General features: G+C 35.2%; 20 protein-coding genes and 2 non-coding genes across 39 annotated transcripts; 14 read left to right on the forward strand and 8 right to left on the reverse strand.

Annotated features, from left to right (window-relative positions):
* The first annotated feature begins 4,156 nt into the window (after positions 1-4,156).
* On the forward strand, positions 4,157-5,587 carry LOC107178332 (ankyrin repeat-containing protein ITN1-like). The gene is made up of 3 exons (XM_015533298.1): positions 4,157-4,602; positions 4,690-5,122; positions 5,228-5,587. Exons 1-3 carry the CDS (start codon positions 4,157-4,159, stop codon positions 5,585-5,587), a joined length of 1,239 nt encoding a protein of 412 aa, XP_015388784.1.
* Positions 5,588-8,365: 2,778 nt separating this feature from the next.
* Positions 8,366-11,399, forward strand: LOC102626055 (ankyrin repeat-containing protein At5g02620-like). Its single transcript, XM_006488026.3, has 4 exons — positions 8,366-8,969; positions 9,713-9,862; positions 10,001-10,539; positions 10,627-11,399. Exons 1-4 carry the CDS (start codon positions 8,441-8,443, stop codon positions 11,323-11,325), a joined length of 1,917 nt encoding a protein of 638 aa, XP_006488089.1. The 5' UTR covers positions 8,366-8,440; the 3' UTR covers positions 11,326-11,399.
* A 485-nt stretch (positions 11,400-11,884) lies between these two features.
* On the forward strand, positions 11,885-14,702 carry LOC102626345 (uncharacterized). Its single transcript, XM_006488027.4, has 4 exons — positions 11,885-12,755; positions 12,830-12,979; positions 13,116-13,660; positions 13,785-14,702. The coding sequence occupies exons 1-4, from the start codon at positions 12,224-12,226 to the stop codon at positions 14,466-14,468; spliced, it is 1,911 nt and encodes a 636-aa protein (XP_006488090.1). The 5' UTR covers positions 11,885-12,223; the 3' UTR covers positions 14,469-14,702.
* A 4,174-nt stretch (positions 14,703-18,876) lies between these two features.
* On the forward strand, positions 18,877-21,575 carry LOC102627103 (ankyrin repeat-containing protein At5g02620-like). The gene is made up of 4 exons (XM_006488030.4): positions 18,877-19,504; positions 19,617-19,766; positions 20,086-20,630; positions 20,741-21,575. Exons 1-4 carry the CDS (start codon positions 18,973-18,975, stop codon positions 21,431-21,433), a joined length of 1,920 nt encoding a protein of 639 aa, XP_006488093.1. The 5' UTR covers positions 18,877-18,972; the 3' UTR covers positions 21,434-21,575.
* An 8,055-nt stretch (positions 21,576-29,630) lies between these two features.
* On the forward strand, positions 29,631-30,813 carry LOC127899421 (ankyrin repeat-containing protein ITN1-like). The gene is made up of 2 exons (XM_052432806.1): positions 29,631-29,966; positions 30,151-30,813. The coding sequence occupies exons 1-2, from the start codon at positions 29,631-29,633 to the stop codon at positions 30,811-30,813; spliced, it is 999 nt and encodes a 332-aa protein (XP_052288766.1).
* A 5,603-nt stretch (positions 30,814-36,416) lies between these two features.
* On the forward strand, positions 36,417-39,253 carry LOC102626835 (uncharacterized). Of its 2 annotated transcripts, XM_052433036.1 has the most exons (5): positions 36,417-37,140; positions 37,253-37,402; positions 37,706-38,250; positions 38,361-38,570; positions 38,665-38,887. In XM_052433036.1, the coding sequence occupies exons 1-5, from the start codon at positions 36,558-36,560 to the stop codon at positions 38,737-38,739; spliced, it is 1,563 nt and encodes a 520-aa protein (XP_052288996.1). In that variant the 5' UTR covers positions 36,417-36,557; the 3' UTR covers positions 38,740-38,887. The 2 variants fall into 2 exon arrangements, with proteins under 2 accessions (XP_052288996.1, XP_006488092.1); XM_006488029.4 differs by having other exon boundaries at positions 36,418-37,140; positions 38,361-39,253.
* A 953-nt stretch (positions 39,254-40,206) lies between these two features.
* Positions 40,207-40,945, forward strand: LOC102627399 (60S ribosomal protein L12). The gene has a single exon (XM_006488031.4). The coding sequence runs from the start codon at positions 40,294-40,296 to the stop codon at positions 40,792-40,794; it is 501 nt and encodes a 166-aa protein (XP_006488094.1). The 5' UTR covers positions 40,207-40,293; the 3' UTR covers positions 40,795-40,945.
* Positions 40,946-44,806: 3,861 nt separating this feature from the next.
* LOC112499450 (U5 spliceosomal RNA) lies at positions 44,807-44,924 on the forward strand. Its single transcript, XR_003067046.1, has one exon. It is a non-coding gene; the product is annotated as a U5 spliceosomal RNA (small nuclear RNA).
* A 2,233-nt stretch (positions 44,925-47,157) lies between these two features.
* LOC112499451 (U5 spliceosomal RNA) lies at positions 47,158-47,277 on the forward strand. Its single transcript, XR_003067047.1, has one exon. It is a non-coding gene; the product is annotated as a U5 spliceosomal RNA (small nuclear RNA).
* A 7,057-nt stretch (positions 47,278-54,334) lies between these two features.
* On the forward strand, positions 54,335-56,407 carry LOC102627699 (aquaporin PIP2-1). The gene is made up of 4 exons (XM_006488032.2): positions 54,335-54,798; positions 54,955-55,250; positions 55,627-55,767; positions 55,890-56,407. Exons 1-4 carry the CDS (start codon positions 54,480-54,482, stop codon positions 56,001-56,003), a joined length of 870 nt encoding a protein of 289 aa, XP_006488095.1. The 5' UTR covers positions 54,335-54,479; the 3' UTR covers positions 56,004-56,407.
* Positions 56,408-60,157: 3,750 nt separating this feature from the next.
* LOC102627984 (hypothetical protein) lies at positions 60,158-60,803 on the forward strand. Its single transcript, XM_006488033.4, has one exon. The coding sequence runs from the start codon at positions 60,234-60,236 to the stop codon at positions 60,645-60,647; it is 414 nt and encodes a 137-aa protein (XP_006488096.1). The 5' UTR covers positions 60,158-60,233; the 3' UTR covers positions 60,648-60,803.
* An 880-nt stretch (positions 60,804-61,683) lies between these two features.
* On the reverse strand, positions 61,684-63,635 carry LOC102628279 (hypothetical protein). The gene is made up of 3 exons (XM_006488034.4): positions 63,469-63,635; positions 63,242-63,361; positions 61,684-61,990 (listed from the first exon to the last, which is right to left on the reverse strand). The coding sequence occupies exons 1-3, from the start codon at positions 63,487-63,489 to the stop codon at positions 61,874-61,876; spliced, it is 258 nt and encodes an 85-aa protein (XP_006488097.1). The 5' UTR covers positions 63,490-63,635; the 3' UTR covers positions 61,684-61,873.
* Positions 63,636-65,622: 1,987 nt separating this feature from the next.
* LOC102628577 (probable serine/threonine-protein kinase PBL28) lies at positions 65,623-71,615 on the forward strand. 9 transcript variants are annotated; one of them, XM_025101690.2, is made up of 11 exons: positions 65,623-65,792; positions 66,466-66,526; positions 66,870-67,012; positions 67,525-67,660; positions 68,531-68,865; positions 69,760-69,995; positions 70,219-70,345; positions 70,432-70,503; positions 70,594-70,771; positions 70,941-71,073; positions 71,141-71,615. In XM_025101690.2, the coding sequence occupies exons 3-11, from the start codon at positions 66,928-66,930 to the stop codon at positions 71,381-71,383; spliced, it is 1,545 nt and encodes a 514-aa protein (XP_024957458.1). In that variant the 5' UTR covers positions 65,623-65,792; positions 66,466-66,526; positions 66,870-66,927; the 3' UTR covers positions 71,384-71,615. The 9 variants fall into 9 exon arrangements, with proteins under 9 accessions (XP_024957458.1, XP_006488098.1, XP_052288989.1 ...); XM_052433029.1 differs by lacking the exon at positions 65,623-65,792 and adding an exon at positions 65,905-66,364 and having other exon boundaries at positions 71,149-71,291; XM_025101689.2 differs by lacking the exon at positions 65,623-65,792 and adding an exon at positions 65,912-66,364.
* A 523-nt stretch (positions 71,616-72,138) lies between these two features.
* On the forward strand, positions 72,139-75,840 carry LOC102629426 (protein disulfide isomerase-like 1-4). 2 transcript variants are annotated; one of them, XM_006488040.4, is made up of 12 exons: positions 72,139-72,822; positions 72,958-73,087; positions 73,209-73,374; positions 73,465-73,583; positions 73,733-73,813; positions 74,008-74,094; positions 74,235-74,309; positions 74,403-74,471; positions 74,560-74,640; positions 74,723-74,857; positions 75,248-75,304; positions 75,397-75,840. In XM_006488040.4, the coding sequence occupies exons 1-12, from the start codon at positions 72,260-72,262 to the stop codon at positions 75,592-75,594; spliced, it is 1,761 nt and encodes a 586-aa protein (XP_006488103.1). In that variant the 5' UTR covers positions 72,139-72,259; the 3' UTR covers positions 75,595-75,840. The 2 variants fall into 2 exon arrangements, with proteins under 2 accessions (XP_006488103.1, XP_006488102.1); XM_006488039.4 differs by having other exon boundaries at positions 72,140-72,822; positions 73,462-73,583.
* Positions 75,841-77,337: 1,497 nt separating this feature from the next.
* LOC102629898 (alpha carbonic anhydrase 8-like) lies at positions 77,338-78,245 on the forward strand. Its single transcript, XM_006488041.4, has one exon. It carries the CDS (start codon positions 77,604-77,606, stop codon positions 78,078-78,080), a length of 477 nt encoding a protein of 158 aa, XP_006488104.1. The 5' UTR covers positions 77,338-77,603; the 3' UTR covers positions 78,081-78,245.
* Positions 78,246-81,134: 2,889 nt separating this feature from the next.
* LOC102630187 (4-hydroxy-3-methylbut-2-en-1-yl diphosphate synthase (ferredoxin), chloroplastic) lies at positions 81,135-87,937 on the reverse strand. Of its 4 annotated transcripts, none has more exons than XM_006488044.4 (20): positions 87,772-87,937; positions 87,038-87,270; positions 86,482-86,639; positions 85,889-85,995; positions 85,701-85,801; positions 85,545-85,621; positions 85,215-85,334; positions 84,891-85,121; positions 84,481-84,597; positions 84,305-84,379; positions 84,143-84,220; positions 83,990-84,049; positions 83,843-83,905; positions 83,459-83,603; positions 83,173-83,311; positions 82,592-82,669; positions 82,350-82,509; positions 82,150-82,248; positions 81,934-82,038; positions 81,135-81,663 (listed from the first exon to the last, which is right to left on the reverse strand). In XM_006488044.4, the coding sequence occupies exons 2-20, from the start codon at positions 87,246-87,248 to the stop codon at positions 81,562-81,564; spliced, it is 2,226 nt and encodes a 741-aa protein (XP_006488107.1). In that variant the 5' UTR covers positions 87,249-87,270; positions 87,772-87,937; the 3' UTR covers positions 81,135-81,561. The 4 variants fall into 4 exon arrangements, with proteins under 4 accessions (XP_006488107.1, XP_006488105.2, XP_006488106.2 ...); XM_006488042.4 differs by having other exon boundaries at positions 87,038-87,266; positions 87,772-87,936; XM_006488043.4 differs by lacking the exon at positions 87,772-87,937 and adding an exon at positions 87,637-87,701 and having other exon boundaries at positions 87,038-87,266.
* Positions 87,938-89,679: 1,742 nt separating this feature from the next.
* On the reverse strand, positions 89,680-94,720 carry LOC102630893 (uncharacterized). Of its 2 annotated transcripts, none has more exons than XM_006488045.3 (5): positions 94,555-94,720; positions 94,120-94,342; positions 93,099-93,274; positions 90,341-90,632; positions 89,680-90,027 (listed from the first exon to the last, which is right to left on the reverse strand). In XM_006488045.3, the coding sequence occupies exons 1-5, from the start codon at positions 94,616-94,618 to the stop codon at positions 89,961-89,963; spliced, it is 822 nt and encodes a 273-aa protein (XP_006488108.1). In that variant the 5' UTR covers positions 94,619-94,720; the 3' UTR covers positions 89,680-89,960. The 2 variants fall into 2 exon arrangements, with proteins under 2 accessions (XP_006488108.1, XP_006488109.1); XM_006488046.3 differs by having other exon boundaries at positions 94,536-94,704.
* Positions 94,721-95,461: 741 nt separating this feature from the next.
* LOC102606695 (uncharacterized) lies at positions 95,462-99,972 on the reverse strand. The gene is made up of 8 exons (XM_006488048.4): positions 99,443-99,972; positions 98,427-98,930; positions 97,967-98,129; positions 97,353-97,644; positions 96,687-96,759; positions 96,520-96,610; positions 96,077-96,156; positions 95,462-95,895 (listed from the first exon to the last, which is right to left on the reverse strand). The coding sequence occupies exons 1-8, from the start codon at positions 99,560-99,562 to the stop codon at positions 95,671-95,673; spliced, it is 1,548 nt and encodes a 515-aa protein (XP_006488111.1). The 5' UTR covers positions 99,563-99,972; the 3' UTR covers positions 95,462-95,670.
* Positions 99,973-104,015: 4,043 nt separating this feature from the next.
* On the reverse strand, positions 104,016-111,063 carry LOC102606993 (zinc finger CCCH domain-containing protein 24). The gene is made up of 14 exons (XM_006488049.4): positions 110,339-111,063; positions 110,065-110,157; positions 109,648-109,977; positions 109,480-109,552; positions 108,493-108,625; positions 108,240-108,393; positions 107,281-107,379; positions 106,931-107,053; positions 106,409-106,576; positions 106,135-106,269; positions 105,808-105,903; positions 105,254-105,577; positions 104,584-104,627; positions 104,016-104,494 (listed from the first exon to the last, which is right to left on the reverse strand). The coding sequence occupies exons 1-14, from the start codon at positions 110,903-110,905 to the stop codon at positions 104,251-104,253; spliced, it is 2,583 nt and encodes an 860-aa protein (XP_006488112.1). The 5' UTR covers positions 110,906-111,063; the 3' UTR covers positions 104,016-104,250.
* Positions 111,064-111,139: 76 nt separating this feature from the next.
* LOC102607291 (probable E3 ubiquitin-protein ligase LOG2) lies at positions 111,140-114,229 on the reverse strand. Its single transcript, XM_006488050.4, has 3 exons — positions 113,780-114,229; positions 112,515-112,995; positions 111,140-111,556 (listed from the first exon to the last, which is right to left on the reverse strand). The coding sequence occupies exons 1-3, from the start codon at positions 114,172-114,174 to the stop codon at positions 111,440-111,442; spliced, it is 993 nt and encodes a 330-aa protein (XP_006488113.1). The 5' UTR covers positions 114,175-114,229; the 3' UTR covers positions 111,140-111,439.
* Positions 114,230-123,750: 9,521 nt separating this feature from the next.
* LOC102607587 (F-box/kelch-repeat protein At5g60570) lies at positions 123,751-126,120 on the reverse strand. Its single transcript, XM_006488051.4, has 2 exons — positions 125,953-126,120; positions 123,751-125,683 (listed from the first exon to the last, which is right to left on the reverse strand). Exon 2 carries the CDS (start codon positions 125,246-125,248, stop codon positions 124,076-124,078), a length of 1,173 nt encoding a protein of 390 aa, XP_006488114.1. The 5' UTR covers positions 125,249-125,683; positions 125,953-126,120; the 3' UTR covers positions 123,751-124,075.
* A 4,906-nt stretch (positions 126,121-131,026) lies between these two features.
* Positions 131,027-137,046, reverse strand: LOC102608074 (serine/threonine-protein kinase GRIK2). 4 transcript variants are annotated; one of them, XM_025102054.2, is made up of 13 exons: positions 136,774-137,046; positions 136,258-136,465; positions 135,368-135,766; positions 134,843-134,917; positions 134,710-134,754; positions 134,424-134,498; positions 133,892-133,979; positions 133,665-133,789; positions 132,342-132,437; positions 132,084-132,150; positions 131,855-131,970; positions 131,639-131,717; positions 131,027-131,487 (listed from the first exon to the last, which is right to left on the reverse strand). In XM_025102054.2, exons 3-13 carry the CDS (start codon positions 135,692-135,694, stop codon positions 131,348-131,350), a joined length of 1,233 nt encoding a protein of 410 aa, XP_024957822.1. In that variant the 5' UTR covers positions 135,695-135,766; positions 136,258-136,465; positions 136,774-137,046; the 3' UTR covers positions 131,027-131,347. The 4 variants fall into 4 exon arrangements, with proteins under 4 accessions (XP_024957822.1, XP_006488117.1, XP_015388889.1 ...); XM_006488054.4 differs by having other exon boundaries at positions 136,258-136,468; XM_015533403.3 differs by having other exon boundaries at positions 136,720-137,046.
* Positions 137,047-138,845: the final 1,799 nt, after the last annotated feature.

Genomic DNA, 138,845 nt, shown 5'->3' on the forward strand with positions numbered 1-138,845 from the left:
AATTCATCATAATCATTCTCATTTGCAGTACTTTAATTAAAAGATTCCATGATCAATTAAGTCCGCTCCTTTACCAACAAATAAATAGCCTAAAAAAATTATAATGTTGAATATTTATAAAGATGAGTAAATTTAGAAAAGAACATGATTCATATCAAAATCGTAAGAATAATATCAATTCAAAACTATCGCCTTTGTTGTTACACTTGATCCAAACTCTAAATTAAATAAAAATAAATTAGTAAAAAAAAAAGACTGGTGATAAACAAATATATAATTTTTTTTTTTACTTGTTATGATAAACAATGGAATTGAAATGGTGAGAAATTGAATTTGAATGTGAGATTTTGGAATTAGAAACAATGGAATTAATTTATTTTCTTTTTTGTTTAATTTATTTTCTACGGACATGTCACCTTGAGTTTTAGAAATTGATCCACAACTCATGGATAAACCATACCCAAATTATTATAACATGATTTCTTACATGATAGTCCAAATTTAACTTATTTTCATGATTTACTTAAACCAAACTATTTTACTTGGTTTGGATTTGGGTAAACCCATGGGTCATGGATTTATGCCCACCCCTAGATACACGTGATTCCCATCATGTATGCGTGAATAAAAAATCATTGAGGGGGAACAATTTGCGACTTGAGAATTTCTTGAACGCTTTGAAGGTCGAACAATTGGAAAATGAATCATTATTGTAGATTTGAATTTAAAATTTGTTGAAATTAGAAAAATAAAAGTGAGGAAATATGTTTACATATTTGTTTGCTTAACTGGTATGGTGAATAAGCGTTAAAGTAATATACAAATGTCTTTAATATCAGTAATGTTAATAACATATATTTTTAATAGTAGTAATTTATATATATATATATATACTCGCATATCTCATATATATATATATATATAGAGAGAGAGAGAGAGAGAGAGATATTAAGATCAATTTTTAAAATATAAAGATCCTCACTCGCATATCTCATATACCGGTATCATTATTTTTCAAATCTCATAGCTGTCATTTGCACCATGAGCTAAGCAATCGGCAACTTTTAAAATGTCGAGGCCATGAGCTCGGTGTATTTGATGTATGCAAACGCGGCGATTGAATAGAAACTTTATAACAAAACTAAAAGTCTAAAAGTATATGATAGATTTGGTGTAATTTGGTGATGCGCAAACTCAGAGAAGTACCTTTTTCGATAAATATATTCCATGCTTGACTCACATACCACCTCCATTATTTTTCAATTAAAATATGAATATACACCATGATTATAGAGATATATTTGACACATCAATCTTAGAGAAATGTAGTCAGTGACTTGCATTGATCTAGATCTTCAATCAACTTTATCTTTCAAACGTACCCATGTGTTTGTAGTGACTTTTTTTTTTGAATTACAATATAATACACTGATATCTATAGTTAATAATCTATTGAAACTCTTAAATCAATTATGTACATGTGATTATGTAATCGAGATATTTGGACTTATGATAGATCAAATTTACTCTAAAAAAATTTAAGAAATCAGCCGCTATAACATGTATAGGAGAATACTTAGAACCCTTGACTTGAGAAATTAATAAAATAAGGAGATATCTATCGTTCGACCAAAAAATAATTTTGTTATAATTGCATAGCATTTTTATTAGAATAAGTAATAAACCATAGAATAAGATCTCTCATGATCTGAGCTTTACTGATCTTTTAAAAATCTTCTGCCATGTGTTTTTTTAATGATAGTGTATAGGTAAGATTTAACTTTTTTTATTTTTTTATTTATTAACAACCAATCAGTAATTAAATTATTTATTCAGTACATGATCATATCAGAAGAGAATCTTAATTCATAAACCAATGTTATTATTACACAATGACCGATGGGGCTGTGCATATTAGCCAATTGAGCCGCGGCCACTTCAGTGCATACGAATTGGCACCAATGTGAAACGTTTGGCAAAGGCCCAAAGGCATAGGTATAAATGAGTGATCCAAGAATGATTTTGAGTGGCCAGCGTCCTAGCAACACATTTTGAAGAGAGATTTCCAGCAGTTTTTGAAAACGACTAACGTCTTATTTGAAATTGAGATGCTGTAACTTTTAAACTATAATTACTGTAAAAAATGTAATTATAAAACAAAAATTAATAGTATGTAGTAAATATAAATTTTAAATAATAATTTTGACAAAAATTATTAAACATATAATAGATTTTTTATTACATAAGTAAAAAATCATATTAACATAAATTTCAAGTTACAACAGCTGGTGTTTATTAAATATTTTAGTACTGTAACTTCTAAAGTATAACTGCCCAAACTCAATTTCAAACGAATCCTAAACTGCAATTCCATTTGTATGTAATGAATAAAAAAAATTGATAATGTGTGGCATAAAATTAAGAGAAACCAAAAGGGCATAGGCCGTGACCGAACTGTTTGTAGGTGATCCATTTATATTCTATAAACATGTCATTTCGATGGATCAAATTCGAAATAGGCCACTATGATATGTATTGTCGTCCACAATAATGCTCAGTTCTGATGCCGGAACATCGGCATCACATATTGTAGAATACATATAATTGATTACAAATTCCTTCCCCAGATGCTCCTCTCCTTTTGAATCCACAAAAAAAAAAAAAAAAATTTCAATTACCAACCTTAAATGTTATTGAATTGAGCATATCCTAATTTTATCTTAATAGAAAATTCGAAGGCACCTAAAACCCTTAACACTCTTGAAACAAAACTACAAGGTGTATTTATTTTTCTGATTGGAGAATAGAATAATTGATTGTGTTTACTCTTTAAAAGACTAAGGGAATGAGAATAGACTTTGGTTGAGGCTCATAAATATGAGAATGAAAAATAAGAATCTGATTCCACTAGAGTAAGTAGAAATGAAAATGAGGAATAAATTGATTTTTTTTCTTTAAAAAAACAAAAAATTACTTTTTTAACCCATTTAAATGTCTAATAACAACAACAACAACTAATTTATTCAAAAACTCACAGCATTATGTCAAATATTATAAGTATAACAAACATGCATATGTTTACTTTAAAAGTATATATTTATTTATTTTGTTGGTAAAAATATACATGACTTTAATTTAGGGTATTTTTATAACTCGTATCAATCCATTTAGATTAAACAAAATAAACATATAATGGAAAAATTATTAAGTTCCACTCCCTCATCCAATTCCAGCCTATTTGTGTTCTATCACACTCAATTCCTGCATTGGATTTGAAGTTAGTAAATACACGTAAGTATATTACTATACACACAGCGCTTGGCCAGTATCTTGACAAGATGAAAAGGACAGAAAAAAGAGCAAACAGCAGTCACGCTCTCCATGTCGCGGTTGGCAAATTTTTGCAATAGCTTCGAGTTAAATTCACTGGAATCAGTCATCTGCATGATACTCAACTTTATCTTAAGTTGTTCAGAGGTACCTATCAAAAAAATTCTTATGAGTAACAGGTAACTTGACGGTTAGATTCGCAATAGCTCTTGGCGAAGGTTGAGTTTGAAGTTAGTTTGTCGTGCGGGGCCTTACCATTCATATTCCAAGCTTTGGGTTTTTGAAAGGGACTTTGGTCTTGATTGTCTTGTACCACATTATATGTTTAATATTTTTCGCTTTCTAGCTTCTACTTTGAGGGGTTAGGCTAGCTGTTTTGTACCCCCCTTTCTTGGAGGTTTTTTCTTTTTTTCATTTTTATTTTTATTTATTTTTCTCCCAATTAATAGCAGTTATATAGAACTGTAAAGTGTTCTTTCAATCAAAGTAAGTGGGTTAAATCATCAATGTTATTAGGATAGGAATGTTGCAAACTCTTTGGAGTTCACTGTTAACGCATCCATTATGACATCAATTTCATCAGCTGTAACATGAAATGTGACTCGCGCCAATAAAAAACTAGACTATCGTTTTATAATATTTAGCATAACATAAACTTTTATTCGGTAAGTTCTGTATTTGTTTCTAGCTAGTGTACTAAAGACCTTTCCCGTTAACAATCAATTAAAAAAAAAACACGTATATATAAGCTAAATAAGCAAAAGCCTCATAACAATCAAACGATCACTTTATCTTGTTCTTTCTGATTAGACCTCTGAGGCGTCAAATGTCTTCCATAGGCATAGAAGAAACTGATGCTAAAAATAAAATCAACTCAGAGCTTTATAGTGCTCTGATGATCAAACAAGATGAGCAGAAGGTGATTGAACTCTGCAGAAAAGTCCCTGATCACTCATTGTGCGTGTTTACAATTTATGATGACACAGTACTGCATGTGGCTGCTTACACCAAGAAAAGTGACTTGGTGATGAAGCTACTTGACGAGTTACCCGACCAGTCTCTCGACAAAATGACACGACAAAACAAAGCAGGAAACACTATTCTACATGAGACTGCCTCCAGCAACCATGCTCTCCCCGTCGCAGACAAATTGTTTAGGAAGGTACCCGGACTGCTAGGCATGCGCAATAACAATGGAGGGACTGCTTTACTTCGCGCTGCACACAATGGCAAAATTGAGATATTCAACTTCCTTGCTGAAAAAAATTTCAGGTTATGATCATGCCACTAGGCAGCCCTTTCTTCACCTAATTAAATTATAAAACCAGTGTTCTTCACATTGCGGGTGACTGATTCCAGTGGCTTCATAATTAAATTACAACTCCAGTCCTTCAAGAGCAGTCTTAAGATACAAAAATATGGCAGCGAGAAAGACAACGGAGAAGAAGGAAGAAGCAGTGGCGGAGGAGGAGGAGATGTGGACATTCCATTGTTTCTAGCTACAAAATCAGGATGTGTGGAGATTGCTAAACAAATACTCAAAGTATATCCGCAGTCAGTCGGGTTCATTGACCATGAGGGAAGAAACATACTACATGTGGCAAACAAGTACCGCCAGTTAGAGATCTTTGGGCATGCAGGAAAAATGGAGGCATTGGTTCGGAGGCTTTTTCGAATCGACCACCATGGCAACACCATATTGCATATGGTTGGTAAGGAAAGAAAAGATTATTTACCCGAAAAGACTGAAGGCCCTGCGCTTGTTGTGCAGGAGGATTTGCTTTGGTACGATGTGAGATTAATATCACTAGTTCACTACTACATTGCTAGCTCTTCTAATTATTTTATCATTGTGTTAGAGCTTGAGTTCAATTTCATGTGTTGCAGCGAGTAACAGAAAGCGAGCATACCCTATTTTGTGAATCACCGGAACAACGTGGGGTTTACGGCAGAAGGGTTATTTGATTCTGCAAATTATGACCTTCGTGTTTTATCAAAAGAATGGCTGATTCACACAGCAGAAGGATGCTCAGTCATTGCTGTTCTCATTGCTACCGTACCATTTGCTGCAGCATACACTGTACCAGGTGGTTCAAATGAGAGAACTGGTTACCCTATCCTCATTCATCAACCTTTCTTTGTAGTTTTTACTTTATCTGATGTTCTTTCTCTCACGTCCCCTTTGGCGGCTGTGGTTACATTTCTCTCAGTTCTCACTTCTTCGTTTAGATTAGAGGAATTTGCACTCTCTTCCTAATACAATGACCCTTGGCTTCATATTTCAGTTTTTTTTTTTTTTTTCTTTTCGTGTGCCTTATGATGGTAGCATTTGCAGCAACGGGTCTGCTCATGATTAAAAACAAGGAAAATTCGGCAAAAATCGTGCTGTACGCTTGCTCTTCTATCCCAGTAGGAGTTTTTGCATTAACATATTTCCCTCTATATACCACAACATCAACAAAGAGAGCTATCAAGCACTAAACCAAGATGACAGGGCAGTTCTTGATTCCTTAGAGATTTACAGCTCTACCGAAGAAGATCTCATGTCTTTCCATTAGTACTCAAGCTCGATCTTCTAGTTCTTCCTTTATTCCATGAATTACGTACACATGCCATGCTTAAATTGTGCCTGTTAAAATAAGTTTCTTGCAATAATGAGTTTGCAAATATTTATTGTGTCTTCTAGAAATTCTGCGTGCATGTTGAATTCAAATGCACTGAAAAACGTATGTCGCTTGAATTCCTCCATTTTTAATGGCTTTGACAATATTGATTACGCCTTTGGGGTCGGAGATGAAGTAAAATCTAAGTTGGATAAGCTTCATTAGGGCTTTCAATGACAGGATTCAATTTCCAGTAGAACTTACAGAACTCTTTTTTATATTCTATTGATCCCTTTTCCTTTTTCGTGAATGATGCAAAGAGCGATTCCAATTTATATGTATTTTATTCTCTAAGAAACGACTCTTCACCGGTTTCATTTGCAAATTTTGTGTCTTTCACATTGAAGCCACAGGAATCGGTCACCGCATGCTCCTTCAACTTTATCTTAACAGGTAACTTAATGGTTAAATTTCGGACTTATTCTTTTTCTCCCAATTAAATAGCAGTTATATAGAACTGTTAATTATTCTTTCATTCAAAGTTGTGCGGGATTGGGACAGCACTTTATTTCTGTTTTATTTTAATCAGACTAATTGAAGTTAAAGCTTCAATCTTATTGGGATAGGAATGGTACAAACTCTATGGAGTTCATTGTTAAGGCATCCACTATGACATCGACTGTAACATGAAATGTGACTCACGCCAATCAAAGCTACAGTATCATTTTATAAAATTTAGCAGAACGCAAAGTTTTATTCGGTAAGTACTCAGTCCTCAGTCCTGTGTCATATCTAGTGTACTAAAGACCTTTCCCCGTCAAAATTAAGAGTCAAGTCAAGCTATACTGATACATAAAATATATCCTATGTGTTTCGTTACATTTCTAACTTTTTTGTTACACATCTTAAGAAAATCAATTTTTTTTTTTTAAAAAAAAAGCTTGATGCGATATATTTTTGGGGTGAGCAGAAGGTACTATCCTCAGCCTGAGGTGTCTCCTCCAGAAAGTAATACCTCAAGAGGTATGAGGTTGGTCGTGTGAGTACAGCAGACCTGAGGGTGTTCGAGGAGAGACCAAGATCCAGTTAGACCAAAGACTTAGTCAAAGGTCAACATGTGTTTTTAAAGAACCCGGGCACGAAACCACGCAACGGCAGTTACACTACCCATTCATCCATGATTGCAAAGATACACCGTACATACTTTCACTTCCGAGCCAACAACGATCGTGAGGGAGAGGGAGCCGATAATTCAGGTTGGTTATAAAAGCTACAGAGAATGGAGATAAAAAGGGGTTAGACAATTTCTTAATTGACTTCCAAATACTCTTTCCCTCCTTTTTCTCTTGCTCTTGATAATCCTCTACTTTGTCTACTTTTCTTTCTGAAAATTAGGCTTTTTAATTTGAACATATATAATTAAGCCACGAATTTGTGGCACAAGTTTTTCCAAAAGAGAATCAATTATTGATTTAAGCGTTTGAGGGTTTTCATCGGAAAAATATTTGGCGCCTCTCTAACTGGATATTGTGAGTACAGGTGATTCAACATAGAGAGCTTGTGGTCGAAGTTATCTGTTCGAGTGGGATAGCCGCCGTGCTAAGTCATTTCTCTAATAAACAACATTTAAATGTTGACAAGGATACCTGCTCTCAAGTCTATCGACCAGATTCTGGCATCAACAATATACAATATAACCTCTATAAATTAATACTCGATAAATTAATAATCTCTATAATATAATTATTTTTTGCGGTCCCGACTTGGGCCCTGAAGCTAAATTAATAATTTTGATAAATTAATAAGATAATAATTTTTCTGAGAACTCCTATATAATTCTGTGGTCCCATTTATATCATAAATTAATAAATTTAAAAATTAAAAATACTGTAAAATTACAAATATAACTGAATATGTCAATTTATTAAAATATGAGTCTATTGTAACTTGTTTTTTTTTCTTGAAATTTAATTCTAGTTGAATCTCATCTCTAATTTTTCTTAAATTCTATTGATTATATTTGTAAAATACAATGAATTTTTAGTCAATTAAATGTTAGTTCTTTGTACTATGAACAAACTCTATAAATTAATAAATTATTAATTTATCGATTAATTAATATCTCTTTTAATTAATAAATTTCTATGGTCCCGACATTATTAATTTATAGAGGTTATATTGTATTGATAGAGATGAAGCGCAATAATTTTGCCTATAAAAATTTACGGCTTCAAACTTTATCTAGGACGATCCATATTCAAGCACAAGATGCCGTGAATATATAGAATAAAGAACATTATTGGACGAACAAGTTCTTAATTTTCAATTAGCAATCGTGAATTCTTAACTGTTTTTGAATTAAGCATATTCCAAACTCAGTGGAAATCTTAGGGCACTAATTAAAGTGTGTGTGTGTGTGTGTGTGTGTGTGTGTGTAGGTTTGTATGTAAGTATCAATTTACTTAAGTTCTATCTTGGGAAACTTCAAAATACCTAATAAGCGAGCTATGAGCTGTATCACAGAAGAAGTTGATGCCAGACATAAAATAAACTCGGAGCTATTCGATGCTCTGATGATTTCAGAGAACGAAAAGAAGGTGATAGAAGTGTGCAGAAAAATTTCAGATCATGCGTTGCATGTACTAACAGTACACGATGACACGGTGCTGCATATGGCGACATATTTCAAAAGAGATGATTTAGCACTGAAGCTGCTTGATGAGATTCCTGAACTTTACATCCACAAAATGACTCGTCAGAATAAAGCAGGAAACACTGTTCTACATGCGACAGCTACCAGCAGTCGCGCTCTCCCTGTTGCCGATAAATTGTTGAGGAAAGCTCCTGGGTTGCTAGGGATGCGTAACAACAATGGCGAGACTGCTCTATTTCGTTCTGCACGTTATGGTAAAGCTGATATATTTAACTTTCTTGCTCGTAAAATTGCTGGTTATGATCAGCCCAGTAAGCAGCCGTTTCTTCAGAGGAATGATCAGTCCACTGTTCTTCACATGGCTATTGTTTCTCAACACTTCGGTAACTTCATACTTAAGTATTATTTTATCTTTTTTATTGTATCGTTCAATCTTTTTGCATATCCTCATCCTTCCAAGCGTACAATTATCATGCTGTTAGCGTGCAAAGGTCATTCGTTAACAGGAAAAAACCCGTAAAAAATTGAAAAATAGCTTAAATTAAGGTCAGTGAAGGAAAATAACACACTTATCATTTTTCTTAGGTAAATAGACGGCTGCAAAATGATTTTGGAGACTGAGACGCATTATTTTCAGAAATGGTCATATATACCAATTTTAGGACACAGATGACAATATTTTTTTTGAAATAAATTTTGAAAGTATGTGTTACCATTTTTTAACACAAAAGGGGTATGCGAGTCTCACAAATTTATAAATTTGTGTGACAATTTCTAAAAGTAATGCAGTGTCTGTGGCCGTTTTATTAAACCACGGGGTTCAGTGTCTATTTGCTTATTCCTTAGTTTGATAGCTAAAAATTGGTATTGTGGTAAAAATTGATTTAAGCAATCTGTCTCGCCGGATAGGTGCTCAACAAGCTATCAATGAACAATCAACACGCAATCGACACGAGATTTACATGTCTATTGTTTGTCTAGCGCGATAGATTTCTGAAGGATATCAAAATGCTCTCTTCCCACCCCCCCCCCCCCCCCCCCCCCCTCTTTTTTCTAATAGAGAAAAAGAGCAAGTAGAATACTTTTGTGAAACTGATTGAATTAAAAAATTCAAATGCAAGAACAGAATTGGCACTGGAAATTGCAAAGGAATACAAGTATTTAATAGGGGAAAAAGATATTGACGGGATGACTGCACTTCAGCTTCTCTCGTGCAAGCCAGAAGCTTTTAAACTCAAGCAAGAACGTGGATTCTTCAAGAAACTCTTGCATTTTCGTAAGCTTCCTTAGCAACTTTCATGTGCTCTGTGTTTTTCCTTCTTTGCTCGTCTATAGCTGTCTGGAATTGAAACAATCATGCTTTAATTTCATGACCTCCTTGGGGCAATTGTTAGCTCTCATATTTCTTGAAAAGTGAAATTCAGTTGTGATTCATCCTGGAGAGAAGAAACTCAAAGAGAAGAGAGACAATATGCAGCAGTTGTTGAGCTTGCCAAGTTTCTAATAGAAAGAGACACCTCATGGGAAGTTACAACTCCAATCCGAGACAAAGGCAGGCCTAAAATACACAAATACGGCTCAGCCAGCGAGAAAGGCAGCGAAGAAGAAGGAGGACGCAGCGGCGGCGGAGATCATGTAGACACCCCATTGTTTCTGGCAACAAAATCAGGATGTGTAGAGATTGTTAAACAAATACTCCAAATATATCCGCAATCACTCGGGTATATTGATCATGAAGGAAGAAACATACTACATGTAGCAATCAAGTATCGCCAGTTAGAGATCTTTGAGACCGTACGCAAAATGGAGGCATTGAGTCGGAGGCTTGTTTCAAAGATTGACAACAATGGCAACACCATTTTGCATACGGCTGGAGAGAAAATAAAAGATTATATACCTGAAAAGATGGAAGGCCCTGCACTTGTTCTGCAGGAGGAGTTGCTTTGGTACGAGGTGAGAACTATTATCAATACTCCATTGCTACCTCTTCTAATAATTTATCATCGTACTGATGCTTGAGTTCAATTTGACGAGTTGCAGCCAGCAAAGGAAGCGAGCATACCACATTTTGTGTATCACCGGAACAATTTGGGGCTTACGGCAGAAGGGTTATTTGCTGCTGCGAATAATGAGCTTCGTGGTTCATCAAAAGAATGGCTGATTCACACAGCAGAAGGGTGCTCAGTCGTGGCTGTTCTCATTGCTACCGTTGCATTTGCTGCAGCATACACGGTACCAGGAGGCTCAGATGACAGTACCGGTTACCCTATCCTCATTAATCAACCTTTCTTTGTGGTTTTTACCATCTCTGATATTCTGTCTCTCACGTCCTCTTTGGCGGCTGTGGTTACATTTCTCTCAATTCTCACTTCCCCGTTTAGATTAGAGGACTTTAAGCACTCTCTTCCTAACAAGATGACCCTTGGCTTTACATTTCTTTTTTTTTCCGTGTGCCTTATGATGGTAGCATTTGCAGCAACAGTTCTGCTCATGATTAAGAACAAGGAAAATTGGGCAAAAATCGTGCTGTACGCTTGCTCTTTTGTCCCAGTAGGGATTTTCGCACTAACATATTTCCCTCTATATACCACAACATCAACAAAGAGAGCCATCAAGTACTTAACCAAGATGACAGGGCAGTTCTTGGTTCCTCAGAGATTTACAGCTCTACTGAAGAAGATCTCATGTCTTTCCAATAGTACTCGAGCTCGATCCTCTAGTTCTTCCTTTGTTCCGTGAATTATGTACACATGCCACGCTTAAATTGCGCCTGTTAATAATAAGTTTCCTGCAATAATGAGTTTGCAAGTCTTTATTGTCTTCTAGAAATTCTGCGTGTATACTGAATTCAAATGCACTTAAAAAGTATGTCGCTTGAATTCCTCCAGTTTTAATGGCTTTGAAAATATTGATTACGCCTTTGGGGTCGGAGATGAAGTAAAATCTAAGCTGGATAAGCTTCGTTAGGGATTTCAATGACAGGATTCAATATGCAGGAGAAGCCACACAACTCTTTTTTGTTTCTATTGATCCCTTTTTCTTTTTCGTGAATGATGCAAAGAGTGATTCCAATTTATATCTATTTTATTCTCTATGAAGCCACTCTTCACCGGTTTCATAGTGATGCCAGTTAGCAAATTTTGTGCCTTTCACATTGAAGCCACAGGAATCGGTCACCTGCTTGCACCTTCAACTTTATCTTAGCAGGTAACTTAATGGTTAAATTTCGGACTTGTCCTTTGTCTTGCAATTAAATAACAGTTATATAGAACTGTTAATTATTCTTTCAAAAGTTGTGCGGGAGTGGGACAGCACTTTAGTTCTGTTTTATTTTAATCAGACTAATTGAAGTTAAAGCTTCAATCTTATGGGAATAGGAATGGTACAAACTCTATGGAGTTCACTATTAAGGCATCCACTATGAATGTGACTCACGCCAATAAAAGCTAGAATATCATAATACAAAGTTTTATTCGGTAAGAACTCAGTCCTGTATCATATCTACTGTACTAAAGACCTTTCCCCGTCAACAAGCAATTTAAACCCAACATATAATATAAACCAATTAAGCTTCTCATAACAATCAATTAGTCACTTATCCTAACCTTCCTCAAATTTGAAACTGCTCAGCCTTCAAATGTCTTCCATAGGCATGGAAGATACTGATGCTAAACTTAAAATCAACTCAGAGCTTTATAATGCTCTGATGATCAAACAAGATGAGCAGAAGGTGATTGAACTCTGCAGAAAAGTCCCTGATCATGCATTGTACGTGTTTACAATACATGACGACACAGTACTGCATATGGCTACTTACACCAAGAAAAGTGACTTGGTGATAAAGCTACTTGACGAATTACCTGACCAGTCTCTCGACAAAATGACACGACAAAACAAAGCAGGAAACACTATTCTACATGAGACTGCCACCAGCAATCATGCTCTCCCTGTCGCAGATAAAGTGTTAAGGAAGGCACCGGGGCTGCTAGGCATGCGCAATAACAACGGAGAGACTGCTTTGCTTCGCGCTGCACGCTATGGCAAAGTTGATATATTCAACTTCCTTGCTGGCAAAATTTCTGGTTATGATCATGCCACTAGGCTGCCCTTTCTTCACAGAAATGATAAAACCAATGTTCTTCACATTGCCATTCTTTCTCTGCATTTTGGTAAGTGATTTCAGTATACATATCATTATCAAGTTTTTGATCACTTCTTGATTGCGAACAAAATGCAATAACAGATTTAGCCCTGCTGATTGCGAACGATTATAAGTACTTAATTGATGAGAAAGATGTGGATGGGATGACTGCTCTTCAGCTTCTCGCATGCAAGCCTGAAGCTTTTAGTCGCAAACATGTGGAAGGAATTCTCAAGAAGCTAATCAGTTGCGGTAAGTTTCCTTACTTCCAATGTGATTTTAATTTTCCTCTTCTTTGATTTCCTTCATTTGGTTGGAAATAAATTATGAAGTAATATTGTCTTAGGTACTCCCAGTTGTATGCACTAAACTTGTGTTTGTTGAAAAGTTAAATATACTTGTAGTTTGGCCCAAAGACAAGAATATCGACAGGAAAAGCGACAACGTGAATTAGCTAAGGAGCTTGCCAAGTTTCTAATTTTTAGAGATACTTCATGGGAGGTCACTGAATCAATCCAGGACCAAAGTAGGCCTAAGATACACAGATATGGGGCAAATCCTAGTGCCTCATCTCGTGATCAGAAAGGGATTGCTGAAGTCTCGGCCATCGATCATGCTGAAACCCCTCTGTTTCTAGCAACAAAATCAGGATGTATTGAGATTGTTAAGGATATACTCAGTGTATACCCTCAAGCAGTTGAACATATAGATGATGAAGGGCGAAATATATTACATGTCGCGATTAAGTACAGGCAGTTGGAGATTTTTGAGCGTGTAGTGCAAATGGAAATACCACTGCGAAGGCTAGTTCGAAAAATAGACTACAATGGCAACACCATATTCCACATGGCTGGGATCAAAAGAAAAGATTATGTACCTGAAAAGATGGAAGGCCCTGCTCTACTTTTGCAGGACGAGTTGCTCTGGTACGAGGTGAGATTTATCATATCTCTAATATATCTCATGATTTAGTAAATATATATCCTGATTTAGTAAATATAATTTTAAGTGAGAAATGTGTATATACGTAAAATGATTTTATTATGTGTTTTTGCAGCGAGTGAAGAGTGTGACAATGCCCCATTTCCTGAACCACCGGAACAACATGGGGTTCATCCCGGAAGAGTTATTTTCTATTGCAAATAATGAGCTTCGTGCTCAATCAAAACAATGGTTGATACACACAACAGAAGGATGCTCAGTGGTGGCAGTTCTCATTGCTACCGTGGCCTTTGCTGCTGCATACACAGTACCAGGAGGTTCAAATGAGAACACTGGCTATCCAATCCTCATTAATCATCCTTTCTTTGTTGCTTTCACCGTCTCCGATGTTCTATCTCTCACATTTTCGTTGGCAGCTGTGGTTACATTTCTCTCAATGCTCACATCCCCTTTCAGATTGGAAGACTTTAAGCACTCGCTTCCTAATAAAATGATCATGGGCTTCACATTTCTGTTTCTTTCTGTGTGCCTTATGATGGTAGCATTTGTAGCAACAATTCTGCTTATGATAAAGAGCAAGGAAAGTTGGGCTAAAATTGTGTTGTACACTTGCGCTTTCATCCCAGTTGGAGTGTTTGCACTCTCTTATTTTCCTATATACATAACAAAATCAGTAACAAGAGGTCTCAATTATTTACGGGACAAGGCAAAAGTATTGGTCCCTCAGTGGCTTGTAAACATATTTTGCTTCTCATCCAACAGTTTTAAGGTGAAAGCTACAAGTTCTTCCATCCCATGAAATTCTGGACTTCAGCTTGCAGTCTTCTTATGTTAGAATTGAATAAATCAGACATTGATTTGGGTTTCATTATTTAGGAACTTCGGGTTGAATTTGGAGTTTTCAATTTGTAAATTTTCCTTTTATGTGTGGTGATAATTCACTGTGACTTATTATCATTGATGTCTTATATATATGTGTGTATATATTAAAAAACCATCAATAAAGTGAGTCCCAACAAATTAATCTTTCGAATTTTCCTTACTCTTATTTGCATGCGTGAATTGTTTGTGTTGGTTTATCTTAAACAAAAAAGAGTCGTTACTATTCCAAGCTAAAGAAAGTTAAAAAAAGGAAAAAAAAAAAAAGAGATAAAAAAGGAGAGAGATGGAAGCCAAGTAGCAAATCTTGGAAGCTAAAATAAGGCAAGACATTGATAGGCTTGCGGCGTTTGCATGTTTTGTTTTTCTTTCAAGCAATTGCGAAGAAAATTAAGTTGGACGCATTTTTTTCAACTTTTGATTGCAAGTTTCTTTATTTTCGATGTTGAGCGCATTAGTTAAATCTCTTTCTTACGTGGGGATAGAAGTCTCATTTCAGGATTAGTGTTTATGTTGAGATCTTAGGTCTTGTTTAGGATCGAGGTACTGTAACTTTTAAGTTATATCTGCTGTAGAAAAAAAAATTATAATTATGAAACAAAAATTAATAATATATAGTAAATATACATTTTAAATAATAATTTTAACAAAATTATTAAAGATATAATATATTTTTTATTATACAAGTGAAAAATCATATTAAAATAACTTTTAAGATACAGCAGCTAGTGTTTACCAAACACTTTAATACTATAGCTTAAAAGTTACAGCTACCCAACCTCAATTCCAAACGCACTCTTAAACTCATTTATCTTGTCTCTAAGTGCACTCTAAACATAATGGAACTTTTTTACTCATATATGAATGTGGTCTCACATATACTAAGGTGGCGTTTGTTTTTTAACTTAATGACTTAAAGTGACTTAACTTAATTAATTAAGTTAATTAGAGGTGTTTGTTTTTATAACTTAATGAGACTTTTTAGATAATTTTGACCTAATAAAATAAGCTAATTTTTTTGGCTTTTTACTTAATGGAGAAATCTGAATTAAGTTAATTACTTGCTAATGTCAAAAATATCCATGTTTTATAATTTATTTTTTAAGTCTATCCCAAAACTCACCCATAGATATTTACCCCACATAAAAATATCCCTATTTTTTCTTTCTTATATTATATACGATAAAATTTGAAATTTATGGTATTTTATATATTAAAATTCCAAAATAATTATGTATTCACTTGAATATAGTTTTACTTATAAATGTTAAAATATTGTGGTATTTAATATATTATTTATTTGCCATTCAAATTTAATAAGGATACAAATGTAAAAGTACATATTTTCAGTTTTTTAAGTTGAAAAAAACAAACAAGTTAATACTTATTTTTCGAGATTCAGACGAAAAAATAAACATATTATTTAGATTTAGAAATTCAAATCTATTCAGAATTCAGACTAATTCAGGTATATTCAGATTTCAGATAAAAAAATAAACGCCACCTAAGTGAGCTGCATAAATTAGGTCAAACCTATAAAATTTCTCTTATTTTTCATTAAATCTTAACGTGTGAAATTGTTTCTCATTTTTCTTCTTGGCTATAAGAGATTCATCTAGTGGATGACTATATTATTGGTATTAGAATATTGGGAGATTACCAGTTTCTACGCTATTGAGATCATTCTATACCACTTACCTCATATTATTTTCATAATATTTAAAACCCCTCTCCATATAAAAAGTTTGTTAGAAAATAGGCTTGATATTTTATCTTGGAAATATAGAATAATAGTTATTATAATTTAAAAAAATACAAAAAATACCTTATTATTAATTTTTTATTTACATCGAAACCTATATTTTTTATGTTTAGTATGTAACTTCTTTTATTTTTATTTATATAATTCATTTAATTTATAGTTAATATAAATAAAAGTGTATTAGAAAATAAAAGTAATACTATGTAATGAATGTCATTGGATATCACGAAAACAGTAGGAAGAGATGAGATGTGATATATATTAATTTTAATTAAAAAAATTAATAATTTCTCCCGACAGTTTTAAACTTTGCACGATGGATGGCCCTCTTAAGCCTTTTCATAGACAACGATTCTTTTCTCATTTTTTTTTCTTTTTTGCTTTTTAAGTTGAAGTTGTACAGAATAATTCCACTCATCAATAATAATTTATTCTGTAAACAGTCATTTGCAAATTTTAACCTAGAAGAAGCTATCTGCATGTTTTTCACGTTGAAGTCGCCGAAATCAACTAACTTTGTCTTAGTGGGAACTTAATTTTTTTTTATGGTTAATTAAACTCTCAACACAATGGTACATGAAGCAATTACAGAGCAATAATCTTGATGGGTTTTCTGTAAAAGTTGGTGGGGTTATATGCTCTTTCGACAAATTAAAGATATTCAATCCTATCAAAGATAGGAATAGTATAAACTTTGTTGGGTTGAGTTACACCTCATCATATCAACTTTAGCGAAAAATGAAAAAGGTGAATCACGCGATAATAGTTAATTCAATAACCCCAACTAAGTAACCACTTGGGCTTAGCCCAAGTGGCTAGAGCCCCTTCCTCACAAATGTGAGAGAAGGGGTTCGAGCCTCCGCAGTCGCATTGTAGGTGTTTAATTTAAATATTCTTCCTTGGAGCCTTTGAGCTCGAGTGAAGACAGTTTTTCTTCCAGGATGAGAGTTTGACATCCCTCGAATATTTGAGAGGGTTAAAAATCTGAGCGGTGTCATATCAACATTCATATCAATATGGCTCAGTATAAATATATAATTGTACATATCAATTATACTCTCATGTAATATGAGTTGTAATTTGAACTGTAATTTGAGCAATAGTCTCATGTAATAAAAAAAAAATAACCCCAACTAAGTTACATTCTTATTAGCATCTAATAATTAGATACGTGTGGTTTATTCTTTACACACTACCTTGGCATTCGTTTTTTTTTTTTTTTCGAAATCTAAATAGACTTAGGATGCGTTTGTGATTGAGGTGTTGTACTTTTTAAGCTACAACTACTGTAAAGAAAACTGTAATTATAAAATAAAAGTTAATAATATATAATAGATTTTCTATTATACAAGTGAAAAATCATATCAATATAGCTTCCAAGCTACAACAGTTAGTATTTACCAAACAATTTAGTACTATAACTTTTAAGATACAGCTGCCCAACCTCAATCTTAAGTTAATCTAAATTTTAAATAAATCTGAATGTTTCAATCTGAATTATATATTTAATTTTTTTTTTGTCTGAATCTTTGGAAGATAGTATTAAATTACTTTTTTTTTCAACTTAAAAAAACTAAAAATGTATTTTTATTTTTGTATTTTTATTAAATTTGAATTTCAAATAAATAATACATATATCCCAAAGAACATAAATACCGTAATATTTTAATATATATAAGCAAAACCACATTCAATTGAATACATAATAATTATTGAATTATAATATATAAAATAGCATGAGTTTCAAATTTTATCACAAATTCTCAATAATAGTACATAATATAAGGTGAGATTATTAATGGGTAAATGTTCATGGGTGGATTTTGGAATAGGCATGTAAAATAATTTATAAAATAGGGATATTTTTAACATTAGATATTAGTTGGCTTATTCAAATTTCTCTATCAAGTAAAAAGTAAAAAAAAAAAAAATTTTTATTAAGTCAAAATTATCTAAAAAGTCTCATTAAGTTATAAAAACAGACACATCTACTTAACTTAATTAATTAAGCCGCTTTAAGTCATTAACTTAAAAAACAAACATTCTCTAATTTTTTTTATATGATGTCACTATTTAATCGATAAAACAAATTTATTTTGCTGAGGAAAATTTTCTATTTATAAGTCTCAGTGATTCTCATTATCACAGTTAATGTGAGACATAATTCATCGTAACTGTGACACAGCCTCTAGGTTTTTTTTCCCTCCAATTCTTTTAGCATTTTATGTCCTAAATTATTTATTATGATTTGTCAATGAAGTCATTATATTTTATGAAATTCAGAAATAAGATGCAGTAGAATTTAGAAATTGTAATAAGAACTAAAAAAAAAATGAAAAAGTTGATTACCATTTGGTGATGCACTTGAATACATTAAATAACAACATAAACATATTATTTAGTTGTTGTACGATTGGCATGGTATTTTTAAATGTACATGAGATTTTCACAGTAAAATAGATGTATGCAAGAAGCAAACTAGCAGAGTATTGTCAAACAAGTGTACCCTAGTTGAGTACTAATATACTTTCCCCACATTAACAAGCAAATTGTATACCCAACGTATAAACCGATTAATTGGCAAGCTTATAAGTCATAACTAATCATCTTTCACATCACAGGCTTCTTTGGCATCTTTTTCTCCAACTCAACTTCTCTGATAATGATGCGCTCTGTTATAGAAGATACTGGTTCTAAACACAAGATCAACGCAGAGCTCTACAATGCTCTGCTGATCAGAGAAGATGAGCAGAAGGTGATAGAGCTTTGCCGAAAAGTTCCCGATCATGCCTTGTACATTTTAACAATCCACGATGACACAGTTCTGCATATGGCTACTTATTCCAAAAAAAGCAACTTAGTGCTGCAGCTTCTCGACGAGTTACCCGACCAATATCTCGACAAAATGACGCGACAGAATCAAGCAGGAAACACCATTCTACATGAAACTGCCACGAGCAACCATGCGATTCCTGTCGCTGAAAAGCTGTTAAAGAAAGCCCCGGGGCTGCTAGGCATGCGCAACAACAATGGAGAGACTGCTCTACTTCGTGCTGCCCGATACGGCAAAGGTGATATATTCAACTTTCTTGCCGGTAGAGTTTCTGGGTATGATCTCGGTACTAAGCTGCCGTTTCTTCACAGAAACGATAAGACTAATGTTCTTCACATTGCCATTCTTTCTCAGCACTTTGGTAAGTTTTCAAAATTATTCCCTAGTGCCCTGGTTTGACGATCAAATTAAATTTTGAGTGTCCTTATGTATTTCTATCTTTGTTTATAACTGTATTCTTCTTTTTGAAATAGCTTTGGCCCTGCAAATTGCGAACGATTACAGGTACTTGATTGAAGAGCAAGATGTGGATGGGATGACTGCTCTTCAGCTTCTGGCATGCAAGCCTGAAGCTTTTGATCGCAAACGTGCTGAAGGGTTTTTCAATAAACTAATCTATTATGGTGAGGTTTTCTTAATAAAATCTAAATGTAATTTTCGTTTTTGCCTCCGTCTTTCTGGGAAACATTGAATTATTTATTGCTTCTGATTTGCCTTTTATTTTTCTATTGGTTTTGAAATTAAAATAAGATATTGTTAAAAGATACTAACAAAATAATTCCTTCTTTGAGAGTTTAGATTTGAATAATATTGTTTACTTTTTAAATCACTTTCCCGACACTCTTTACAAGAAGAAGAAAATTCTAATGGAAAGTGCTTATTTATGCAATTGTTAACTCTCTTTTCTTTTAATTTTTTTCTTTTTTTTGTTTGGTGGAAAAGTTAAATATAATTGTAGTTTGAGCCGAAGAGCAGAATTTGAAGAGGAAGAGCGGCAATGTAAATCGGCTATGGAGCTTGCCAGGTTTCTAATTAGAAGGGATACTTCATGGGAGATTACTGATTCAATCCAAGACCAGAGCAAGCCTAAAATTCATAGATATGGGGCAAATCCTAATGCCTCATCCGTTGATCAGAAAGGGATTGGAGAAAGCACCGCTATCGATAATGCTGAAACCCCTCTGTTTCTAGCAACAAAATCTGGATGTCTAGAGATTGTTAAAGAAATATTCAATGTATACCCCCAAGCAGTTGAGCATATTGATGATGAAGGAAGAAATATATTGCATGTAGCTATCAAGTATCGGCAGCTAGAGATTTTTGAGCTTGTAATCCAAATGGAAGTGCCAATGCGAAGGCTAGTCCGGAAAATTGACAACGGTGGCAACACTTTACTGCACATGACCGGAATCAAAAGAAGTGATTATGTACCTGAAAAGATGGAAGGCCCGGCTCTAGTCTTGCAGGAAGAATTGCTTTGGTACGAGGTACGATTTCACTAATCCCATTCACTTAAGCTCTTGGTAAGTTTAGATTGTCAGGAAAAGATCCTAATTTTGCTATTAACAAACTTTGTTGGTTCTGGTGTGTATTGCAGCGTGTAGAGGAAGTGAGCATGCCCCATTTCAGGAATCACCGGAACAACATGGGGTTCACCCCGGAAGAGTTGTTTGCTACTGCAAATAATGAGCTTCGCGCTCAATCAAAAGAATGGTTAATACACACAGCAGAAGGATGCTCAGTGGTGGCAGTTCTCATCGCTACCGTGGCCTTTGCCGCTGCATACACTGTACCAGGAGGCGCAAATGAGGAAACCGGCTATCCAATCCTTCTTCGTCATCCTTTCTTTGTGACTTTCACTGTCTCCGACGTTCTATCTCTCACATTCTCTTTGGCTGCAGTGGTTACGTTTCTCTCAATCCTCTCATCCCCATTTAGATTACAAGATTTCAAGCAGTCTCTTCCGAATAAGTTGACAATGGGCTTCGCATTTCTGTTTCTTTCTGTGTGCCTTATGATGGTAGCATTTGCAGCAACGATACTGCTCATGATTAAAAATAAGGAACATTGGGCAAAAGTCTTGCTGTACACTTGCTCTTTTATCCCAGTGGGAATCTTTGCACTATCCTATTTCCCTATTTATATAACAAAATCGATTGCTAGATCGTGCAAGAAATTCAGCAGCAAGACAGGGCTGCTGGTTCCTCAGTGTTTTGCCTCTCTTCTGAAGAGGATCTTTTGCTTCTCCGAATGTTTGAACGACAAAAGCACCAGCTCTTCCATTCCATGAGCTTCGACGGTTAAATCTGAATGGGCAGTGTGCGAAATTGTTAATCTTGGTCATTTGACTCCTTGTTATCAGGAGTCTGTGTGTCTTAAGTTATTACCGGATTCTATTGATTTGAATAAAGATGATGCATTGTGTTGGCAAATGTTTATAGTCATTGTAGTAAAAATGTGAGTGCACGAGGCATCATTGAAAGAATCGAATTGCTTGAGTAATTTCATATTCTTCAAAAACACCCACGATCAATTTAGGTTAATTGTACATATCCCAGGCGGGGGAATTTAGGACTAATAAAAATGAATGATTAGAATCATCTCCAAGTGTTTTTTTCTGCTATTCTCTTAATTTTTCAAAATTAATTAAAAAAGTTGGTTTAATTGTAAATAAATAAATAAAATTAGTTTGATTGTCATTTGTCAACATCAAAATTTAAAATTAAATTTTAGTCACTTATTTCACTAGGAGAGATTAAAAGAGAAAAAAGAATAGGAGTTATTGAATGTTGTCTTTATTTGAATTTGAATTTATGTGTAAGAAGCGTTGCATATCAAGGAATCCGATGATAAGTCAATCATTATGAACAATGTGGTGCAAATGTTATGACATGTTAGTTAGATAATGTAACATTTGAAGACGAGCCGTTTTTATGTACGGGCAACCTTGTGCATTTTGTCCAAAAAAATTTAATTTTCAAAACTCCCACGAAAACTAGAAATGGCAAAAAATTATGGGCCTGACCCGGCCTGTAAAGGGTCCATCAAGACCCGCGGACTTTAGGCCCAGGCCGCAACAAATGAGCCTAATCTTGGACTGAAAATTTAAAAGCTCATAGTGGATGAGTCTGGATATGGGCTCATGGGAAAAGCTCTTTGGATGACAGGGATGCGTAACAACAATAGGGAGACTGCTCTGTTTCGTTCTGCACATTATGGTAAAGCTGATATACTTAACTTTCTTGTTGGTTATAATCAACCAGTAAGCAGCCGTTTCCTCGGAAGAATGACCACTCCACTATTCTTTACATGGCTATTATTTCTCAACACTTCGGTAAATTCGTACTTAAGTATTATTTTATTTTTTTATTGTATCGTTCAATCTTTTTGCATATCCTCATCCTTCCAAGCATACAACTATCATGCTGTTAGTGTGCAAAGGTCATTCATTAATAGGCATGGCAAAAATCCCCATGGGGACGGGCCCCTCGAGGATTTTTTTTTTCCATTTGAAGAGGGTATGAAGACAGTTTTATACCTAAATTCTTATTGGGAAAAGGGATGATTTTTTACCCAATTTATTTTTTGGGGAAGGGCATGGATAAGCTTGAATCCCCATCTCTCCCCCCACCAAAATTCCCCATTTTCCAAACTTAATTTTTAATTCTAATTTCATTTTTTTAGAAATAATAATGAATAAATAAAAAAATTAAATGATAAAATATTAAATATTAGTATAAATAACAAATATCAATATATTTATACAAATATACTATGAAATTTTTAGGTCCAACTAACAAACTGGAGTCTTAAATTACTATTTGATCATATCTTATTTAAAAGGCCTTGGGGCAAAAATTTTTTAAATTTAACTTTTATCTAATAAAACAAACTAAAGCAAAAGCTAAAGTTATAATATCCAAACTTTACTAAGATATATTGTCAAACTTTACTTTTATTTAAAATTTTTATTTTAATAGATTAAATCAAATTTAGAAACTAAAAATCTAATGGTTATTTAGGGGTTTTTCGGGAACCTTCGGGGATCCCTTTTATTATTCGAGTGGGGGACGGAAATTTCTTTAAACAATTCTGATGGGGATGAGGAAGAGATTGAGACATATGCAAAATATCGGAGATAGATATGGGGATATCAGTCTCCTCCCCATTGCCAGCCCTATTCGTTAACGGGAAAAATCACGACAAAAGTTGTAAAAATAACTTAAATTAAGGTCAATGTAGGAAAATAACAGCTCTACTGAAGAAGATCTCATGTCTTTCCAATAGTACTCGAGCTCGATCTTCTAGTTCTTCCTTTATTCCATGAATTATGTACACATGCCATGCTGAAATTGTGCCTATTAAAATAAGTTTCTTGCAATAATGAGTTTGCAAGTCTTTATTGTCTTCTAGAAATTCTGCTTGTATATTGAATTCAAATGCACTTAAAAAGTACGTCGCTTGAATTCCTCCATTTTTAATGGCTTTGACAATATTGATTTCGCCTTTGGGGTCGGAGATGAAGTAAAATCTAAGCCGAATAAGCTTCATTGGGGATTTCAATGCCAGGATTCAATTTGCAGTAGAAGCGACACAAACTCTTTTTTATTTTCTATTGATCCCTTTTTCTTTTTGGTGAATGATGCAAAGAGTGATTCCAATTCATATTATTAAGTGTATAAGCTGAGGCTGCTGAGCTGGCTAATGACGTACTAAGCTGGATTGGGTGGTTATTTGGTTTTGATTTTAGTTGTAACAATTTGTCCAGCTGGCACGTTATGATTGGAAGGCTTATTAGTTAGTTAACGTTGCAGCTTTGAGCTCTGTTTTTTGTAATCAGTTTTCACTGTAACTATAAATAGTGGTTAACATAATCATAACGATGTAATTCAAGATTCTAATCAATAAGAATTTTCTTAGCTAAAGTTTTCTTTCATTTTCTCATTTACCAAACACCTTTATTGATTTTAATATGGTATCAGAGCTGAGACTTATGTCTGGATCCAATCATATAGCTTCTTCCTCACTCTCATTTCATTTTGTTCAACCTGTAAAGCTCGACAGATCAAACTATCTGGTGTGGAAGGCTCAAGTTAGAACATCAATCATTGTTAATGGACTTGAAAGCTTCATCAATGGTGAGAATGTGTGTCCAGAACGTTATCTCACTAAATCAACTCAAGAACTTCGAAGATCTGGAGCTGAAGCTTCACAGAAACAAAAGAATCCAGATTATGCCTTATGGATGAAAACCGATAAGCTTCTGCAGAGCTAGATGCTGTCGTCAATGGTGGATAACGTGTTAATCATGGTGATCAACTGTGAAACTTCACTTGAGCTTCGGGAGATGCTTGCTGAAATCTTCATATCACAATCTAAAGCAAGGTATTTGCCTTTGAAAATGCAACTTCAATCAACAAAGAAATGATCACTCTCAATAAGTGATTATTTTAATAAGATGAAGAAAATTGCTGATAGTTTGATCATTGAAGGTAATTCAGTTACTTCAAATGACTTGATTATGCACTTGCTCACTGGATTAGATGATAACTATGAATCTTTAGTTACAAATATACTTACTAGGCTGGAAAAAGAGAAACTCACTGTTGAGGAGGTGTATTCAATGATGCTTAATCACGAAACTAGGCTTGAAATGAGCAAAGGAAAGTCTCATAATGAATCTCTACATGATATGACAGCAAATTTTGCTCAGAAGAGCCAAGGTTATAATAGATCTGGATATAATCAGAAAAATGTAGGTGCTGGTGGTTTTGGTGCTTATGATAATAGTCAGAACAGTAGTACTGGTCCTGGAAAAGATGTGTGTCAAATCTGTTTCATTCCAGGCCATGTAGCTTATAAGTGTAAACACAGGTTCAATCAAGGTTTTATTCCGAGAAATAGAGGTTTTGATGCTTTTAGGCCAAGAGGTGGAGGTCAGAATTATAGAGGATTTTCTGGAAACAATCAAAATTATTTTGGCAGAGGGTCTGGGTATAATGGTTTTGGGTACAATGGTTCTGGTTTTGGTTATGGATTCAGGCCAAATTTTCCTAGACAAGCTGGACCTTTCTTTGGCTATGTTGCTTATCAGAATCCAGGTATCATGAATCCTTAAGGTGCTTTTGACTTTCAAAGTGCAAATGGTGCATATAATGGGACTCAAACGGCAAACATGTATGCTGGAAATATTGGTATTCCTCACAATGTACCTCCCTCTGTACAATTGGCAAACTATAGCAGTGTAGCTGATCCAGCCTAGTACATTGACTCTAGAGCAACTAATCACATTGCTCAAGATGCAGGTATATTATCTAAATACTCAACTTACCATGGCTGTGAAAAACTGCATGTTGGAAATGGTATGGGATTGCCTATTCATAATGTTGGATCTGTTGCTATTAAAACCTTGTCTACATAACCTATTTACCTGAATCATGTTTTACATGTACCTGTAATTACTAAAAACCTTATCAGTGTTTCCAAATTGCTTGCTGATAACAATGTTTTAGTTGAATTTTACAACCATGTCTGTTTTGTTAAGGACAAGAACTCAAGGATCACATTGCTCAAGGGGATTGCTAGAGGAGGTCTTTATCAAGTTTCAAGTTTAAATGCAGTCTGTGATAACTCAAGTTTTGTTATTCCAGTGTCCACCTCATCTGAGTCTGTTTTCAATCCAATAAGTCCATTGTCAGCAATACCAGTGTCTATGTTTACTCAATTGAATTCATTTGATACTGAAACTTCTCCTCTTCAGGCTGTAAATAGTTCTCAATTAAATAAGAATGCCTATGTGGCTCATGTTGCTTCATGTAATAAGACTGTTGATTATAGTTTACTGCACAAAAGAATGGGTCATCCCACAATTCATGCCTTAAAACAAATTATGAAATGCCTGGATTCAACTTTTGTTCTTTCCAAAGACTCAAAATTACAGTTTTGTGATGCTTGTCAACTAGGCAAGTGTCATATGCAGCATTTTCCTTCAATAGAAACCTTAACCACTCAACCCCTTGAATTGTTACATGCTGATCTTTGGGGACCAGCTCCCATTACCTCTTCCCAAGGATACTCATATTATCTATCTATCCTGGATGACTACACCCGATACACTTGGATATTTCCTCTTACTGCAAAATCCAAAACTCTGTCAGCCTTTATTGACTTCAAAACCATGATTGAAAATTGTCTGAATTTAAGAATTAAATGCTTACAATCTGATTGGGGTGGGGAATTCAGGCCTTTTGTATCATATCTTTCTGAACAAGGCATACAATTCAGACATCCATGCCCTTATATACATCACCAAAATGGGAAAATAGAGAGAAAACATAGACATATTGTTGAAACAGGCCTTACCCTTCTTGCCCAAGCTCACTTGCCACTCAAATTCTGGTGGAATGCATTTCATACAGCCACATATCTCATTAACAGACTTCCTACACCCATTCTCAATAATAAATCACCATTTGAGAAACTATTTCACAAACCACCAGATTATACATTGATGAAAGTTTTTTGTTGTTCCTGTTACCCTTATCTCAGACCTTACAATCATCATAAGCTCCAGTTCAGAAGTGAAATGTGTGTCTTCTCTGGCTATAGCTCCCTTCACAAAGGTTATCAGTGTCTACATCCCTCTGGAAGGGTCTATATAAGTAATCATGTTATCTTTGATGAGTTCTCTTTTCCATTTAAGTCAGCTGCAAAATTTTCTACAAAGTCATGTTCTGATTCTTCACATGAGTCTCCTTCTTCCAACCCTCTTGTCTCATTTACATGATCACAGACTGCTGCACAACTTGATAGGTCTTTCTCTCAATCTGCACCTTCAGCAACTGTTTTACCTTCCACCTCAAACTTGTCTAGTTCAGAAAACCAATTGCTGTCTCATACTTCTAGTCCTATAAATCAGCAATCATCTTCTCAACCTATTCATCATCTATCTCCACCTTCATAACCCATAATTGGACATTCCATGACTACTCGATCTAAAAATGGAGTCTTCAAACTAAAAAAGACCTACCTAGTTGAATGTAATCCTAAGCCAACAGAACCACTTACAGTTTCAGCTGCTCTCAGTGATCCAAAGTGGCTTCAAGCAATGCAAGAAGAGTATCAAGCCTTAGTTAAAAATCAGACTTGGACACTTGTTTAGCCTACATCACTTGTCAAAGTTGTAGGAAACAAGTGGGTATTTCGAATTAAACACAATGCAGATGGTAGTGTTTCCAGGTATAAAGCCCGACTTGTAGCAAAGGGTTTCCATCAAACTCAAGGTGTTGATTATAATGAAACTTTTAGTCCAGTGGTGAAGGCTTCTACAGTTAAGCTTATTTTAAGTTTGGCTGTTCTTAATCACTGGTCACTAAGACAAGTCGACATAAACAATGCTTTCCTCCATGGCTATCTTACTGAAGAGGTGTATATGCCGCAACCTCCAGGCTTTGTGGATCAATCCAAACCTACTCACATCTGTAAACTTCAAAAGGCATTATATGGTCTTAAACAAGCCCCTAGAGCTTGGTTTGATAGACTAGGAACAATGTTGACTAATCAATGGGGCTTCAAGAATTCCAAGTCTGATAACTCTCTGTTTTTCCAGAGAATTCAAGGTCATCTCTTGTTGGTATTAGTCTATGTTGATGACATCATTGTAACAGGTTCAGATTCTACACAGATTCAACAAGTTATCACTAATCTGCAGACTACCTTTGCTCTCAAAGACCTTAGAGAATTACATTATTTTCTTGGTATTCAAGTTACCAAAACTGCCACAGGGTTACATCTCTCTCAGACAAAGTATATAGCAGATCTTCTCAACAAAGTTAAGATGCAAGATTGTACTCCTTACTCTACTCCCATGGCTGCCAATGTTCCACTTACCAAAACTAACAGTGACTTATTTGCTGATGCAACTTTATATAGAAGCACAATTGGAGCTCTTCAGTATGCTACCTTGACCAGACCTGAGATAGCATTTCCAGTCAACAAACTCAGCCAATTTCTAGCTGCACCAACAACCAATCACTGGCAAGCATGCAAAAGGATTCTTCGATATCTAAAGGGTACATTGCATATGGGATTACAGTATTCCAATCAAGGGCCCTTACATATAGATTGTTTCACTTATGCAGACTGGGTAGCTGATAGAGATGATCGAAAATCAATTGCTGGATACTGTGTTTACTTTGGTCATAATCTGATCTCTTGGTGTTCAAAGAAACAAGGGGTGGTTTCCAGGTCTAGTACTGAGTCTGAGTATCGAGCTCTAGCAATGGCAGCATCTGAAGTTTTGTGGCTTAAGTCCTTGCTGATTGAAATTGGTATTTCTCTTGCCTCTACTCCTGTCATTTGGTGTGATAACTAGAGTGCTGCTGCCTTAGCAAGTAATCCCAAATTCCACTCCCGAACTAAGCACATAGAACTTGATGTTCATTTCTTGCGAGAAAAGATTGCTAATAAGAGCTTCCAAGTTAGTTATGTTCCCAGTTCCCATAACTCAACTGATATCCTCACTAAAGCTTTAGCTTATCACCCTTTTCATTATCTAAGAGACAAGCTCACCCTTACCAATCCAGGTTGAGCTTGAGGGGGGATGTTAAGTGTATAAGCTGAGGCTGCTGAGCTGGCTGATGACGTACTGAGCTGCTGAGCTGGATTGGGTGGTTATTTGGTTTTGATTTTAGTTGTAACAATTTGTCCAGCTGGCACGTTATGATTGGAAGGCTTATTAGTTAGTTAACGTTGCAGCTTTGAGCTCTGTTTTTTGTAATCAGTTTTCACTGTAACTATAAATAGTGGTTAACATAATCATAACGATGTAATTCAAGATTCTAATCAATAAGAATTTTCTTAGCTAAAGTTTTCTTTCATTTTCTCATTTACCAAACACCTTTATTGATTTTAATACATATCTATTTTATTCTCTATGAAGCCACTCTTCACCGGTTTCATAGTGATGCCAGTTAGCAAATTTTGTGCCTTTCACATTGAAGCCACAGGAATCGGTCACCTGCTTGCACCTTCAACTTTATCTTAACAGGTAACTTAATAGTTAAATTTCGAACTTGTTCTTTTTCTCCCAATTAAATAGCAGTTATATAGAACTGTTAATTATTCTTTCAATCAAAGTTGTGCGGGAATGGGACAACACTTCATTTCTGTTTTATTTTAATCCGACCAATTGATGTTAAAGCTTCAATCTTATGGGGATAGGAATGGTGCAAACTCTATCGAGTTCACTATTAAGGCTTCCACTATGAATGTGACTCACGCCAATAAAAGCTAGAATATCATAATACAAAGTTTTATTCGGTAAGTACTCAGTCCTGTATCATATCTACTGTACTAAAGACCTTTCCCCGTCAACAAGCAATTTAAACCCAACATATATAATATAAACTAATTAAGCCAAAGCCTCACAAAAACCAATTAGTACATTATCCTAACCTCCCTCAAATTTTAAACTGCTCAGCCTTCAAATGTCTTCCATAGGCATAGAAGATACTGATGCTAAACTTAAAATCAACTCAGAGCTTTATAATGCTCTGATGATCAAAAAAGATGAGCAGAAGGTGATTGAACTCTACAGAAAAGTCCCTGATCATGCATTGTACGTGTTTACAATACATGACGACACAGTACTGCTTATGGCTACTTACACCAAGAAGAGTGACTTGGTGATAAAGCTACTTGACGAATTACCTGACCAGTCTCTCGACAAAATGACACGACAAAACAAAGCAGGAAACACTATTCAACATGAGACTGCCACCAGTAACCATGCTCTCCCTGTCGCAGACAAAGTGTTAAGGAAGGCTAGTTCGAAAAATAGACTACAATGGCAACACCATATTGCACATGGCCGAGATCAAAAGAAAAGATTATGTATCTGAAAAGATGGAAGGCCCTGCTATACTTTTGGGGGACGAGTTGCTCTGGTACGATGTGAGATTTATCATATCTGTAATATATATACTGATTTATTATGTGTTTTTGCAGCAAGTGAAAAGTGTGACAATGGCCCATTCCCTGAACCACGGGAACAACATGGGGTTCACCCCGGAAGAGTTATTTGCAACAGCAAATAATGAGCTTCGTGCTCAATCGAAAGAATGGTTGATACGCACAACAGAAGGATGCCCAGTGGTGGCCTTTGCTGCTGCATACACGGTACCAGGAGGCTCAGATGAGAACACTGGCTATCCAATCCTCATTAATCATCTTTTCTTTGTTGCTTTCACCGTCTCCGATGTTCTATCTCTCACATTTTCTTTGGCGGCTGTGGTTCCATTTCTCTCAATGCTCACATCCCCTTTCAGATTGGAAGACTGTAAGCACTCGCTTCCTAATAAAATGATCCTGGGCTTCACATTTCTGCTTCTGTCTGTGTGCCTTATGATGGTAGCATTTATAGCAACAATTCTGCTTATGATAAAGAGCGAGGAAAGTTGGGCTAAAATTATGCTGTACACTTGCACTTTCATCCCAGTTGGAGTTTTTGCACTCTCATATTTTCCTCTATACATAACAAAATCAGTGACAAGAGGTCTTAATTATTTACGCGACAAGGCAAAAATATTTCTCCCTCAGTGGCTTGTAAACATATTTTGCTTCTCATCCAACAGTTTTAAGGTGAAAGCTACAAGTTCTTCCATCCCTTGAAATTTTGGACTTCAGCATGCAGTCTTCTTATGTTAGAATTGAATATATCACACATTGATTTGGGTTTCATTATTTAGGAACTTTGAGCTGAATTTGTAGTTTTCAATTTGTAAATTTTCCTTTTTTGTGTGGTGTTAATTCACTGTGACTTGTTATCATTGATGTCTTATCTATATATATATAATCATTTTCAACATTTTTTTAAATGCAGAAACACTTTTAAATCGTGCGGTTTAAAAGAGTCAGTTATTGAATTAACTATAAAACCATGCGATTTAAAAAAATTAAAAACTAACACTTTTAACCTTATGAAAACAAAATGAGGGCACGTGTGTGTATATATATATATACATATATGTGTGTGTGTGTTAAAAAACACCATCAATAAAAGTGAGTCCCTACAAATTAATCTTTCGAATTTTCTTTACTCTTCTTTGCATGCGTGAACTATTTGTGTTGGTTTATCCTAAACAAAAAAGAGTCGTTACTATTCCAAGCTAGAAAAAAAGTTAAAAAAGGAAAATAAAAAGAGATAAAAAAGAGAGAGATGAAAGCCAAGTACCAAATTTTGGAAGCTAAAATAAGGCAAGACAATGATAGGCTTGCGGCGTTGGCATATTTTGTTTTTCTGTCAAGCAATTGGGAAGAAAATTATGTAGGACACATTTTTTTCAACTTTTGATTGCAAGTTTCTTTATTTTCGATGTTGAGGGCAAGTATATCTTCCTTATGCGGGGATAGAAGTCTCATTCCTGAATTACTGTTTATGTTGAGATATTAAACTCCTTTATCTTGTCACTAAGTACATTATAAATATAATGGAATTTTTTTACTCATATTTGAATGTGGTCTCACCTACAGTAAGTGAGCTAGAAACAAAAGACTTGCAGTTCAATAGTTAGAGTGTTACTTGATGGTTTTAAAGTTTTGGTTCAAATCCCAATAACCACATTATTTTTTGTTTTTATTTCACTAATCTACAGATAAGGGGGTCCTGCCTAATCCCCTCACCTTGGAGTGGATATGGCCAATGGGTCGGGTCGGTATCCACAGGTAAGGGGGTCCCGACTAATCACCTCACCCTCGGGCAGAGATGGCCAATGGGCCGTGACGGCACCAAAGCAAGGCCCATGTGTGCTCGTGCCCGTGCCACGCCGTGCATAAATATTTTTTATTTAGGCCTGGCCCGTCACACATACCGTGCTCATACGTGTCGTGCCTAAGAAAAAGTTCACTAACCTTTTTTCTTCTTTTTTAATTTTTTAACAGCGCATACTAAGCTGTTGGCGTATTTTTTTTCAAGTTTATGTATTTTTCTTAGGTCTATGACTTTATTCAAATTTAATAAAATCAAAAATTCAAAACTCAAGTCCATATTCAACAATAATAAACTAATAATAGTAAGAAAATGTAATATTATTACTAAATTTGACCTTATAGTATTAGAATTTTTTTAATACTTAATAATAATAATAATAAATAATAAATAATTTTTCTTAAGGGTTAGCTTAATTGTTAACTTAGAGTTCCCTAGAGTCATAGATCATAATTCACAATAATATTAATGCATATTTATAAAGTCATGATATTTATAATTTTATTCCTTAAAATCATGATATCAATTATTTATTTAATAAATTATAAATATAAATCAATTATAGTATTTTGTTTGAAACTAAGAATTAAATGAATTTAAAAAATTCAACTTCAAGTTATTTGTAAAATCATAAAATTTTAAGTTTATTTTCATTAAAAAAATAAAATGTGCTTATTGTGGGTTTTTTCATCGTGTCGTGCTTAGCCCATCTCTAATCGTACCGTACTTTTAAGGCCCACGTGTCTAAACTTCTAAGACCGGCCCAGCCCACGTACGTGTCGTGCCGTGCCGTGTCGCGTGCCTCATTGAAACATACTCATGTCGTGCCGTGCTGTACGGACATGTGTCATGCCCATGCTGTCCGGCCCATTGGCCATCTCTACCTTTGGGTGGTTTATAATAATAATAAAAAAGTGAGCTAGATAAATTAGGTCAAACCTATAAAATTTCTCTTATTTTTCATTAAATCTTAACTTATGAAATTGTTTCTCATTTTTCCTCTTGGCTATAAGAGATTCATCTAGTGGATGACTATAGTATTGGTATTAGAATATTGGCAGATTACCAATTTCTACTCTATTGAGATCAATATAGACCACTTACCTCATATTATTTTCATAATATCTAAAAACCCTCTTGATATAAGAAGTTTATTAGAAAATAGGCTTGATACTTTATTTTAGAAATATAAAATAATAGTTATTACAAAAAATATTTAAAAAATACGAAAATACCTTATTATTAATTTTTTTATTCACATCAAAACCTATATTTTTTTATGTTTAGTACATAAAATTTTATTTATATAATTTATTTAATTTATAATCAATATAAATAAAAGTGTATTGAAGAATAAAGGTAATACTATGTAATGAAAGTCATTGGATATCACAAAAACAGTAAGAAGAGAGGATAAGTGGTATATATTAATTTCAATAGAAAAAAAAATTAATAATTTCCCTCGATAGTTTTAAACTTTGCATGGTTGATGGCCCTCTTAAGCCTTTTCATAGACAACGATTCTTTTCTTTTCTTTTTCTCCTTTTTTGCTTTTTAAGTTGAAGTTGTACAGAATAATGCCACTCATCAATAATTTATTCTATAAATAGTCATTTGCCAATTTTAACCTAGAAAAGCTCTCTGCATGTTTTTCACGTTGAAGTTGCCGAAATCAAACAACTTTGCCTTAGTGCGAACTGACCTTTGTTTATGGTTAATTAAACTCTCAAACAATGGCACATGCAGCATGCAGCAATTACAGAGCAATAATCGTGATGGTTTTTCTGTAAAAGTTGGTGGGGTTATATGTTCTTTTGACAAATTAAAGAAATTCAATCCTATCAAGATAGGAATAGTATAAACTTTGTTGGGTTGAGTTGCACCTCATCATATCAACTTTAGCAAAAAGAAAATGGTGAATTAATTCAATAACCTGAACAGGTTACATTCCTATTAGAATCTAATAATTAGATACGTGTGGTTTATCCATCACACAGAAAGGTTGCGTTTATTTTATTTTTATCTGAAATTTAAGTTAATTTAAATTTTAAATAGATTTAAATGTTTTTAATGTGAATTATATATTTATTTTTTGTCTGAATTTCAGAAAATAAGTATTAAATTGTTGTTTTTTTAATTTTAAAAAAACTAAAAACATGTACTTTTACATTTGTATTCTTATTAAATTTGAATTTCAAATAAATAATATATATATCCTAAAGAACATAAATACCATAATATTTTAATATATATAAGCAAAACCACATTCAATTGAATACAAAATGATTTTGTAATTATAATATATAAAATAGCATAAGTTTCAAATTTCATCACAATTCTCAATAATGTACATACGGGTGGGCATAAACCTACAACCTAGACCAAATTAAATGGTTTGGGTTGGGTAAATTATGAAAATAAGTTAGAAGTGAGTTTCATATAAAAAAATCATTTCATTATGGGTTGGGCATGGTTTACCCATGGGTCATGTATAAAACCCCAATACTCTAACTTGTCAAATGAAATAAATGAAAACAAATCAATGAAAGCTCGCTATTAAATTGTTCACGCGTGATCAATTGTCAATAGTTGGAAAAGAAAAGCAACATGTAAAAATAAATCAAAAAATTAAATAAATGGACCATTTGCCAATCTGAACTCAAAATAGCTACCTTTCAACCTGCAACTTCTCCTTTCTAAAACCAAGACACAAAAATTCTCAAATGGTGTTTGTTCGTTCATTGTCCTCAGTTGAAATTGCAGAATCTTATTTGTTTTCATTTATTTGTTGTTTTGATTTGTATTACAAGTTCCTGAATTGAGCCAATAAAATTCAAAATCAGTTTTTTTTAAAAAAAAAACTTTTATTTTTCATTTAATATTTATATATTTGTTGGTGAATGAGCATACTCTGTTAATCGTGGAATCTCTTGATTAAAATACTGCGGATGGGAATGATTATGACGGATTGCTTTGACACTTGAGTTGGGATGTCTTATCTTGTTTTGATTTGTATGGATATTGTTAGAGTTTGTGTTGTAATAGGGTTAATACTTAATACTACTAGTTTTTTTTTCCTTCTTTAAATTTACTTATTGATGTCTTTTTTCCTTCTTTAAATTTACTTATTGATGTCATGTTTGTGAAGGCTTATTATTAGAGTTTACGTTCTCATTTATTGAGAAATAATGATTTTTGTGATTAAACTTTATTTTAATTTTCTAGTATTCTTTAATTTAAGGATGAAGTTATTGTAAAATTTATTATTTATACTTTTTATCCACTATATTTTTTCATATTTTAATATTAATTTAATAATTAATAATTATTATATAATTAAATTTATCAAAATAAAAAAATATTTTGATAATAAAATTCAAACCAAACCCAAATGGATTAGTTTGGGTTGAAACCAAGCTTTTATGGTTTAATTTGAGTTGACTTAAAACCCAACTCAAAGCAACCTATGCCCACCCATAAATATACATAATATAAGATGAGATTATTAGTGGGTAAATGTTTATGGGTGAATTTTGGAATAGGCATGAAGATAATTTATAAAATATTGGTCTTTTTGACACTAGATATTAGTTGGCTTATTCAGATTTCTCTATTCAGTAAAAAGTTAAAAAAAATTATTATTTTATTAAGTCAAAATTATCTAAAATTTCCCATTAAGTTATAAAAATAAACACCTCTACTTAATTAATTAAGTTAAGTCACTTTAAATCATTAATTTAAAAAACAAACAACCTCTAAGTTTTTGTTTTTTAATATGAGGTCAAGTAATTAGTCGATAAAACTAATTTATTCTACCGATGAATATTTTCTATTTATAAGACTCAGTGATTCTCATTATTACAGTTAATATGAGACATGATTCATCGTTACTATGGCATAGCCTCTAGGTTTTTTTTCCCCTCCAATTTTTTTAGTATTATATGTCCCAAATTATTTATTATGATTTGTCAATTAATTCATTATATTTTAAGAAATTCATAAATAAGATGCATAGAATTTAGAAATTGCAATAAGAACTCAAAAAAAAAATAATGAAAATTTTGATTACCATTCGGCGATGCATTTGAATACATTAAATAACAACATATTATTTAATTGTTATATGATTGACATGATTTTTTTAAAACCACATGAGATTTTCACAGTAAAACATATGCATGCAAGAAGCAAACTAGCAGAATTTTATCAAACAAGTGTACTCTAGTTGAGTACTAATATACTTTCGCCATGTTAACAAGCAAATTGTCAACATATAAACCAATTAATTTGCAAGCTTGTTAGTCATAATTAATAATCTTTCACATCACAGGTCGCCATGTTAACAAGCAAATTGTCAACATATAAACCAATTAATTTGCAAGCTTGTTAGTCGTAATTAATAATCTTTCACATCACAGGCTTCTTTAGGCTTCTTCTTCTCCGACTCAACTCTTCTTATTAAAAGGCAAGAAAGTAATGTTTATTCATATATTACCGTCCATTCTACAATGATATAAATACACAAGAAGCTATTGTAACAATTACAAGGAGAAACTTAAAAGGAAAAATAAACGAAGAGGGTAGTTGTTGTCTGGTGGGTTGGTGGCAGTTATCATTATGTCTATTGCATTCCAAAAGTCATCGTTGCATGTCAAGAATCTTGGATGTCATCATTGCATTTTTGCATGTGCCTCTGTTAATGATGTGCTCTGTTATAGAAGATACTGGTTCTAAACACAAGATCAACGCAGAGCTTTACAATGCTCTGCTGATCAGAGAAGATGAGCAGAAGGTAATAGAGCTTTGCCGAAAAGTTCCCGATCATGCCTTGTACATTTTAACAATCCACCATGACACAGTTCTGCATATGGCTACTTATTCCAAAAAAAGAAACTTAGTGCTCAAGCTTCTCGATGAGTTACCAGACCAATATCTCGACAAAATGACTCGACAGAATCAAGCAGGAAACACCATTCTACATGAAACTGCCACAAGCAACCTTGCGATTCCTGTGGCGGAGAAGCTGTTAAAGAAGGAGCCGGGGCTGCTAGGCATGCGCAACAACAATGGAGAGACTGCTCTACTTCGTGCTGCCCGATACGGCAAAGCTGATATATTCAACTTTCTTGCTCGTAGAGTTTCTGGGTACGATCTCGGCACTAAGCTGCCATTTCTTCACAGAAATGATAAGACTAATGTTCTTCACATTGCCATTCTTTCTCAGCACTTCGGTAAGTTTTCAAAATTATTGCCTAGTACCCTGGTTTGATGATCAAATTAAATTTTGAGTGTCCGTATGTATTTCTATCCTTGTTTATAACTGTATTCATCTTTTTGAAACAGATTTGGCCCTGCAAATTGCTCATGATTACTGGTACTTGATTGAAGAGCAAGATGTGGATGGGATGACTGCTCTTCAGCTTCTGGCATGCAAGCTTGAAGCTTTTGATCGCAAACGGGCCGAAGGGTTTTTCAATAAACTAATCTATTGTGGTGAGGTTTTCTTAATAAAAACTGAATATAATTTTCGTTTTTGCCTCCGTTTTTCCGGGAAACATTGAATTATTCATTGCTTCTGATTTGCCTTTTATTTTCCTATTGGTTTTGAAATTAAAATAAGATATTGTTAAAAGATGGTAACAAAATAATTCCTTGTTTGACAGCTTAGATTTGAATAACCTTGTTTGCTTTTTAAATCACTTTCCCGAGACTCTTTACAAGAAGAAGAAAATTCTAATGGAAAGTGCTTATTTATACAATTGTTAACTCTTTTTCTTTTTTTTTTTGGTGGAAAAGTTAAATATAAATGTAGTTTGAGCCGAAGAGCAGAATTTGAAGGGGAAGAGCGACAATATGAATCAGCTATGGAGCTTGCCAGGTTTCTAATTAGAAGGGATACTTCATGGGAGATTACTGATTCATTCCAGGACCAGAGTAAGCCTAAAATTCATAGATATGGGGCAAATCCCAATGCCTCATCCGTTGACCAGAAAGGGATTGGAGAAAGCTCTGCTAACGATAATGCTGAAACCCCTCTGTTTCTAGCAACAAAATCTGGATGTACAGAGATTGTTAAAGAAATATTCAATGTATACCCCCAAGCAGTTGAGCATATTGATGATGAAGGAAGAAATATATTGCATGTAGCTATCAAGTATCGGCAGTTAGAGATTTTTGAGCTTGTAGTCCAAATGGAAGTGCCAATGCGAAGGCTAGTCCGGAAAATTGACAACGGTGGCAACACTTTACTGCACATGACCGGAATCAAAAGAAGTGATTATGTACCTGAAAAGATGGAAGGCCCAGCTCTAGTCTTGCAGGAAGAATTGCTTTGGTACGAGGTACGATTTCACTAATCCTATTTACTTAAGGTTTTGGTAAGTTTAGATTATCAGGAGAGGATCCTAATTTTGCTATTAACAAACTTTGTTGGTTCTGGTGTGTATTGCAGCGTGTAGAGGAAGTGAGCATACCCCATTTCAGGAACCACCGGAACAACATGGGGTTCACCCCGGAAGAGTTATTTGCTACTGCAAATAATGAGCTTCGTACTCAATCAAAAGAATGGTTAAAACACACAGCAGATCGATGCTTAGCGGTGGCAATTTTCGTCGGTACCGTGGCCTTCTTCGCTGCATACACTGTACCAGGAGGTGCTAATGTGGGAACTGGCTATCCAATCCTCCTTCATCATCCTTTCTTTGCGACTTTCGCTGTCTCCAACGTTCTATCTCTCACATTCGCTTTGGCTGCAGGGTTTACGTTTCTCTCAATCCTCTCATCCCCATATAGATTACAAGATTTCAAGCAGTCTCTTCCGAATAAGTTGACACTGGGGTTCACATTTCTGTTTCTTTCTGCGTGCCTTATGACGGTAGCATTTGCGGCAACGATTCTGCTCATGATTAAAAATAAGGAACATTGGGCAAAAATCTTGCTCTACACTTGTTCTATTATCCCAGTGGGAATTTTTACGCTATCGTATTTCTCTAATTACGTAACAAAATCGATTGCTAGATCGTGCAAGAAATTCTGCAGCAAGACAGGGCTGCCGGTTCCTCAGTTTTTTGTCTCTCTTCTGAAGAGGATCTTTTGTTTCTCCAAATGTTTGAACGACAAAACCACCGGCTCTTCCATTCCATGAGCTTCAACTTTTAAATCTGAATAGGCAGTGTGCGAAATTGTTAATCTTGGTCGTTTGACTCCTTGTTATCAGGAGTCTGTGTGTCTTAAGTTATTACGGGATTGTATTGATTTGAATGAAGATGACGCATTGTGTTGGCAAATGTTTATAGTAATTGTAATAAAAATGTGAGTACACAAGGCATCATTGAAAGAATCGAATTGTTTGAGTAATTTCATATTGTTCAAAAACACCCACAAACAATTTAGGTTAATTGTACATATCACAGGCGGGGGAATTTAGGACTAATAATGAAACTTTGATGGCCTTCAGCTTTGAGCTCACGTGAGGTGAGAAAATTCAAATGTACACCCACAGTTTCATTTGTGATTAAATTTGAAATATTATTGAATGTTGTCTCTCTTTCTCGAGGGAATTTGAATTTATGTGTAAGAAGGGTAGCATACCAAGGAATCGGATGATAAGTCAGTCATTATGAACAATATGGCACAAATGGTACGACATGTCGGTTAGATAATTTAACATTTGAAGACGAGCCGTTTTTATGTCTGGGCTACCACGTGCATTTCGTCCAAAAAAAAATTAATTTCCAAAAAACTCCCCAGGCAAAACGCCTCTTGTAATCCTAGTGATAATAACATCTGGATCCATGTATTTTTACACTTTCTCAAGTAATTTAATAGTTGTCCATGTATATCGAACAAGGCTCCGCCTTAAGGTAAATGACTGCGATACCCTTTATTGTCAAGTCACATAATGCTAAAAAATTAAGGGTGACCATAGTGACTCAAGCCAAACCCACCAAACAAACCCAAACCGAATCGATCCACCTCGAAATTCAGTTTAATTTTACTGTAAAAATTTCAAATTGATAGACTTTGATTCGATTTAAGTTTTTAAAGTTAAATTAAAAGACGAAAAAGAAAAACTAATTTTTATCCTTTAAAAAGTTCACTATTATAAGGATAATTTAGTTATAGTATCCATAGGGCTCTATGTCGTTGAGTAAGACAAAGTAAAAAAGATCGAAATAAAAGGTAAAAATTATCCACTCGTTATTTCTCTTCCCCTTGCAAATTGCAATCCATCACTCGGTAGACAAAAATGTCATTTCAGTAATTTCACTACAAAACCCTAGCTATATAATCCCCAATTTCACTAAGCACCAATTCTCTCCACTCGCTATCTCCAAACCCTAACCCTAATCTGTCATCTTCCTTCCCACCCAAAGAAGACAAGAATGCCGCCCAAATTCGACCCGTCCCAGGTGGTGGATGTGTACGTTCGGGTCACGGGTGGCGAAGTCGGAGCCGCCAGTTCACTGGCTCCAAAAATCGGACCACTCGGTCTCTCCCCCAAGAAAATCGGAGAAGACATCGCCAAAGAAACCGCAAAAGACTGGAAGGGCCTCCGCGTCACCGTCAAGTTGACCGTACAGAACCGTCAGGCCAAAGTCGCGGTGGTCCCGTCGGCGGCGGCGCTCGTTATCAAAGCCCTCAAGGAGCCCGAAAGAGACAGAAAGAAGACAAAAAACATTAAGCATAACGGGAACATAACGCTTGACGACGTCATCGAGATTGCTAAAATCATGAGGCCGAGGTCCATGGCTAAGGAACTGAGTGGGACCGTGAAGGAGATTCTGGGTACGTGCGTGTCTGTTGGGTGTACGGTAGACGGGAAGGACCCCAAGGATTTGCAGCAAGAGATTAATGATGGTGACGTGGAGATTCCCCTCGATTGAGATAAAGGTTGCCTGTTTATTTTGCTTCTTCAGTGAGAAGTTTAAAGCGACTTATCATTGTTGTTTTATTTGGTTATTGTTGGATTTTGGATAAATTTGAGGATGTTATTTTTGGTTGAGGTAATTAGAAATGGTTCTGTTGAAATTTCAATTTTTGGAGGATGATAGTTAATTTTTCTTTTTTATTTTTATTGTTTTGTTCGTTTGCTGATTGATGCCGTGTGGTGGTGAATATCTTAGGTTTATTGCATTTTTTTTTCAGTTGTTTTAAATTACTGTCCGGAATTGACAAAGAAAATTATAGGTGCCATTTTCATCTTAGGTTTGTCAATCTGTTAGACAGGACATCGTACAGAGGTTTTTGTTGAAATTGTTTTCAAAATGAATCTACAATATGCTATGTGTGACTTTAATAATTCTGTTTAGATTGCTACTCTCTTTTTTCCCCTTTAAATCAGCGCCCTCTGAATCTTTTTGTTTCACGGACCATTCAAGATATTTGCTCATTATGATTCTGTTTAGATTATTTTGTCTTCTTGTTAGCACTACAGACCTTATGGAGTCATGTTTGCCTATATCCATTTCATCTCATCTCCTAACGTTAATCCTCAGCAGTTTGATTACTCTCTGTCAAATGCGGTTTTTGGCTCTGTAATGTCTGGTGTTATTAACAGCACATTCTTTAAACTAAACAACATTTTTGCTTAACAGTGGTACTTATAAGAAATTTTGTTAATCTCTATTTAATAAAGCTGGATGGTTTAGACGCGTATTAGTTACCACCTAGAGAAATGTCATAGCTGCAAACTTGAAATAAGTTCACTATTTGCAAAATTTTCACTGTACTAAACTGCATTGTTTTTTGTTTGACTATATTGGACGACTTGTGATTACTGAGCTTTCACCTATTCATGTCATTTCACAAGATGTGCACCTTGGTAGAGAGGTGGCACAGCATACGTGACTATTGTTCCAAGTACTGTCAATTTTGTTTCTCTTTCTGCAAAGGTGCAAGATGTTTGTGTTGTTTGCTTTTGCACTAATTATGTAACTAATTGATCGAGGATACTTGATATTAGGGCTTTGTAAATCAAAATAAATTCCACCATTTTCTATTGATCTTTGAGATGGGATAAGAATTCTGAGAGTTGTAATGCCAGATGGATAAGGCATCGATGTGGTTTTAGTTTTTTGAATCTTTATGCTGATTGATACTTAACCCTGTGGTTTTATTGCCAGGCAAAGTAGAATTTATAACAATGGCCGCTTTTCGAGAATGTTTGGTTATAGGTTGTGTTTAAATACTGGAGAATGATGGACTTACATCTTAACGAAAGCTGAACCTATGGATAAGTTTTCTGTCATTTGCTTGTTGGTGTAATCATCATATATATGTGAAAAGCATAATCTTCAGCTTCGAGTAAACAGTTGTGTCGGTTGATTTGTCATCCAATATCTTTTTATAATGGAGGGATTATTTAGCTACTAATGCTATTGCTAGGGCTGGTCATTGGATCAGATTTGGATCAGATTTGGATGGATTGGATTGGGATGTGGTTGAAAATCTGATTGGACATAATTTCTGCCATCCGATAGGATTATGGCGTGTTTACTTTCTAAATTAGGGAGTTACCGACGATGTTTATTTTAAAAAAATAGAGGCAGGAATCGAAACATAGGGTCCATTCAAATTTGGGAATGAGGAACGTAGGAGATTGATTCCAAAGGGTGGTGAGAATCGATCTCCTATCTTGAGATTGGCAATCCTCCCCCTTAAATGCTAATTTTGCCCCTAGTTAAAAAATAATTAATTAATTAATTAATATATTATAATTAATTAATATTATTATAATTAGTCTATAATTATTAATATATTTTTATTTTTTATTATTATTGATAAAAATAAAAATAATTAATTAATTAATTAACATATTAATGTTAGTTAATAATAAAAAAATATATTATAGTTATTTAATATATTATTATAATTAAAAATATTATTTAGAAATATTTTATTATTGTTATTAATGATAAAAAAATTACAATTAATTAATATATTATTAACAAAAATTAATAATAATAATTTTAAATAAATAATCACAATAATTAAATTTAAAAAAATTATGATAATAGTTTATTAAGTCTTTTTTAATAATTTAATACAATCTAACTCGTTTCGATTTTAATTCTTATAATTTAAGAAAATAATTTATTTTAATATTTATTTTTTAATTTTCATTCTAACTATCCTTATTCCTGTTTATTTTTATTTTTATTTATTTTTATTTTAATATAATAAACACACCATTAATTCGACAAAAGTCGATATCCCAAATCGAAAACGTAATCCCAAAAAATCAGCAACGACATCTAAGGCTTTGAGCTCGGCCAAGCGTCCACGATGCCAAGAAATGAATTAATTGATGTCTTTTCCTCGTACATTAATCAACTTTGTCTTGTTTTATTTTCACTGTTTAAGACGCGGCTCCATCAATGTATGTTTGTATGTATTTGGCTCCTATGTTGTGACGGACAATTTGATTTCCCACTTGACAGGTTTGATATTTGAGGGGCTAATGTGCCAGGCCAGGCTTTACACTTGCAACAGTTTGATTTGATACGTGGATGGTGACAGAGAAGTCGAGCTTGGTTAATGTATTTTGTGTGGACATTAGAGCGACACCACCACTATTCCAACCTTTCGTGATATGACGCGGTGATCTAAACATTTCAGTTGAGCAAGTTGTTCAGATCATCAGCGACTTACCTCCCCAAAATTACTAGCACAGGGCCCTGCTCAGGTGTTGGTCAATTTGGTTGACCGGATTTTTTCTGTACACCTCCAAACAATATAAAGTTGTTAATTAATGCTAACAAAAACAGGACGATTCCCCACCGTTCATTTATTAAAAGTTGGTTTGTTTGTGTTCGTCTATTTTGATACAACTCTAATAATACTAGAGTTGGTCCATAATTTTCTCTTGGCTTTTTCTGTCCACAGGAGCATCGACAGATTCTATATAAACCGTTCACTTCTGATATCCTTCAAATCAAACCATTTCCAAATTCTTCTCTGAAATTTACCTTTCAGCTGCTGCTACTCTCTTTCTCAGGTGAGACCAAGGAGAAAGAGGGACATCGTATTAATTAGACCACTTTCTTCTAATTATACCAATATTAACTTTGCCGCTGATTACTTTTCATAATCACAATTGCACTGATGGCTAAGGATCTCAGGCACAGAATGAAGCCCTGGATTGAGGTTGCACCATCGCTTATTGCTTTCCCCACGAAGTCTTCCAGCACTCCTACACTGGAGACAATTAGGGAAGAGAGAGCTGAAGATTACGAAGATGATGACGACGGTAACGATTAGTGTATTGTTTTTCCATGTGCTTCGGGTATTTTTAGTCACAGTTTTCCGTCGGTGCTCTAGGGACCAACTCAGTGACATGAAGCTCAATTTCGTGTTTCAGAGATGTTGATAAAATGTATGTTATATTCATCACCCGATGAATTTGGTCTCGTTCTACTTGTATATATATGTTAATGGAAACATAGCGAATTTTATGCCTGTACGGTATCTTCGTCTGCAAATACTTTCTATGCACTTCTTGCATGCTCTTGCACAGGCTACTATCATTCTATGAAATAATTAGGCTCTGCACTTGCGATTCTTTGTTAAAAATAATTGCTAAAGTTGTTGTTATAAATTTAGAACTGTCCATTTTAGTTATACGATTGCTCCTTAATTAGGCTACAAGTTCTTCTCTTAATTAAGTTATCCCCGTAAGTTATCCCCGTCTATTCTTCCACATTTCTGTGATTTAAGGAATTGCTAGGTCCATGCATGAATTGACATACGTTCCGTTATAAAAAACTCTTTGTTAAATTAGTAGTATTATAAATTACGATAAAGAGCAGGCAGTAGTACCACATGGACAAAACACAGTAAGAAGCGGGCAAGCCCGTATCTTTATAAACAATTGCTGAAGGTGAATGAAAGCTACGGAGCCGCGCGGTGAGCACAGAGCGAACTATTCTTTCGCCTTTTACTAAAGAATACCGTGTGCTCGCCGCTTTTAAGCGGCATACGCCAATTTTTTTAGGGGCGTTCCTCTGCGAACGCTCCCATCAATCCTTAGTCCAATATTACACATCTGTGTTTAATCTTCGATTGATAGAGTTGTGTACCAACTTTTTGTTATTTTCTCACAATTGAGCTTTATTTCATAAATAAGCAGACGACGTGTCGTGCAAAATGTGCCTGATTTACAATTCTTCATGTCACAGCCTTCGTTTTTTTTAACACTAGCAGTGCCTTAATTAATCTTATGGTTTGCTGTGTATGTTTTATCTTAACTGTCATTAGAGCTGGCAAAATTTGACACGACCTAATTACCCAACACGAACACGACATAAATAAATGGGTATGGGTCGTCAAATTTAACAGGATTATTAAATGGGTCGGGTCTGGGTCAACACGATTTTTTTCCGTGTCGGGTTAGGGTTAAAATTTCTGACCCATTTACCCGATCAATGACTCGATTATATTTTCTATTTTAAAATAATTTACATATTCTTATCATTAAAACTCAAATATTAGAGATGATTTTCTTTTTTTTTTTATTCTTTAAAAGGGTGAATATAAACACAATGTTTTATTTATAAAATTTTAAATACATTTAGAGCTTCAATAGTGTAAATGTGTAAAAATTGATAGACATGTATATTTTATAATATTGATATATAATATTATATATATATATATATATATATATAATATTAAAACCTCAATAATGTAAATGTGTAATATATTGGTAGATATGTATATTTTATAATATCGATAAATTATGTATGTATGTATGTACATACATATGTATGATAGTGTGTAAATATTTGATGTAACTTTTGTTCAATATATAGATATTAAATGAGTTATTGGGTAACCCGATTATTTTTTCGTGTCGGGTTTGGGTATCAATATTTTGACACGATTATTAAATGGGTCGGGTTTGGATCGACCTAAATTTAACACGACATGAACCTAACACGACACGAACACGATCCGATGACCCGTTTTGCCAGCTCTAACTGTCATCAATGCTTATCTTGGTCCAGCCTTCAATCATTGATTGGGCATAAAAAATGAGTTAATATCCCACTTGAATCTTTTGATATTTGGGTTGTTTATGAACCTTTTATGTCAACAGGGCTACTTATTGCTGGGCTTTATACCATGGGCCATAATTTCCATGTGTTCCGCTGATTGTGACCTTTAGAAAGCAAGTGCGAGTGATTGGTATATTTTGTGTGGACAATGGATCGACAACACATCAATACTTAACCACACACATGATGCAATGATCTGGCATTTCAACAACTAAACGGAGTTGTTCATTTCATGTGAAAGGGCTCTTGATCAGATTATCACTCTCTTAGCTCCGGCAAGTTACTTCGTTCTAGGTTTATGGTCAATTTGGACGGCCAGATTTTTTTCGAAAACGTCCAGGCAATATTAAGATCTCAATTAATGCTAACGATAAGAAGATGCTTCTCCACCGTTCATTTCCTAGGAGTCAGTTTGTTTGTTGTCGACTACTTCGACACGACTCCTATAAAACCAGGGCCAGTCCATAATTTCCTCTTGGCTTTTCCTGTATATAGGCTCATTAACAGATCCTATACAAGCATCCCACTTCTGATATCCCTCAATTCAGATAATTTCAACATTAATTATTCTCCGAAATTTACCACTGACCCTCTTACTCCTGTCTTCTCAGCTAGCATTTTAATTACTTTCCACAATTGCAACGATGGCAAAGGGTTTTAGGCACGGAATGAAGCCTTGGATTGAGGTTGCACCATCTCTTCTTGATTTTCCCACAAAGATTTCCAGCGCCCCTAAGCTGGAGACTATCAGGGAAGAGAGCGCTAAAGATTTTGGCAATGACGATGACGACAACTAGTTGTTTCCGTTTGTATGTTCTCCGTCCGTGTTCAAATGAACAGACTCGGTGACGTGAAGTTCAAATCAGTTCAACGAAGGTGTTTAAAACTGTACATCAGTACATCGCCCGATGAATTTTAATCCTGTTCTACTTCTACTTTTGTACATATATCTATTAATGGATACATAGGAATTTTGCATCAATACTGTGTGAATGCATCTTCATATATTTGATCATAGTTCAGTGATCTAAAGAATTGCTGGGTCCATGCATAAATTGACAGCCTTTCTGTTGAAGAACTCATGGAGTAACAAATATGAAATGACCAAGCAGTCCCACATTGATTAGAAACAGCATGAAGCACCCAAGCCTGTGTCCTTATAAACAATTGCTAAATTTGACTACCATCACGGAGCCGTGCGGTGAGCACAGAGCGAACTATTCTTTCGCCTTTTACTAAAGAATACCGTGTGCTCGCCGCTTATAAGCGGCATACGCCAATTTTTTGAGGGAGTGTTCCTCTGCGAACGCCCCCCATCAAGTCTTACTTGAAAGTCTTTATATTGATCATTGATTCACCATACCTGGCCATTTCAACTTCTTCTTTTTGTTTAGAGGTTGGCGCGTAAAAGTCGGCCATATTTGAATCTTGTTTAGAGGTTGGCCGGTATGCAAGTCTGGCATTTTAAATGTTTGGCCGAAGAACTAGTTGGGATTTCGGGCTTGTAAAGTGTTGGTGTGAATATGAAAAAAGCCCAAATGCATTTTTTTGTTTCTAACGTTGGGCTGGGTAGATCCTATCTGCCCAAGTGTATGAGCGAAAACTCTTATCTATTGTGCCCCCTTCCAATACCTCTTAAACCCCTCTCCCCTTTTTTAATTAATCCCATTAAAATATTTTAAAATACTAAAAATTCTTTTAGCACTCCATTGACGATGAAGCACCCTCTTACTGGGCAAGACCTCCATTACCACCACAAAATGCATTCAGAAAAGCTTCCAAATATGCCATAGCTTTGAATACAACAACCACCTCACCAAGAGCAACAATGCAACATCATAAAAACCATACCTATTCGGTGAAGACCGCAAAACCCACGTAATCATAAACCAACAAATGCAGGCTCATCCCTTTGTAACACACAGCAGCCAATTCATCAAAGGTTGATTGGACGTCTCGATGACCAGCAAACCTCACCAGTCGCTAGATTTTCAAACATAGACACATAGTAATCAACCAGTAAACTACATCCAAAGAAATCATGATCAACACTTATTGGCATAAAGAACACAACAGCAACACATAGGAGTTCAGAAGATACTAGGTGTTAAATGTTTTATATATATACTTTTTTTTTATAAAAAAAAAAGTGCGTTTAAAAAATTTATAACAGAAAATTTATTTAACTTTTGGGTGGGGTTTAATTAAGAATTGTCCTCTTATGTAATTTTAATAAAAATTATTGTAAAGTATCTATTATCTAAAAGAATTTTAAGAGGTATTAAGTTGGTTGCCAATAGTCCAAATCTAAAAGCTTCAGAATTTAAGCCATACTGTATAAACATTAACAATTTATCTTGGTCCAACAGCCCTGTTTTATAGTAAGTGTTAGTCAGAAAATATATCTAGTTTATGACATAAGGGAAAATTGTTTTATGGTATACTACCGATATGATTTAATATTGTTACTTCTAAGGATTTGACTGAATATTTTTAAATTTTTTTTTAATTGATCATTTAAGTTCAAATGTTAAAAAAATAGGGGTTAAAAAAAATAATTTGAGGTCTGTTTACACTCACCTTTTGCATAATAAGAAAAAAAAAAAAAGAGTTCTACTATTATTAGGCGATAGAAAAGAAGGAAAAGAATACACAAGTATTTTGTGCGAATTTTGAAAAAATGGGCCAAAATACTTGGTTGATTTTGTTTCTTAAAAAAAAAAAAAGAAAGAAAGAAAGTTCGCTTGGTTGTCATAGGTGCAATTAACCTGTCATCATACTTAAAAATATTGTTTATCCAAAAATTCTAGGTCTAAAAATAGGAAACAACGTTTAATTTATTTTTATTTTCAATTTGACTGAATATTTTGCCATTTCCGTAAAAGCCAAAGCCAAGAGCTGAACTTAGCAACTCATTCTCCCCACCGCCAATTTTCAAACCGTGCATGGTAAAATAAAACGACAGCTTCTCCGTAATTTTCTCTTAACAGAGCAGTTCCCGATTATCTGAGGCATTATATAAATCCTCTGTTTGCTTCAGCTATTTCATCATCAATAATCACACACACTCTCTTTCTCGTTAAGTTAATCCAAATCAAGGAGAAAGAGAGAGAGAGAGAGAGAGAGAGAGATCAAATCAAAATTCTAAATTCTAATCACTCCTTGTAATCTAATTTGAAGGAATTGCATCATTCATAAAATAAATTCACATTAGTCTATTCGCAAATGGCAAAGCAACAACATAGACATAATAATTCGATGAAGCATTGGCTCGAGGTTGCCCCGTCAGTTCTTGATTTCCCATGGACGCCTTCCACTACTAGCAAATTTCCCAAACTGGAACCAATTTTGGAAGACAATGCTGAAGAATATGCAGATGATGACGAGGACGAGGACTAAAAGTTTCGATTTGTTACGTTGTTTGTAAGAACAGCTTTATTTCCTTCCATGTTTGAAATGAAGCTACTCAGAGACGTATGATGGTTACCTCATTGTGTAAATTATTGTAAACACAACAAATTCAATATAAATTAGTGTTGCTTTCACATATTTATTACGATTCTAAATTCTACTCTATCTAAATTAAAGACAATATTTTGAAAATGGATTAGGATTCAGTGCTGATTAAGTTTTTGTTGAGCACCGAATTAATGAATAAAAATTTTTTTTTTTAATTTTTTTATTTATCTTATCTAACTACCATTAATTCAGTACTCAATAAAAACTCAGATCAGCACTGAATTTTTATCCTTTGAATGAATATACATACGCTCATAGCTCACCGACACCATTCCTTACGAATTCAGTAACACATTTTGCATATAACTTAACCAATCCCCCTGACACGAGAGGAAAACACAGTGGCCAGATCCATCTCATCCCTGAAAATTTCTTATAGAGCCAGCGAAGTTGTCAAATTCTTTTTTAACAAAATAATTTTGACCTTTCCGATGTTTATCATTTCATTTGCACCAGTTCAGTCTAATTATTTTCATGGGTAATGTTTTCAAGTTCGTTGAGTAAAACGATTTTCCTTAATTATCCAATTCCAACCATATTATTTCAGATTATTGTGGTTCAACGTAATTTTGAAAGTACGACTTTTAAAGTATTTGATAAACACTCATTTTAACTTGACCTGTAATGTTTATTGATTACCTGTTTACTTGATATACAATGAATTCATCCAACAACTCTAGATTAAAAGCCAAACAACAGCTCAATCCCGAACATATATACTAATTCGTCCATAATTTGAGCCAATTGTTAAATTAGTCTTATATAGCAAACGTGTAGAAGTAAATTGAAATTAAGCTTGATATCAGCAACTTCGTCTACCACAAGTTTTACATGGTAAAGTCTTTGTAATAGGATTCTGTTCATCTTGATAGGCCAATAAACAATTTAACAATTTGATGTTCCTTATTTAGAACAAATGTTTAACAAAACTTCCTGAAAATATCTAGAAACAATATATCAAACCAAAGAAGTACTATTGTTAATTAACAAAATTTCTCCGCACCCTATATTTTGTGGTAGTTAGTTTTTTGACCTTTTCAGTTATCTTTTATTATTGAAACATCCTTAATATAACTATCAACTAGATTTGGTCTATTAACTAGATTTGGGCCATTAACTTCTCCTGGCTATTCCTCTATATAAAAAGCACTTGCCCATTTCTCTTAAATCGAACTTAAAAATAATTTTTGTTTGATTGCCTCCAATCTCCATTCAACCTCTCTCTCTCTTTTTCAGAAAAAGGCAGAGAGAAAGAGAGGCACATATTCAAGTACCCAAAAGCTTAAGCTATTGAGGGTCCAACATTAGTATAAACAACAAGTCTCAGCAATTACGTACTTTCCATAATCCATTGCAATGGCAAAGGTTCGCAGGCATTTGGTGAAGCCCTGGCTCGAGGTAGCCCCATCTCTTATTGATCTGCCGTTGAAATGTTCTTGTGCTCCTAATTTGGAGACGATTAGAGAAGATATATCAGAAGAATATGAAGATGGCGATGATGATGATTAGCGAATTTGGTTCCTATATGGAGTTTTAATTAGTGGCCAGTTATATTTAAGCTAAGGTTTATGTCCCAGTTCAAAAGAACGAACTCGGAGATGTGATTAGAAACATTATTATTGGATTTTTGCTACGCATACACACACACACACCTCTTACATTGTTTTTTGAGATGCATGCATAGCAAAAATGTAGTGAATAAATGCATATATACTAAAAAGAAGTTCTACTTTATATGTGTTCTTTGGTAATTTTATATTGCCAAAAGCCAAACAAATGCAGAGTTATATTTGATTATACTATACCAAGCAAAATTCATGGTAAAATTTCCACAACCATCATCGCTTAATTGAAAGACTCAAAACTGAGACCAAATAAAATAATTACTATCTTGATTCTTATAATTAAAAAAAAAAAACTCTACCTAATCTCTTTAAGTTGACTTTACAAATAAAGATTATGATATATGATTAAATTAGATTATTTTCTTTTTCTTTTTCTATCATTTGAAATTTTGATTTGAATGTAGTAAAAGTCTAATCTCTAGAGAATTCATTTCCTTTCTGTTATAAAATTACTTATTAATTTTCTATCTTTGTCTCTTTCTCAAATAACTTTGAATTTAATTTTTTTAATGCAAACGCTCACATGTTTTAAAATTTAAGGTTAGCGTACACAATTTAATGGTGTATATATTGGTGCTAATCATTGATCTAACATGTAATTGAACAAAATTTTATGACTAAAAAAAAAATGCATCAGTTGATGAGTGTGCTGCATTGACTTATTGGATGCATTTACCATTTGGGACATTTATTTTCCCGTGTGCAACAAAATCTGGAAACCCTTAAAATTTCACCATTTGGGTCATTTATTTTCCTAATATGCAACGAAATTCAGAAAACCCTCGAGATCAAATTTTAAACGCATGCTACATTTGTCTACGTCCTTGCTAGTGTTTATAATTATGAATTATCAATCAGCAGCCCCTATCAAAAATACGTTTTTAATCTACGTACTGACATTTATGTGACCTAATTTGTGGGGTTTGAAAATTCCAAAAAAGAAAAAAGGGCCACCGGCCAATTACCGAAGAAACTTTTTTTAATGACAATGTTGCTCTCCTCTGATAGCTGATGTCTGGACACGTGGTTCTTTTGCAGCCATAATTGGGAGTCCACAAAGCGACAATTGCTAGTGACTTACCAGTTTCCAGCCACAAGAAGAACAAAAGCAACGGAGGAAAAAAAAAAAAAAAGAAAAGAATTAATTAAGCAATTAATTAACCATGCCAATTAATTATATTATCAATTGGAAGAATTGGTTTAGATTAATAATATATATATGAGGTAAACGTTACAGTATGTACAATGAGAGGGCCAAGAGCGAAGGAAATAAAAGGTGGTGGTTGGTTCAATTCAATATATATAAAAAACCGGCGTTTCACAATTATACAAATGTTCTACACTGTGGTGTTGGTCGGTTTTATAATACATCTTTTCTATACAATTTTTTGTCTAAAATTATTAAAAAAATGAATAATGGTTAACTAATTAGATGCGTCACAAAATGATAATCTAATATTCTATAAATTTATAAATATTCAGTTAATTATGGTACATGTCACTATAATTAGTAGAGGATACGATAAACTTACCATTATTTATTCAGACCATATATATGATAACAAATATCGATTCATCTTCTTAGTAATTGCATGATAAAATTAAGAAAATGACTACCTTACAGCATCAGTAAGGTGCAACCCTCTCACATAAACAATATTCGGTCAAAATTGTGAGAGAGTTACACCTTAGAGATACTACAATTAATGGTTAATATAATGATGCCAGAAATCAATTCATAAATTTTAACCAAACAAAAAAAATATAAAATATTTTTTCACCGTCCGAACTTTGGAATCACTTTTTACAAACGCAAAAACACTTGTTACCCGTATCAAATATTTCGTATTTTCCTTGAGCTATTAACAAAAGTTTTGTAAGTAACTTCAATATGCAGCCATAAGTAATCTTTGCTTGGAATAAAAAACTTTCACGTAGATAATATAATAATCCTGATCATCCTGCCACCAAAATCGCTTAGCTTTAATTTTACCTTCAAATTTAATCATATATTTCTTTCCATAAAAGATTCTGGAGCTGAAAAAACAACAACATTACAGCGCTTCGTAATCCAAAATTATATAAACTAGATCGCTTTATTGTCACAGCCTCATAGTTGCAGAGTGGTGGCCAATGCCACCAGATATTTGCTACATTTTTTTTTCTTCCTGTTTTTATATTTAATATATTAGCTTTTAGGTGATCGTCCAGATAAGTTCAACCGGCAACCTATCATCAGCCGACAAATAGGACAACACTTACTGCCTATACTATAATCCCTTTAATTATCGTGGAATTAATTAGAGTTTTACTTTTTTTTTTCCAATTTTATAATTATTGGATAACATATGATAATGGCTTATTAAAGCTGGAGTGCTCGCTCAGGTAATGAGGATGGCTTTTTTAGGGTTTACGGAAATTTAGCTAATATTAAATTGAAACCCCACCCACCATTAAGGAACAAGAATAAAAAGGAAAAAAAAAAAAAATTAAAGGTTGTTTCTTTAAAACGCCTTGTTGATCTTCGTCGAATGTCACAAGTTCTTTTGCTGGAAAGATAGTGACGAAATTACATCTACTTAATGTAGACCTTTTGGGAAATTAATTAAAACAACTTAATTTTCTATACCTTGATTATTTTTCAATTCATGAAGTTTTTTTCAATTTTTTTTTAACTTGTTATTTGTTTAGCTTGAGTGTTGCCAACGCTACACTCCATTTATAATTTTTTCTTTTTTTTAAAAAAGGAAAGAAACATTGTAGTTGTGCTTTCTTTTTATGCATAAGAAACTCTGGAACTGTCATTACCTCATATAATTGAATTAATAACAATTGATCTTTCTTAAAATAATTGTAGTAGATTCACCAAATCTGGAATAATATATTGTAACATATAAATAAAATTTTATTTTTTACAAGCCTTGTTATTATTATTGTGAGTCTTGCTATTATTTTTTTTATACACTATTTCCCTTAAAACTTTGAGCATAAGCATCATGCATCATGCATTAACACAATTAAGAGAACAAAAATAATTCTTCAAGAAACAACACCTAAAAATAATGATAATAATAATAATAACAACAACAAATTAACATATATATACATATAGATGAGCAAAGCTAATAATGGTGGGACCCAAGGTTGAAAAAAGAAATTCAAAAAATCAAAGGTAATGGACGGCTAATATTTATCTCAAAATATGTCATTATACGCATCCTCTTTCTTAATCATTCAGCACTTAATAAATAGGCCACTCTCTACATCCTTCCCCATTCACCCATCATTAAACTCTGTAGCAAACACAACAGTCGTAGCTCTTGTTTCTCCCTCTCGTTTAATTAACAAAACAAAAATAAAAGGGAAAAAATGGGGAAGGATGTTGAAGTTGCTGAGCAGCAAGGCGGCGGCGGCGAGTTCTCAGCCAAGGACTACCACGACCCCCCTCCGGCGCCGCTGATCGATTTCGAGGAGCTGGGCAAGTGGTCTTTTTACAGAGCTGTAATTGCTGAGTTCATCGCTACGCTTTTGTTTCTTTATGTTACCGTCTTGACTGTGATTGGATACAAGAGCCAGACTGATCCCAACTTGAATACCGATCAGTGTGGTGGCGTTGGCATTCTTGGCATCGCTTGGGCCTTTGGTGGCATGATCTTCATTCTCGTTTACTGCACAGCCGGTATTTCTGGTGAGTTTCACTAACCCTACCTCTGAAACTGAAACTTCGTTGTACCCGCAACCCAACTCACTTACGTATGCTGGTGTATGCATGTTATAAAATACGGAGGACTGCAGGGGGTCTATATTGATATTTAAACAATTAAATTTGTATTTTGATACCTAGGTGGACATATCAACCCGGCTGTGACATTCGGACTGTTCTTGGGGCGCAAGGTGTCGCTCATCCGAGCTCTTTTGTACATGGTAGCACAGTGCTTGGGTGCAATCTGTGGTTGTGGGTTTGTGAAGGCTTTCCAAAAATCATACTACAACAGGTATGGAGGTGGGGCCAATGAGCTAGCTGATGGATACAACAAGGGCACCGGACTGGGTGCTGAGATCATCGGTACTTTCGTTCTTGTCTACACTGTTTTCTCTGCCACTGATCCTAAGAGGAGCGCAAGAGACTCCCATGTTCCGGTAAGTAGCTGATCATTTCCCTTTTTACTGTTTTACTCAACTCAATTCTATATTTCTCTCTTCGGTACTTGTTTAGGTATGCGTCGTTTTCTTTGATGACTAAGAGAGTTCTTAGTTTGTGGGGGACTCTACAAATTAAAGTCTTTTTAAACGTGAATATGATTTTTGAGGGTATTTGCTCATATTACGGTGAATGACACCTTCATGTAGCGTTATTTGTTATTTGATTAATTTATAATTTGAACATTATTCACAAGAGGTTATAGAAATGTGACTGTCACATATTGTATTGCTCGCTAAAATATTTCTGTTAAAATAATATTGATAATTACCATGTTACACGGTTAAATTGATGTTATTTGTTTAATGAATGAAGGTCTTGGCACCACTCCCCATTGGGTTTGCTGTGTTCATGGTTCACTTGGCCACCATCCCCATCACCGGAACCGGCATCAACCCAGCTAGGAGTTTTGGAGCTGCTGTGATCTACAACAAGGAGAAAGCCTGGGATGACCAAGTACTTCAATTTTTTCACTATACAATTACTTTTTCTTAATTATTAGCGCGTGCGTGTGCGTGTGTTTTTGTGTGTATACATGAATATGACTAATGTTGTTGTTTGATGTTTTAACGGTACAGTGGATCTTCTGGGTTGGACCATTCATTGGAGCTTTCGTTGCTGCATTCTACCACCAATACATTCTCAGGGCAGCAGCCATTAAGGCTCTTGGATCCTTCAGGAGCAATGCTTAAGCTTTAAATATGATGTCTGGTGCTTCCAAGGTGAAAAATTTACAGCATGATCAGGAGTGCAAGTCTGTTACGAAGGCCCTTTAAGAAATCTCTTTTCAAGCTCTTTAGAGGGCCATTGAATTTGAGCTGAATTAGAGGGCTATTGAATTGTAGATATTTGAACATTATGCATTTTATGCCTATGCTTTATCTATGTGTAAGGGTGGATTTTGGTATCCCATTTTAATTTTTTTCTTTGGGTGTGTTTATAAGTGGTGGTGGTGTTTTTTATATATCCTATTTCTCTATATTTTTCTTATCCTTTCCTTTTTCTTTATTTCAAGTGGTGTATTTATGTTGTTAATGTTAATTAATCCCCAACTCTAGTGAATAAAACTATGACCTTTTTGTAGTTGCTTTAATAACCTTGTCCTTTGCTTGAAGTAATGACTGCTTTTAATTGCGCTTTAACTAAATAGTCTCCAAGATTTTGTTTTAAAAGGAAATGTGCCAACCAAAAAAAAAAAAACTTATGGTTAGTGCTAATTAAACTGCAATAATTATTCTCTATCGTCCTATTGAGACAAGCGTCTTTTCTGATAATCTTCTCCCAAGGCTTCTTATTTTCAAACCTGTGTGCCGAGTTGTTTACATTCTAATTAGTGGAACATGTTCTCACTCTAGGCATTCTTATCCTCAACTATTAATTAATTAATTACCCAAAGGGGCATCGATCAAAGGGCTTTTATCACCACAAATTAAAAATACAAAAATAACCCAACATGAGGTCAGATGAGTTGGCTTTTGTAGCGCCACTTATCAGAAATGTGATGATGTAATTGATTCTTTATTGAGAAAATTAAAACAAAAGAAAACTGGTGGGTCGATAGACCCCCTTATGATTCCTTAGCTTTTCAGGTGGTGGGTGTCTCTCTTTCTTCATGGATATAATTAATGGATACTTAATCTTATCTTGTCCTTAAATCGTGGTCTCCAGATCATTTTCTAGAGTTGAGTAGTTGATGTTTAAGCTGTTTGATGATGCATATTTAGGCTTAAATTAATGGGTAAGGTAGGATTTTGTCCATCTTTCTTGTCTTTTGACAGAGATGTGTTTGTTTGGTTAATCATGTTTACTCTGATCTTAATCTTATTTTTGGAATAATTCTGTGAGCATAAAAAGAAATTCTAATCCCATCAAATTCATGAAAAAAAAAAAAAAATCCCAGTTTATGATGTTACTGATCTCGTCGCTCATCAATAGATCTTTATCCAATGAATTTGAATTTCATTTTAAAATGAAAAAGAAATATGTGCGTACATATCCCATCATGAAGTAAAATTTTCGTCTCCGAGAACTTTTAAGTTCATGATATAAACATTATCCACATTTTTTTTTCTTCCTATGAGCATAGGTAGGTTAAGGCAGCTATAACATTACTTGACCACAAATTTTGCCGACCAAGAATTAACGCAGGAAAATTTCAATTTCTTATGGCCATAAATTTTAGTTGCGTAGCTATGTCTAGCTTGTGTCTCGATGTCATTCAATCATTTTGAAGTAAAGACAAAACTTGCAGATAAAATTTTCAAAAGGCGACACCCAAAACAATCAACCATGTCAACATCTGGTTACATAAACAGCCGACTTTTGCTGAATAAAAGAATTGCAGAAGAATGTAGTGGAGTCTTGTGTATTTGAGACTAGCTAGAGGCTAGAAGAATTCTGCAGAATACACTCTGTTTTGCTTAAGACTCTAGAATTTGCTTTTCTATATTTTCTACAACACTACTAATTAGGAAAAAGAAAAATATATACCCCCGAAAGCATTTTCTTTTCTTTTTTAAATCAAACTGAAAACATTGCTCTCTGAGAAAAGCAAACTCGATAGATTAACTTTATTTTAATGGGAGAGAACAAGCATGTTCCTCCCACAAAATCTAATTTTTATTGGCCCATAAGTGGATTTTAGGCATTTGAACAGCTTACGGGTCAATATTGTAGTCGTAGGATGGTGGGCACTAAAGGTCCCCGATAGAGAGATATTGGATAAGTCTTGAGAGGTCCCTCTAATGTAGGAGAAATACTTGTCAGTAATGGTGTGCATAGAAACATGTAATATGGGTTAAGTTTGATATAGGATCCACTAAAATTTATATCATTAAATTGGGTGGGTTCAAAATAGGACCTATAGACCTATTTAGATTTTTATTGATCGGTTACATTACTCCTGCTTGATTCATTTTTCTTTTAATCATAGATAAGTCTTAATAGATCTTCTAAAATGAAATGCCGATAAATGTCTTTATAAATCATAAATGATCTAATTAGAGAAATTGCAGATAAGAGTTTACATATGGAGGCAAATCAACTATGAGACCTCTTTTATGATATTTTATTAAAGAAATTATCTAAGAAAAATTTGACACTAATAAGTAGGGGACCAACATTAGTATTTAACAATATTATTTTATTTTCATTGACTTCATATACATTATCACACCATATTGTAAGTTTTTTTTTTAGCCTTGTTTTTGGATCCCAAAAATTTAATAAAGGTAAATCCCGAAAGGTTGATCTATAACAATTAAAGGATGAATGTTAATAAGAAAAAAAAAAGGATTATGCATGAAATTATGCATTTTAATACATAAATAAGTTCGCCTACAGAAACTCAGACGTGAAGTTCCTTGCAAGTTGCGAACAGATAATCAAAGTTACAAGATTAAAGGCATTGGCATGTAGAAATGCTTCAAGAATAGGCAATGGCACACCACACACAGTGGATTCTTTAATTACAAATAAAAAATTCTTGTGACTGATGTGGAGGTGCCTTTGCCCTGCCCTTGCTAAATCTTGTGAAGAAGCCCGTTAACTCAAACAAGGATCTTGTGTACATGTTAAATGGGCCCGAGATCATCAAAAAGCGATAAAGAGAGGTGTCACTTGTCAGCATCACAACATTGATCAAAATGTTTCATTCGAAGCTTGTGAAATTGCTGTAGGACAAGAGAAAATGGCGTGAAAGGGTTGAGATGATTTTAATATTAGGGTGTAGGGAAGAGAAAAAAAGGCATTATTGATTTCAGTTCCAGCATGCTCACAGCTCAATGCAGGCCACCATTATAATTACATTTCATCAAACGTGTTGTTTCTACTAATACATTCTTTGCTGATACTCCAAGCTAACAAATCCCCACGCTTCTTCCATTACTTTTTTCAACAATACCAATAATGAAAAGAGAAAGCTTGAGTCATTGGGATTACATTTGTATTAAACTCTACGTAATCACAGACTAGTTTTGTTCCCAGTTCATGTACTCGTAATACAAATTATGTTTTTGTAAATGATGGGGGTAAAAGAGTATGATCTTCTGCTCATTTTACATCATGGGTAATTTTCCCAGAGAGTATGCCCGTGAATGTATGCAGATACTCATAAACAAATTAGTGGATTAAGTGAATGATTAATGAAGCAATGAGGACAATAACTAATGAACCTACTCTTTGGGTGTTTGAGAAGTCACTCAAGTAAAAAGAGGGAACATGATTTCACGAGCCATATAGGGAGACCAACATCATAATAAATCAGCTTATGAATTCTTGACTGACGATTTTAACCCTACAATTACCATTGAACAAAATACCCAACAAAAATAATCAAAATTAGTGGGAGAAGGCAACAAGCAACTGAAAATATGTGCACAAATTTTTGGAATAGCAACCTTAACTTCTTTTAATACTGATATCTCGAGTTGGAAGCCTATTCAGAGTTTAAATTCGTATGATAATAGAATAGTTCGGAACGTATCGGATTGTATCTACAATTAACATTCAATTTGAGGGGTTAGGACTCAAATAGAATGACCGATTAGAAGGTTAGTTTGTCATCCAGCAATGACCTTTCAAACACAAATAAAATGAGAATTTTATGAAGAATGGAATGCATCTTTGCAATGGAAGTGTATTTATTTCCCTGGCTAGATGGCCAAAATTGACCTTCATAAGGGCAGTTAAGGGAATCCGACAATATCTCTCCAAGATGGCAGAGAAATCATTCCCATCATGTTGTTCTCACTTTCCAACAATTTTTATTTTTTTGTCCCTGATGACCAGAATTCTAATCCAAGCAACAACCGCATCCCAAGACACTATAAAATTCACTCCAAGCCACCTAAAAATCTACACTCAAAAAATCACTTTTGCCTCTAGCTGAAAGTCACTCAAAACTAAAAACAAGTGAAAGCACAATGAGTCAAATAGCTTCCCCTCTGCTTATCCTCTTCTCGGCTCTAGCCATTTTCTCCATTGGTAGAGCTCAAGAGAGAGCTCCTCATGGACTAGCTTACGAAAGCCCTGTGGCTTTTGCACCATCAGCCGTTGATTTCTTCCATCCGAAATCTCGAGAACCCGAAACCAAAGACCATTGTTCTTCATCAAAATGCTCTCCATTACCTCTAGCAGCTCAAGTTGAAGCCACCGAAGCATACGAAAGCAAAGTATCAACATCCCAGAAAAGTGGAAGTGGACTTACTGCTGGTGGGATTGCTGGCATTGTGGTTGCTTCTACATTTGTTGTGCTTGTAGCAATGGGTGCGTACTATGTTGCGGTCACACGGCGAGCCAACGTGAATCGAGCAAATTCTGCCCAACCAAATGCTTGATCACACTCAGAGCAGGCCTCACAAATTCCCCTTCCGCATTCTAATCCATTTCTTCTCGCTTTTTTTTTCGTTTGTGCCTTCTTTTAGTTTTTCTAGTTTGAGATATGGAATGTACGTATGATTTTATTAATGATTAGTTGTATGGCATTTTAGAAATTTGTGATTATGATCCTGAGGGTGATTAATGTGTCAACTTGGCAGTATGTGGGAAATAAATAAGATAACAAAGATGACATAAAAGGATCCACATTATCATTGCAAGCAGTGGGGGAGAGAAGACTGTTGGCTCTAAAAGTCAAGAAAAGAACTCCAGAAAGTATGTTCAGCAATAATCACAAACATTGAAAGCAATGTAGGATTGATGATTTAATTATGAAAACAAACGGCTATATAGCGTCTGATCACAACATTGATTTTAGCTCAACCAGTGAAAATGGAACCAAGTCTAAGAACCATAACTTGATGCACTACACACACAAGTAGTAGTTCAGATGTTGCTTATTTCTCCTGTCCTTCAAATTAATCTCGGCCGAAAAAGAAAATCCCAATTACCAAAGCACTAATAATGAATTTAGCTGATGAGAAACTCACATTCCTTGGCACACGCTTGGCACACGCTTGGCACACGCTAGAAAGAGAACTTACGAACCAAACGTTTGTATTATGCTAATTAAAATGCATGTGACACAGAATGGTGATTATCTCCTGAAGAATTTGAAGATTATACTTGTCGAATCTTTTAGTTTTATTCAGAAGGCTCCTAATTTTTCCAGAATTAAATGTAAAAATCAAAACCCACACACTCGCCTAATTATGCATACTGCCATGCCCATCAAGAATTCCCACTACATGCATCAAGTAAATTTCATGGAACCAAGTGCAATGAAAGTTGAAATGCTATGAAAAGATAGCTAAAGACATAGTAAAACCGTGCTTGCTAAAATTGGGAGGAAAAATTTTGGTTACAAGGATTCAAATGAACAAGGGCGAAGAAGGAGAATAACAGTGACAATTCCAGGCTTTTGAGCCAATACAATGAAAAGAAAACCAATATCCATTAACAGAAGTCATTGTACCATATAATTTTGTCCATATCCAAGGATACACATCTATTTTATACTAAAAAGTAGGTAGCAATATGAATCGGGGAAAGACGCTGCAAGTCTATTTATCATGTAAATAGACAAACACAGTCATACATTTCTGGTGAGTTGTTTTCAATGCCTCTACCATCCACGAGAACTAAAAGATTCAATCACAGGTCCGAATGTCTGGTCCACAGCCTTGTTCCATAAATGTGCAAACTCTGATCGAGTCTTCCTTGCAAATATGGGTTCTCTTGTCTGTAAGAAGTACAAAAAAAAAAAGCTATTAGAAAATAATGCAACACACTAAAGAAAGGATCTTAACTTTTCCATGAAGGTTCTGGCTGCATTGCCCTTTTTTTTATAGATAATAATACTATCATTTATAAGCTCTGGTAGAGTCATAGATTGTCATTATCATGGTAACATTACTGAAAAGATCCAGCATTTATCAATCAGAGAGAATCCATAATAATATTAAATATAAACGAAAGTTTCATGCTTAATCAGTAACAATATAACAAAGTTCATGTTCTGCGGAAACCAATATGTATGATCCAAAGCAACATGTGCAAGTATCTCAGGGTGATGCAACATTTGTAAAATAAACCCAATGATTGCGTGATGAACAATCTGGCAATTGCCTACCTCTGAAATTCGTCAGACGAAATAAGACTTGGGCCATTCAGAACAAGTCCACACTCACATTGACACTCCCATGAACAGGGTTCTGGGAAACATAACTTTTCTCAGGTAATCCTAGAACTGGTTGAGGTCACAAATTTATATCTTATCTATGAATGAAGCTTTAAAAGAACTGAAATTTCTCGCCATAGAGATACAAACAGTTAGTAGAGTCGCAGGCTGAACATCAGCCATAGTTTGAAAAGGTATTTACTCTATGCTCCACATAAACAGTGCGGCAAAACCATGGAAACAGAACTTGAAAATGCCAAGGGTTTGAGACGGCACAGAAATAGGAATGTGCACTAAGGAACTGATATCTCATCAAATTCTATTAATAACAAGATCAACTCATAGACCATGAAGAACTGCAGGGCAACTGATAACCTCACAAAGAAAACTATCATTCACAAAAAGTAAAGTCATCACTATAACAAGACCTATAAAGTCTTCCAATATTTTTTTTTTCCAAAATCAACAGTCAAACAACTAGCAAAAATAGTGAAGGACAAACATTAAGAAAAAAAAGACTGAAACTTTGAAATGGTGTAAATGGGTTATAATTATTCAAAAGGCAGGAAGCCAAGACGATGTCATTTACGAGTGTACAAATGACCAACCCTACTCGAAATATCTATCAAAGAAGCAAAAGCCCAGAAACTTGGGAAAAAATTATTATTTGGGAAACCTTGAAGAAGCATAAAGAAACAAAAGGGTTATTATGGCAAACTAAATTGTTAATCATAAGCGGACAAGTTAATATCTTTAGGGTTTAAGATATCAAAACCAAGAGCCAACAAAAAGGATTTGAAAAAAAAAAAAAACCTGGGACTTGATCTCATCGTGAGATTGATGATCTGAAATGGAGCCGTAGATGCATTTGCGTTGCTCAAAAACAACGAATCCTGTAATCGCACTTCCCAATGCAAAGCCAAGCAAACGCTCCTAAAACACAGTGATTAAAAACAAAAACAAAATAGTGTATGTTGATTTCTGATCAGAAAACAAACAAACACGAAGACGATTGATTCATTTGAGAATTGAAAGATCACCTGAGCAAGAACGCTAATCATGGTCCTTTTTTTTTTATTTTTTTGATACCCACAGATTTTGGGGAAGAGCCAGAGAGGGGGAGATTTTTTGTGCTAGCTTGTCATTATGAATGCCATTGCTGTCAGAGCTGTTCAGTTCCCCAAGTACGTTAGTGGGCCGGGACGGCCCACTTAGCCCATTTGTTTTAAGGTTATCAACGGTAACATAGTCGAATGCCATTGAATCTTTCTTTCATCAAAATATGACGGTTTGAAACTAGTGCGCAAAATAATGTAAACTCTTAACATGACGTGAAATTATTTTAGAAAGTGAGTGCATAAATCATCATATAGTATCCTTGTCATACGGATATTTACTTTTACTGAGTTCAGTGACGAATCCAGAAAATTAATTTATCAGGCCTAAATTACATAACAACACAATGTGAAAATTGAAATTTAATGGGTTTATGAGTTTATAATAAAAGTTATTTTAATAGATTTAAAGGGAGATAAATTAAATAATAGTAAAATCATTCATATGAGTCGTTATGAGCTTTTATTTTTTAATTAAAGAGTGAGCTTTTATAGTTCTTAAAATTATTTTAACAGATTTAATGGAGGCTAATTAGAAACTCCAAGTAATTTTTTTCTTTAATTCTTAGAATTTATTTTCTTTAGGGGGAACTTGAGCCCCCATTGGCTATGAGTGGATCCGCCCTTGTTTGAGTTGACAAACAAACCTGACAAGGACCCAAAAAATGATAATGTCTGCATCAGGAGCAATTAAGATTTTTATGTACAAAATTATTGCCTAGTTGTTTATAATTATGATTAAATAGTAAAAGCATGTTTGGCTGGAAGAAACAGTGAGATCAAGAGAGGAATGAAAATGAAAGAGAGGGAAAGAAAATCAATCTCAATTTTATTATTTGTTTGATGTAGAATCATCCTCTTTCCTTGTTTTCTTTTTCATTTCCTTATTTCCTCTTCTCTCATTTCCTTCCATTGTTTCAAAATAAACATGGAGGTTGATGATGAGGGATAAAGTGTCCTAAGTTAGTTTAGTTTAGATTGAGTCCCCTTTTGGAGAGGCGTTTAATGGCACAGCGAGCGTGCATGTGAGCCAGAGCCACCATGCTACCAGCGCCTCCATACGTGACATTCAAATTTCACAAGTCACATTCCACAGGCTCTCTTCTTCTTCTTCTTCTTCTTAAATCTTAATATTTCATGTGAATGTCGCTGCAGCTGCTGCCAACTTTGTAAGTGGTCCTAAACTATCTCTTTCCCTCCTTCTAGACAACGAATTTGACAGCCATTAACTGCTCCCCTGCCTCATCCTACTGAGTGTTGCACGTTTCACATCGGCTCATTGCACTGAGAAACCATCTTCCCTGCTCATCTTAGGGTACAATTTCCCTCAATATATGCAGCTGCTTTTAAGTCATTACAACACGCATCATGTGAACTTTCTTACTATCTCTAAGAAAGAAAAATGTTCTCACCAGCCCATGTCTCATTTGATTTATTGTGAGTTTTCAAATTTATTAATGTACGGTAAACATGATAGATATTAACATGGATGTAGATCAATTGCTAAGCTAAGTCGTGTTTATTTATTTATCTTTTTTATTCTTACGTCAATCGTGTATTTAAAGTATTTTACGTCAACATTGAATTCACATCCTATCAAAATCATTTGATGGAGTCTTTCAATTTAGCACAACATGTTCGAACATGCAGGCTAATTTTTGGGACCGCTTGCATGCAAAATTGGGTGAAATTAACTCACAGTCGCATTCATTCAACTTGCTTTTTGTGAATTAAATTCCTCGCTACGTCCCTGCTCGCATCAAGATAAAAAAATTACCACAAGTTTGTGCCAATCCTTCAGAGTGATTTAAATTACACTTCTAATTTTTTAATAAAATACTAAAAATGGGCAGAAAATTTTGCAAATATGGTTGGTCCATAAGCAATGGCGATATGGTCATTACAGGCGACATAATCCACGGCATGTGGAGGAAGCCAGAAAAAGCAAACTACATTTTCGAAGAAACAACTGTTACTTTCACCTCATAGTGTAAAATTTGGTCCCACTTGAGATATAGTATGTTCAATCTGGCATTAAATCTACGTACTCGTCTTTACCTGCTTTTTGAAAAAGTTGCATACATACAAAGGAGACCCTCTCTGTCTCTGGGAACTGTAAAAACGTCTATTATATATCCCATCTGATCAAAGCTAGTAAGCTAAACTGAAAAGCTGCTTTTGTTCTCTATTTATTGATGCTTCTCCTCAGCTTCACTGCTCGCTGCCAAACAGCAAAGACAGCTTTAATGGTACTCTCTTAGATTTAGTCAATTTTCAAATTTTCTTGACTAGTGGGTACTTGCATGTTGGTCTATATATATGCCCTTAATGATGACTTATCTTTGAAACTGTTTGCGGAACAACAGTTCCATAATGCATTTTATGTCATTTTAATAGTTCCTTTTTTTTTAGGTTGCAATTGCTCTGTCTTGCAACAGTTTGAGCTCATGCCGTTGATTTTTTTTATTTTCTTTTTTCAATGCACTCCAAAATTTATCTTAAGACAGAAATCATTAGCTTGTTGTCGCTCAAGTTCAACACATTTCTGTGGATTGAAAGACATTAGCTTTATGAGATTAGAGTGAGAATCTTTTGGGATTTGTGATTGGATTTTTCTGTCAAACAAGGCTTTGTGCTTGTGGGGTTTTAGCTGTTTAGCTTAAGCAGAGATGCCTCTGTCCATTTCAATAAAGACAGCATCTTGTGGTGTCTGCTACAGCCATTCTTTATCTCCGCTTAGCTGGAATTATGGACAAGCAAAGCTTTGATTCAATCAATTTGGGTCCTCAGAGCTTAGTGTCCTCATATAGTAACTTTCCTAGTACTTATCCAGCTAATTGATTCTAGGTTTGAATTCATTGAAAGTAACTTGAAATTCGTGCTATATGACATATGAATTCCATTATTCTTTATCTTTTACAGAAAGAAGAATTTTCTGTCTACGCTCTTATTCAATGTTCAAACCCCTTCATCTCATTTATTAGTAAGTTCAGTCATGAAACTGCCCATGTGTTTCTTTTTGAATGTCTATTTCTACCCAAAAAAAAAAAAAGAAAAGATTTTTGTTTCCACATTGTTATCCTATTAGGTTACATATTAGAAAATCTGTTTTGATAAGTAATTGCACGTTTTCTGATCTGCTGCCACACACAGAAGCTTTTTATTTCAAAAAGTGACTTATTTTGATGCAAAGTATACCCGTGTAGTTGATAGTTGATACAAGCAGCTGGGCTTGTATTTATTTTGTCGCTCAGTCTATTCAAATTATTGTGGTTCAGTGATTGTATTTGAGATTCAACTTTAATAGACGCTTTTTTCATGCCCAGATGATATTTGACGGTAATTAATTGTGGGGGGACTCCATGGCTTGATGCTCGTTTGACAATGCACTTGTTCTGGTGGCAACAACTGCCACTGCTTTTATTGATTCAGCTCTTACAATCCAGTGGTACAGACCACAAAGTTTATGGTATGCCTTCTTTCATTTCACTGTAAGCTAGCATTTATTGCTTCTTTCTTGAATTGATGTTACACAAGCCTTGATCAGAAATTTATGATTTTGCAAGCTGACTTAAGTTGCTACAATATGATTTAGTGCCTCTTCAGACACTGCTTAGCATGTTTGCTTGCTTGAAACATTTCATACTAGCACCGAATTGTGAACGGACTTGATGTATGGTCTATGAGTATGACTTTGAATTTTTGTTAGTTTATATATATTCTGATATGGAACCAGAATCCCTTATTCTGAATATTATTGTAATACACCACACCAGTTGTTTTCTATTTCTTTCCATGGCCTATAAACCTTTGGCCGCCTCTATGTTCAGCCACAAGGTATGCCAAAGGCATCTTGAATTTGGTGAGTTGTACTCAACTAGCTGAATTCTACCCATTAGCAATTTCAACATTTTTCATCGTGATGAAAATGACAAGAGGATTGCCACCAAAGGATAATAACTCCTTGTTTTCCCACCGCAGCTGAAGCTTTACTTGCTTGCAAGAGTGCACTAGGCACTCCTGGACAATCCAGTGGGAGGATTGGGAGGTATCCATGCATAAGACAACGAGCATGTCTCAATTGTTATGAACCAAAAGACCCAGGTGTTGCTTCTTTGTAAGCTTTCTCTCTCTCTCTCCTGTTTTATGTGGTGGACACACTTTCTATATGCTTTGTCCATACTCTGTTTGCGTAAAATTTTGCCTTCAGAAAATAGCAGAAATAGCAAGCAAAAGTGTAACTGATATACATCTATAACATACAGATGTTAGATTGCCTGGATATAGCGCAGACAACTGGCTTTTTTTTTTCTGCTTCTGTAACAACATATAATGAAAACACCATATGGAATTACTCTAAACTGAACATATTTTAGTTACCTTCTGAGCATAGATTGCAGTGACTTGAACAAATTTCATCAGAAAACTAATGATCAGACAAAATCTCTCCCTGATAAGGTTATTTTCCATATATTATGTCTTGAGTAACCAAATAATTTTACTCATTCCACTTGTGGAAATGCATTCATCTACTTATCTATATGCTCTAACGACCCACAGAATTTGTAATGGCGAGAATATTAGCTAAAACTGTGTCTTCTGCATGACCTGCTGAATCTTGAGTTGTATCATTTGTGATCTTCTTATGTTACAGGATGAAACTACATTCTTTATTTCTCTTTACCTTGTCGGAAACATAGTGACAATGATAGAGGTTCAGTAGCACTTTCACATCTGAAATGATGTAGTATATTAATCTCCATTTGTTGCCTCATCAAATAGCTGTATTGATACTGAATATGGTAGTCTGTCTGACTAGTTGTTAATCCTTTTCTTTAGAGTAAATCTCTGAATTGAATAGTGACTGGATTAGAGTTTCCCTTCATTTTTTTTTCCTTCGTATTTAATGATTATCTATTATGCTCCAGCAAAGACTCACTGGTTTTCTAGAATCTATTGATTTAGTAATAATTAAATGATATTCTAGGATCTTCCACAGGATTCCTGAAATCTGTGCCCTTTCTTTTAATCCAAATTTCTTCCCCTCAAACTCTCAATTTCCATTTCAAGAAAAGAACTGTAAATCAAGAAACAGGAGGATAGCATCATCAATTGGTGGGGACAATGGTATTCCAACACTAACACCATTGCAGCAGGATGATGTTAAGAGACCAAGAAAACAGAAACTAGCTGCAGTAGTGGGTGGTGTTGTCGCAGCTTTGCTTGTGATCGGCTTTGTGGTGTTTGTTTACATATGCTTGATGTGTGTTAAAAGAAGAATAAGGCGATCCGAGGGAGAATCTTCTGTACCATCTCCTTCTGGTAAGTTGACCCTCGATACTATAAGAGAGGGGAAAAAATAATGCAGATCAATTTCTTAGTTATTTGGGATGGAAGCTTGAGATGAGATGCTGGATGTTTTATTGATAATTTGATCCCCATATACACAAACCTTCCCATTGTTGAGTCACATAAGGGCAATGGCATAACTTAGTCTTATCTGCTAACTTCAAGCCTTTTAACTGTCAAAATTCAAAAGAAAGCTTTAGGTTTTGGAGGGCTCCAAAGTTTCCAAAAGAGAGAGCTTTTTCACATCTAATAATTTGATAGAGAAACAAACCTGTAACAGATTTTGAATGCTAGAAAAGGTTTCCATTGGAGCAGCTTTCCAGAGACGGGTTGAATTTGAACAAACTATGTCTATGTTATGGCCTACTTCTGCCGGATTTTATGTTGCCTTAACTTTTGGTATATGTGGCAGTTGGGAATTTGGTGATTTTAGGCTAGTGGGGGATGTCTGAGTCCTGTATATTTTTGTCTTTTACTAAGATTATTTCAAGGTGAATTCCTGTATATTTTCAGGACAATAACACTTTATGCCTTATTGATCATGCTTGCAAAACAGATTGATATAATCGATATTATCATCCTAGAAAGATCCGCAGATGCAACTGTTTGGAACGATTTAGGATAGATGTGAGAAAATATAACCATCTCTGTTCTCTTTCTACTGGATATATTTTGAATGTGGTGACATTAAGGTTAAATCTGGTCTTAGGTCTTGAACTAGCATTTACATGTCATTTGTCTTTGCTGCTATAAAAATTAACTCTATGCAGCTTCAATGCTATGGGAAAAATAGTCCATTGAAGTGAAGTTGGTCTCTAGCAACTCAGATAAATATTATTAACAGGCTTTCCCTTTTTCCATCTGCAGCTGAGCTGGAAAGAGGAGATATTTCCCCTTATCCTGGTGCTGTCTCTCCAATTGATACACAAAATTTGAAGCAATTAACAATTTTGGAGCTAAAACATGCTACAAACAATTTCAGTGAAATTAATATCATTGGTGAAGGTTCATTTGGTTTAGCATATAAGGGATTGCTTCAAGATGGATCTCTTGTGGTCATCAAGAGACATCTGCATACCCAAATCCAGAATTTTCTTCATGAGGTAACACTTGCACTCGGAAGGTCTTTCCATCTTGCTTTTGGATGACAGAAAACTTGATACTTCTATTGCTTGAATTGTTCCATTCAGATACCATGATCATACTTCAAGGACTTGTGTTGTACATATTATTCAAATTTCAGTCAATATGCAAAATATTGGTGTCCTAAAAATTCTTTCCATTTCAGAACTCATTAGCATGCTAAGTTGCCTTGATGCACTACAGGTGAAGCATATAGCTCGTGTTCATCACAGGCATCTTGTCAAGCTTGTAGGATTCTGTGAAGAGAACCACCAACAACTACTAATCTATGATTATATCCCTAATGGAAATGTTCAAAATCACCTTTACGGTAATCCATTCATCTCATCCTCATCCTTCCTGCCTGACCTGCCTCTCTCTATCTTTCTCTTTCAAGGGCATATTTGCTTTTTCCAGATAGTGAAGGTCTGCCTATTGGGAAACTGACCATGCGGCAAAGATTATCAATTGCTTTAGGTGCAGCTAAAGGTAATGTATACCAATTAATGTTCCTTCCCCACTTTCTGCTGCACATTGAATCAGTTCAAGTTTTTCAATCATACCTCTATATTTGATCAGGACTTGAACATCTTCACAGTTTGGTTCCTCCTCTCTTTCACATGCACTTCAGGACAAGCAATGTCCTTCTGGAAGAAAATTACTCAGCCAAGGTTTCTGACTATGGACTGTTGAAATTGGTAACGGGGAGTCATCACGCAGGATCAACTTCAGCCGTTGACTGCTTTCTTGATCCAGAGTATGTAACATCTCTTATGAACCACCAGTAACCAGCAGTATCAGCTTTTTTCAGTGCTTGATTAAGCTAAACAAAGTCTCAACTAGATTGTTCCATAAGCAACTTGTATCAATTCCTGGAATCTCTTGAGCTACTGATGTCTAATCTAAATCATTTATGTCTCCAAAAGGTTAAATCTATCAAAGAATTATTCAGCAGGAAGTGATGTGTACAGTTTCGGGGTCTTTCTATTAGAGTTGATCAGTGGACGTGAAGCACATGGCAGGAATCATTCAAACTCGGACCAAAATTTAATACTGCAGGTAAAGCAAAAAACATTAAGCCAAGGTAGAATCTACAATTCTTAGTATAACTATATTTGTTTTGAAGGTGAAAAGAAGCTGTGATCTTGGCAAGTATGTTGACAAAACACTGGGGGAGCAAACAGTTGGTGCTGCAACAGAGATGATGGAGTTGGCATTGCAATGTGTAGATGTTAGTTCAAGAAGGCCGTCGATGAGGCAAATAGCTGGGGAGCTTGAAGGGATTCAAGAGAGGGAAATTGGTCGTTTGCATTCTGAATTTGGTGAAGAAATAGATGCTGTAAAACTCGGAAGTGAGCTCTTCAAATGAGCATGAGCTCGGTACATCCTCTCACAAACGGCCTTTTAACTCGATTCTTTATTGATTTATTGGTTGTAGCATACAAGGAAATTCGATTCGATGTACAACAGCCGCCCCCCCCCCCCGCCCCCCCCCAAAGAATGTCGGTAGATGAAAAAGAGTAATGACATAGTCACAAATTCTTGAACAAATGTATTTTGTACAAACTGATACGACATTAATTGATTGGTTGAATTAAATATCTTTTGTCATACATAATTTATTTATATTATTTTATATTTTCATTCAACTAATAAATTAATATCACATCAGTTTGTACAAAATAAATTTGTATAAAAATTTATGATTGTATCATCACTCAATGAAAAAATTGTAGATCAGAAGTTTAATAAATTATTATTATCAAATTTCAAATATCATACAAACCTTAGTTACAAGATTTACCATCTTAACAGAAAATCATTCTTTTGTCATGGCATGTCATTGTTCGCAGCCTAAACACTTGCGCTCTCCGACATCAAACAATTGGTAACAATTGGAAAATTTGACCCATTAAACTGAGGTAGAAAATAATTTAAAACAAATTTAATGGAAATTAAAAATAATAATAATAATAATAATTTGATGAAAAAAATTAAAAGAATACCATGGTCCCTGCGGTCAAGCATGCCTAAATGGTCAAACGGCCAACCGGTTTTTGTTTGGTAATGAAACTCTATTGAAATAAAACGACGGCATTTTGATGCGAACTCAACTGAACTTCAGTGACTTCACTTCCTTCATTTTTATATAACATAAACCCTTCTCAGATTTCCTTCTCTCATTCTATCGAGTATTGGCAGTTGACTCAGATCTCGAACTCAGCGTGAGAAAGGAAAGAAAAAAATGTCAACTCGCTACATTCTCCTTCTCTCACTCACAATTCTCCTCTTATTCTCTCCCGCTCTCGCCAAATCTCAAAACGACGCCGCTTCAGACGACGACGAAGATCTCAGCTTCCTCGAAGAAGCCGACGCCGATACCAAATCCAAAGCCGCATCGCACCACCAGTTCGGCGAGAAGGATGGCGATCCAGACGACGATGACTTCTCCGACGACTTCGACGACGAAAACTACCACGATTTCGACGACTCCGAGTACAAGGAGCCGGAGATCGATGACAAAGACGTCGTTGTTTTGAAGGAAAGGAATTTTAGTGATGTCATCGAGAACAACAAGTTCGTGATGGTTGAATTCTACGCGCCGTGGTGCGGACACTGTCAGGCCTTGGCTCCGGAATACGCGGCGGCCGCTACGGAGCTGAAGTCCGCCAACGAAAGTGTGGTTTTGGCTAAAGTTGACGCGACTGAAGAGAATGAGCTGGCGCACGAGTACGACGTTCAGGGCTTCCCGACGATTTACTTCTTCGTCGACGGCCAGCATAAAGCTTATAATGGCGGCCGCACCAAGTAAGTAGTGAAAGATTACTTATAGATAAATAATACTAAATTTTGGATTTTTTGTATTTTTGTTTTGAAAATCTGAATTATATGATGGAAGTGTGCTCTGGGATGATTGATCAATTGCATTCGTGTGTAATTTAGAGATGCTATAGTGACTTGGATTAAGAAGAAGATAGGACCTGGTATATACAACATTACCACATTGGACGAAGCCGAGCGCGTATTGACTTCTGAAACTAAAGTTGTTTTGGGTTACCTCAACTCATTGGTGGTATGTTTTCTGTTTGTTTGCTTGTTCTTTGAAGTTGCTCGAGCAGTTAATTGCTGTTGCTGTGCAAGAATCTTGTCGTTGTTCATGACTCAGTATTGGTTTATTCTGGTAATCTTGACAGGGTTCTGAGAGTGAGGTGCTTGCAGATGCTTCAAGGCTTGAAGATGATGTCAACTTCTATCAAACTACAAATCCTGATGTGGCAAAGATTTTCCACCTTGATTCTAAAGTCAATCGCCCGGCTCTGGTCATGGTTAAGAAGGAGACTGAGAAAATAAGCTATTTTGGTTAGTTTTTTCCTTTTTTGCTGTTCATTTAAATTTGAATTTTAGCTCTGCTGGAGTATTAATCTTACATCTATTTTCCTAATTCAGCAGATGGGAAATTTGATAAGTCTACTATTGCTGATTTTGTATTTTCAAACAAGCTTCCTTTAGTTACCATTTTTACAAGGGAAAATGCCCCTTCAGTTTTTGAAAGTCCAATTAAGAATCAGGTATGTTGCCGTATAATGCATTTGAACTTGTAAATAAAGCATGTGTACATATTTTGTTCAAATGTTACTTTTGAACAAAATATATTGTAAATAAAAAAGTTTAGCTTCAAATGTTGATGTTATTGACATAGCTTGGCTGTTATGTGCAGCTGCTATTGTTTGCTGTTTCAAATGACTCAGAAAAGCTTTTACCAGTATTCGAAGAAGCCGCAAAATCTTTCAAGGGAAAGGTAACATAAATAAACTTTTGACACTTGCTACTAAAGTTGTACTGCTTGGATTTGAAGATAAAGAAGCAACACACAAAAAGATTCACTGTTATCTATTTCACTGTTGTGAGATTCGCTGTGTTGCTGACTGTTATCTTTTCATTGTTGTGAGATTCACTGCATTACTGAGTTTCGTGTCATTCTACTTATTGCAGCTTATTTTTGTGTATGTCCAAATGGATAATGAAGATGTCGGAAAGCCTGTTTCAGAGTATTTTGGCATCACTGGGGAAGCTCCCAAAGTAATCTTTCCATACGTTCTGTTTCTTTTTCGTTCGTACAAATTTTCTCTCTCAGTCTCTCTTCTCGAATTGAAATTATTGTTAGAACTTTTTCACATACAATGGAACTGATTTATTTGTTGGTATTTAATTCCATTTAGGTTCTTGCATACACGGGAAATGATGACGCTAAAAAACATATCCTGGATGGAGAGTTGACCTTGGATAAAATTAAGGTGGAAATTCTCTCTCGTCTTAATTCTATTTGTTAATGCTTATTGGAAGAGGATAACTTTCAGCTAACCTTTTTAGTTTTTTTTCATCCTCAGACTTTTGGAGAGGATTTCCTCGAAGGCAAGCTTAAGCCTTTCTTTAAGTCTGATCCAATTCCAGAAACTGTGAGTTCTTGTATTTGGCTTTTTCTGAGTTGATTTGTTGTCATAGTGCTGCTATGTAAAACTTATTGCCTTTTTCTGATTGTTGTAGAATGATGGAGATGTGAAAATAGTGGTTGGAAATAACTTTGATGAAATTGTCTTGGATGAGTCAAAGGATGTTCTTCTGGAGGTATAAAATGTAGTCTGTGAAACATAAATATAATTTTTGGCTCTCCTTGTTCATGGATTCTAATACATGGTCTGCATGCCAGATCTATGCCCCTTGGTGTGGGCATTGCCAAGCCTTCGAGCCAACCTACAACAAACTGGCCAAACATCTACGTGGCGTTGATTCTATTGTTATCGCTAAGATGGATGGCACGACAAATGAACATCACAGGGCAAAGGTAATATTTGACGTCAATCTATAATTTGTAATTGAAATATCCAGAATCTTGTTTATTAGTTGAATATTTTCCATTCAACAGCAGTAGTGAACTGATCAACAGGGCCCTTCCCTTCGTGCCCATGGACTTTTGAGATATCTTAGACCTTCCCTGAATGGGTAACACTTGGCTGGAAAGCAGCAGTACTACCTCATTTTGTTTCTTTCCTCTTTAATTTGGTGGATTTTATAGTAGTGTTAAAATTTTAACTGGTTTTGGATTATGTTGATCCATTCTAATTTTTCTTGGTTCGGCAAGTATTTGGAGCCTAACTTGTATTTAAACTGTGAATGCCAATATTATTACTTCCTGATGACTTGCACTAATGTGTTTTTTCTTCCAATCGACCAGTCTGATGGATTCCCAACAATTCTTTTCTTCCCAGCTGGAAACAAGAGTTTTGATCCTGTAAGCTGTGTTTTTCTATACTGCTTTTACAAATCCACTGTACCTAGTAGGAATAAAGCTAACAAAAATTATCTGGCTTCTGGTGTTTACAGATCAATGTAGATGTTGACCGTACTGTGGTGGCATTGTACAAGTTTCTTAAGAAAAATGCTTCAATCCCCTTTAAAATCCAGAAGCCAACATCAGCACCCAAGACGGAGAAACCAACTTCAGAACCAAAAGCTGAGTCCTCGGATATCAAAGAGAGCCACGAGAGCAGTAGCGACAAAGATGTGAAGGACGAATTGTAACTTGCCTAAAACAAGGAAGATGATATACAACAGGTGTAATGCTAAATTATGTACCTTTTATCAGTCATCAGGTACTAGAAAGAAATATTTATCATATAGTTGAATATTTAGAGTGGGAGAGTAGAACAGAATCTATGAATTTCTGATCGTTCAAAAACCTCAAACACCGCGCCTCTTTTTTTTTTTTTTTTTTTCATTTCATTCTGAAGAGAAATGTATCATCATTGAGGTTTTGTTTCTGCTGAATTTTCTGCCCTTTGTTCCCTGCTTATTGAATAATTCCTCATTCTGGTAACCATTTTCGCTAATCAAAGATGTCTCTAGATACTCAAAACCTTCATTCACATTTTACAGATGATAAGGTACAGCATGAATCCTATTTGATTCGCTAGAGCTACTAAAATCGTCCCACTTCAAACGACTGTACAATAAATTATCTCAGTTTCCAAATCATAGCCATCAGTGTTCATCAAATAGTTTAAGAGTCACAAATTCCTAATAACAATACCAAAACGGAGCGGCCATAAATGGAATTAACCTATGATACCATGTTAGATTTTGATTTTTGAGATGTACTCATTTGGAGCCTTCTTCGCGACGGAATGTAGAAAGGTGATCGTGGCTATATTAGATCCAGTCTTAGTAATGGGTCACAAGCACTATGATTTTAATTTAGCTAAACTATCTCGCATCTTCTTCACGTATTGTAAATTAATAATAGTGACATGTTATACAATATTGTAAATTAATGATAAGTGACATATTATAAGAAAAGAGAGGAATTTAAACAAAATTTACGTCTTTATGGCATATTGTATATTTGGACAGTTGGCTTTAATTATTGGGCAATTACTTAACTCTATCGATGGGGTTCAGACAAAACAGAGATTTGTAATATTTGCTTTTGGATTGGTTGTTTCAGTTGAGACTGCTTACCGTCGTTGGGCAGCTGGGCATCATGTGACTCCATGTGCACTTGTAATGTTTAGAAACCACTGACTGACTCATTGTAAATTGTGTTTAAGTGGTAGTAGTGGTGGAAGTCTACTCTCACAAAATGCGGCGCCAGTGCGTAATCTTTAACTCAGTGCTCATTGCCTGCATCGACAATTTACTATTCCATTTTAAATAGTGTCCCTACGGATCAAGACTCAAGAGGTAAGACTGGCCTTGACAAAATATTGAAAATGGTTTAATTTGCTATAGTGGCTCGTAGAGCAAATTATTTCATAATTTATTCGAGTAAATTTACGTGAATGTGATACATTAAGAAAATAAAAAATACAAATATTGATAGACCCCTTTTTTTAATAAAATAATTAATATTTGATCGAAAATATAAAATCCCGTTAACTTTAATAAAAAGTTTAGGACACATGACAATTGACAATTCCCACAACAAAACGGCTGGCCGGAGTACATGGACATCAAACCCAAAACCTAACTGACCAAGAAATTACAGAATTCATGCACCCACCGACTCAAACATTTTTGCTTTAGTTTTAGTTTTAGTTTATGTTCAGAAGTTGTTGACTCAAAATAAAATAATAAATCTACCGAAAACGAAATCCCACCCCACATTCTACGTTCCCTCACATTTAATCACTTCATTTTAGCAATAAATTCCACTCTTTATTTTAATCCTTTTAGTCTTTATTACTCAAATCTCTCTTTACTTGCCCTTTAAGTACACAACACAACCACAAATCTCTCTCTCTCTCTCTCTCTCTCTATTTAATTAAAAAAAAAAATCAAAATCCATCATCATTTGAATTTTCAATCCCGCATTCCCTGCCCCCATTCCCTGCCCCGACACCGTTTTGAAAAAGAGTTAAAAAAAAAAAAAGGAAAAAAAATTCCCCAAAGCCATCCGATCATACGTGTCGAGATCGGATTCGTTCTCAAATTCCGTTACCAATTCATTTTTGTATAAAAACCGCCAGATCTACCCCTTACACAAGCCTCGAACACTCGCAGACTTTCACTTGACCATCAACGAACAAACGATAATGTCCGCACCCACATTGATTTGTTTCTGCTTACTACTCTCTTTACACTACGTCGTTTCATTAGATTCCCCGGCACCGTCGCCGGAACATCCCGCAGATTCCCCGGCACCGTCGCCGGCGCCAGTGTCTGCACCTCCACATCATGCTCCAGAAATCTCATCGATTTCGTCACCTCCAGCGCCTCCGCCGTCAGATCTGAGCAGCGCTCCGTCGCCTTCGCCTCCTTCTCCTTCTCCGGATCCGGCACCGGCACCGGCGGAAGTGAGTGATTTGAACCACAGTAACATCAATGCTGACGGGGTCGGATCTCCCGGGGGAGACGACGGGGGAATGAGCGGAGGGAAGAAGGCGGGAATAGCGTTGGGGGTGATACTGGCGGCGGGTGTGGTTGTCGTTGGAGGTCTGGTGTATAAGAAGAGGCAAGATAATATTAGAAGGGCTCAGTACAGTTACGCCGCTAGGACGGAGCTTCTGTAAAAGGTTACATTTTATTTTTATTTTTTGATAATTTATTAGTTATATTGATGTTAGCTTGAGTATGGTGATTTGTTGTATTGATTCTTCATTCTTTTTTCTTTTTTTTTTGGCTTTAATTGGGTTATATGATAGTTTGGTTGAATAATAATAATAATAATAATAATAGTATTAGTGAGTCATGTATTACTATCATTATTAGACCACGTTGTTTATTGAATGAGTAGTATTATTTTAGTATTTAGTAGATTTCTCTGGGTTACACGTATCTTGGAACACAGTTGATACTGTTGATAGTCTAATTAATCCATTTTTCAATCGAGGTTGTTTTTTTTCGGGAATATTTGCAACCATTGTGTTTATGCTTTAGTTTTCATCTTTGGTTAACAAATAATTTTTTCTTTTAAAAATTATATAAATATAACATTGCAACTTCTAAGTTCATACCATGACTCCTTAAGTTGAGGATTTATTAAAGTATAACTCGGAAATCCTCATTGAAGACAAGTGTGATTTACGGCATTATGGCAGAAAAGAGTATTGACCACCCGACCTAGGCGTGGGAAACAAACACCCTACTTGAAGTGTTGACTTCAATTGTTAGGCTTTTCTTAATTTTAGTGTACTTGGCATTAGTAGTAGCCCTTATTGGTCAGACATGCTTTTAGATTGAACACTGAAATATTGATCAGAATTTATTTTTTCTTTTGGCTATGGCTATGGCTATGGCTACGTTAGAGCTAATAAAGTGGAGCATAAATCACGACCACACGCACGCAAAATGATATATAGTAAAAAAATTATTATAATTTTAATGAAATGATTATAAATGAGTGTTCTATATTAAAGCAGTTCTAATATAGCCAAACCCGCTTTTATTTTTACTCTGAAGAGCACTGAATCCTTCCTTATGCCGCAGCTTATAGTAGGTGTTTGAGAGAATGGCCTTTTTACTAAGGACGAAAAAGAGAAGTTTCCTTCTTTCCTTTATGAAATGCCTTAATTCACACAAAGCCAAAAAGTCAATGTTATACACGTACGACTCCTTTTTCTTGTATAAAAAAAACTGTCTAATATTAGTTGTTGAGTCAGTTGAGAAGTTGCTATTTCTCTTGCCTTGCCTGTTTTATATGCATCACGGCCATCCTAAGGCAGAGATTGTGTCATCGGAACAAATTTAACGACATCAATACTGCATCAGCGGCGTTCATCCTTCAGTTGTAATCTTCAGTCACGTGAATTTTCATTTTTTTTGAATTCATCCCTATTTATCTTCCTAATCAGAGATAGATATTTATTCCAAGTAAAAAAAATTGGTGTTATTTTACCAAACGTTTTAAATGTTGTGTTTAAACTTCCAAGCAAGCAATTCCCATATGACATTATTAAGAGACAACCTGAATTAAATTGTTGGTTTATGCAATCTACCTAAATTAAATTTGGGCTATGGCTATTTTAGAGTTGATTTATAATAGAGTACGAATCTCAACCACATATGTAAAATGATAAATAATAAAAAATTCATTATAATTTTGATTGTATGGTTATAAAGGGGTGTTCTATTTTGGAACAGTTTTAAGATAACCGAACCCTTAAATTAGTTATAGCTTTGCAAAAATCATAATCCTTTCATTATAAACGAATGTACTTTTGGCTATCTCAATGGGCATCTAGTTAACATTAAAAAATTATTGCCAAACTTTTATGTTTGAATACAACCTGATTTGAAATTTAAGCGAAAGTAGATTCTCTCTCTCCTTATTTATAGAAACATTAACAACATATCACAAACAGTAGAAGGTGGGCGACCTTGTTTCCATCATAGCCAAAATCGACCATAGGCGGGGCCGAAATCAGAAGCCAAGCACCCATATCATAGTTTTTTTTTTTTTTTTTCCTTTTTTGATATTTTACATTCTTCCTATTATTTATTGTTATTATTATTATTATTCAAATTCACCTTCAACTCAACATAAGCCTCAGGGTTCTGAAGGAGGTGGGCTTCAAGAACTTTGTACATCCCCAAGGCTTTCTCTTGATTTCCTCTTCAGTGAGAACATTATCACCCTTTATATAATAGGTGCTTAATGTTTTATTTCTGCTTCCACCTTCTGGAGTTGGCTCAAATTTAATCTCGTAAGTGATCTTCTCAAGCTTATCCATCAACCCATCTCCTTCAATATCAGACTGTACTTGTATGGAAAATTCACTTGGTCAATCTATTCTGTTCTTTATAAACTTCAGTGGGCTACCTGCATGCATAGGGATTAAAAAAAAAAAAAAATACTTTTGTCATAGTTTATGCAAAAGCATAAGAATCAATATGTAGTTTTTTATCCATAGTCTGCTCCTACGAGGTCTTGGATGAGATTTCCCATGGGCAACTACTTTGGTTGCGAGTAAACTTCACCCAATTTAAGAGTAGCCATCACTGTCTACTTGGGCGAAGATGCTGTGCTATAATGAGTAAGGTTACGAGTACATCCGTGTAGGTTGGGATACCCACGCTAATAGTATCTACAAATAATTTGAAGATAATCAGAGAGTTCAAACGGACTTTGTACGTGGCGTTGAGAGTTGTTTTTAACATGGCTAAATGGTGGTATTTATAGGTTAAAATTCGAGGTTCTTGAAATTGATGTGTCCTACAAATACAAATATTAAGTTATAAATTAGCTGCCATTGTACTTACGGCTGTAACTTTTACTCAAAAGCACTCACGAAAAGTTACTTTTGTAAATTACTCTCTCTTTGTATATTCATGGAATTAATGCTCTGTAGAATGATAATAATTTCAACTAAATTGTTATTAACACAATTCAGAGAGGGATTATTGGACGGTTTATTTGGGTTGTCATGTCTTTAGTGGAGTGTAAGACAACCTTTTCTGGCTACAAGGCAAGTCATTTTCAAGGTTGTGGTTCCAAAGTGGAGAGGCCGAGTAAATTGAAACGCCTATGCAATAGTACAAAATAAAAGACCCAAAATCATGGATCTTAACGACCCAAAAAAACCACTAGCCGAAGAGGCTGTTCCCGTCTCCGGTACTCCAAATGATGAAAACAAAAGTCACAAATTCACCTGAAAAATTGTTCACACGCCATGTTTTTCAAGGAAGGTATATTTTCTGAAACATTTCTCATAGAAGAGAAACCCACAGACATAACTCAAGTGGTTTCACTAGAAGCTAATATATGCCATAGGAAATACATTATTATTTGGTTTGTGTAAGAAAACAAAATGTAGGAAACATTGGACTTGTTACTAATGGGAGTGTTACAGCTTTATCTGCATACACTTGAGGAACATATAACGCTTTCCTTGGTGAACTATAGATGCTCCATCTGACGGAAAAATTTATATGATCTGCTATTACTGTGTAGTCTTTTGTGCCATGTGGAATTTAATATACAACAGCTGGGGTATGGTGGTCTCCCTTCAACTGAGTCTTTATTGTATATCTGTTGATGGAAATTACCATATCCTACTCTTCTGCGGGAGGCTCCGCCCAGCGCCCGTGATCCTTTATTAGTTGGATCAAGGCATCGGTTGCCTGCTCCATTGCAATACCACGCTTCACCACAGTCTGCAATGTTCCAACATAAAAGTCAATATGGATAATTGGAACTGCAGCAACAGTCATAATTTAAAGAAGGAAGTTGATTAACCAAGTCGATTAATTGTATATGTAAATATGCTAGCTTGAAATTGCTAGTTACTTGGCCTAGCAGCACACAAGTGGAATTTGTACTATATATATATATTTACACATATACACACAGATATATATATATATAAATTTCAATGATGCCCCTATAGAATTAATAAATGTTCCAAAGCAGGAAAGCTGCAGTACCTTCCCGACATACAGGTCAATCTTTCCAGGAGCCCCACCAACATACCCAAAGTCTGCATCAGCCATCTCTCCAGGTCCATTGACAATGCAACCCATGATAGCAATCTGACAAAGTGCGAGAAAGGAGAAGTATTGTCACTAATCTTGATTGTGAGAATAAAGTAATCACTACACCCAACATCATCTAATCAGAGAGCCAAAGGATTAAGTTAATACCGAAACACCGGGCAAGTGCGATGTTTTCTCTCGTATCTCTGCACTTATTTCTTGAAGGTCAAACAAAGTTCTACCACATGATGGACATGAGACATACTCCTGTAGCATGATTAGGAAGATACAGAAAAGATCAAGACCATCATCAACCATCACCTATGAGTTGTTGAATTATGTTCATTTTCAAGTAAAAAACTTTATACCGTCTTTGTATTCCTCATTCTGCAACCTTGTAGTAAGTTGAAAGATGTGTCCCTCAGAAAATCAAAATCTTGTCCTGGGGCTTCTAACAGCAAACCATCTCCAAGTCCATCGACTAAAAGGGCTCCTACATTGGAACCGGCACCAATGACCAAGTCATCCCTGAAAATACAAGAAAAATGTTAAAACCAAAACTAATCATTCTTCCATCATAGTCAAGAAGTTGCAATGTTTCTCCGGTTACCTGTGAATCCCATTCGGAAACTGAATATGGTGAATTACAGGGAAGTTTAGATTATTTTCTGATAGATACTCAAATAGCCTGCAGCAAACATAAATATACGGACCATTAGCACCAGGAAACTGACTGCTAATTTAAATATAGGACCCCAGCAGAAGAAAATAGTGGTGCCCAAGCAAATAAACTGGATCAGGCCTCAAGGTGCCATTTCAGGGTTTAGTTATCTTAAAGATAAGTATTTCTGTGGTCATTACAGCAAAAGTTTCAATTATCTTAAATATTGAAGCAAAGACATCAATGATCTTAAACATGAGCTTTCTCTCTGTCTCTATCTGTCTATCTATCTATGTAAGCATTTAAAAGAACATATTACAAAAGAAGATGTTCTCTTTGAATTCAGAAATCCTCAATCACAGAGAAAGCACAACCCTAGAGCTTCTTTCAACTTTTGTTCCCAACAACTCAGCAAGGAAATAATTCCATACATGTTCAAGAGCAGACCATTACAACATATTCTCATTGTATTGGCTTATTGCCTCAATCGATGAACAATTTTCCAATTCACAAGTCAGTAAAATTATTACCTCCTAGCTGCCTGTACTCTGCCAATTTTATCTTCATTAAAGGGTAAATCATGAAGAATCATTGTTGCGTCAATATCTTTGAGGATTTCCAGCTCTTCGTAGGATTCGTCACCGCGTAATGATACAACCAATCGTGTTCCTGACCAAGAATCGAGTAATATGCGATAAGCGTTGAATTTTGGCAAAAAGAAAAAAGAATATTGAGCAATAAGAACAAACATTATTAACTAAGAAAAGGATGAGGTCAATAGAGAACCCGGTCTTCAGAAACTATTACAGAACCCACCTTCTGGCAAAAGCTTGTATGCGCCAGTTGATAACTCCTGAAGGTTTACCAGAACCATGGCGTGGGGCAGTGGCTTTGTTAGCTGCTCAGACAAAGGAGTTATAACTCCCATACTTATATCTACCAACCGTTTCAGAGCTAGACGCTGGTGACAACACAAAAGATAATATATGTCATTTCATTCAATGAAGTAACAACTAGAAAAAAGGGATGTAAAATTGTTTACGAACACAGTAAGGCACAACTGTTTTACGGAAAGACAACGAAAGGAACAGTTTTTTTTTTTTGGGGGGGGGGGGGGGGGGGGCGGGAGAGGGGGAGTTGTTGTGGACAAAAACAGATATGTTTCCCCAGGGTAATCAAGCATAGACATAAGCCACTTACAGCATCATGATCATCAACTGACGGAAGCTCTCTTAACAAGATTGAATCGACTGTTGCTAGATCCTATAACAAAATCGAATTGTGTCAGTAAAAATCCCACTTGCTTGAAATAAATATTTACTTCCAAAACATGGAGTAAGGATAGACCTTGAACGGCATGCCAACGACTAGCTTTGCTGCAAGTGACTTGTACAGTAATTCCGGTGCCTGAGGAAAAGAAGATTGATGAAGTTTTTGTTTCCCAATTCCTTCCAAAATCAAGGGACAAAAAATGGGGAAAGATTAGTTCCAAGCAATTACCTTCAACTGATCCAGAGAAACGGACATGAGAACTGAGCCATCACGGTGCAGAACACCTCTGTAATCCACCTCCTCACCCTATGACATAATGAATAATCAATATCTGTTTAAAAGTTAGAGACCAACGAGGAGTTTGGGACTATGTGGCAGTCAAGGGCAAACCTCCTTTTGAATTGGCAGTTGACCAGAACGACGCTGAAAATCAAAATAATGCCTGTGCTTTTCCTCAAATGGTGCCTGTCGATTAAAATATTCCATTAACAGAGAGTAAAAATGATTTCAATCTAAAGTAGTAAAAACAGCATAAGTACTGATGAATGATATTATAAAAATCCTACCACTCCTTGCTGAAGCTCAGCTGCTCTCATACCCAGGTTGGCCAACCTTCTGCAAGGGTCAATCTCCTTTTCTGGTGGTTCCGTAAGTGAAACCCTGATTGTATCACCCAAACCATCCTGCATACGCAATTTTCTATATGAAAACAGGTTTTGGCACTAAGAAAATTTTCTGAAGGAGCACGATCACACACCCACATGACTGATTTATTTCGTTACGATTTTTCAGTTTCAGAAACTGTAACCACAGGTTTCCTTTAAAATTAAAATTATGGAGATCTGAAAAGCAAGATATCACTGAAAGCTGATACAGACCAAGATTGATACAGACCAAGATAGTATCACAATGAAATAACACAAGAATTCTGAACTAATTACTTTTTTTACACATTAAGTTTAGATTAAATGCGTACCTGAAGAAGGGTACCAATTCCAATAGCAGATTTCATCCGACCATCTTCACCTTCTCCAGCTTCAGTCACTCCCAAATGTAATGGGTAATCCCAACCATGAACATACATTTCAGCTACAAGCAGACGGTATGCTTGGACCATTACGACTGGGTTGCTTGCTTTCATTGAAAAGACAAAATTATGGAAGTCCAATTTCCGGCAGATTCTTGCAAACTCAAAGGCAGATTCAACCTGTTGTAGATCACCAAAAGTGTGATGCATCAGAATTTAGAGCTAGAAATAACCAAACTCAAAAGCTGTCTGGCAGTAAGAGAGAATGGTTACCATTCCCCTAGGAGAATCCCCATAGTAGCTCATGATACGATCTGAAAGGCTCCCATGGTTAGTCCCAATACGCACTGCCCTTCCGTACTTTTTACATTTCTCAACCAATGGACTAAAAACCTGTGGTAGTTAAAGAGGGGGAGAATGTGATTATACTGAAAAAAGAAGGTACATACTGATCAATGTTGTTAAGTACATGATACTGATTGATTCCATATTGTGGCAAGTTATGAGATGGCCATTTTTATAGAGAAGACAAAATTAGCGCAGTTCTTGTAGAGAAACTCATGGTTTTAATCTAAAACAACATAAGAGTAAGCATATATTGACCTCCTCAATATGCTCAAGTTCTTTCTGATACTCATCGTCTGTGTACTCTAGCTGCTGAAACTGAGCCCGTCTATCAGCTGCAACAAATCACCTTGTTAAAACTCAGGATATTTGAGATCAACTATATAAAACCAAAATAACTGAGCAACTGTATACCAAAATTTCCTGGGTTGACACGGATTTTGTCAAAGCATTCAGCAACTCGTAGAGCAACAGAAGGGGCAAAATGAATATCTGCCACCAGAGGTATATTGTAGCTACAGAAATGGAAAGAGATATGATTAATTCTCATATTAAAAATGAAATTCGTATTTCAGAAAATGCTCACAATAATTCAGATTTACTTTTTCTGGACAAGTGTGTTTTTTATCTCAAAACATGCATCTGCCTCTCTCTTCCCTTGAACTGTGATCCGAACAAGATCTGCTCCCTGGTCTGCTATTCTCATTACCTGCCAAAAACATAACAGTTAACTAAATAAGCTACCTGACAATCAATACCAGCACTGTATGTGCAAAGTTCCATCAATAAGAAGGTTAAAGCTGTTGGCATCTCTATGAAGAAGATTCAAGATTTTTTGGAACCAAGTATCAACCAAAAGAAAATACATTTTTATGTCTATAAATGCAGTTTAAAAAGTAGCGGCAGTTGTTTAGCAGCATTTCAGTTGCTGCATCTGCTATAATGCACTTAAAAGCAATGTGTTGAGGCAACAATAACTGCATTTAGAAACTCATATTTCACTTCTTACCTAGACTATTCTTCTCATTCTTGATTAGATTATTAAAATTCAAGCGCCACATGCTAATCATCTCTTCCATTGGTTAAAATATGATAAAAGTACATATACTTGGTCCTAGAGGCATAACAATGTGAATAAGAATTCAACACAATTGCACATATATAAAGAGCTCAAGTTGAAAGAAATTCAAAGAACCTCTTCCACTGTTCCAGCAACATCCTTAGTGTCATTTGTAGTCATTGTTTGAACTCTAATAGGATGCTCACTGCCAATGGCTACATTTCCCACCATCACCGTCCGTGTCTTCCTTCTGACAGTTTTGTGAATGGATTCACAATACTTTTGTCTTGGAACTACATTCAATAAATGATTAGTTAGACTAGACAAACCAGGCATAAAGGCTGAAAGATATGCATATGAAAATTTAATTTGGCACCCTAACTCTATTACTTCCAGGCAGTGAAACGCCACTTTCAACTAAGTTCTTGTCCCCATTAGTCCTCAGATTTATACATCAAGGTATCCTTGGAATTTACTAATATTGGATCTACAAATTGGACTTCATTAATAACCATTAAATGGAAAGAAAACTGGAACTCAAGTATTAAGCTTAAATGGTTCTTCCTTATTATTAAGGGAGCTAAAGAACACAATACATAGGATCTCAATAGCTACAAATGTTTATTTCTTAGCCTTTTCTACCAAAAGGATATTACAAAATATTCAACATAACATGTCAAAAATAATATACCTAATAGGGGGCTTCCTTCTGATGCAGGCTGAAGCTCAGCGATATCCGAACTGGAATTTGATGAATTCCTTATCACAGTGAATCTTCTTCTGCCAGACTTGAACTTTCTGAAATCACAAACTCTCACAAAATCCACACTTTTCGCAAACCCCAAGCCCGAGTCTCTGCTCTTTAGGCCCGGAAACGAAGCGGGCAGGGTTCCAGTCGCCATCTTTGCAAAATACTACGCCTACCTTCCAAGCCCCACAACAAAAATTCAATACAGTCAGTTATATACTATAACAGTAATACAAATTTCAAGATCGGGTACAAAATTTAACTCATCCAAGCATCCTGCAACTATTTGATCCTCTGAATTCATCCTAAAGCCTTCACGAAAGGGAATTTTTTTTTTCTTTGGTTTTAAATCATTCCAGAAATAATTTTTTAACTTGCAGTTTCTCAAAGAAACAATCATCGTTTTTTTATAAAAATAAAAAATAAAAAATTCAGCTAAAATATGACCTCAAACTATTTTCTCTGTAATTTAAAAAAAAAAAAAAATCTCAGCAAACAAACAGCACATCTCACTGACTCTATTACCGTCCAAGTGGTAGTACCTTCACTAATTATCAAGCAATTCAACGCGAACTTCAAGCAAAATTACAAACAAATCGCCCTTTCAAACAAAAAAAAGAAAAGAAAATTCACTCGTTCCCACAAAATCGATCAACTAAAAGAGCTTTAATAATTACCTTTTATAATGCTGAGAAGTGAGAACTAACTCTGAGAGAGAAATGTGATGAGTCTGGAGAGTGGAAAGCAAAGCGAACAAACAAATAAAACTCGTGGTTGTTAAAGTGTTTGAAAACTTGGAGAGGGATCCGTTTGCAAGGATTTACATAAATATAAGACATTCGGTGGCGGATTTTTATTTTATTGGTCAATTTCTCTTAAATCACGTCGCTGAATGCTGACAAAATCGTGTTTTAAAATGCATCTCCTTTTGTCCATGCATGCGGAATTGATCCTGCAGGCTGCCCCCCCATCTTTTAGAATATTTATCGTTTCCCCTTTTTTTAATTATTTTTTACTCGGCAGGTACTTCAAACTGTGTGACAGTGGCGGGCGCAGAACTTGTTTGACGAGATGTAAAAGCTTTTGAGCTGACTAATTTTTTTAAAAAAATTAAAAAAAAAATCTATCTAGTTCAATAATATTTAAATGAAAATGATTCAACACAGACGGCAACTAATGTCAATTAATCAGTATTTAATTACTTCAATACTTCATTGAATTTGTTTGATATACAACTATTTTTTCTTTGACATTTGGGGATTTTTTATATTGACGCGTGGTGGTTGTTAATTCAAAGTTATTCTAAATTAAAATTTTTAGTTGTCTTGAAATTGAGGTGACAAATATTTTGTCATTGTGCATTTGTGCTTTTGTTAAATGATTTTGTCGTAGTTGTAATTTTAAATTAAGCTTACAAAATACGTTTTAATAAGTCATAATTATAAAATTTACTAATTAATCTAATAGGATACATTCTCACCTCATGATTAAAGTTAAGATTTTGAGTCTCCGTATATTAATCGTTGTTTGAGTAATTTTTTTATTTTTTTAGGGTATATTTTAATATTAGATTTTAATTATAATACGTCGAGATCAAACCCCAACTCTTAAAATATTAAAAAATGGACCTAATAAATATTAAATTACAATTCATATCCTATTTTCTATGGTTCCACTAACATAAAATATATTATTCAAATACTAATAATGTCGCACAAGAATTTCAATTCAAGAGAGGCTACCTACCGATTCCCGAACCTGCGCGCCAACCACGGAATATCAACAATTTACAAAACTTATTTGATGCATTGAATTTGTATATTTTACAAGGGCTTCGATGCAAAACTTGCAACCAAGAAGAGCACAAACTCAACGCTCGAGTGAAGCGGGAGTCTCATGAATTTAGAAATCTTTTGATGAACCGTTTTGAGAAACTCCACCTACCCCACTTAGTATGAAAGCCCATATCACGCGTTTCTCGTTCACGCGCTAAGTCTCGTGGAAGGTAGGTGCGAGATAGCTGCCTAGCTGGCCGCCTTTAGTAAAAACCCATCTGGTCCCCGGCCACTCGTGAACGGCACACTGCCTCCTTGGTGATTGGTGCGTAACATCAGTCGCCTTGGTCTGAGGCGCTCGATGCCACATAGCTAACTAACTCCGTATTATGCAGGAAGATAAGGGACCTTTTGGGAATATTATTGATCCCGTTGGTCTTGACTTGACTATCCAAGTCCAAGCCAACCTTTGCTGGCTTTATTGCATGAACGTTGACGTGTTGGATCATTTTGGGCAACTCCGCTTTCTTATTAATTTTTTTAAAAAACATAAACAACGTGCAATGTACAAAGGGTTATGAACATGAACGTCTATAATACTAATAATGTTGGTATCATATCATATTGTCGAGACAATCCTGAGAGCCCGCAACTTCAAATATCAAAACTGGGAATTCGTAGGGTGTGGCTAAATTGGACTAATGTGTTGTTTAACACGTTTTTCTTATCGAAGTTATATTGCACATCACGGCCTTCGCTTTTGAATTTGACAAGGTCAAGAACCTACCACACACATTTTTGCACATGGGGTTGTGTTGTGACATTACATAGGAATTATCATTCCATCATTTATTAATAATAATAATTATTATAATAATAAAAATCTTATCAAATATTGAAGTCAAATCGACTAAGTAACATATTCATGATTTTCTCACAAAAAATTTGGAAGAATTTTAATCGAACCATGCCGGAACTAGATTTAATTTCACTTCGACTTCCACTTGGCCTTTAGTGTTGAAGCAAAACCTGTTCTTGCCCAGCATAATAGAATAAATCTGTAACGCCGAGGCTTTTTTGCAGCTGCTTTCTTACCCAGCAGCCGGCTCTTCTACCAGGGAATGCTTTTCAAGAATGGCAATTGTCTCTTCCTTGGCGCTGGAACAAGTACATAAGAGTGAATTTAAATAATAATAACAATAATATGGATCCTATTCCTACCTACTTGAAATGATAGCAAGTACAGTGTTTCCATTAGATGAATAACAAATGTGTACTATCCACATGAAATTCCATTTAGACTGCAAATATGATGCCAACACAAGGCTTCAACCAATGCACATACTATTGAGCTAGCAGATCATCACTTTGTTGATGACTTTTAAGACCAAAAGCTTCCACTTCTATTTTCTTTTCACGCGATTTGGACGTTCACATATTATAAACATATGCAACTCAATTGGATGCTTACCTTCCAGGTCGAAGAATCTTGAACTTTCCTAGCCTGGTGAGATCCACAACTGTTGATCCCGCACGACCTGATGGAAGCACTCCACCATCATAAACGCACGCACAGCGTTCCCATAAGTTCTCAAAATCTTTGACGCTAACACTACTTGGCTGTCCAGTTAGATTTGCACTTGTGAGAGCCAATGCACTTTCCAAACCGCGGGCAATAACCCTGACAAAGTTGGAATCGGGCACTCGGACACCTATACTTTCCAATCCAGGATTCAAGGACTTCTCAAGGTTACTTGACTCGCCTGCAGAAATACCAGATATCTACTTTCACACCACACAAAATTCAATTTAACAGCTGTAATTAAACTAGACATATGTAGAAAGCAATGGACACAGATTGATGAGGGAGAAATTACTCTTTTTGACAATATATTATTAAAATGATCTTTCCATACCAGATAGTGTTAGACAAGGGCTGACCCGACCAAGATGTGAGATAACTACTGCCTAGAGTAGTTATCCCACTTACAAGTTAAATAACATGCAAGGAGTTTTTTTTTTTTTTTTTTGGGGGGGGGGGGGGGGGGGGTTTGAAGAGCGCTTCTTAGGAAAGTGAAGCTAAGTTAAACAAGTAAAATTGAAAAAGCAGAAAACATGGTATTGCAAAGGGCACAAAAGCTTTTCCAAACTAGTGATCGCTTTCTAACCAACCATCAACGGTGATTCAACCTTCGTAGATTCTTCTACTTCTAAGTCGCATACAACAAATATGGGATTCGGATTCTCAAATTTGAATTATCGATATCTTTGACATTGATATTAGAGCCAGTTTAGGGTTGTTTTAATTTCATTAAAGCACAGCTTTAGAAATTTGATGATGGTGTGCTTTGATTCCATGGATGTTAAAGCCGTGATTTTATATGTTATATAGCTCCAACATATGCCGAATGTTCTTGGAAATTTATGTGCGTAAATTCGGCCGGAGAGTTAGAAAACATGAACCCTAGAATGTGAAACTCAAAGCCTTCCATGGGACATAACTTTTGGTACAGTTAATCGTCTGGTATGATCTCCGTACGATTAGAAAGAGCTTTCATTTCAAGATACTACATGTGTAATTTGGAATTACGTATATGTGCAATTTGGAATTATATTGAGACAGATATGGTCAGTCGATGTTTTCTGGTTATAGATTAAGGTTTGCAGATTTTTTATGATGACGATGGACAGTGCTCATGGGCACAGCTCGTTTTAAGGGGAACTTGAGCTTCATTTCCTTCACCGATTGCAAATCTGAGACCACCATCAGGACAAAATTTGGAGTCTAATTGTGGTGATTCCACACCCATACAAGGCCTGGATGGTGACGTAACTCAAAAGGTTCTTAAAAATATTAGCCAATTCCATCTTAGAAACCAGGAAAAAAAAAAATTGATTCTCAAATAAACCTTTCTTAACTATGGCTATTAATTCTTTTATGTCTATCAATTTCTCATATGGGCGCAAAAAAATCCCACCACCATCATACTGTAAATTTTGTCCTAAGTTCAAAGGCAATCATGGATTTGCAAGTTGCAACCAGTGAAGGATGTAAAGCTCAAATACCCCTAGAGTGAGTAGCTCACAGGCACTATTCACCATCTCCGCCAAAAAATTTAAATCCCAATCCGCAACTAAAAACCTTCAAATGGTTATTTTTCTTTCTACTTAAGTCCAAATTATACATATGATATTGTAGAAAAGTTCTTTCTAATGGTACCAAGATCGCAGTAAACGATTAACTGTACTGAAAGTTATAAGCCTTAAACGACTACAAGTTTTATATTCTAGAATTCACATTTTCTAACTCTCTATACCGAATTGATGCACAAAAATTTTCACAAACATTATGCATATAATGATGCTATAAAAGCCATTAAATCACAGCCTAACATTCAAGGAATCAATTACCATCTCAAATTTGAAATGCAATTAAAACATGCTTTAATGATCTTCTATCAAATTCGAAAGGGTTTAACTAGAGTCTGGCTTTAATACCAATGTTAGAGATCATGACATGCTCATGATTTCAAATTCAAGTATCTGAATCCATAATTGTAGAATTCAAAGCGAAAGCTAAAGGATTTACCAAGGTTGAATCCGTATTCATAATTGGTTGGGAAGCTATCACGTAATTCTAAAGCTTCCTCGATTCACAGCAGAAGAACCCAAACAATTGCTACATGGCCAGACTAAATCCTTTTGAAGTTCTTAAAAACTCTTTGTATTTGTTCTTTGCCAATTGCATCTGCTTTTGCGCTTTCTACAATGTTGTATTCTCCGCTTGTTCAATTTTATGTGAATTATTAGAGATGATAGCAAGATGGAGAGAAGTTAGGCTTCCAAAGAACTACTTCTCACCAACTTCTCCCGGCACTTCCCCAAAAACTCTTTGACACGTTGTAAGTGGGATAACTACCATCACATCTTGTGTCAAGTCAGCCTATCATGGGTGATCCAATGAGCGATCTGCCCATGTCTAACATGGAGTATTAAAATTCAATTTAACAGCTGAAATACAACTAGACATATATAGGAATGGATACAGATTGGTGAAGGCAAACTTACACGTTTTGGCAAGACATTAAAAAGATCTTTCTCATACCTGATAGCATACCTAATAAAGTAACAACATTTTATTTTATTAATTATTATTATTATTATTATTATTCTTCTTATTCTTATTATTATTATTTTTGGTTGCAAAGATACACACAACAGTTACTGACCTCGACTTAATACGACTGTAACAGGCCCTGGAAGCAGAGAATCGAGCAAGCCATGAGGCAAATGATCTGTGACAGCAAAGCGATTAATGTCTGATACATCCCCAACACAGATTGCAAGAGGGCTTGTATGTTTACGTCCTTTAATCTCGTAAATTCGATTAACTGCTTCCGAAGAACTGCAATTACGATCAAATGTAAGGAAAGTGAAATCTTACTTATCTTAATCTTGTGACTACAACTACCAAATTTAAAACGGCCACAAAATTCTAAAACTTCGCAATACACTGACTTTTGCTTTATTAATTATATTTACTATAGGGGCCTCCGAGTTTTTGAAAATCTTATTCTTATATAACCTCCCTTCAGCGTCTTCAACCTTTCCTTCTGCAGATGTAACACTTCTTAGAGAAATGCTCAACCAGTAGAAAGTTCTGCCAATTACCCATGTAGGATGGTTGTTTCATCAAAACAGGGTTTCTAATCTATCTAAGATAAGTCTGAGTTCAATCTATCTAAGAATTACTCATCTAGCCACTTCAACATCTTAATTACGTAGACCATGGAACAAAATCTACCATCTGAATTCCTATTATAAGGAAGAAATCAAATAAAGAAGGCATAACTTGGCAATCAATTTAACCTACCAATCTTATCCATTAGCTGGGCTTAAAATCTACATAGAGGATGCAAGGCTGAGTGAAATAGCACAGGAGATACAGAACAATGAAATATCAACATGATTCAACCATTGCAATTAATTATACTATATGACTCCATAAATGCATTTATATACAATCTCAATGAATTTGTAATTCCAGTTGATTCAAAAACTACTCTTTACATCCCAAATCATCTTACATCCTGACATTTCATTTTTTGTCATTTATTTGAAATCTTTTGTAATGCAATGTTCTCAAATTAAAGACATTCAACAACCAAAATAAACGACAAAAAATGCTTATGACAATCAAGCAAAATAAATTACAGCCGAAAGAGAAAGAAAAGAATTAAATGGTGGTACCAAGCATCACATGCGAATCCATAAAGTGTATCCGTGGGAACCGCAATAACTTTGCCAGTTTTCAGAGCTTGAATTGCCTCTTCGGCATGAGCTTCAGTTGCAGGACGAACCAAACCCGCCTTATTTTCAACACTAACTTGACCATTCTCCAAACAGAACGCCATTTTCTTTGGGAATCTCCTATTCAAGTACAAGAATGAAACAAACCGCAACTTGGGCACACCTAAAAATGTTAATTACCATCAAAACTCACTTCAATATATGCAAAAATTAAAACAACGTTAGTATCAAGATTGAAACTTGAAGTAAACCCAGCTCCAAACAGTGTAAACAGCAACTCGGTTCGGTTGAGATATGAGTTTCAGGTCGTGTAAAGCAAAAAATAATAGAGCGAGTAAGAGATTCTGATTACTGACGATTGTGATTAAAGAGCACCTATGAGAGAAACACGACTGCTAAGAAGAGGAAGTTTCTCTGCAATTCTTAGCGAGAAACTCATAGCAGTACTCTGCTTCGCTTCTTGCTCAGAAGTTGCAGTTAGTTAAGTCCCCCTTCCCCCGGATGACGCTCTCGCACTGTTTTGTGTAACATGTGCCCTATATTCTACTTGAAAAGGATGGTATTTATCACCAATCACCCTTATGTTTGTTAGAGTTATCAAAACGGTTCATTTAATAGTTATATACTTATATACCTCCTCTGCTGTCAGCCAGTCGATTAATTTCGCAGTACGACAACCCAATTTTTTTTTTTTTTAATGAGAAAAATGAAAAAAGAAGCCCGAATCGAACTTGCACCTAATGAGTGTTGTCTTATTTATTTATAATTAAGTCAGATAATTGGATTCAAAAGCTGAGTTAGATTTTATTTAGTATTTTATTGTGGTTTTAATTTGTTTAATTATGCTGTTAAATGACACTAACTGTGTCTGTGTTAACATCAAGAGGGTAGGTACTTAAAAATTAAAATGATACATGATATATAATTGATAATACCAAAAACATCAAGGGTGGTAAGTGATAAATACTCATTTTGCCACCATGTGCTTCTCACGTTCATGAAAACTACTCACAATTAAGGAACTCTACCGCAATGCCAAATTGCCAACTGCCAGAGATGCGTCTCCACGTATATTTTGATTAAATTTGATGGATTTTCTTATATTTAAAATTCATTAGAGGCTTCTTTTAAGTCTGTTTCAAACCCCCCGGGTTGCCAATAAATTGAAAAAAAAATTGGAGAAATAATAAATCCAAAATGGTTTCTGTGCTGTAAACTCGGATTATGCTATTTGTTAATGGCTAATTACCAGCATAAACAACCATACAAGAACTACAAAAAATAAAATCCCTGTGAAACTGAAAAAGCTTCCATTTCTGGGGCTTTCAGCTTAGTCACATATTAATACTCTAATCATTTGGCAAAATGAGAGAAGCTCTTAACATCTATAAGGCATTATATTTTACAAGGTGTAAGAAATGCTTATCTTAGAGACAAGATAAATTTATGCATAGCGCTTTTCAGTTTGGCATAAACCAAATAGACAATAACTCAACCCCCACTAAAAGTTTCTGGATTTTCCACATCAGCTTGGTGCCGATCACGATGAGCTGTCTGTAATGGAGCTGGGAATAGAACTGGATGTTGCTGATTTGACCGAGCTTCCCATCTTTGTTTCCATCTCAAGAACTCAACAAGAATAGAGCTGCCACTCATGGCAACTCCAAACCCAGAAAATGTTGCAAGGAGTATAGATAGAACTGCTTGAACCCCAACCTGCAAGATACAAATTAATATTAGCTTCAGAAAAAAATTTTGTTTCTGAGAGTTATGTCAACGAAGTATTATCTTCTCTAGTCATCCTATCATTAACTGACTAAAAGGCTCCACAACCATTTGAGTTTCGGAGCACCTCACTTATTTTAGGTATAAAAAAAAAAAATTGCATAATGCTTACCAAGGAATAAAATATGTGAGCGAAGAGAACCACCAAAGCAAACTGAAATGATGCATAAACCCAGACAAATCTTCTTTTCACTGAACAAGTTCAAGGATTTGAGTCAGAAAATCTTGGATACAAATAATAAACAAGAATTATTATATCAATCAATGTAAGTGTTGATTAGTTCAGCTGGAGAAAACTCTTAAGGTGATACAAGAGGTGTGGGTTCGAATTCCAATTATGCCAGGGTTGAGGGATTTGTTTAAATTTATATGGTAATATGAAATCAAATTTATTTTTCTGAAAATTGATATAGCTGCTCAGTACAGAATTGGCGTTCTAGGCATGCACCACTTGTCCTCGTATTCCATTCTATAATCTACGACTTTTGCAAACAATATCTTTACATGATATTCAGTCATCTCAATTATATACCATAAGATTCTTTGCCAACCTACCCATGGTTGATGAAGTCATCGATGCAAGGAGACCTAGTACACAAGAAAATGGAAGAGATATGGCAATTGCTCCAGTTCCCATTTTTGCAACCTGCAAACAAACGGATATGTTAACAAGGAAATATAATGGACATTGTCACTGATTTGAATGAGGACGAATATCTTACCAGAAGCTGTTCAAGAAAACAAAAATAGGCAAGCATGCTGACAATAACGAGCACAGGCACTTCCTGCCAAACCCTACCCACAAGATTTCAACTGATAAGTTCTAAAGCAATTAATTACTTTGATAATTGAGATCATAATATGATAAATATCTGAACAAGTAACAATACAGAGATAACAAACACGAATTACAGATTTCTCACAAAAATTTCACTGGACTTAAGGCTGCACGGAACTCAATTAAGCACAGCTACATAAGACATAGTAGTTACGACATGGTGGATAGCATCGTAAAAATGAAGGTAGGAAGCTAATCTTGTATTTTTTCAAGTCAAAAACCAGAGCCTCGTATCACTTAAGCTTGAACACTTCTAATGAAGAGTTCATATCTGTGATCGACATCATTACCAAATCCATATCTACACTATGTATCAAATAAAATAACATTTTAACAGCAATCCACGATTGGTGTGTTTAACTCAAAATCTCTAGTAATAATAACATTGTATGAAGATCTGCCTGCATAGCATCAAAACTACAGTTCCAAAGAAATCACATTTTCCCGAATGCATGAACTTCAAATTTCCATTTCTTTGCCCTTGATAGTTCAGTAATCAAATATTGTGAATCTAATTTAAACATAAAAATCAATGTCAATAATCATGTACCTGTATCCATTGAGATCCGACAGTTGGCCTCTTGCTCCATTTCGAAATCGAGTACTCTGGATCCGTAAAAGAGTGACTGGTAGGTTCTGAACCTCTTGTTTGCACACATCACATGTCTTGTTACCTTTCATGGTAAACCATTTAATGGCACATTCTTTATGGGCCAGAGCAAGTTCACCCTTGCAGCTGCATTCCATTTTGAAGGTTTCACCTCCTTCACAAAGTTCAACCAGGCAAATTCTACAAACAGCTTCTTCCTCAGGTATGTCTTCACCATCAGCATCATTGTTTTCTGAAATGGGAGAATGTGATAAGACATTGCTGATAACCGCTTACATGTTCAGCAAACTGAGGGGAAAGGGGGAACGATGATTAAGAAATCACAGGATATAAATGTCTATACATAAATATGTTGAGCCTGGATGTTGCGAGAACAGAGAAATGAAAATGAAATATTTGAATAGAAACATGACTTTATAACTTTCTTCTAGTTGTCGGTCTCCAGCAATTAGAATGAAACCTCAATGCAAAGTTATACAAACTGCTTTGCATATTTAGTTCAGTAGAAGGATTACAGACAAGAGTGCCCTATGATGTTAAAACCAAAAATTTACCGGTATCTACTATCTGAGATGTGTTCGAAATCTCTTCTCCTTCCTTTACTCGAGGAGTTGCAGCAATTACTCGGAAAAACGAATCCATTCTCCTTATGCTTCCTTCTTTTCTATTCAAAGGAACTGAAAGTGAGCGAGATATCTGCTTCAGGGCTCCTTTTCTCTGCAAAAAGAAATTCAAAACATAGATAAAAATTGAAAAAAATTAAAAAAAAAAAAAAGCTAAGATCCTTGTATGTTAAAGATTTCACATTTATACTTGGCAAAGAATAAAAATTAGAGAAGAGGATAAAATAGGAAAGAGAAATTGTTTCTAAGTTAACATAGGTATGCATTAAGAATAACAGCTAGTGACTGAACTCCCCAGCTCCTGGCTGTTTGCAACCATGCAGGCAGAAAGCCCATTCCATCAATAAATTAATTAGAGAAGGTATCGAGGACGACAAGTGCAGAAACTTACACTTGAATTTGAAGAACCACCAAAGCTTCCACTGCCTGCAGAATCTAGGTTGGATTGCACAATTGGAGTTACAGGCAGCGATGATGTTCTCTTTATCCTAGGAGTAAATATTTTTGTTAGCGACAGTGACCTTGATATTAAGGGCTTATCTCTTGGTGTTGCGCATGAAGTTTCCGCAGCTTGGTTGGCAGCCTTCTCAACATCTAAGTTAGTATTTCGATACTTGAAATTTAGCTTTGGCAAGAAACCTTTTATGGATGACTTGGCTCTGGATGACGAAGGACCAGGGGAACCATTCATTCTCGCATCTGCAGAACAAGGCGTCAAGTTGAAATTTACCCTCCTGGGAGTTGGAGTGGGACTAGGCGTAGGGGGCATCCTCACTATGACAGAATCCTGTGAGGAAACTGCCAGCGTTCTTGAGGGTATCTCTAAGAAGAGATTTCTCCGCTTCCAATGTTGTAAATTACTGGTTTCTTCAGTGATTCCCATTGGGTCTTCAGCCTGAAAAATTGAACCATGGCACAATTAGATTATGAAGTGAGCAGGATCATGTGCAAAGAGGAGGCACATAATAATTTCTTCTATCAACCCAGCTTGTAGCCTTAACTTGGTCCTATAGCAATCGAGTAATTCGTGATCAAGGATTTAGGAATACTTCGTTAATAATCATCCTCTGAACTCTAATTCACTTCTTATTACCAAATATGGTTTACGTTAAATTCAAATTCAGAGGCAGGGATTCAATATTTCCAAATTATTGGTTACATTCAGCAATCACACAGTAACATAGGCTGCAGAGGAATTAAGACGTGTTTCAAGAAAAATTACAAGTAACCAAATAACTCACTCATTCTAGTTCATCTCAAAATTATCCACATAATATACATCATCAAAAAGTTTGAAACTTTCCAATAAAATGATTTATGGAGATGAAAAATGAAGCTGAGATACACTAAATTCAAGTAAAGGCATTACAGAAAAGGGGAGATTAGCAGAGAAGCTAAAGCACGAACCTTGTGAACTGGACCAGCTGCTTTATCAGTATTATTGTTATTGTTATTATTATTATTCTGGCTTGAACCCACATCATGTTCCTCATCAGGCACATGTTTCTCCTCCTCTTCAGTTCCCATTCTTGATCATAACAAGTCCAACAGGACACAAAACAAAACAAACCCAGAACCGAATCTTTCAAGCTGAAACAGAAGTTACAAACGGTGGTGGTGAGTGGTGAGTTTCTTGGTAAGTGTGTGGAGAGTCGCAGTATGAAATATAGAAATGTAGACACTGTGACACAGAACAGAGAGAGAAATAATTAAATAAAAAATGATAAAATGATAAAATGATAAATGTTAATGATTCTTATTTATGGAAAATCGCTAAAGGGAGGTGGAGGTGGAAAGCCTGGCCTACAGCATACTGTGCCACTCCACTGCGCGCGGACTCTTCACTATCAGTAACTACCTTTTTTTTTTGGCCTTTTTTTTCTTTTTTTGACTTTTTTTTTGTTTGTTATTTATTTATATTTCCAAATTATATAATAATACCCCATGCTGCAGCAGAAGAAGGGAGGGGATAAAAAATGCTTCGTTTCATTTCAACCTCTGAAGAAGGAGACGGTTAGAAATATTATTTCTTAATCTAATAATTCAATAAGGGACATGCTATTGCTCTTTTTTATAAAATTGGTCCTAAAACTAGACATTTCAAATCTCCTTATTATACATATCTATATATGAAATAGATATCAAGCCCTCACAAAAGTATTATGAGGCTAAAAATATTTAAAAGTCTGTCTCTTTGCGCAATGTTAATGGAGTAAAGACATCTATCATTTGTAAGAATTATTTGTCTGAACATGTACTCTATAAAATTTAATGTAATAATGTAAGTCCCAATTATATATATATACAATTGTAAATATCAGTGTAATGTATGTTATAATAGCAGTTATAAATATATGTATAATACAATTATTTAATGTGTTACCAGTATTAAAAAATATATATATGAAATAGAGACCTAGGTGTTAATTCCCATTTCTTTGATATGGCAACTCAAATTGCCATCACTCTTGAGTCTTGTCTTCGTTTATTAATTGTTCAAATGTATAGGATAGGAAATAGCCATTTTATCTTTTCCACACATAAAGAAAACAATCGCTCATTTTTGTTGACACATGCATCTAATATAATTTATCATATACAACATAACATCAAATCTATTTTTCGATATCCACACCATGGTAAGATTTAATTATGTAAAAAGAGCAAATTAAATTAGAAGTAATTTTATGTATCTTTTTTTAAAACGTTAGGGTTTACATATTCAAATTTTTAAAATTTGAACGTCCTTTCCCCATAATAGATATACATATATACACACATAATACACATGATAATTTAATTAGTGATATACGTGACTTTATGTTACAAATAACAAAAATTTAGAATAACGACAAACTTGTTAACTGGTTTGATCAGCTGAATAATGATTTTGCTAAAGTAAAATTTATTTGCATAAAGCTATTCACAAAAAAAAAAAAAAACACCCCTTCACACCAAAACTGTTTTGTGTACGTTTAAAAAACATTGCCTCGTATGTATCCTTAAAGCTTACTGTTACAATCTCTAAATTCTTCTTTTGAAGACACATGAGATGCTTGTGAACGTTTGGGATGATGGATGATTTCATGGGGATACACAAATTGATAAATCATTATATTTATGAGGTTGAAAATTGTACATTACAATAATACGTACGTTAAATTGTGAATAATATATACATATGAAGGGATATTAATGGGGTGTGATCCAAATGGCTTAATTATGGGCAGAGGTGGGAATTTAGCAAAACTGTTGAGTGTTTCTCAGGAAAATTAATACCGGATGTATCTTCTTGAAAAGGAGAGGAATTTATTAGGCCCCCTACTTTCTTTTGTGAATAAACGTCTGTTCACCAAAAAAAGTGTGCACCGGGCGGTGATGATGATGATGACAATTATTAATTAATCCGACAAAAGTCCACTGAAATCCCAATTCTGTGGATTTGAATTTCTAAAATATATAAGTGTAATATGTATGTTTATAATATGAAAAGACCAAGTCACAAATATCCCACATAACTCTTTAAATTTTTGGTAGTGTTTCTCCAATTCCAGAATTTGAGTTTCGTACGTTTGATTATTATGAATTATGAAAATGTTTATATCTTATTAATCACAAACGCATGCACATAACAACAAACTACTTAACATGTTAATAGCTTACTTTCTTGTGTCTTTTTGTATATTTGATGTTAAACTATAACTCAAATGACACCAAGAGATTATATAATCTATTTACTTTATTATTATTATTAATAAAGAAAGAAGAAAATGGTAAAGATTCTTAGTTTTCGAATCTTGATTTGGTCGGTCGATAATTCGTCAGAATTTCTTTACGCCACGGATTAACTGTTTAATTTATTATGGGACCAAATCAAAGGAACGTTTAATAGTTGATAGAAGCCTCTTTCTTGCTTGCTTGCTTGCTTTATGCTTTTCTAAAAGATGACAGGGAACTTCAAAGTTTGAAGTGGCGGGAGGCTTTTTTGTTGGCTAACAGCCTGTGGATGGATGGTAATCAACAAGCTGTCTCACTGGTCATTTTCATTTTATCTTTTAAACATCTGGTTAATCAGCAATTAAAAATCTTACCACTTTTATATAGTGGGTAGAATTTTTCTCAAGTATGTCAAAATATTCATTTAGATTATCATTTTCTGCCCATGTCAAATTTAGTATTGTGACAGTCCATTATTTTTTTGGTGACCTATCATTCTTAATTATGTGACTCCACCGAACCCATCTCTTTCTGTACCAACAATCACGAAGCCGCGCCTATATTAAACCCATACTCAATACGAGCTGTGTACTGGTATCCCATACTGCACCATACATGGTGCTTGCTCTTTACATAGCAAGGGCTTAAAAATAATGAACTGCCTTAATCAAGATTGTGTTAACGGCAGCTAAGGTAAGTTGACAACTAACAACTGCGGACTGCGGTGGTTACTGATGAAATGAGATAATTAAAAATTTTGAATTAAAGAAAGTACTTTTAACTGGTTAAAGTGGGAGACTCTGGTCAATTTTTGGAAAGTAGAAATTATATCGTTCCAGAGGCAGTGCGGAGGGTAGATTTTGATGTTGCCACAAAGATAAGAATCCATAGTGGGTGTGTAAAAAGATACCCCATTTGCTGACATGACCATGACTGCCAAACGCAGCCGAAAAAAGGAGCAGAGAGAAAGAGAATCCCACTAATTTATAAACAATAATTGAATTTTGATTTATTCGTGATCATCATCAAAACAAATTAAGAAAAGAGTTTTATCGTAATTCCAGAAATTACACATATTCCACTCTTTACTTTCAAATTTGCAGGGCAAAGCTTATGTGTTTTTTTGTTTGAAAAATGATGCTGCATCTGCATGTGTCCAAATCAATCATCAGCAAAGGCTGGATAAGTGCTACAAGTGTAAGATGTCTCAAGCGGAAGTCATTAAAAAGAAGAGAAAGCAAAAAGTAAAAGAAGCAGCGCAAGTAATACTCATGAGTAGGCATATGGATGGAGACTTTACAAAGAGTTTCTTCTTGTATGTTTGAAAGGAGACTTCAGCTTTTGTGACTTAGGTATTTATGTTTGGTGGGTATGGTAGGCATTGGCATCGAGATATGTACTAAGAAAAAGGGTAATAAAAGAATTATGGATTCATTTTGTATTTGGCTTTATGGTGAAAAAGTTGAGCTAAAACCAAAAAAAAAAAAAATGGCTATTGACTTTCTTTAACAAAGTACTCATTTTAACTTAAAGCTCACTTCACAGGCATATTTGTCAATCATTACTCTCATAGGCCTGCATTGGGGTACAATAATTTCAAATATGATTGAATTTTGTAACCAAAACAGGCCAAAAAAAGGGCAACAGTCCCAGATAAAAATTTTGGAAACTAAACAAAAAAAATCGGAGCGATTTAAGAATCCACAGACAAGCAATGGACATCCGTGCCAAATTCCCATCCAATCTTTACAAATCATAGTGGGAATATCCAACTTTTTTCTTTTCTTTTTTTTGATAAGGGGAAAATCCAACTTAGTTGTGAAGTAAAGTAACTAGCTCCACTCAGTTGTAACATCCAACATCGGTGCATCATCCGTCAGAAACCATTAGCTTTTAGCTCTACAGGTAACAATCAGGTGGAGGTGGATCCCTTTCAGTAATGGCTAAATTCACCTGTCAGCAGATGATTAGTTTGGGCCAAGGGTCTCAACTCTCAACTTCGATTGGAGCCGTGTCAAGAGTTCATTCATCTAGGTTGGGCTAGAATACAACCGCTATCAACAATTATAGTCATCTACACTTTCCGGTCCAAACCCATTTTTTATTTTTTATTTTTATTCCTTTTTTTCCAAACTCCATATTTCTGTTGTACAACGCCCACGCTGGGGGGGTCTCCAACTGAAAAATTAAGAGTGCAACTGAAAACTTGGGGTTTCCAACTAGAGGTCCGGGGGCCGCAGCAGACACTGACTCTAATGTAGTATTTTCTCAGTAAGTCTCTTTGAATTGTAATTGGTAAGGCCAAAAAACAGTTATGAGAATTCCGCCGACCATTCAACAGTTCCTTGTGTTCTCGAATCAATACAACAATTACGACCAAAGAATGGACGACAAGCTGTAACTATTAAAATTTTTATTGGCAGACATAAGAATCCTTCAAACGTTCAAATTGGAGTTGGCTGCATGGCAAAATTGTGGCATCTTGAGTTATGGTCTAATTACCTCTCCAAGAGCATCACCATTTCACAGTGCGAAGTATGTGGGAAAAGATCCACTGCCATGGCTTTTACAGGTTGGAAAGGCTTTGATATGGGCATGGATTTGGCTCTATGCCTGGCCAAACCAGCACTGCTCATGTTCCTCCACCCCCTGTTGTCTTTATTTTTCTCAATTTTATCTGGAGACGGTGTGCAAAGCTCAATAGCATTTGCTACTAAGGTTTCAGGGTTACATGATATGTAACTGCACACCAAGAAATGGCATACATGTCAAAGGTTGTAGAAACAATACATAGTAGAACAAGGAATATACAAAGTTTTAAGGAAACTAACACAAGCCTCTGCAGTCGTGCATGGGTCCTCAAAATTTTAATGACCTGCAACCGCCCAAAATCTGAATTAGCATAAGCAAGAACAAGTCAAGGCTGAAAAAGTTTCAAGTATAAAGCACAAGGTGCACTCTCATAGCCTTAACATGTAAGGTAAATTTAATCAAAGCATAAACCTTCTCAATAGCCATATTCAGTAGTGCTATTTAACCCTTTCTTTTTTAACTAAATTTTATTTTAAGAATTACCCAGAGGCATATCAACCAAGATATGTTAGCCTCAAAAGATGAAATACCATTGTAAGAATAAACAAGGAAAATGAAAGGGAAAATCCATTAAGCAAAGAAAATAATTAAATCCAACTTCAAACAAATAAATAAACATGATGTGGTAGCATAATACAAAACCTTCAGCTGTTGGTACTTGGTAGCATAAAAACAGGGAAATGCTTCATTGGATGCACACTGCATGAAACTTCAATTTTTCCACACTCAAGGGTGGACCCTAAACCCACCCTTATATTCTTCATTATGTGGTCTGAATAATAGTAAGGGGCTCCTTTTATAATATATTTTATTTCTCATAAACAATAGAAGGGCCTCTGTGATTACAGTAGGAGTCATTGAAAAAAATATAAATGTGAATGTCCACATACATAGGAGCGTGTTACTTACAGTGGGATGAAGTCCGCCGCGTGGGGGATCAACAATAGCAACCACATTTTTAAACGGCTGCACCGAAGAATTTCCCTCTGAAGTGCAATCCTTCTGAAGTTGGCTTTGTGGTTCTTTTCCACTGCCTTCCGGACAATTGGAATCAGCTATGTCATTTTCAGGGTCCTGGCCAGAGCACCCTTCATTTTCTGGAACATTGTCTCTGGAAGAGTCTTTCTCTTCAGCAATAGTAATTTCCTTGTTACTACCCTCAGATGCATGCTCATCTTCTTCCCGAAGGGGATTTAGGTAATCTTTCAGTAAAGATCCCATCACATCCTCTGCCTGTTGATCCATACAAATAAATAAATGATTAAATTTCTACAATAATTACAACAAAATCAATAAACATAAATAATTTAAATAGAGTCAACCCCCGAGAATAACAAGATGTTCTGGCTCATGATTTGTTTTCAAGGACAATCATATCTCAAATTTGTATCCTTTATGAACAACTACATTATAATTTCTACAAGTAAAACGGCTAGAGAGTGTCAAAAAAGTCAAAATCAAACCTTTGCACAGACAAATCTACAGTTTTTTACGCCATTAATTTCAGCATTCCGATGAGCATCAGAAACTGCAGAAGCATTCATTTCAATTCCGATAACCTGTAAATTGCAGAGTCCGAGAAGTCAAATCATTAAGAAAACGAAAACAAGATCGAATCAGCTTATTTCATAGATTACTACTCCCTGTTTACTGTTTCAAGAAGCCACCACTATATAAATCTATCCCTTTTCAAGTTACAATGTTATCCAAACAAGGTATCATACGTGTTACACAGGGTATTCAACACTAAAAGTACCCGAAGAATAACATGATATGTAGCTGACTATTACCATACCAACACGATGAGCTAATGTAAGCCCAATTGTTCCAGTTCCACAGCACACGTCAAAGAGCAAGGTATCAGGACCCAAATCAGCCCAATCCCCAGCAAGTGAATATAGCTTCTCTGCAGCTAGGGTATTAACCTGCGGTACATGCATACTCTGTAAAAATCTTTCATTTGCTTTTGTATATGGATGATAATCATTTGTGCATGCAAGATATTCAGCATTGTGAGAGAATTTTCAATTGAGCAAAAAGAGAAACAGAAACCAGAGGTCTAACCTGGAAAAAAGCAGTTGGAGATATGCAGAACCGAAGATTGCTTATAGAATCGTGGATTCTTGCTTCTACTACATCATTGCTTTCTTCTGGCTCACCATCTGCTTTTGGGATGGAAAGAAGACGCAATGGAGCATCAGCTGGAGCTACATTTGATACCCCTTGGTGATCCTACATAAATACCAAAAACCATATGATATAAGGATAAAACAAAGAAAGTATCTTACAGGTTACAAAATTTTGGGGCAGCAGCTCAGGCTTAGGCCAAATATTATTAAAGTACCAATGAAGCTAACTGTTTAAAGTATATGATGGCATATAATGCAATATCCTTGGATTTTACAAAAAGCCCAATGAAACAAAAGCTCCAAATAGTTACAAACCCTTGAAATAATAACCTCCCAACTCTCTCCCATTTTCCTGTTCTATACTGTCCCACGAGGCACTTCTTCCCAATAATTTAGTTAATTATGTATGTATTAACTTTTCTAATTACAGAGCAAAATCACGATAAGGAGCTCATACCTGAATGACCAAAGCTGTCAGTGGTAAAGATGGAGAACTTGCAGTAGCTCCAGCCGCAAAAGCTTTAGCCAACCTCTCAAATTCATTGTTTACCACTGCATCATCAAAGGTCGCTGAGGAGACCTGTGTAATCAAGATAGGGGGTGGGGGGGAACAAAAGCTATAAGAAAATACATAAGCAGAATACATTGAAAGGAAAACAATAATCTAATCCTTCATAAACCAAATTACATCGGCTTGAGCCAATTACAATTTAACATCATTCTTTTTTTAACATACTCCAGGACCTTCTGAATAAGTTATGGCTCATTAGTTCACTGAATCTGTCTACTAGTTCTTTAGACACAAACCTGTGCTATTAGCATGACCTCTGAAATGTTGACCTCTGAAATGTTGACCTCTAAATTCTCAACATCCAATGGCTTCCCTGGACTTCTTCCTTCTCGAACCTTAAATACACATCAAGATATAGAATGTTAAATTTAAGAGTATATGAAATCTCAGGTTCATTTTAACAGCATATTAGATAGAGGTGGCAATATGGGTCAGGATTCATTTATTCGATTCGATGCGAATTACATGGGTTTGGGTTTGAAAAAATTGATTCGTTTAATAAATGGGTGAATTCGATTTGATTCGCTAATTAAACGAATCGAATCCAGGTTTGAAGATATTGATTCGTTTATTCGTTTAGAATTCGTTTAATAAACAGGTCATAAACGAATCGAATACAAATGATTCGTTTAAAATTAGTTTACTTAAATTACTTTTTTGTTCTAAAATTTATTTGAAATTTTTTTTAAATTTGAAGGTTATTTGTATTATTAAGGATTTGGTATTTGGTATTTGGATGATTGTATATTTAATCCTATAATATGGTTTGATTATTTGTATTTTGTTGTAGGATATTAAATTTGTGGCTTTTTCATATTTTACTTTGCTTAATTTTGTTTATTAATTATATTTTTCTAAACGAATAGTAAACGAATCTTGATTCGTTATGGATTCGTAATAGGGTAAACGAATAATAAACGAATCCGGATTCAATTTGATTTGTTTATTAATTCTACTAAATGAATTAAACGAATCGAATCCGAATCCTGAGATTTCAATTCATTTAATAAACGAATCGAATCCGAATCAGTAGAATTTTGACCCAATTCATTTACGATTCAATTCGAAATCGATTCGTTTTGCCACCCCTAATATTACACAAATCCTAACTCAGTGCATAACAATGGTGAGAGAAGCCCAAAATTGTTTTTAAAAAAAAAAAAAACACTCAGTAGTCACTGTGAGCAACATGTACCGTTAACTGGCGCCAGAATCCACTATTTTTGAATCTGTTCCAAACTGGTAAGTCTGATTGCTGCAGAAATTCCTGAAAGATTGAAGCATATTTACAAGCAATTTCTGATACATTTGGGCAGTCCACAGGTTCTTCGACTGCTGTGACACCCTCCCTGAAAATCTCGTCTTTCAGTGAAGTAGCTCCAACACTAAGAAGTGTCTCCCAACAACAGCAACCAGAGAGAGAGTGAACAAAAGAGAATGCCTTTTACCTAAAGTTTCCAAGCATGAATCCTACAGTTGGTTTTGCCTGGAGAGAATATCCAACAGAAAACTCACACTTGTTACGGTATCCATTCACAAGTGGGGATCCAAGTATTCCCTCTAGTTTACATGGAAGACCACCTGCAGGATGTTAGATAGAACAAGGATAGAGATAAGAAAGGGCGGATCTAGGACTTTTTACAACCCTAGGCTAATTTATAAATTTATGGTAGACATTTGTGTGAATGTCGTTACTTGTAAAGGAGTAAAACAACATATATATCAAGCAACGTGACATCAAAACTCTTACCGAAATATATGTATTTAATAAAAGAATGATAATAATGTAACAAATAAGTTTATGATATAAATTATTAAACTTGTACATTAAAAAAATTATTTATGAAATTCTTTTTTATTTTATATAGAATGTGATATATTTGAATAATATCATTTAGCAAAAAGAAAAAGAACAAGTATATCTGTGAAGGAAATAAACCATGAAATTATGAAAATATTGTTAGTTGTTACTATAATTGTTTTATAACTTTCTAATACTAGTGACAATGTTATAATACATTGACATACTTTTTTTTTTTTGTTCAATTAGACCAAACCATAACATTTTTTATAATAAGTTAAAACAGTATTAATATTTTAAGCCCCAAAACAGTACTAATATTTTAAGCCCCTAATGATCTCAATTTAGTCAATAAATTATATATTTAACCATTTAATAAAATAAGTCACTCTAATTGAAAAAAATAAGGAAAGTGTTAAATTGGGGACATATTTGAAAATAAAATTAAAACCATATTATTATTTGAAAAATTATAAAAATTTAAGGTGCATGAATGAAATTTTCTTGGGCGATCAGGCGTGACACAGCCCGGCCTACCCCAGCCCAGCCCAGCCCAGCCCAGCCGTAGGTCTGCCTTTGGTGGAAAGAGTCCCAACACTTCTATTTGGAAAGACCTCATGGAGGAAAAACATACCTATCTCTCTTGATTTCATAATCCATTCTGGAAGTGAAACACCATTTGGACAAGCTTTACGCGCATTTCTAGTCTGTCCAAAACATTTGAAAAGTTCAGATATCTAAGAAATTGTACTGCATTGGTTTATAAGAAATGAAAAGCAAAACATAAATTGGCAATTCTAACAAGTTTTTTGAGCATCTGTGCGATTGAGTTCTTTTTGTGTTCCAATTGAACGCTGTAAGACATATGAGCAAGGGGTGTCACAACATCTCGTGCACTTTTAACCTTCAAGCCCGAACCATCTCCTGCTAAACCTTCATCGTTTCCATTACCATCTTCATGTCCATTTGAAGATGCATGGGCCTCAGCAAGTTCTCCAGGCACAGCAGATTCACTAGTTTGCTTGGCATTTCCGGATAGAGTCATAGGTGATTTGATATTCTTATCAAAAGATCGGGGAACAACATTAGCAACCTTTAAAGTCTTGTTTCCAATAGATATTCCTTCCAGCTCCTGCCTCATCAACACTCTCACATGAGTCAAAAGCTCATTACAAAATTTAAGAAGCAGTAACACTAAACAGTAATAAACAAACGATACCTCTACTGCATTTTTCAATTGCTCTACACTTTCAAACTTCACAAAACCCACAGTCATGCCTTTCTTTTTCTTTGCAGATTTGTATAAAATTCCCTGCCAAAATAAGCATTTCTCATGAACAAGCAAGTCAATTATACTTTGGCTGTGAGTGATTCCATTTCAAAGCAATTGTGGATTTAAAAACAGTAAAATGTTCTTCACTGTTGTCAGAATACATTAATAAAAAAAAATATCTTTAATTTCTTAAGTTTAAAGAAACTGTTTTAGCACTCACATGATCTGCGAGAAACTTCTTCAAGTTATCAGAATGCCACTTTCTAGGCAAATGCACCAAACATTTACTAAGCTCAACATCTTGATCGCCGTCGCCGTCGCCGTCAACCACCGCCTCCGTCATCATAACCTCCTCCACTGCGTCTTCCTTCGCTTCACATTTATCTCCATCCTCCAATTTCCTCGCCTTCTTGGCCCGCTCCGACGTCGGGTCCCACGTGTCATCGGGTCTGATTCGGAGCTCCTCTTCGCCGTGAGCGTACCTGCAGGTGCTTCCATGGCAGCACGTGCCGACCTTCCTGAAGTAGGAGCAGAGACTGGTTTTGTGTAGAGGGTGAAGTGAAGGGGAAGGCGAAGGCTCAGCTGATTCTGATTGTGGGCCCTCCGTTGCCAGGTCCTCTCTTTTGCGTTTCTCGGCCGCGGTAGTGGTGACGTCATCTGTCGATTGCGGAATGGAAGGTTGGATTTGTTCGTCGTCGGCGTTTTGTAGAGGTTCGTTGTGACTGGTTGGATCTTGACCGTTGATTGGAGGCGGGAGGTTTAGGGTTTCAGTTGGAAATGATGCCATTGCGGTTACCACCCAATTTCCCCCACTACCGGCACACCACTGTGATTTATTCTTGGTTTGTGACTGTTTAGTATTTTATATGAGAACGTGATTTTTTTTTTCTTTGTAATTATTATTAAAAAGAAAAGAAAATTGTTAAAACTTCAAATTTTAGTCTAAGCATGCATTACGAACACGTACCGGCAACCATTTACGCTATAATAGAATGCGTAAGGTTGAAACGTAAGAAAAAAATTGTGTGAGCGAAAACAACCACGGCCATAATCTGTTGAGATTATATGTTGTTGTTAACTAGCAATGATGTCTTTCGTTTAATACATATATTAAGGATTCCTCGACAGGCTTACACAACAGTAATTAGATAATGCTTTGAACCAAGGTACCAAACCCAAAAAAAAAATCAAAAGAATTTCTATATGTAACTCATAGAACAGCACGAAACCATATATACATGAGAAGTCATTGGCCCAACAATTTTTTCTTCCCTTCTTTTTTCGAGTACAAAAGCCAATCATTTGGGAGCAGAGACCGTCCTCAATCATCAGCTGCATTATTCACCTTAATTTCCAGCAGCCTCTCAACCGGTTGCCTGCAAATTGGACACCGGTTTGTCTGGAACTGCAAAACCTTCGCACATTCACTGCACATGCACTGCATAGACAGAACGAAGGACGTAAGATCGTCAACATATCCAGATAGCCAACCCAATACACACCCCAACATGGGCCCAAAACCTTGTAAATTGGTCTTTTACTGTTCTTCAACAATTCATCCTTCCTCCATGGAATATATATATATATAGAAATACTTCTTCAAGCAAATTTTTAAATGGGAGCTGAAAACAACACATGATGCTTCCCTAAGTGGGTGGAGTGGGCAAACAACAAAGTAGAAAACGAGTAAAATATTACTTGTACTGTTGTTGAACCTTTCCAGTGCATTTAAGGGGAGTTGGCTGAAACATTTACAACCTACAGCATCCAACCATGGGCTTAAGAATAGAGCCACAACCTACAACATGCAACTGAGCTCCCACTTTTCAGTTCAGAGAACAACCTTCAACACTGGCTATGGTGAAGTCTAGTGGAGATGAACACTTTATTCTAAACCAAAATTTTGGAACATTCCCAACTGTCCTTTTCTAAAGCCGATGACTAGGTTATATGACAAGGAAAAATTTGTATATCAGAAGTATCAAAAGCCTACCTAAAGCAGATTGAAAAGCCACATATAGCAACAAATACGATGTGGATACACCTAATCCGTGTAGAGAAGAAACGTCAAAGGCCTACCAGACATGCACTACTGTTTCTTACAATCTGCATCTGATCTCAACTAAAAGTTATTAATAGCGGATGGTGTGCATATACACAAGTATTTATGTTATCAGATGACTTGCTATTCTTCTAAACTGCTGCCATTAATTGCTAATAAAAAATTTGACTCGAGATGGATAAAACACTGACGGCTATGTTGTTAGTCCTCCCTTCAGATCTGGGTGAAAATTAGAGAGATACCTCTCCACTGCCTTCTTTCATTGCACCAAAAGAAAAATATATATATAAAAGACACAGATAGGGAAGAGAATTGAGTAATACTCTGAACATACCATGTGTCGGCATGGGAGAACCGTTGTGTCCCGTGGTTCCGACAAGCAGATGACACATTCTTTTCCAGAATCAGTCTCATCACCAGCAACTGTACTCCCAATTCCGTAAATTTCCTGAAGCTCATACCTCACTCTGTTCACCCACAAGATCTGCTTAATTACCTGTACATGGAAGCCACCTTCCTCTTTCTTTTCAAACACTGCCATAGTAATTTGAGAATTCCCGGTTGGATTTGCTTCTGCTTCGCTGGAATCTGCCGGGCGTGCCTCAGCCCTCACAATTATAGGATAAATTTCAGCATTCACCTTAGTTAACGCTATCTCATCAAACATTGACAAGTCAATCCCTGTTCCACAAGGTTGTCTAAACTTCTGGCCAAGACCTTGTTGGAAGGTTATGGTGACTGGTTTAAGCAGTTCTTCTTTGGTTGCAATTACAGTACAGTCTACATCTTCTTTACCGAAAAATGCGACAGTAATACTGCAGGAAAAAAGGAAAAAGAACAATAAACCACTAAGAAAAGAAGAATATTTGTTGACACATGCAAAATGTGATTCATATCATCCCTAAAACAAATGAACCATAAACATAAGAATGTCTATAAAGTAGTATACAGCTAAAAGCAAGACAATATTACTATGATAATTAACCAGGTTCATAATTTCAATGATTAGTAACTTTGTCAACAATATGCAGACCTTGATGAAGGTGGCTTCTCTCTAGATAACACTCATGACAATAACTGGGGAGTCCACCAGTATTATATTATTTGAACATCAGTAGCACCAAATGTTTACTTTGCAACCAGGTCATAAACCACATTTTTTAACTCAAATGTTAACGATGCTTGTCAACAAAACTTCAAGCAACCAAAGGATAAAATCCTCAAGCATCACTCAAAATCCAACATGTTATTCAGCTAAAGGAAGAATTAATGTTTTTCAGATGCCCAAAAAAACCAAGAAATCAACACCATTCCAAATTAAATTCAGCATCAATATAAGAAATTAAAAAAAAAATGAATAAACACTCCCATTTTCCACATGAACACCCTCAAACACATAAAAATTTCTCTCCTATAATTAGTATTCTTGATAGCTAAAAATCATTTGCATTTTCTTTTACAAAAATGAAACCCATAAAAAAAAAAAAAAACCACATCTAAGAATCATAACAAATCGTCAAATTTTCAAAACCAAACACATAAACCAAAAATAATAATAATAATAATTAGAACTCCAAATAAAATTAATAAAAATTTCACCTTCCAGGCGCCGCGGCATCAAAAGTGAAAGCAACAAGAAACTGCCCAGGATTCTCCTCGTCAGGCTCAACCCTAAGCGTCTCTTTTTTCACATTCACATCATTTCTAATCGTCACCGCCTTCTGGTGCTCCATATACTGCGGCGGAGGCGGGGGAGGCGGAGGGTGCGCCGGGTAATGCCCGCTCGGCATGTGATGGTAACCGTAGGCCCCGTGGACGGGCACAGGCGGAGGGTAGTATCCAGGGTAAAGAGGGTAGTATTGGTTCGGGTATTGAGACGGGTATGGCGTAGCAGCGGCGAACACGTATTGGCTTTGTGTTTGTCTGGTCGTCGGCGGCGGTGTCGGCGGTGGGATGTTGCTGTGGTGGCGCCTGTGGCTTCCAGAATTACCCATTATTTTTACTATTATTATTATTTTTTTTTTTGGGTAAAAACGAAAGAAATTGGACGTTTGGTTTGGTGGACCTATTTATAGGCTTTTTGGTTTTTTTTTTTTTTGGGGGGGGGTGGGGAGGGGGGGGAAGAGAAAATAAAGAGAGATTTTGGCTGTAAAAATGCTAAGAAAATGTGAGATTTGAGAATGAGTCTTTATCTCCTTTTTTGTCTTTGATGATTAAATAATAAAAATAAAAATATTTTAATGGATGAATATTTGAGAATTTGGTATTTATATGCTCATGTACAACTCAAAGACACCCACCTTGAGAATAGGGATGGTAATAGATTGGATCTTACTTAAGATCCACGTGATCCAAATATAATCCGATTGGATTTGGGTTGGTTTAAAATAGATTTAGATCGAATTTGAATATCGATGTGTGGATCTAAAACGGATTTGGAGTAGGTCTGGATCGATCGTAATATCTAAATCCATATCCATATCCACCCATCTTTTAATTTTATTTTATTTTAAAAGTTTTTTAACAATTGTAGAATTATAATATAATAAATTTTATTCATAGCATATTAATGGTATTTACCATACATTTAAACTCTTAAAACTTAAAGGTTAGTTTTGTAAATTTAAAGATTAGTCAGTCCCAAAGCATGTACATATAATATTTAAATTGCAAGCCAAGTAATACAACATGACAATTTATTTTATTATATTGGCCAAATAATTTTTAAGGAATATAATTATTCATATATTTAGTCAAATATGGCCATAATAAAAATAATAATGCATTGAATATAAATCATATTTAATTTATATGTCATTATCTAATGTTGTAGGAATGAATGTGGGTGTGTCATGGATATTAAAATGATGAAGGAAACAATAAAATATTAGATTGATCCTATAATTACTTTTGAAATATATTTTATTATCTCTCTTATTGGTTGTTTTGGTGTAAAAGTATAAGTTACAATATTTGTTATATTTTTGAGAAAAACTATATAATTTATTTGTTATTAATACATTTTGGCCTTCAATTTTCATTCTAAAAAATTATTACTTTTTTATTGCTGAATTTTAAAATTCATAACGGATCTAAAGTAGATTTGAATTATTATTATTTTTTTTTAGGGTAGATATAGATATTTATTTATTTTTTGGATCTAGATATGGAGCGAAAAATATGAATTCATGACAAATCTGGAGCAGATAAGGATTTTGATTTTTATTATGGATCTGGATCTAGAGTACAGTAGATCCAACTCATATCTGCCTCATTGCTATCACTACTCGAGGACATAGATTATAGAAAATTCTATAATTTTAAAAACAAAATTGTGAATATTTTTTAGTCTTTTCTGTTATTATTTTGTTATTTGCTCTAATTATATTTGAAATTGTCGAATTTACCTAGTATATGTTGCTTTTCTAAAAAGTAGGAAATTGATATGGTACGCTTTCCCGATGAATGTGTGTATATTCTCATTTTTCATTCTTTGAAAAAAAAATAATTAATTTGTTGAATTTACGCACTTAAAAAAGTGAGCCCTCGCTTAGACCGTGGGCCGCCCTGGCCCGGTCCCTTAAATATGTCCCATCCCAAAATATAAGGCGGATTTTGATTCAGCAGTTAAAATCATCAGTCATTGAATTGTTCAGTTTGTCCAAAAAGCCCAATTATTTCCAAAGCATATGATGCTGGATTTGAATTATAGCTTTCAAAATAGCGAACATCGAGTCTGAAAAAACAATAATTAAAATAATCAAACTCTTTTGCCTATAATTAGGCACTTATTAGAGGGAGTTTGGTTATTTTACTCTTTTGCCTATAACAGGTTTTGATGCTTGGATTTAGACCCTCAAAATTCACAATTCCATCAAAGCAGTCCTCCAATCCAAGCTATCTAAGAACTTCATTCATATGACTTTTATATAATTATTAAGAAAAATTCGATAGTGCATGGTAAATATAATTTTTAAATAATAAATTTGATAAAGATGATAAAATTATAAGTCTTTCATTGTATAAGTGTAAGGTGAGATTAACAAATCATCAAAATTCACAATACACACACATATACGCATATATGTATATGCATATCAGTTCTCCTCTAGTGTGCGCATCCTCATTTTTTTTATGCGGACATGCTAATAAATCTTGCGATTTAACGAAGTTAATTTCCAATCCACTATTAAATCATGAGATTTAATAGAGTTATTTTAATTAACTATTAAACCGCATGGTTAATAGCATGTTCGCATAAAGAAAAAAAAAACGAGGGCACCAACACCTGAGAATGATTGTGTGTGTATGTAGTTTAAGTTTCAAATTATAAACATATATTAGCTAGAAATTAAGGATAAATGGTTTACGTATCATTGTCAAACTCATAGCCAATAGCCTACAAAGCTCTAGGAAGCTTATTAATTTGTTCTATTAATTTGCAAAGCTTTCGCTATGAGTTTGATAATAATAAGTGAGCTACTTCTCCTTAATAAAATTCTAGCTAATATATATTCATTTAATTTGAGGCTTATATATAGTTTTTCTCTAATGAGAACATCTTCACTTTGCTAAAGTAAGGATATTAGTAAAATATAAAAAATACAGATATCTATATATTGGCGACTATTTTTATCTGTTAGTGACATCCTCTTTTTTAACAAAATAACAAAATGAGAATGCCTCATTAAAGAATTATATATATATATATATTAATTATTTTTTTACTAGCATTCTCTCTTTAATAAAGTAAGCAATCACTTTAATGAAGTAAACAAATAATGTAAATAAAGAACTAGAAGATAAAAAATATGTGGATGCATTATCTGTGATATTGTTAATTGATGCATCAAGAACTACTGTGCTTGAAGCCCCTGCAAGCCAAGCCTTCCCCATCAGAATTAGTACTGATTTTGCTAGTGGGATCTCACAGACCACTCAGGTTGGTTTGTAAAAGATTTCTTATGTACGAGAACAAGATATCACCCATTAACGAAACTGCAGTAAAATATATAGAAAATGCATTATAGAGAGCATAAAATGATAATTTTATACACACACGCACACACACAGAGTTCAATTCTCAAGTGTCAATTAATACTCTCAAATTAAATGAACATTAGGTAGGAATTTAAAGAGGAAATGGTACATGTAATACTGACCGACCGTTGTCAAAGTCGTCATAGCCAAAGCTAGTGACCTGTCAATCGACAATTTTAACATTATTTACAACAGTTCATGACATGCAACTCAACTGGCTTTTATGTTTTACAAATTTAGATATATATATATATCAAAAACAGAGTAATTTAATTTAATACTGTACATTGTTGAGGTTCTTCTAACCAAAAACAACAATTTGGCTTTAAATGTTGCCATAAAGAGAGGTGTTGATGCGGGATTCCGGTTCTCCTTGTTCTACGACTAGGATCTCTGCTCGATCAACGTCATCACGACCAGGGGGTCTCCTCGCAAGGCTTCTTCTCCAGAGGTTCCTGCGCACACAGACAAGTCAGAGTACGCCGGTTGTTTTCCCGGCGCAAACCCTCCGACGCTCAAGTCAGATATGAAGGTTCGGGGAACGCTTGCCACAGATCTTATGGCTTTTTCGTGGTTTTCTCTTCTTTAGAATTTCTTTTCTAATCTCAAAAATGCTAACCCAATTACCTTCGTTGGCTACCTTTTTATAGGCTTCCTCTGAATCACAGTTTTCTGCTTTTTTCGAGACGGTATGGGACTCTGACAGCCGCGTTATGGGCAAACGTGGGATCTTGCGTGTTACGCCACGGTTCTGGGGAAAGCGTGGCTGTCGTGGTTTCGTGAGATCTTGTTTCCGCTTTTTTGGGGGACGGTATGAGACTCCAACTGCTGCGTTATGCTGCGTTATGGGCAAACGTGCGATCTTGCGTGTTACGCCACGGTTCTGGGGAAAGCGTGGCTGTCGTGCCTAGATTCTCGGGCTGGAGAGCAGGTCTTGCCAACTGCCGTCGACCGGGTCTCCTCGCCTCTCGACCTCTAGCCGGAATGGCCTTATGCCTCTTACAGGAAATTTGCCTCGCGGATGACGTGCTCGTGGACGAGCAGGATATTTCTGCTCCTGTTCCCCCGCGCACCAGGCTTTTACGGAACACACCGGTTCGCAGAACTCTGCCATAGGATATCTGCTCACCATGCCTGGTCTCGTCGACGTATTTCTCCCAAACACCGGTCCCCCAGTTTCTGGTGTTGGGTAATGTAGTGGACCAGCAGTAGAAACTCGCTAGTACTCGCTCGCGTGGGATTGGAAAAGGCTGCCAAGAATCACGTCGCATTTAATTGCGGACGAGGTGACGTGGCAGAAATCCCCCCCTCCATTTGAATTTCAAACCGACGGTTATGAGACCCTCGGGATTCGGCGCTGTTAAATGCTGGCAACCCCAGAGTCCGTCCTCATTAGGAAAACCAAATCCTCTCTGTTAATTATTAATAAATTAATAAAAATATTTTTTGATTACTTTCTTGTGTTGTAATTATGAGTTAATTTTCGTTTGAGAATCTGCTTGTCTTTGTCTAGACGAGCAGGTTCCGGTTTTGCTCATGGTTTTGCCACACGCCTTTGAAGATTCTTCAATGCCTGGGATTCGGCTCGCCTTCGCGCAGTCGAGCAGATCCTGGCACGCTTGGCATCTGTCTCGCCATAAAACAGGCTGTGAGACTTGGTGAGCCTTTGCATGCCTCAGGAATTTCTTCGAATGCTTTGGAGTCTGCTCGCTTTCTCGTGGTCGAGCAGATCCTGGCATGCTTGGCTTCTGTCTCGCTATAAGACAGGCTTTGAGACTTGGTGAGCCTTTGCATGCCTCAGGAATTTCTTCGAATGCTTTGGAGTCTGTTCGCCTTCTCGTGGTCGAGCAGATCCTGGCATGCTTGGCTTCTGTCTCGCTATAAGACAGGCTTTGAGACTTTGTCGAGCCTTTGCATGCCTTTGATTCTTCGAGGATTGGGATTCTGCTCGCCTTCTCGTGGCCGAGCAGATCCTGGCATGCTTGGCTTCTGTCTCGCCATAAGACAGGCTTTGAGACTTTGATGAGCCTTTGCATGCCTTATTAGTAAACCTTGATTGGCTTGTCAACGCTAGCCTAGCTCTCTTTTCTTAAATTATTCTCATATTGAGCACAATCAATTTAATGAATATCAGATATCCTTATCTCACATAGCAGAATTTAGAGAAATAATTAAATTTTCATAGAAAAAACTGCTTGTAAATCAAAATATAACTTCTGACCTGTTCCGATTCCTACAGATGTGTGCCTTCGATGTGCTCTTATTTGAGGTTTTTTCTTGAAATCCTTAAATATGGATTTGCTCTGCAAATTGATCAACTGGGATTGTGCTCTGGGTTTAGATCTTGGCTCCTGGGCAGCATTCTCTCAAGCACATATGTAGTATATGTAGTGTAATCAGCAACAAACTCACTTTTGAACTTTCATATCCCTTGAGACGATTTAACGAACAGCTCCTGATTGAATTTTAACAATTCTGCCTCAACTTGTAATGAACCGAGTTTCATACCAGAATTGTCTAAATACTTTCCTTTATATCTTTACAGGTAAGCATTCCATCCAGCCTTGATTGGTTTCCGTGTTTGAGCCAGCTTATCAATCGGTGCATGATAATATTCTGCCTTTGGCTTGGCCAGATGAAAAATCGGTAGAGACAAGAAGTTGGCTTTTGTACCGAGTCCCCACAGACGGCGCCAAAATGTTGATGCGGGATTCCGGTTCTCCTCGTTCTACGACCAGGATCTCTGCTCGATCAACGTCATCACGACCAGGGGGTCTCCTCGCGAGGCTTCTTCTCCAGAGGTTCCTGCGCACACAGACAAGTCAGAGTACGCCGGTTGTTTTCCCGGCGCAAACCCTCCGACGCTTAAGTCAGATATGAAGGTTCGGGGAACGCTTGCCACAGATCTTATGGCTTTTTCGTGGTTTTCTCTTCTTTAGAATTTCTTTTCTAATCTCAAAAATGCTAACCCATTTACCTTCATTGGCTACCTTTTTATAGGCTTCCTCTGAATCCCAGTTTTCCACTTTTTTCGAGACGGTATGGGACTCTGACTGCCGCGTTATGGGCAAACGTGGGATCTTGCGTGTTACGCCACGGTTCTGGGGAAAGCGTGGCTGTCGTGGTTTCGTGAGATCTTGTTTCCGCTTTTTTGGGGGACGGTATGGGACTCCGACTGCTGCGTTATGCTGCGTTATGGGCAAACGTGGGATCTTGCGTGTTACGCCACGGTTCTGGGGAAAGCGTGGCTGTCGTGCCTAGATTCTCGGGCTGGAGAGCAGGTCTTGCCAACTGCCGTCGACCGGGTCTCCTCGCCTCTCGACCTCTAGCCGGAATGGCCTTATGCCTCTTACAGGAAATTTGCCTCGCGGATGACGTGCTCGTGGACGAGCAGGATATTTCTGCTCTTGTTCCCCCGCACACCAGGCTTTTACGGAACACACCGGTTCGCAGAACTCTGCCATAGGATATCTGCTCACCATGCCTGGTCTCGTCGACGTATTTCTCCCAAACAAGAGGATCTAATTGTGAAATGCAACGGGAAGTACTTACTTAGATAATAAGCAAGAGATATGAGAACAAGGGGGCAGTTGTGACAAAGAAGATGGAGGAGGAGATGAACTTATACAAGGAATATAATTAATGATATATAGTAGCTGCAAGTGGTGCCTAATAATTGTGATTTATGGGTGTTTTTTTATACTTTTCCATCTCTTTCTTCTTTACCAAACACAACTTAAGCAAGGGGGTGTATTTAACATGTAGTAAATGGATGCCTGGAGCTTTGGGAGCTTCAAGACAGCGAAGGATGAATCGGTCATTTCCGGGGTAGAGTCTCATCACTTTCCATAACCACTCTTTTTTAATTCAAGTCAAACTTTTGTACCCAGATACGTACATTCTTTTTGAGTTCACATGCAATGAATAAATTTTAGCTTTAGAAATGCAAAGATGCTTTCTCAAATTTGCTTTGGAGCTAGCCCACATTGAAGAAAGTATACTGTACGCTGGTTCTCTTCTATGTTGCAGACTGCACGCAATTATTAAGTCGTTTTTCATGGAAGTCTTGTGAAGTTGATGTACTAGTTTGTCTCTTAGGGTCAATCCAAAAAAAAAGAAAAAAAACCAAATTCACAATTTTTCATAGAATTTTACTAATATTTATGATTGTTTTGATAACAGTTCACCTGAACGCGTAAAGAATAGTAAAGAGATCTACTCCCAAATTGAAAGAATTTTTACTTCTATAAACCTACAGAGAGAACTTGAATCTTTTGATCTCAAAAGATTGATGGAGCTAGCTTATTTTACTTTGCCTGCAGCCCTTTCTTCTTTTTTTTCTCGGTGATTCTCTCATTCTATCTCGTGATATCTATTTGTTTTATCTATACATTTGTACCAATTGAAAAAAGAAAATGGACTGCATTATCAATACAGACAGAGAGGTGTTTTTAACGTCACACGCAGTACTAAATGTTAGCATTTGGGAAAAAGACATTAGAAAGGCGAAAACGTAATTGGTCCAACTCTACTCCTAATAAAAACACATACGAGAGGGGGGGGGGAGTTAAGGCATTTGTCATCTTTCTAACATCGTCACCGAATAACAAACGTGCCCCTTAATAATTGATGATATGATGATGTAGTTGGTGGCGAATAAGAAGAACCCAGATGAGATCTCAATAATTCACATGCGATGATGCATTGCATGGCATGCAGTGCAATGAATGCCGAGCGACCAATTTTTCAAAGCAAGACAAAAAAATGTGAAAGTTGCGATATTGCCGGAAACTGCTCGTAAAAGTCGTTGCCTTGAAAAGTCATGCGTACGCAGCCCAAACTTTGTAATCATGCAGTAATTTTCTTTCTTTTCTTTTCTTTTTCCCCCGCGGGGTTCCAAACAACACTGTGCATGCGATATTGTGATCATGATATATGCAACCCACAGTGTTTCCATCCATCCCCTACTCGGATCAGATGTTGTAAACTCTTTGCTGTGTGCTGGCTCTGCTTTATTTATTGTTTTATATATATATATTCAAAGTACCATTAAATTGCCGACGCCCATCTCACCCCAGTAACCAGTTTCACTTCACCCACAAATGGTCCCCCATGCCATATATAGTTGTGCCATTATCAATTAAACGTGTGACAGCCGCTGCAAAACGGTGGCTAAGTGAAGTGACCAGCTTAGTAAATGAAAGGACGTATTTAGAAACCTTTTGATCCACAGCCCCCACGGCACACAAAGTTACTTGTCTTTTTTTTTAAATGTTGTTTGGTTAGGTGCGTGAATGTGTCTTAATATTCTGCACGTGCTCACTCAGATTTATTACTATGTTTATATCCCACCTACAAAATTCTCCAATTCATCTTCGGCGGCGGCAGCATTATCGATTTAACATAGATGTGGTATCAGAAATTAATTAGCTTATTTAATCAGTAAGGGTGTGTTTAAGATTGAGGTTGGATAATTGTATATTTTAAGCTATTGTACTAAAATATTTGATAAACACTAACTACTATATCTTGAAAGTTATAGTGATATGATTTTTCACTTGTTTAATTAAAATTTATATTTATTATATATTATTATTTAGTAGTCTAATAGTTATTCAATATTTTTTACCACTCATGTGAGCATAGTTAATAATAATATTGGGTAAGGAAAATATTTTGATAATTTATTATATACTTCTAAAATCAGCAAGGAAAATATTTTCAAATATTAGGAGAATTCATAAATATTGGGTATATCACAACAATGAACATCTCCACCACGAAATTCACAGTTTTTTTTTTTTTTATATTTTAAGAACCAAATTCACTGTTTTTTTTTTTTTAGTTGCCAAGAAACTGGCTGCCTCATTATTGAATGATGCTTAACCATTCAACAAAGCTGATAGAAAAACAAGAATGCTTCAATCATATTTTCTTTCCAATATTGAGAAATAAATTTGGCCCTGTTGTCAACAAAAAAAGTATCTTGTTAGCAATATTTCCGATACTTAAATAAAAAACAAACTATAAATATAGCTTTTTATGATTCAAATGCAACAATGATTAGTACGAAGAAACTGACTGTTCATAATTGACTGATGCTTTAACAAAACCGCTGGACAGCGAAATGCGCCGGTAAGATTTTTTTTTTTTCTTTTTCTCGCTCAAATGTTAACATAATTTAGTAGGCCCCCGCAAAATCTTGACTCCAAAATATCAAGTACGCGAGGACTCGTTTCAATATGATTTATTATTACTCTTCAAATTATTTGTTCGGAGTTTGGACCTACCAACAATGAGAAGCATTATTTTTTCTTCTACAGCAAGCTAACCCCGATTGGATGGAATTTAATTGCATTAATTGCCTGCCGCTATGTGTAAGGTTCATAAAAAATAAGCTGACAAATGCAATTACTTGCGTTCGACATTGTCAAGCTCAAAAAGCACAACACTCGGCTCCGTAAAGCACGCCCTAAAAGGACAAATTTTCGAGCACATTAATGCTGGACTAATTCTACAGTCTCTTGAAATAATGAAGCTTTTGAATTTATTGATAGGAAATAAGTCGACTAAGGGATCAGAGAAGGAATCTGAAAACATAAAGATACATTATGAAGGAACTGAGTACTATTGAAGTGAAAGCAGATAATAAATTGCAGAATCGGGAAGTGAAAAACACTTCGAAATACAGACAAGTTAAAAGAAATGTAATCAAATTCACAGATTGCGAAACTCTAGCTCATCATCAACAATTAATTTTAGTCAATTGGACAAATGTGCAGGGAAGCACCTTAAAGGGCCATGTCAGATTGGAGATGCTCAAACCATCCATTAGGTCAAATCTCAAGAGAACTATCAACAACCCAAGACGGCACAGTTGTAGACGAACACTCCGACATGCTGCTTCTCAGCAAGTACCTTCCAATCCAAGGTTCCGTTGTTAACCCCTGACTTGGGACACCACGAGTTTAGCACAACATTTTCACCTTCGGGGCCTCTTTGCCCACCCACAACCAGAAGTTCATTTCCACAAGCTTTAAAGGCCAGACCCCAGCCATTTGAGAGATCAGCTCTAACTGGAAGCCTTCCCAACACATCCCACGTGTTCTTCAACTTGTCATACTTCTTGACCATGTTAGTCAAATACTCAACTGCATATAACTGATTATCCACAACTGCAACGAGAGGAGGAGCCTGTGCAGCCCTATTGACATTTGGGTACATCCCTTCTATCTTCCTCCATTTCCTGGTCTCAAGATCAAACTCCTCCCCACAGGTCAATGAAACAGTGGGACTTGACATTCCACCAATCACATAGAATTTTCCATCCATGAAAAAGCCAGAACACAATCTACGGGGTGAATGCATGCTGGGTAACATTTCCCATCTGCCTGTTGTGGAGTCATATAATTCAGCAGATTTTAAAACATGCCCGTTCTTATCACTGCCACCTGCAATAACAGCAATAGAACCAAGACTACCTGAGCCAAACAAGCAACGAGGGTGGTTCATTCCCTCACACTTCATCCAACTACGGAAAACCAAGCTATACTTCCAAATTGCAAAATCAAACAATTCACGCCCAAAAACCAACAATTCACTACCCACAGCCAAGGACTCTTTATCTGCATGGTTGAAACACTCATCACAAGGGATCTTAGGCAAAGCCATCCACTTCTTTTTCATTGGATCGAATGCCTCCCAACCCCGTGGATCACAAACCAAGTAGACCCAATGCTCCACAATACCCAATTGCTTCCTTAACCCATACAAATACCCACTCTTGATTAACTTATGAAACCTCTTATTTATAAATAACAATGATGCATAGTCGGATGTACATGCAAAAGCAAGACAGTTCAAAGCAACATCATCAACAAGACCAGGGAGAAGTGAATCACTTGGTCCAATCCGACAACAACCATCATTCACTCCCGCTTTCCAACTCACTACTGATAAACTAGCTGCTTCTTCTTCTTCCTTTTCTACTTCCTCCATAATATCATCCAAACGCGCTTTCTTTATCATGTTAAAAGGGAGAAAAAAAATTCTTTTCCTATAATCCAACAAAATCAAGCAAAATTTCTATAAAAAAAAAAAAGTCAATCTTGATTAAAATTTAAAAAGATAAAAGAAAGTGTCAACCCACAATTCTCAATGACGCTCCCAATAACCAGAAAACAAATTCCGATCTTTGCACACAATGAACCTCCGCCTATATATTCTTTCCATAAAACTTAGCACATGACTCATTTATACCCATCTCTCGATCTACACCCAAAAAATCCCACTTTCGCGGCATAACTAAAAACCCATCAATTAACTTCAATTTCTCTATAAATTCCAAAAATACAACTTTTAACAGAGCAATCAAATAAAAGACAAACCAAATTCCCCCAATACAGCCGAATTTCCGAAATTTTCCAGGAGAATTTCTCACTCGTTTACTCCAAACAGAATTACCTGGAAAATAAAAAATTACAGACAATAAATTAAAACAACAAAATTACATCATATTTCAATAGCTCAGAGATCAATATTTTAATAATAATTCTGAAACTACGGTCGGATCCGGATTAGGGACCAAAAAAGTAGATTTGTATCCAAAACAGCGGCTATTGCACTAGTTCGGATCCGAATCCGGTAGTTACTCGGATCCCACTTGACAAATTATACAAAATCAAAACTTTCGGAGCCGCAAAATACAAAGTGAAAATTTTGGGGTACCATACCGGAATTCGTCGACGGAGTTATCGGAACTCGAGAATCGAGTCACCGGAGATTTCATCGGAAATTGCTTGCCGTTGAACATGCTGCCGGAGTCCGGCCAGTTAAGAGATTGTTTTGAAGGTAACTGAGCAAAAGTGAAAGTGGTGAAGAGAGATGTGCTTATAAAAACTGAAAATTTTGTTGTCGTTTTGCAGTTATAGGCCTGTATTTTATAGAATTTATCTTTTTGCCCAATTTATTTCTTTAGTTGAAAATTATTATTTTAACTTAATTATTCTTAATATAAGTAATACAGAGGTCAATATATTAATAGTTAATTAATGGAGCATATCAATTTTGTGAAACTCTAAACATGCTGGAGAAGTTAAAAAATATTTTGATTTCAATTAGAAGGTGTCTATACTAGCGAGTTATTATGTACAAACAAATTTAAATATGTGATAACAATTCTAAAGAATAAATTATTATGTCAAACAGTTTTAGAAAAATATTTTATACTATATTAATCCTTTAATATGTTTGTGTGTGTGTGAGTGTGTGTGCGCGTGCGCATGCAGTATACAAATTATTATTTTTATGCAGAGGCTACTTATTTAAGATGAGATATGTGAAACTTATCATTTATTACAAAGTAAAACTTATTCTTATTTATAATTGGTCCAATTTGAAATCATAGTTTTTATGACTACGTGGAGGTTATAAATATATATACTATCACTAGATAGAGATGCATATATGTATGTACCGATGTACGTATGTAATCCCAATCAATTACAAAAAAAATTATTTGTTAATTCTATCAAGTGCATCGCAAATAATAAGTAGTAGTCATATTAAGAAGATTACCAATCTCAAACTTTTTAAATTTCATCTTTCAAACACTACGTGGAGTTTCCGTGTATTAATTGATATTTGCTTATGATAGTCATTATGTATATCAAATACTTAATTTGGTCAACATTGCCAATTGAAAAGTCAATTATCATTAAACAACTTGAATTACATTTAAGACTATATTTATATAATTTTTAAAAGTAAATAAAAATGCACTTGTGCTCTTAAAAGATCTTTTATTTTCATTTATAATTTATATGAGTAACCTCTTCTCATATTAAGATAGTCACCAATATCAAATTCACAGACAATACATTATCAAAATCATATGTAAATTAATAGGATATCAATTCGATACTTTCTCGAGATATTTATTTGGTATCTTAACACCATAAAGCATAATATAATAGAGATCAATGACTATTAAACTATATCAAACACAAGTAATGAAGATTCAAACGAAGATTGTGCATACACTAGATTGCCCAAGAAAAATGTAAAAACCAAGATAGGATATGAGATAATAAAAGGAAATTAGGAGGGCCGAAGGTGAAATGAGTTAGCAAGAAACGTAAGAAGAAAGAAAATGATAAAGATTGACTAAGGTTGGCATGCCACAGCAAAGGGTTGACCAATGAGGACCAGAACTTTATCTCATCACAAAACACGAAACTTGTGATATTATTCAACTTTTTTTTTTTCCTTCTTGTTTATCATTTTGGACGTTACAAACTTTGTTAGCTAGTTCATGCCAATCAATACACCACCACCCATCACTTTTGAATTAATTTTGTTTGTTGACTCAATTTTTTAAGTACCCAATATATGTTCTTTTAATTATTAAATTTGATCGAAGGCTGAAATTACGGGATAATAAACTATAATAAAATCATATTGTCAAATTCAAGCGTTTTACCTTCATCACTTCAAGAGTTAGAATGAAGCCCTGTACATCCAATTTTTTCTTTTTTTAATATAGTGTTTAGTCACTGATTCCAAGAAGGAAAAATAAATAAATAAAGAATCTCATTAGATACTAACAAACAAGCAATCTTACAAAACCAATGCCTTGTAAGAATTATTATTATTTTTTTTAATTTAACATAACATCATATTTGTATCGACCTTCTTGTCCTGAAACCGACTTGTATAAGAAAAAAAAAAAAAAGAATGAATTCACACAACATTTCGGGGGGGTCATTCTGTAAATTTCACTTTTTTGAGAATTGGTCAAATCACGGAGTTGACCGAATTTTTACAGAGCCAACAACTGATAATACGAAAGAGTCAAAGTGGCGGCGTTTTATGGTCTTAAAAAAGTAAAAAGTTGAAAAAACAAAAAACAGAAAGCCAGTTTCTCCTGCAAATTTTTTTTTTTTTAAAAAAAAAAAACTTTTTTACTTCACCGGTTGTATGAATCTACAGTTCGTACAGTTCTCAGACGGCTGCTCTGTCGTCTGCAACAGAAGAAGATGAAAATCCAAAATTACCCTGCGACTTTGACTCTTTTCACTGTCTTGTTATCGTTACGTTTGGTACGAATGTACTTTTGTTTGTTTTACAAGTACACTCTGGTAATTAAACAAGAAAAGCATTTTTTTTTTCCCAGGAAATTACACAACGGTGAGCCATTAATAAGTATTTGAGCTGTTAATTCTTGTTCAAAATTAGACCTCCCACAGTCTCATGGTAGGCTGATAATTATTTGCTGAGAAATATATTATAGTGGGCAGTTACTTGAATTGTGATTAATTTCCCTAATTAGATAAACCTATCATTTTGATAATTCAAAAATTGTGTATATAAAGCTCGAGTGGTTAAGCTGCTTGGGTAGTGCCCACAAAAGTATTGTAGGGGCTGAATTTTTTTTTAATTATGAAAATAATTGTGTGAAGATAGTCTTCTCCCTCTTAATAATAGGGTGTCAAAATCTAAGCTTTTATCTTAGTAATTGTCTGATTGTAAATATATAAATAAATAATCTCATATCATATGAGTTGTAATCATGGGCATTAGTCCATTATAATAAAAAAATGTATATTTTTATTTATTTATAAATTAAAGCAACATTAGTTCTAAATTATACTTTATAGGTAACAGAGATTACCTTTTTTTATCCTAATAATTTATACTTTTATCAGTTATCCCCTTTCAGATTTTGTAATATTCTCTTTGCAGATGTCACCGCGGCTAAAAATAATTTTTTATGTGAAAACTTTGATGTGGATGGGTTATAAAAAATATCTCATACTATTTTTTAAAACATCAAAAAATTATTTTAAAAAAATTGAAATAAAATAATCATGACATCTTCCTCCTTTAAATAACTTGATAAGATGAAAGTCTTTTTGGTACTCATCAAGAAGATTAATACTTTAATCATCACTAATATACTAAAGCTTCAAATAGTGGCACATGATCTATCGAAAAAAAAAACCCATTGATAATTTAATAAGTATTGGCACCAATCTTTTTTTTCTTGCCAATATCTTATTAGAAACACTCCATTTCGAAATGTATTTATTTATTCCTAAGCTCTTATTGATTAGATGTTAATTACATCCACGTGTTGACGAGATGTGTAAATTTAACCCATCCCTTTCAAATGAAAAAGGGGTTATTCGAAAAATCAAATTAGCTATGCCTTTATGAAGAGCACTAAACAATGTTCTATTCTTTTTATGCGTTAAAGGATGTATTAACAAACGAATTGAATAATATTGTAGTTGAAAAACTTGCAAAGAGAATCTAATACTTTTCATCTTTTTTGTATGTGGAGCCATGTGAAGAATTAACAGCTCTTATTGTGCCATTTGTCAAGCTCCCATGCTTTGTACCTTGCCTAATGTTCTGGATTAGTCCATTTCAAGATAATTTCTTTTGACTTTATGATCTCCCAAAGTTAACTTGATCTCACTGTCATTTACCTAAATGTAATCATAATAGTCAACAAGAGTGTCGACATTTCAATTCATATACAAGAACATAAAGTAAACTATACTGAGTTAGCACCTGCTCAAGATAATAATTTTCAAGCCTAATAAGACATGGCTTAAAGTGACCCATTTGAAGCCGAGTTCAAAAATACACTCCAAATAATCTTGCAACGTGAATCTCTTAAAACTGAAAAAATCCATGTGATCCCATTTAGATAAAGTGATTTAATACATGTTAATGGGACATTCACATTAGCGGCATATTTTGGAATGTTGGGACAGAAATTAAATCTGATTAAAAAACTAAGATGATACCTTCTACTTTTGGGGTGAAACCAGACCGGCGTGGCTGGATAAGTCTCACATTCTGTGCAGCACTGTCAGAAAATCCAAGTGGGGGTTAATTTGTTTCTGACAGAAGCTGTATGGGCGCCCCAATATTGCAACACAGTCACAGTAATCGCCTGCCAGCCTATAGCTTTTACGGATTCTTCTGTTTTGTACTGTACTTAATTAATTACCACGCGTTTAAAAAATTAAACGGAAGCATAATAATTGTTTCAAATTTGGGAGTCCTAACAAGTTGGAAATTGTCAGAAACACTACTTACTACAGATGTTTTAACTCAGGAGACTGAGAAGACGTTAAATGCAACCAAGAACCTCAACATCCACAACCACATCCACTCAGAATCACAAAATTCACCAACAAGTTGAAGTTGTTTTGCTTGAATTGGATTGGATGAGTGGAGTCCCCTAGAGAATGTCTTTCTTGACATAACAGAATGATGGTTTTATTTTATCAGCAACCTTTTTTGAGTTGCTTTACTAAATCTTTAAGTAAGGCCATTATTGGGAAAAAGTTTCAATGAAGCAGGCCCCCACCATTGAAAGCTCCTCAACAAAGCACTACATTTATAGGGGATGATGATGGCTGTGGGAATTGTTATGTACTTTCTTTTTGGTATGGTGAGGTAAAGTGATGATTTGAGAAGTGGGTTCTCTCTGTTCATTGTCCCATGCATGGGTGAACTCACCTAAGTCAAGGTGATGACACTTGGAGAGGACCGATTCGACGCCGCCCCTGGCCCCGCCATCTGCCGTTTTATCTTCTGCCACTTACTTTTCAAAGGCCCTTCTGGAAAACTTTAGTTTCCAAATGGAAGCATTCCAAGTTCGAACAATACACAGGCGCTTTTAGGCACCTACAAACACTTCTTAGGAGCGCCCACGAGTCAGCGAGGTCACAACTACCAAGCCTTTATCATAACAGAAGTTTCATAAATATTGAAAAAAGCAACAGGCAGTTGACATACAAAGAGAGCACGATTGTGTTCCTCATTCAAAAGCTCAAACTCAGAATTTATCGTCAGTAGGAATACCATTATAACAAATAATCCGAAAAATTCTTCAGTCTGAATGCAGAATTTACAAGCTAATATCGCTCTACCTTTTGCGCATGCTGGTACATCACACCTCTTGTATTCTGGAAAATTTCGCATAATACTGTCTTAGCCACCATCTCTCCCTTGCTTGCCACTCACATGATAACTTTAAAAATAATAATTTAAAAAAACCCTAGATTTTACACTGTACACAGAGAAATTCAAACTAAGAAAACAATCTAGTTAGTTAGAATCCTGTGTGGTATTATCCCTGCGCAATCTGTCACGCTTGCACCAACATAAATACTGAGGGATTGGCCCATTGTCTCCAAGAACCCACGTGTGCTTGGCTACATCGTTTAAAGTCAACCTCCGAGTTGGGTCTGCAAATGACAAATTTTGTGATTTCTTTCTTCAGTAGAGAATCCAAAGAGTAAAAACTAAAAACAAAGCAGCGTAAAAAATGAATGATAAGAATAGATGGGCAGTTAATTAATTCTGAATGACGTTAGTTAACAATGGATTTTCACTGGCCTTTGCAAAGAAGTCCTTCTAGTAAATTCCTTAGCTCTGGGTTCATAGCATCCGGGAATACTAAAGAGTTGTTAACGATCTGTAGAAGAGGGAACGGAGATCATAATTTAGATCTCTTTGAAATGCTTTGAAATGATGAACTGAAAGAGTAGTAAACAAGCAGTTGAATCGCAGAAGGAAATGAAAAATAAAATATTCAAAAAGCATTTTGACCACCTTGTCATATGTATCCTGCAGTGTTTCACCGAGAAATGGATATTGTCCTATTATCATGTAGTACAAAGTAACTCCCACCGCCCATGTGTCAGCAGCTTTGCCACCGTATGTTAGACCTGTTGATCATAAAGGAAATTCACACAAAGTTATAATATTATATATCCTGTATGTTGTTTATTATTGATTTCTATTGCAGCATAGTCAAATCCTTTAGGGACGGAATCCTAACCTAGACAGCACTCAGGAGCAGTGAAAACTGGAGTTCCAGGAGACCTACGAAGAACATCATTATCATCCTGCAAACCAAAATTGCATGTTTTAATATGATAAGATTCCACAAGCAAAATATATATCTTTGGGTAAGGCAATAAGATCATTCCTCACTCCCAAAGCTTGTCATTCAATTTTTTTTTTTTTTTAACCCTCAAATTACTATTGAAGCAATTAATCATAGTTAGGGGATCAAGGGTAAAGATGGATTCATCACCTCAAAAACTTGGCTGACACTAAAATCTCCAATCTTCACTGTACCACTCGGCGCAACTAACAGATTATCGGGTTTTATGTCTCCATGCACTACATTCTGTTCTTACAAAGGAAAGACAAGGAATTAATCACAAAACCCGCTTCACTATCGATAGCAAGAAAGGAGGAAGTCTGCATATAAAAGAAAATGGACATGAATGCTACCTAAGATCACAGTTATTTCTGTTACAGAAGCATGTGCATGCAAAGATGCAAAACGCTAAAAGATGCTGGGGTTGGAAAATCTACCAGAAGGGTAGGCATCTACTACTCAGCACAGACATAAATAAACTTGTTTAAATACAAACAAGATATCACGCATTAAGCATTCCCGACCCCTATCAAAAATAAGCACAGAATAATCTAACTTCACGGGATTCTGCATCATCTAGCTATGTCAAGAATGATATTCCATTTCATTAAGATGACAAGGTGGTTTAAGTTTAGGATAAGAAAACGTGATCGGTGATTGAAAAACATGCAGCCACCACTTCAGTCATTATATACCAAAAAGCGAAGGCCCCGGAAAACTTGACTAAAACATATCTCTCTTGTGACAAGAATCGCACAGCACGTAAGGTGGCAACTGGTTTCTAAACCATCTCTGGTCTTTTTTCTACTTAGAAAACCTCTACCACAATGCCTATCCAGAGGTGTGGTGATAATCAGAATAAGCTCAGGCAAGGTCAGATTATAGCTCTATTGGTATCAAATGAACTGCAATTAGCTTGGAATCACTAGTTAACTATACTAATCATTAAACACTTCCCAGAAAAATTAAAATGCATAGTATTGGACAAAGAACATATGTCAAATAAAGCAATTTCTTGAATATTCTGACAGCCATCCAATATATAGATACCATACATATAGGTCACAGAAGTACAAGCCAGCCATCACCATATCAAGCAAGGTTGATACAAAAGATAGTTAATGAACCACTAATTACATTAGTTTTTCTTATATAATGTCCTTTCAAGCTCTCTTCTTAAGAGGAAAATCTATTGCTTCTTAAATCTAATATCTTAAAGTAAGTGTCTGATGAAATGTGAATATGTGATATGTAAGTCCATACTTGTGAGCATACATGAACCATCAAGGTGATAAACAGCTAAATGACAGAAAATTCCTTTTTCCTTCTACATAATATCACATATCTGTCCAATAAAAACATCCTAAAATGGACAGGATGGGTTCTACCATATCGATGTACAAATGTATAATCAGACTTCACACACACATTCATAATATAATGGAGCACAATAGCAGGCTTTTGAAATCATACATGTCCATGCAGGTACATCAACCCAGATACTATGTCCCGCAAATACTTTCTAGCCATACTCTCTCCAATGGCCCCTGGTTGACCAAACCCATCATTGTCCCATTTTCCTTCCACATATTCAAGAACTGGAGGGAAGAAAATTTGAAAAAGTTCCAGTCAAGCACATAATAGAATTACCTATATAATGACTTCAATAGGGAGAAGAGAAAGAAAAAGGAAATAAATACCCATGTAGAAGTGATCTGAGTTTGGGTCATCAATCACCTCAATCAGATTAACTATATTTGGATGTTGCAACATTTTCATGATTAGAACCTGCAAGGGAAAGGCATCTGACATTACATCTACCATAAAGATGCAAAGGAGTAACAAACTATAGCAACTAGCACAAATTAAGCACTTGTAATACAATTAGCCAAGTATTAGCCTGTCAAACTGTCATTTTTGAACTAAATAAAGGAAAATAAGAGCATCCACAACCAGACACTGTGACTTTCAGAACCATATATCATAAGAAAATCAAACATAGGCAACAAAAAATAAAGAATAACATGAAGGTATGAACCCTCCATAATGTGCACAAAGAAGCCTTTCTCTAGAGTGGTTGCAGTAATAAACCAAAGTATAATACTTGTGATCAGAAACAAGCTAGAGCATTTCCTCAAATAGCAAATATAAATAGTCCAAATCATAATTGTGCAGTGAGTTTCAAAAGAACTAGTCAGCAGAATCTGAAAATAGAAGAGAATGAGCAGATACCTCACGACGAACATCAGTCATAGCCGTCTCTGAAGGAGCAACTCGCAGCTTTGACAAATGAGACTTATGAAAAGCCTGTAGATCAAATTAATAACACATGTAAGCAGGAGTTTTAAGGACATTTTTTTCCCCTCTTGGAGGAGGACTTTTCAAGCCTGTAACCCACCATACTGATATGACATTTAATTCCTGACCTAACATATTTACGTCAAAGTGACTCCTTAGCTGTTACCAATGACTTTACCCAAAACATGAATGTGTCTGCATCAAGACAGAAAAATAATACCTTAATTGCATAATGCTTTCCATCTAAGGAGCTTCGATAAAGGACCTGTCGTAGAAGCAAATAAAAAGGCTCAAATAAAAGAATCAATTCCTCAAACAACCAATAGGACATTGTCTTACAAAATGAAGCTTACCACTTTCCCATAGCTACCGGCACCAATCTTACGTACATGTACATACTCATTGATCATCTTAGTCCCATTTTCATCCTGGAAAATGCAATGTCCGTCATATACAACACCTTACAGTTATACTACAACAGAGAATACCCAATATGGAAAATCATACATGTAAGACTAAATAATTGCATACAAGTACCTAGACATGTATGTGGCACATATGACCTTATTCAGTAAATTCATCTGTACACTTCAATTTCATGCAGTAAGGAAAAATCATCAATTAAGCAACAGTTAATGAGATAACACGAAACACTCTGTAAACAGCTTATATCTGTTGTTTGGCTATCACACGCTAAATACAAATGTCTAGTGAGAATGTATAATAAAGGACAGCTAAAAGACGTAACAGCAGCATGCCACAAGCGTGGACATCAGCTTATTGCATTTCCAATTTAATTAATGAATAGCAAAAAAATGACTTAGCTTGAAAGCTGATGAGTTACAAAAGTCTCATATTCATCTTATCATCATTCTCACCTCTGATCGAATGAGTTTATTAGATTCCTTAACTGGAAATTGCCTGCAAATCAGTCCATTCAGTTCTCTTTCCCTAAAAATCTCTTCAGATCGTTTGGCATGGTTCTGCATCTCACCACCATCTCCATCTGCTGTATTAGTAGCCTCGCCGTTGTATGAATTATCATCATCATCATCATCTATATCATCTCCTAACAAAAAGTCGCGGGAAATCCGATAATTCAACCCAGTTATGGGCCTCAACGCTTGTTTGGGTTTTCTTCTGGTGAAACCGAAACAACTACAACAGCCCATATCTCTTATCCAAGAACAAGTCTTCCTAAACATGAAAAACCTTGAAAACCTCAAAGCAGTTATTAAAACTCTCAGCGAGTGAAAAAAGAAAAATGATCCCAAAACCTGCAAAGTGGAAAAACCCTTATCTCAACAACAAATCAAGTTAATAACCTGCCATAAACAGAAATAGCCACTTAAACTCAATTAAGAAACAATTTACCTGCTTCACAGAACTGATATCACTCAATCAATGTCAAACAATACTCATGTGAGTGTCATGGAATTTATATTATTTTCACCCTTTAGGACACATAAGCAAGAAAACAAAAAAGGGTCGGAACCAGTCCAGCTAACACTCAATTTCTCAAGTGTGATGATCCACAATACACATAAGACACACTATATTATTGAAACCAATCCCAAATCCCACCCAAAAATAAAAAAACTAAAAACATAAAAGAATATGAAGATTGTTATTCGATTGACCAATCCTCAAACTGGGTGTTTGGGTGCTTCAACTTTCTTCGTATTAAGAACGAACAAATAGATTACATACCTCATAATCAAAATGACCCACATACTTAGAAAAGATCAAAAGGAAAATGAAATCAAACCTGATCAAAAGAGAGGGCTTTTATGCCCAAATCAGCTTTGCTATTCAAGTGGATGCCACTCCGCCAAATGAAAGAAACTGCTTATGATATTAAAACTATTTCGATTGAGACACAACATCGCTATAACTCCACTTTATAATACACAATGTAAGCCTCAATGTTCACCACCAGCAGCAGCACCACCTAGCTTCTTCAATAATACGTTGACCTTCTAAAATAAAAAAAAAAAAAAAAATTAACGTCACAAATGAACATCAAAATAAAACTACGATATAAATAAGTACCAAGGTTTAATTTTTAGCTAATTTTTTCTCAAAAGAAGACGAAAACTAGCGTGTTCTTTCAAACGACATCAACCACGAATAATATTTACAGATACATACAAAAATTAAATTTTTTATACATCACGTCGGACATATATTAAATATAAAAATAATAATATTTCGATTCTTGAAGCCGTACCTATGATTTAGTTTAATGTAACTCGCAATTTCAAAAGAGAAAAAAAAAAAAAACCTAATCATTTCAGACGACGACCAAACCGCTAGATTCGAATTCAATCTCGAAACAGCATAATAATTTTGGCAAAAATCCGAATTTGAAAAAACCTAAATTGGATCGAATCTGAAGTGAAATTTGAAAACTGAAAAACTTGACGATGAGGAGATTTGAGAATTTTTATTTATTTAATGTAGGTTTGAAATTTCGATTGTTAGATATAAATAAATATGATTATAAATTTATTAGAATCTGCAACTTTCGAAGGACAAATATGGAAAAATAGATTTTCAAAGAGAAGGCGGATGCCGAGGAATCTGTAAAGCGGCGATACTGGAAACAACGTGGGACCGGTTTTGCCACGTTGTGGACCTCTGGTGGTGTTTACGTAATTATGCGGGTGTTAAAATTTTATACGATTTTAAAATTATTTTAAAATGGAAATTATATTCCATTCCTAATGAGAGCAACAAACTTATAAAATGCAAAATGTTTATTTATTATTTAACATCTTCGTCGATTTTATCTCAAGCAATGGACCGATTTATCTATTAAACATAAAATTTCATACTAGACTCTATTTTTAATCATTTCATCCGTCAAAAAATGTTAAAATATTAGACCCATAAAAAAGGATTTGGCATATATTAAAACAAAAAGAAATGCTCAATTAATATGTATATCCTATTTGTTTCTAAAATTTGTCATTGAAAAAATATAAAGAAATGTTTTTTTTTTTATCTACCTTTACTACTCCAACAATCAATGCAAAACTTTTTTGTGAATCAACAAGAAAAAAAATGAAAATTATTGAGAAAAACATCCACGATAATGAAGCAAATTTTGAAATAATTAATAAACAAATAAAATTAAGATTAATTTTGTTTCTGACTGTCTAAAAATCACTTTCTAAACTACTATCAATCAATAAATGAATGCAACCACTTTAAAGTGGTAAATCACATTTTTTTTTCTCACATATGGATTGGATTTCAAGTTCTCAATTCTACAATGGAGAATAATTTTACCAATTATTTAGATGTAAATAGACAATATTAGAATTTCACGATAACAAAACAATCTAGATAGGATTCCAACAAATTTCTTATAAAGGAAGGACACCCAAACAAGTATAGGTTTTGATCAAAATTGACTTTAAAGTTATAAAATCATGCTGTGTATCTTCAAATTTAATTTTTAATAATTATTTGTAAAATATTTAAGTTAGGGGCGGGACTATTTACACTCTACATATTACTCTGAACACTCTAAAATTATGTACACTCATTTAAAAATTTATAAAAAATAAGTTTTACTTTGTGCACCCTTTAAAATACCTAAAAAATCCATACTAATTAAATCATTCAATTAATTTGTAAATAAATCATTTTGACATAATTTGAGTTTCTTAGAATCGTTTCTTTTCTACCTCCGTATATTAATTAATGTGTCATGGTTAATTTAATTTGACTTGCAAAATTCCTTCCCGTTGTTTAATTGCTTACGTGAAGAGGTACACCATCGACTTCTACTAAGGATTTTTTTTTTTTGCTTTTTTGAGGCATTGGATTTATTTTCCTTTATAATACTTTTTTGAGGCATTGGATTTATCTTGCAACTTTTCAGCTGGAGAGCTTGTTCGTCTCATTTTCATTTCCTTGAATCACGAGATAGTTAAAAAAAATTAAAAAAAAAATCTTTAATACAAGTTTAGTCATTACTAAGAATTATATATTATTATATCGGTTACGACAAATAATTTATTTGTCCTTATTGATTATTTATGTGATGGGTATATATTTATAATAAATTATTTTATTTAAATATATTTAAAATAATAATTAGAGTGAAAATATTCCAACCTTACGTTAGAAAGTATTATTTCAAGTAGGACAATGCTCGAGCGGTTATTAGAAGAGCAACCACGCTTCGACAGTTGGTAGTTAGTTGTTGGCCAATGGCCCGCTTGAAGTACGACCATAATTATGTAAATTAGAAAAATGAAATGAAATGAGAAATTGTTACTTAAAAGAGGGAATAAAAATTGGGCATATGATCATCAAAACCGAAATCACGAACAAAAAGAATTG

This window comes from Citrus sinensis, chromosome 8, assembly GCF_022201045.2.
Source record: "Citrus sinensis cultivar Valencia sweet orange chromosome 8, DVS_A1.0, whole genome shotgun sequence".
Classification (NCBI taxonomy): Eukaryota; Viridiplantae; Streptophyta; class Magnoliopsida; order Sapindales; family Rutaceae; genus Citrus; species Citrus sinensis.

Bases quoted from the DNA above. Each gene is read 5' to 3' on its own strand.
- LOC107178332 (XM_015533298.1), top strand. From the start codon at position 4,157: ATGTCTTCCATAGGCATAGAAGAAACTGATGCTAAAAATAAAATCAAC. The intron at 4,603-4,689 runs GTTATGATCATG...GACTGATTCCAG, and splicing joins CTTGCTGAAAAAAATTTCAG to TGGCTTCATAATTAAATTAC. The intron at 5,123-5,227 runs GTGAGATTAATA...AGCGAGTAACAG, and splicing joins AGGATTTGCTTTGGTACGAT to AAAGCGAGCATACCCTATTT.
- LOC102626055 (XM_006488026.3), top strand. From the start codon at position 8,441: ATGAGCTGTATCACAGAAGAAGTTGATGCCAGACATAAAATAAACTCG. The intron at 9,863-10,000 runs GTAAGCTTCCTT...TTTCTTGAAAAG, and splicing joins CAAGAAACTCTTGCATTTTC to TGAAATTCAGTTGTGATTCA. The intron at 10,540-10,626 runs GTGAGAACTATT...GACGAGTTGCAG, and splicing joins AGGAGTTGCTTTGGTACGAG to CCAGCAAAGGAAGCGAGCAT.
- LOC102626345 (XM_006488027.4), top strand. From the start codon at position 12,224: ATGTCTTCCATAGGCATGGAAGATACTGATGCTAAACTTAAAATCAAC. The intron at 12,756-12,829 runs GTAAGTGATTTC...ATGCAATAACAG, and splicing joins CATTCTTTCTCTGCATTTTG to ATTTAGCCCTGCTGATTGCG. The intron at 12,980-13,115 runs GTAAGTTTCCTT...TTTGTTGAAAAG, and splicing joins CAAGAAGCTAATCAGTTGCG to TTAAATATACTTGTAGTTTG.
- LOC102627103 (XM_006488030.4), top strand. From the start codon at position 18,973: ATGATGCGCTCTGTTATAGAAGATACTGGTTCTAAACACAAGATCAAC. The intron at 19,505-19,616 runs GTAAGTTTTCAA...TTTTTGAAATAG, and splicing joins CATTCTTTCTCAGCACTTTG to CTTTGGCCCTGCAAATTGCG. The intron at 20,631-20,740 runs GTACGATTTCAC...TGTGTATTGCAG, and splicing joins AAGAATTGCTTTGGTACGAG to CGTGTAGAGGAAGTGAGCAT.
- LOC127899421 (XM_052432806.1), top strand. From the start codon at position 29,631: ATGTCTTCCATAGGCATAGAAGATACTGATGCTAAACTTAAAATCAAC. The intron at 29,967-30,150 runs GCTAGTTCGAAA...GTGTTTTTGCAG, and splicing joins CAGACAAAGTGTTAAGGAAG to CAAGTGAAAAGTGTGACAAT.
- LOC102626835 (XM_006488029.4), top strand. From the start codon at position 36,558: ATGTCAAGAATCTTGGATGTCATCATTGCATTTTTGCATGTGCCTCTG. The intron at 37,403-37,705 runs GTGAGGTTTTCT...TTGGTGGAAAAG, and splicing joins CAATAAACTAATCTATTGTG to TTAAATATAAATGTAGTTTG. The intron at 38,251-38,360 runs GTACGATTTCAC...TGTGTATTGCAG, and splicing joins AAGAATTGCTTTGGTACGAG to CGTGTAGAGGAAGTGAGCAT.
- LOC102627399 (XM_006488031.4), top strand. From the start codon at position 40,294: ATGCCGCCCAAATTCGACCCGTCCCAGGTGGTGGATGTGTACGTTCGG.
- LOC102627699 (XM_006488032.2), top strand. From the start codon at position 54,480: ATGGGGAAGGATGTTGAAGTTGCTGAGCAGCAAGGCGGCGGCGGCGAG. The intron at 54,799-54,954 runs GTGAGTTTCACT...TTTGATACCTAG, and splicing joins CTGCACAGCCGGTATTTCTG to GTGGACATATCAACCCGGCT. The intron at 55,768-55,889 runs GTACTTCAATTT...TTAACGGTACAG, and splicing joins AGAAAGCCTGGGATGACCAA to TGGATCTTCTGGGTTGGACC.
- LOC102627984 (XM_006488033.4), top strand. From the start codon at position 60,234: ATGAGTCAAATAGCTTCCCCTCTGCTTATCCTCTTCTCGGCTCTAGCC.
- LOC102628279 (XM_006488034.4), bottom strand. From the start codon at position 63,489: ATGATTAGCGTTCTTGCTCAG. The intron at 63,362-63,468 runs GTGATCTTTCAA...ACTGTGTTTTAG, and splicing joins TGATTAGCGTTCTTGCTCAG to GAGCGTTTGCTTGGCTTTGC. The intron at 61,991-63,241 runs GTTTTTTTTTTT...TACTTCTTACAG, and splicing joins ACGATGAGATCAAGTCCCAG to ACAAGAGAACCCATATTTGC.
- LOC102628577 (XM_025101690.2), top strand. From the start codon at position 66,928: ATGCACTTGTTCTGGTGGCAACAACTGCCACTGCTTTTATTGATTCAG. The intron at 67,013-67,524 runs GTATGCCTTCTT...TTCCCACCGCAG, and splicing joins TACAGACCACAAAGTTTATG to CTGAAGCTTTACTTGCTTGC. The intron at 68,866-69,759 runs GTAAGTTGACCC...TTCCATCTGCAG, and splicing joins TTCTGTACCATCTCCTTCTG to CTGAGCTGGAAAGAGGAGAT.
- LOC102629426 (XM_006488039.4), top strand. From the start codon at position 72,260: ATGTCAACTCGCTACATTCTCCTTCTCTCACTCACAATTCTCCTCTTA. The intron at 74,472-74,559 runs GTGAGTTCTTGT...TGATTGTTGTAG, and splicing joins CTGATCCAATTCCAGAAACT to AATGATGGAGATGTGAAAAT. The intron at 74,858-75,247 runs GTAATATTTGAC...CCAATCGACCAG, and splicing joins ATGAACATCACAGGGCAAAG to TCTGATGGATTCCCAACAAT.
- LOC102629898 (XM_006488041.4), top strand. From the start codon at position 77,604: ATGTCCGCACCCACATTGATTTGTTTCTGCTTACTACTCTCTTTACAC.
- LOC102630187 (XM_006488044.4), bottom strand. From the start codon at position 87,248: ATGGCGACTGGAACCCTGCCCGCTTCGTTTCCGGGCCTAAAGAGCAGA. The intron at 85,802-85,888 runs GTAAATCTGAAT...CCATTTCTGTAG, and splicing joins AACACACTTGTCCAGAAAAA to CTACAATATACCTCTGGTGG. The intron at 82,510-82,591 runs GTAACCGGAGAA...TTGTATTTTCAG, and splicing joins TTTCCGAATGGGATTCACAG to GGATGACTTGGTCATTGGTG.
- LOC102630893 (XM_006488045.3), bottom strand. From the start codon at position 94,618: ATGAGTTTCTCGCTAAGAATTGCAGAGAAACTTCCTCTTCTTAGCAGT. The intron at 94,343-94,554 runs GTGCTCTTTAAT...TAACATTTTTAG, and splicing joins CAGTCGTGTTTCTCTCATAG to GTGTGCCCAAGTTGCGGTTT. The intron at 90,028-90,340 runs GTAAGCATCCAA...TACTTGTTCCAG, and splicing joins AAGATTCTTCGACCTGGAAG to CGCCAAGGAAGAGACAATTG.
- LOC102606695 (XM_006488048.4), bottom strand. From the start codon at position 99,562: ATGGGAACTGAAGAGGAGGAGAAACATGTGCCTGATGAGGAACATGAT. The intron at 98,130-98,426 runs GTAAGTTTCTGC...TTCTTTTTGCAG, and splicing joins GTGGTTCTTCAAATTCAAGT to AGAAAAGGAGCCCTGAAGCA. The intron at 96,157-96,519 runs GTAGGTTGGCAA...GAACTTGTTCAG, and splicing joins GATGACTTCATCAACCATGG to TGAAAAGAAGATTTGTCTGG.
- LOC102606993 (XM_006488049.4), bottom strand. From the start codon at position 110,905: ATGGCATCATTTCCAACTGAAACCCTAAACCTCCCGCCTCCAATCAAC. The intron at 105,904-106,134 runs GTAATAGTCAGC...TGCAATTTACAG, and splicing joins TAGCTCATCGTGTTGGTATG to GTTATCGGAATTGAAATGAA. The intron at 104,495-104,583 runs GTTAGTTTCCTT...CTTGGTGTGCAG, and splicing joins GCACGACTGCAGAGGCTTGT to TTACATATCATGTAACCCTG.
- LOC102607291 (XM_006488050.4), bottom strand. From the start codon at position 114,174: ATGGGTAATTCTGGAAGCCACAGGCGCCACCACAGCAACATCCCACCG. The intron at 112,996-113,779 runs GTGAAATTTTTA...TTTTTCCTGCAG, and splicing joins GATGCCGCGGCGCCTGGAAG to TATTACTGTCGCATTTTTCG. The intron at 111,557-112,514 runs GTATGTTCAGAG...CTGTCTATGCAG, and splicing joins TTCTCCCATGCCGACACATG to TGCATGTGCAGTGAATGTGC.
- LOC102607587 (XM_006488051.4), bottom strand. From the start codon at position 125,248: ATGATAAAGAAAGCGCGTTTGGATGATATTATGGAGGAAGTAGAAAAG.
- LOC102608074 (XM_025102054.2), bottom strand. From the start codon at position 135,694: ATGTTTAGGAAGACTTGTTCTTGGATAAGAGATATGGGCTGTTGTAGT. The intron at 134,755-134,842 runs GTAAGCTTCATT...CTTCTACGACAG, and splicing joins CCGGTAGCTATGGGAAAGTG to GTCCTTTATCGAAGCTCCTT. The intron at 133,790-133,891 runs GTATTTATTTCC...TCTTCCCTCCAG, and splicing joins CTCAGATCACTTCTACATGG to TTCTTGAATATGTGGAAGGA.